Here is a 144,179-nt window from a genome sequence, read left to right as displayed (position 1 = left end):
ATCATATTGGCCTCCCACCACCATCAAGACGCCGAAACCCCTACGGGTTTTTTTTTTTTTTAAATTAGGAGATTAAATATGATTTAGGTTTGGGTAATTTGGTTGGATAGTTTTTGTTTTGGGTATATAAGTAGAGAGAATATTTGGTACGCAATGTAAAGCCATATTCTACCATGGTTTTAAATCATCTATAGGACACATGCATACACACTTGCCCACACCATGTTTTAATGTTTCACTATTAATGAGTGGAAGACAGTGAGAGAGTTGGACATATTTTTATTTCGTAGTATTAAATATGTGAACACAACACAAATTATTTGATTTTCACGGTCCAGTTACTCTTTTGTATTTATTTTTTGTTTCATGATTTAAAAAAAAATTAATCTTACCTTTTTTTCTTTAGGGTGAAAAATTAATCTTACTTTGAGAATGTTATAAATATGCAGTGAAACAACAGTTATAAATTGCACACACATAACCATTATAATTATTCAGTTCAAGGAATTAGTAAAAAATAAATAAATAAATAAAATTGGAGGAATATTGTAGAATAAAAGTTGTTACGAAATGTCTCTCTCTCAGAGACCGCATGCGAGAGTGCATGAGGTCCTACCAAGTGGCACTCTAATTTTGCATTTGGCCTTTTTTTACCACTTTCAATAAGTTTTATTTATTTATGTTTATTGTTACCCAAAAGTTCACATTATCTTATTTTACTGTTATCTCATTAATATCTCATTAATTGCCTAAGCTTACAACACACCTTTCACTATTCTTCATGTCTTTTAGCATACCCACTGTTTTAGTATTTTAAAAAAATAAAAATAAAAATAAGTAAGGGCTAATAATAATAACTAACTAGATAAGGCTCTAAAGAGAGATAGAGAGACACAAAAATGTTGTGGATTGTTAAATAAAAGGCACTATTTCACTATATATTACCAAAATAAAAGACCTGAAACTAACAAAACATTTGAAAGAGAGAGAAAGAGGAATCTAAGGGGTCACCACCTCCATTATACTGACCTTCCACCACCATCAAGACATCGAAACCCCTACGGGTAATCTTTTTTCCTTTTTAAATTAGGGGCTTAAATATGATTTAGGTTAGGTAATTTGGATAGTTTTTGTTTTGAGTATATAAGTAGGGAGAATATTTGGTGCACAATGTAAAGTCATATTCCACCATGATTTAATTTTAAATCATCTATAAGACACATGCATACACACTTGCCCATACCATGTCTTAATGTTGCACTATCGATGAGTGGAAGATAGTTAGAGAGTTGGGTATACTTTTATTTCATAGTATGAAATATGTGAATACAACACAAATTATTTTATTTCATGGTCCCATTACTCTTTTGCATTTATTTTTGGTTTCATGATTTAAAAAAATAATAATCTTACCATAAGAAGGCTACAAATATGCAGTGAAACTACTATACCAAATTTTAATATCTCAAAATGTATTTGTCTCTTTACTCTAATTTAGTTTACTTTTTCTTTATAATTAATGTACAACATTATTCAAAACTGTTTTACATAAAATTATCCGTGCATTGCACGGGCAACTTACTAGTATTTTTTTAATTGGAATCTCCTTTTGTTTTATTGAGAAATTGTCACACCAACCACTAACTAAATAAAATATGGAGATTAAAACTTACTACCACTTGTCATTGTATATTTAAAACAATAGGTGATATCCAGTGAAGGTAAGCCAAATCCTAGTTAGATACTTGGATAAAAAAAGAGATGCTAATTAACTCGGTCGCTCATGAACTAAGTAGTATGTTTTGTACCAATTTAATATCTCATATTTTTGTAATTGTATATCCCTTCCTCATGTTGTCATGGAGGCTTGGGAAAGAGATGTATGATGTATCTCTCTCTTTCAATAAAATATTCACATTTAAAAATAATAATAAAAAAAAACTAAAAGAAAATTTCCTCCAAATAAAAAAATGTCCTATATTGGATTGGATTTTATAATTGGATCAATCTAAAAATTTAATTAAATTTGTATTTTTAAAGATAAGATAGAATTTTATAACTGTTAATTTGATAAAATCACTATCATATTAGATAAATTATTTCTGATAATCAAATAAGACTTGAAAATATCATATGAGACAAATAGGCCAATAGACAATCATGATAGTGGTCAACCAAGAAAAGTCCAATCAGAAGAAACTTGCAGCCTACTTTCAAGGCTATTTAATCTGCACAACTTGTTGCTTGTTTTTTTGGTCAAGAAGATCATTTCTTCGAAATATAAACGCAACCATATTTTCAAAGATACAACCTAGGAAGGCATAGAATGATTCGAAGTTATTAGTGAAACCCTTCAAAGTGTTTCTAAGTACTCTACCTTTGTGTAAGTTTCCACTTCACAAAACAAAAACTCAAAGAAGTTTCAAATCTTTGGGATCGAAAACTGTGTCATCATAGTTTGTTTTCACCAGAAAAATTGGCTGAAAATGTCGGTATCATCAACAGAGAATGATAAGGGAAACACCAGCACACTTAGCAGCCCAACTGAGATGGATATGGAGGAAGAGACTCCAAGTGAACTGTTCGAGATAAACCAAGATGTACTCAGGGCTTCTATCGTGGAAGAGCATGAGCATGAGGGTAGTTTGTTCTCTTTTGATTTTCAAAACTGGAATGATAGAGTGTTTGTAGCTGTGGGGGCGGCAGAAGAGTCAAGCTCAAGCATGGATGCACTGGAGTGGACTCTGAGACACGTTGTTACTCCCTCCACTATGGTCCTTCTCATACATGTTTTCCCTGTCATGCGCTTCATTCCAAGTCCATGTAAGCTCTCTCTCTCTCTCTCTCAGATGTGTGTCTTGGTCAAAACCGTGTCATGGAAAACCTGTAATTAAAGTGTGAAACTCATGTTTTAACAACCCTGCTATCAGTATTATTCTATTTATTCAGGGAAAAAAATTAGTACAATTCCATTCATATTTCAGTGCTTTTGGGAGATATACCATATGAACCATGCTGGTCTGGTACATCCTATTTTTTTAAAGGTTTTTGTTAACCATTTCCAGTGCCCCAAGGCAGAAGTTAAAGCGCATGTAATGTTCTATTAAGTAACATTTATATATATATATATATATATATATATTTTAAAGAATAAAGTCAATGCACAAATATATAAAGAAAAGTACATGACAATGATTGCTTGAAAAAATTGTATTAAAAAAAATGTACATTGTAAAAATGTGATTTGAAATGGCATTACCAAAGGGTACTAGGCTGAAATCACAATAGCTAGTAGCTACAATTACAAATTCAATAATAATTTATAACCAATTTTCACCGGCTCCTTTGCTCAGTTGATGGATTAGATTGTGCTTATGTTTGGCATGAAGAAATGTTGATGGGATGAGCCAGTTATTGGCTGTTTGATAGAGAGTTCATTAGCAATCTAACTCTTGTTTCGGGCAACAGAATGAGTGATAAAATTAACATGTCATGTGATGATAGTAGGAATGATTCCAAGGCATCAAGTGAAACCGGAGATGGTGCAGGAATATGTAACCCAAGAAAGAGCCAAGAGGAAGAAGCTCCTTCAAGAGTTTCTTAACAAATGCTCTGCCTCCAAGGTACAAATCTTGAACAAACAATTTAATGCAACTTAGGGCAGGTTTGGTAAGAGTATTTAAATATAGTTTTTTTTGTTCTGCAATCTATAAAATAGTGGGTCCCACACTTGAATTTATTGTTTGGCTAATATTTTTTTAGTACAGTTTTTTTCTTGATTTAGAATAAGATTTTAAAAACCACTAAGGGGTGTTTTCAAGATATAGAAAATGTTTTTGATGATATAATTGTAAATAAATTGAAAACCGTGAATCCCGCATATTTGTCCAAACTCTTTTATCTCTTAAATTAAGGAACTTATCTTTATCACAAAAAGAATTCTCACACTTCAAATTTGAAACTTATCATTAAAAAAAAATAATGAGCTCTATTTCCTTATCATTATCTACAAAAAAATAAAGGTAATATATAGACTTTTTGTAAATATATATATATATTTTTTTTAAATCTCAAAAATAGAAATTGTCTCCCAAACAATTATTTTTTGTTTTTAGTATTTTGAAAATTGTTTTTAAAAGTGAAAGTCAAACACGTAAAATATACTTAGAAATTATTATCTGAAAAACTAGTTTCAAGATCAATTTTTAAAATTTTTTTTTATACTATTTTGAAAACAAAAACAAAAATCCTCCTACCAATCAAACTCTTATATGGCTTGCATGTGAAGGTAAATCATTTATTATTATTATTATTATAAATAATGAAACAGGTGAAGGTAGATGTTGTGCTCATTGAAAGTAGCAACATTGCTAAGGCTATTGTGGAGATTATCCCTATTCTCAAAATAAGAAAGCTAGTGATTGGAACCGCACAATCAAGTTTAAGGTACAAGTATCCAAGGATACAACAATAACAGCGTTTAAGAAATTTTGAATTTCCTAAGCACATTTCTTATTAGTAGCTATTCTGTTATTCAAATTTGAAAGGAAACCGGTGTCGAGGAGAGAGAGAGGAAGCGGGATTGCTAATTGGATCTTTCAGAATGCACTGGATTCCTGCGATGTTAAGTTCATCAGTGAAGGGAAGGAAGTTATCGACCAGATGATTGGATGGTCACATCGAATCAGCAATGGAAATAGTTTCAGGTCCATTAAAGAAGAAGAAAAACCCAATAGTTCCTTCTGGCTCAAGTGCTTTATATGTTAGAAACAAGTATATATAAGCTACATGTAATCACAGTACTTCACTAATTAATTGAGGTACATGGTCTCATTAATGGCACAGATATCTCTCCTAGGAGTTTTAGATTAAAGCCATCGGGGTTGCATTTTGATCTGAAAATGTATCTGTATTTGTTCACGTTTATATTTAGAGAGCATAGAGTTATATGCTTAGTTTTATTTTGATACCCTTTTATTTCATTGTCTGTTTCATTCAATCTTTGACACCATGATTAATTGAAGCTTGGGGACCACAAGAATTAAGCGAGTCCAAGCTACTGTTACCTTTCTTTTTGTAACTCAGCACCTTGTAATGTGAAAAGTCTTGCGCTTGCGCCTAAGAAAAGAAAGAATCACAGTTCAAATGCTACAACTTATATATGCATATTATGTTTTTCAGTCTATATAAATAGTTTTCTGAAAGAAATTACATTTTAAATGCTGAAGTGTCCAGACTGATGTATGTTCTCTACAAGCTTAACGAAGATGGCTCAAAGAGCCATGTATTTTGGTATTTTTATACTCAAAAGAACCAAACCTGATGTATCCAGATTGATGTATGTTGATGTATATGACAGAGAGCATTGATGCAGTTATGCAAATCAATTTGAAACTGTTAATGGCAAGACCAAACATAAAAGTCCCCATTAACTTTCAATAAAATAACTTCATAATCACCACTATCAATCCCTGAAATGTTGTTCAAAACAGTTCTCCGCCAACAGAAACCGTTTAATACTGATCATCACTAAAAGAAATCAAACTCAAGATAATTATCAGAACCTTTCTGATTGGGAGCAGGCATAGTGGGAGCAGTCTTTTCACTCGTTGACGCTGTTGGGGCAGGTATTCTCTCCACCTCAATGGGCTTTGGGATCTCAGGTGGAGTCGCACAGCGTATCAATGCCCAATTCACACCTTCAAAGAAGGGATGTTGCTTGATCTCAGTTGCCCCTCGTTTATAAGCCAATCTATGCTGTGGCTCCTTTATAAGCAAACCCTTTATAAGATCCCTTGCTGCAAAACTGACAACTGGTGATTCTGGAAAACGAAGAGGCTGACCTACAACATTGAACAACGTAGCCCGATTTCCCGATCCCTTAAAAGGAGTTTTACCAAACAATAGCTCATACAGAAAAATTCCAAAAGTCCACCAATCTACGGCACTTCCATGACCTTCACCCTTAATGATCTCAGGTGCCAAGTACTCATGGGTCCCAACAAATGACATAGACCGTGCATCAGTTGGTTCTGCCATGAGCTCAGGTAATGGGCTGACTTGGTTTCCTATCTCATTTTTAGGTTTCCGGTCCTTCTTAGACTTGCTTGAAAAGAGGCGTGGTGAGAAGCATGTTGTAGGGACTACACAGGATGGCTGAATGCAGGAAGGCTCAATGCAAGCTGGCTGGACACAATACACAGTGTTCTTTCGTAATGGATCAGACTCCATAAATGAGGTTTTCACAAGAGTTGGACTAACAGCACAACGGAGGGAGAGGTCAAAGTCAGAGAGCATTATATGTCCATCTTCCCTCACAAGGACATTTTCTGGCTTAAGGTCACGGTAGACAATCCCAAGCATGTGGAGGTACTCCAGAGATAGCAGGACCTCTGCTACATAAAATCTGCAAGTTAAATGAAATAAAGAATTGTCACTGTCAAGTGCCATATGGAGCACCAATATGTTTTTAACCTCTTTTTTCCTCCATAGTTAGTAAGATTATTTAAGATCAGGGTAATAAAGAAATTTTGTATCAGGTACAAAGGTGGGACATTGTTTTAGAAAACAAGATAAACATAACTCCAGTTTTGGAAGCTGAATTATTTGAATACAGTATCAACCTTCAGAATAATTACAACCTCCTAGATGGATCACAAGAAAGTAAAATTGACACTGTTTCATGATTCAACCATTCTTTTTTGTTTTATGATAGATACAATGGGGTAGGGATACTTGAACCCTGGACGTCTCTGTTGGAAGTGCCAGGAGGTGCCAGTTGAGCTACAAAGCTCTTGGCAATTCTTGATTCAACCATTCACCACCTTAACTCTTCATTTTCGAATATAGTTTATCATTTGGCAGTGGTTATGGTTTACCATGAGGCAGTTCTTGAGGTTTGATAAGTTTTGGAACTGAAGCCCATAAAAGAATCTGGCATACAGATAATTGTTGAAGACATGCAATTAAACTTCATTCAAGGCTCTGGAGGACGCAACTTGGCACCATGTCAAGAACATTCTGATAAAGATATAATTCCAGGTTTCATTGGTAATAGGGAGTTTTGAGGATACAGCCTAAGAAATTTGTCTATAAAAGCCAAGTTTCAGACCCAACTTAACATGGATGGGAACTATTTAGCCAGATGGTCCCCATTGGGGGACTGATAAGAAAACTAACTCAACATACAGAAGTAAAGCTTCTTAGGAGGAGAACAAAAGGCAAAGGCCATAGCATAGAAATAATACAACATACACAGGATACAGTTAATGCTTATAAACAAGCAGCATGTATAACATATTCCTGAAAGCAATAATATAAAATTGTCCCTTCAAGGATAGGATAGGTTTAACCATCTAAGGCTTGAAGTATAAACAGATAATATTAGATAAGCTGAAAGTGAACAAGCATGTCAACTAAAATAAAGAGAAGAAATTAGAACGGTTAAGCTTGCTTAACATACTTGACTGCCTGCTCAGGAAAATGCTTGCCTGGTTGCCTCTGCCTAAGAGTGTGCAAGTCTCCTCCAGGACAGAACTCCATTACCAAGCATGAGAACTTATCTGTCTCGAAGTGGGTGTACAATGTTGGAAGGAAGGGGTGATCCAGAGATTGCAATATCTCTCTTTCTGTCTGAGCACGAAGCAGCTTCTTACGAGTTGCAAGAGAACCTTTGTCCATAACCTTCATTGCAAAATAACATTTAGTTCCACTTAACTCTGACAGATAGACACTGCCAATATCACCACAACCCAGCCTTTTCAGAAGTCTGAAATGGCCCAAACCCAAAACCCCATCTCTTGTTCGAACAGCTTGGATGGCTTCCCATCTCAAGTCATTTGCTTTGTGAGGCTTGCTAATACTACTACTAAAGCTGCTACAGGTGCTCTCATCGCTTACATCACTGCTTGTACTTCCTCTACACATACTGCTCTTGCCACTCTCAACAAAATCAACACGATCACTAATCTTGGCACTTCCACTGGTCTTGGCAAGACTGCTGTTCCCATCACTAACTTTAGCACTCCCATACTCCGATGTCTTCTTTTCTTGATCAACAGAACTTCCCAGTGAGCCTCTTGTCTCATTTACGGTAGAATCTACCCTTGTCGATGCTTGCTCAAGACCCTGTGCGGAAGAACTTGAATCAAATTTATTATTCAAAGAATCAGACAACCCCTTTTGACTAGAATTTGGTGACTCCTTATTTTTAGCAGCTTCACCCTTAACCTGCTTTGATTTGTTCTCAACAGGTTTTGGTGATTGTTCAGGAGGAACCAACTCAGTTTTGCTTGCCTTTGAAACCTGCAGAGGTGAAGGCCTGCGATCATTTGCCTCAACCGTTTGAACAACAGCTGTTTTCTGTCTCTGTTTCGTGGAAGCTCTTACATCAGTTTTTGAGGCCATCATAGGTAATAAAGAGTTTTAGAATATATCAGATTGAAGAAATCCATAGCTCAGCATCCATTATCAAAAGACCATATCTTGCACTAGCAGCCAACATATTTCTCCTAATCTGCCAAACCAACATTTCATCAATTATAGGCATCACAGATAAATTATTGGAGAACCATTACAAAGTGAACTAAACATTTATTTTAGACGACTTTTTACATCCTAATCTACACACAGAGAGAGAGAGAGAGAGAGAGAGAGAAGCCCGGGACGTATATCATAAAGTCCATTAATAAGAAAGAATAAGACTGCATAAATCTATTGGAAACATTTAAGCGAAGATCACAAAATTAGCTGATAGAGCTACAAATAGAGAACTTAAAGTTAAGCTTAAAATGAGTAAAATTGTAAACTCACTTTGTGCAACAGTAAAACCTAAAACCCAACTACAAATTTATATCAAATTCTTTCCAGAACGAAAATAATTCAAGCACAAAGCTGCATGCAGACCTTGATCATATGATATTGAAGAAATATAATTCTAAGATTAAAAGTCATAGCTATCTAATTCAATATGCAATCTTTCCTCCACCAGAATAAAGGTATATAAACTAAAACCAATAACAAAAATAATAAAAAGGACAAAAGTAAAAAAAAGCAGAACAACTAAAAAAGATTCAAGGACCACAAAAAAAGCAAAGAATCAGTCTTGTTAGTTAGCCAATTAGAAAAAAAAAATGCAAATTCTAAACAGACTTTAACCAATCTCACATATATCTAAAATCAGTAAATTAACTATAAACCCATGTACATAAGCATGAAGAGGGGTTCCAATTAGAGTAAAAACCAGATCTTTATCCCACAAAAACATAGCTTTGGGTAGAAACCCAACACAGATCCAACAAAAGAAAACGACCCAGGTGAAAAAAACAAGAGTAGAAGGTAAAGTAATGCAAAACCCATGAAGAGAAACTAAGGAGGCTAAAAGGGTAAGAGAGAGTTGGCCCAGGAAAAGTACCTAAATCCAAGGATCACAACAACAACAACAACAACACACTTGACTTGAGACAGGTTTTGCTTTGCTTTGCTTTGGGCAGTGGCAAAAGAAAAGCACTGTAGAAAGGTAGTTTCCTCCTGAGTCCTTAAAATACCTGTTAAGACTAGAAAGATAGAGAGGAGATGGAGAGAGAGAGTATGAAATCAAAATGGAAATAGGCCTCCGGTTCTGGTGGGTGGATATTAGGCAGAGAGAGAGAGAGAGAGAGAGAGGGTCAAACACAAATGTAAAGTAAGCAAAGCTCTTTTTTTATGGTTGAATAAAATTCTATTGGTTGGATTATATCGTCCCGGAACTAAAGGGGTCCGAATCACCAACAGGTCTATGTTTTGTGGTCTTGCACCTGTCTGTCATGCCTTTACCCACATCCTTCATTCTCTCTTCTCTTTCTCACATGCCTAATTATCATTTTGCCCTTCTTTTAATTTTTTTTTTCTCTCTTCCTATATCCAATTCTTATCTCGTATATTTGTTTCGTTGTAAAATATTTTTAGTGCATGTTTCGTTGTCAAATTTTGATCAAACTTAAATATATATATATATATATACACACACAAGAAACGTGTGTAAAAAATAAAAATTGTAGGGAACTGCAGCTTATTGTATTTATTTTTGCAGCTTTATGTCATATTTTTGCAACTTTTAGATTGTGAGGTAAGCTTTATAGAGAAAAAATATATTAAAATAAATTTTAGGGTTAGTTTTATATTTTTTTTCTTCTATTTATTTCATTTTTTTTATTAAATAGAACCCATTTTAATACAATTTTGACAAGCATCACACGGTACTTGTTAACATTTGTCAAAATGGTAAAATATTTCACGAAAACACTTTTTATAAAATGTTTTCTAGAATGGAAACCGGGTAATTTCTCTCTCCTTACATGATACTATATTAAATTACTGATTGTCTCAAAAAATCCTACATGTTGAGCCTCATCTATTAAAAATGTACTTTCGGGCTACATGTGAGGGAGAATGTTAAAACTATGTGATTAAATGATTAAAATTTATCGTATCTTAATAGTTTAAACTTTTGGGATAATCGATAATTTAACTTGTTGGGAGGCAGCGCGTAGGCTTGCAAGTTTGCATCGGCACGAAGGCTATGCAAATTGGTAGCGTTTTTTTACTAGGGTTTTGTTGATATAGCGATTATGTACATTAATCTGGTGGTTGGGTGCACTGATCGGGTCAAGGTTGCACCAATTGAGTGGTTGTAAGTGGATTCAATCAAATTTGTGCATCTTTGATTGTTTTGTGGGTGGATTTGATTGGGGATTTTCATTAATCCAAATATCCGATAGGTTATGTGTGGTAGTGGATTAGTTGTAAAATAGAATTTAAAGTAATTTCAATTGGGTTTAAACAAATAAAATAAGTTCAAATTAAACTTTTTTTTTTTTTTTGGTTAATGTTACATAACTTAATAATTTTGTATTTTTTTTAAGAATATATTGGCCCATATACCCCCAGCACCACTCTTGCAACATATAATCAATACTATCTCAACTATAAAATATTTAAATTTCAACTTTTGTATTTAAAATTATATTCAAAATACTAGTTTATATATGAATTGGATTTTTTTTTTTTTTTTGAGAAACATGGATTGAATATTCAATATGTTAATAAAAATATTATAAGTGATGTAAGTATGTAACACTAACAAGTATTACATCAAGATCAAGGTAACTTGATTCTAATCCTAGACAAATTATATATAAAATAAGATTAATTCAACATTTACTTTATTTTATTTCTTATTTTGTTCAGTTACAAATGAATCAAATTTTGTAATCATTCACGCACATATAATCTTCTTTTATGTTGATGGCCCGCTTAAAAAAAATCTTTTAAAAAAAAAGTTCTAAAGAGGGAAGACCCTTGGAAACATTGGTTAGTTCATGTGCAAGAGAGATAAATACTGTTTAAAAATAATTTGCACTGATTTTATGTATACGGTCCTCACTAAAAATAAAATAAAACATTTATAAAACCTTCTTATGGTTGGCCTGTTATATATATATATATATATCAATCTATTTGGAGAGTTTGTAAAACCTTGATGAAATTGAAAATAGTGAACCATAGATTTCCTAATCCCTATTATGTGAAATTGTGAATAATGATGTCTGATATATATACAAGTTTGAAATAGTTAAGTTAATGATGAAAGAAACACTAAGAACTTGCTTTTTATATCTATCTTTACCATGAAAAAATCGATGAGAACTAGAATTTAAAAAGTGGCATGATGAAGGGTTCAACTTCATGTTTTTTATTGGAACATAAGTAAAATTTTAATAGAAAAATAGAACGGATATTCAAAATTGCAGCTACAAAATTTACATAATATGAATTACGACTTAATTAGATTTATCAGCTGACCATAATTAGCCATTCTAAAACTAATTTCCCATAAAAAAGACTAACAGAATATGTTGTTGTTTAATTGCTCCATTGTTTTCTCTTGATGATTCGAAAATTCTTGGTAGCTCTTAAAATTACTAGAAGAATGAAATGTAAAGCGAGTGCTAATTTTTATTATTATTTAAATTTGAGATAGAATTCTACTTTAACCTAATTTAAGTATATATGTGTATGAAACTTCCTCTTAGAGCCTTGACCTCTGACCCTTACCCTCCACTCAACAAGAACTTAGGGCACGTTTGGTACACTGTAATGATTATTACACGGGAATAGGAATAATTATTACAAGGAATACATTAAGTTGGAATGTAACAAGTATTACTATTCATTAACTTGGTGACTATTTAGGAATAGAATCTTAAATATGCATCCACAATTTAGTAAAGTATAAAAAGAAAATGTAATTAAATCATTTTTAAGTCAAATTTCCTAAAATACACTTATTTTAAATAGAGCTAATAATTAACAACAAGAAAAATTTATTTTTTTTTCTTTTGAAAATGTGGCAACTAATGGCTTTTTAGGAAATTTTTTTTAAAAGTTATTACATAAGGTGAAGGAATAGATATTCAATATTTTTGATAAGGAATAGTTATTCCTCATTTTGAAGAATAGCAATTTATAAGGAATAATTATTCATTGTAATAAAAACATAACCAAACAACTGAATAGTTATGCCATAGGAATATCTATTACATTACAGTGTCTATTACAGTCTATCAAACATGTCCTTAGGGTACGTTTGATACACTGAATGAGGATTACGACAGGAATTGTAATCTTTATTACTTGTTGTAATGTAATAACTAAACTTATTCATTAGTTTGGTTGTGAGTTATAATATTAGAATGAAACTTAATATTTATTTTAGGAAATATCTTACTCATACAATTATATTTCCTAAAAAAATTTTATTTTTAAATTTAAGAGAGATATGTGTTATTTTTTATGATTTTTTATTTTTATAATTGTTAGATGGATATAGAAAGTTTGTTTATTTGGAAATATATTAAGTTTTGCAATTATTGCATTTATTAAGGAATAACTAATACGACTTTTTAAAGAGGAATAATTATTCCTCATTTTGAAGAATAGCTTTTCATAAGGAATAACTATTTATTGTAATAAAAACATAATCAAACTAAAGAATAACTAAATCCTAGGAATAACTATTACATTACAGTGTCTATTACAGTCTACCAAACATGCTTTTAGGGTACGTTTGGTATGTTGTAATAACTCCTGTAATGGAATAATTATTTAAGTATAATAGCAAGTCGGTCATTTGGTTGCATCTTTATTATATGAATTAGTTATTACATTGGAATGACTATTTTTTAAATTGAAAAATTGTTATTCCTCTTTAAAATGGATGTAATAGCTATTCCTTAATGCATATAATAGGTTTTAAAATTAATATATTTCTAAAAATATAAAGTTTCCTTATACATCATATTTTACAAGCTTTCCATATGTAATAACCAAACTTATGAATAGTAATAGTTATTCCATTACAATGTCTTCTATTCCCAGTAATAAAGATTACTATTCCTAATGTAATCTACATTCAGTGTACCAAACGTACTCTTATATTTGTGAACCGACTATCTCACCAATGATGCGTGATGGTTAGCAAGCACCAACTAGAACTAGCCAATTGAGCTACTCTTATAGACAATTGCTGTCAATATTAATGCATATAGCCATTAGCCTCATGATACGAATACAATAACTTCATTGTTTGTGCCGACATGGTTACACAAATTTGGCACCTACTTTTCTATTACAGTTGATACTACTGAAGGCAATGGACCAATGGCTGATGACTGATGATTTTGTTGTTAAATGATTGAGTTGATAATAGAACTGCATGACTAAATTAACTGAAGGTGTGGTGGTCGTTATAACAAATTAGAATGGTATTGAAGTCCTTTGAAGTTATAGCTATCCATTTCCATTTAAGACTGTCAATGGAGAACCAGCTTTTTCTTCTAATGCCCTATTGGCTTTTGAAATTGCTTTCATTACTAAATTTGTTGTTGCAACACAAGCCAAGCACTGGCCCAAACTCTAAAATGCTATGGCTTCTGATGGGACATGGCATCACATTTGGATCACTCACACTATGTTTGGTTGGAGGGATTATAGGGAGGATGGAAAATAATGGGTGGAAAATGGTGTGGAAAACAATGTTTTTCACTGTTTGGGAAGCAAAGGAAAACAGAGAGGATGGAAAATCCGGGAGAAAATTTTCCTCCCAGACCCACCAATTTTTTTCCTCCCAAATCGGGAGGAAAACTGTGGAGAGAAAGCTGCTCTTACTGTGAAATTACACAAATGCCCTCTCCCACCTACCCTCCTCACAAACACAACGGCTATCCTGGAATCAAGTAAAAAAAAAAAAAAAACCAGAGACCGAGAGCTGGAGATAAAAAAAGAGAGAAAGCACTTCTTGAATGAGGGAGAAAAAGAAAGAAAAAAAAAAAAAAGAGATAACGTGTACGAAAAAAAAAAAAAAAACCAGAGAGAGCGAGCTGGAGAAGATGAAGTGAGAATGAGAGTGCTAGAACGTGTGTGGAGAAAAAGAAAAAGAAGGGGTGGGGATAGAGATAACGTGTGTGGTGGAGGAGATAGCATAAAAAAAGAAAAAAAAAGAAAAAGAAAAACGTATGGCTGTAATGAAAAGATTGAAAAGAGAAATAATATAAAAAATAAAAATTTAATTGAGAAATGTTACTACAATATTTTGACAATAAATTTTAAGTAACAGATTGTTATTAGTTAATATTGGTGGGCAAAAAAATAATTTCTGTGGTGGGTTCAAATTAGAACTAGTAACAACTTTTCACATAAATTTTGTTGTGAAAATATTGCAAAAAATATTGTGGACGTAACACTTCTTATTGAAAAATATAATAGTTGGTAAATTTTATATTATTTAATGAGTATAAATAAATCTATTTTTTACCAATTATGTAACAAGGGTATAATAGTCAATTTATATAAACTACTTTTTATATCCTCTCACTTTTCTTTTCAACCAAACAAAATAGTTTTCCATCCTCCCACTTTTCCATCCCTTCAACCAAACACACATGAGGGAAAACTAAATATTTTCCATCCTCCCACTTTTCCATCCTCCCACAATTTTCCATCCTTCCACTTTTCCACTCCTCCAACCAAACGGACCCTCAGTCTCAAAAACCATGTGTGTGTGCGTGAGAGAGAGAGAGAGAGAGAGAGAGAGATTTTGTGTTGTATAAACAATTGAATCTGTATGAGATTTTCATTCCATGTTAGGTTAAAATTCCCTCTTCGGAAAATCTCATGAAGTGGGTGGAAGGGTTAGTGTGTGTATAGAATTTTATTTTATTTATTTATTTATTTTTTTTATGGAACATAAAGGGTTCTACACAACTGTACGAGGTCCCAAGTAATCATACATCACATTGATTAATAAATGACCAAATTAGCTAGTTGGAATTCATAACCATTACAATATTAGCAATATTGTACTAATATGTGTGATACTTTTAGATAATTTAAAAGCACCCCCATCTTTCCAGAAGAGATCCCAAGTCTCTCCATCTGGCAAACAGAGAGATGTGCAATAAAGCAAATCTTCATTTGCTAGGTGACATTAAATTCATATATTATATGACCCAAAAAACAATGTTCACTACAAAAAATCATACTAACTTTGTTTCAACAACCAGCATGGAAGATCCTTTTTAAGGTTTAACCACTATATTTTTGTATTGTTATTGACTTAGCCACAAATATGAAACTTGTGTGTAGTGTGGTTCCTTTGAAAAGTTGGAGAACACAAAATTCCTCTAATTAAAATCAATCAAACATATTATCAAAAGGAAAAAAAACAAACAGCATTCTGACCTAATATCTCTTCGACATTACTAATTAATGCTTCAAAGACTTTTTTTTCTTTTTTACTATCTTTTTAAAATTAAAAAAAAAATATATATATAAATATATATATATATAATAGGTATGGAAATGGGAAACATAAATACCAAATTCGTCATCAAGTGACATAAAACGACAACAAATCAACTTTGGGCAGCGACTTTCATGTGGCATTTTTTTTGTTAGGTTTATCTTGTTGTCTCATGGACAGCTTTGTATTGGTTTAAGTCATAATCCATGTCGCCCACCCATAGCCATATGATACTTGTGTGTTAATTAATTAGTGTTAGTGGTTTTCGAATTGACTTGATTATGTTAGGAGTTTGAGAATGAAAATCAGTGCTCCTTACACTCTGGTTTTGGTTTTGCCAATCTACAACCTAGTTTATATATAACTCAACGTGATAGATATTTCAGGACTTTTTTTTTTTTTTGATAATTTGATAGGCAACAATGGAGATAAAAGGGATTTAAACTTTAGATGTCTTTGTGAGAAATACCGAGAGGTGCCAATTGACCTACCAACTTTTATCTGTTCAAAACTTTTAGGGCACATTTGATATATTGAATGAAAATTATAATAGGAATTGTGATATTTATTGGGTTTGGCTTACCTCCATTACTTTTTTAACTAGACATGTCCTTTTATTTTAAATAAACAATGGCAAGTGGTAGTGGGTTTTAATTTTCACATTTTATTTAGTTAGTAGATGATGTGACAATTTTTCATTAAAACAAAATGAGATTCCAGTTAAAAAAATACTGGAGGTAAGCTAAACCCATATTTATTACTAGGAATAAGAAGTATTGTAATGGAATAACCAAACCTATTCATAAGTTTGGTTGTGAGTTGTAATATTAAAATAAAACTTAGGATCTATTTTAGGAAATATCTTACTCATACAATTATATTTCATAGAAAATAATATTTTTTTTTAAAAAAATTTGAGAGAGAAATGAGTTATTTTTTATGATTTTTTATATCCATAATTGATACGTGAATTTGGAAATATATTAATGTTAGAAATTATTACAACATTTTAAAAATAGCTATTCATAAGGAATAACTATTTTCTGTAATAAAAACATAACCAAATTACTGAATAGATAAATCATAAGAATAACTATTATATTATTGTGTCTATTATAGTCTACCAAACATGCTCTTAAGATAGTGCAGGCCTAAGTTAATTTATTAAATCCCTAATAATTGAATATAATTACACTTTACTTAGCTATAGTGCTATCCCCAATATTTTTTTTTTTTTTTTAATACAAGATAGAAATTATACTCTAATCTAATTTAAGTGATATGTGTGTGAAGTTTCCTTTTGGAAACTTGAACCCTGACCTTTACCCCCTGCACCCCATAAGCACTTATACTTGTGGAATGCTCATCATGCCAAGGGTGCGCGGTAGTTTTTGATTTGTTAAGATATGGTTTAAAAAGTTATAGTTTTATTCATTTATGAGAGGATCAAATTCTTTAATATTCAGTTTCTAAAAAAAATAAAAATCTTTAATATTCTTTTAATCTCAAATTGTTCAAATTTGCATGTATAAATGGAACACGGTTAGGGTCAGGTGGCTTGTGCAATGGACTCGATATAATGTGGTCATTTGTCCAATACTTACCATATATCCACATCATATTAGGTCTAGTGCACGAGACGCATTAAACCCAAACCTCTCTGTGCCAATCACATGCTTAGAAATCTCAATGGTCACTGCAATATAAATACATTAAACTCATGAGTCATGAATTAGAAACAACATAAATATTTGGTATCAACTTTTTAAATCAAAAGTTTAACAAATCAAACTTGACTGAAGAAAATATGTGGGTAAAATGTATAATTTCCCTATTTAATTGAAAATTTTCCCTAGTTATTAGTGCATATGCAGATGGAAAACTATAAATATTTGTAGATTATTCTGTTCAAAGAATCCTAAACAAGATACACCTTCTCAACCAAAAAAACAGAAAAAAAGAAAAAGAAAAAAGAATCTACTTCTCAAAAAAAGGAAAAAAAAAAAAAAAAACCATTATCCGGAAAATTTTCACTTTATAATTACTAGTAATAGAGCACATGCTTTGCACATGAAGAATTTCCAAATATAATTGATCGCTTTTATTAAGTTTTATAAATAAAAAGTATAATCCAGTCAACTAATGATTTGTTACAATATGCATAAATTAAAAAAAAAAAAAAAGTTTCATGGAATATTATATATTATAATTGAGTATAATATTTAAATATACTATTTTGATAGGCTCAACTGTGATTAGATCAAGTTAGATTTTTTTATTAGATTAACCTTTTTTTATATTGATGTAAATTGATTTACGCCTCCAAGACTAAGGTGATGTAAAACAATTCTCCCAACAAGGATCATTCACAACATAACACCCCCCACCACCCCCCCCCCCCCCCCCCCCCCCCCCACACACACAAAAAAAAAAAAAAAAAAAAAAAAATTGTCGCAACCACTTACCAATAACCCATCACCCTCAAAGCTGATCCAATTTCAAATTTTTTTTTTTCTTTTATTTGATGAGTTACATGAGTATGCTCTCCCTCTAATCTGTTTGTGATTGGATACTTTTACAGATTCTTTTATTTTGGAAAAAAATTGTTAGTTTTTTTTAATTTTTTTTTTCACTCCTAAATTCATTCTCTTTGTGCACGCACGTTTTATTTTATTTTCCTTCTTCAGAGGAATTAAAAAATATTATGTAAGTGGAAATCCATTGAAATTTTTATTGTGTAAGGACAAATCAATTGGGAAATTATATATTATTAGTGATTTTTTCTGTAAGTGGAAGTCGTCAAATCCATTGATTTTTTTTTTTTATTTTTTTATTATTTTGGTTTAATATTTCCATCTTTTTTTTAATAGTTATAATCATAGCCTATTTAAAAATCTAACTCTTTTAATTAGAAACGTGAATTTTGTCATTTTGCAATTTGGACCTGCTTGTATTGTGGCCTATGGATATGTATGGATGGGTAGCTTCTCCCTCAATACTGTCTGAATTTTATTATATATTAGTATCATCAATAAAGTTCTACCTTCTAGTCAAAAAAGAAAAAAAAGAGAATAGTCTATATTTCAGATTGTTAAAAAAAAAAGAAGAGTTTACATTTAATTTAGACATTTAAGAAGTTTGTATTTTTAGATAATACAAAGTAAGAAGAATTGAGCAATTTCGTGGAAGCACGACATTACAAAGTATCACATATCTTTTTCTTCGAAACCACACAACCCAGATGCCCGGAAGGACAATAAGGATAGAATCATATATATAGATGAGTATCTAATAAGAATATATATATTTGATTTACTTTGATAAATGTGTTTAATTAATATTAAAAAAAATCAACGAATTATTGAGGAACATGATCTAAGAAACTGACACAAAATTTTAGTAATACTACTACTTTTTTAGTTTTTAATATTTGTGATTGATACCTTTACCTTGGAGTTGTTTTTCAAACCCTTCTCTTCTACTCTTTCCCAGACAATATTACTTTAATACTTTGGCTTTGCACCAATCAAAACCTAAACTCTGCAGACGATTCCGTTATACATATTCCTTTTCTAAAAAAGTATCACTTCGCAGTTAATTCATATATGGTTCTTGTGGTAAATTAAAAAGTAAATTACATATTAACAAAAGGAGATTAAAAAACAAAAGGGCCTGTCCACAAAGCTCCATGCATAGAGGTACGAGCTACTCACACACCATACCACATGCATCCTATTTCTTTAGGAAATTGAACTTGCAGTTTCGTGCAGTGGTCCTCTAAATTATTATTATTATTATTATTATTATTATTATTATTATTGACATTGATAAGAGCTAGCTAGCTATACAAGATAATGGCATGTGGCATGCATGTGAGGTTTTTGTTCACGTGATGATGGAATGTTCTGTGGATATTAGGACGAAAATGCTGCCTCCATAAAAGGTAGAATTCAAGTTTGAAATCCTCCGTTCATCCCCCAAAGAAAAGTGTTAAATATTAGATATAATATATTCTATGTTGAATATGCTTGAATAAATACAGAAGAGAGAAGTATAAAATAGAAAGACAAGAACACAAGAGTTACGTGGTTTCGCCTTATAGCTTATATCTACGGAGGAAACCCTTAAAAGCTATATCTTTATTATATAAAAGTATACTACAAAACTTGTGTTACAATGAATCATAAAATATGTATATATATAGTAGACTAAACCTTAAACTAATATACTTTTAGTATAAGTAGGAGATTTGACTTGTATACAAAGTAGAATTAGATTTGGGTCTATGCTAATAGGCTAATATATCTCTAACAAAAAGAAAAAAAAAATTCATAAAAACAATGTTCAAGGCATCCGCTCTAATTAAGATGATTGTTTTTTATTATTAAGCCAAAACATTAATCACTTTTTAGTATACAAGCTCAGATATTTTATTCGACAATAAAAAACTTTACTATTTGAGCTAATTGAAACTTATTGATTCTATATTTTGTGGTTTTTGTTTTTTTGAGGTTGAAGAAGAAGAAATAAAAAAGAAAAAAAAGAAAAAAAGAGCTGAGTTAAAAATTAGATGAAATCAGGCTCCTTTAAGGCATTATGATTGAATATATTGTTTAAAGTTTATTTTTCTTTTCTTTTCTTTTTTTCTTAATAATTAAGTTATATTACAAACGAAGTAAAGATGATATGGATTTGGACTTCTCAAATGAGTTCAATAATTTATACACGTTCATATCACAAAATAATGGGCATCTTTTACTTTTAGAAAGGAGGGTTGCATTAGGAGTACTGGCATTGATAGTGTGAAGATGTGTGAGAGGATAATCAAATTAAAAATAAAACAAATAGAAGGAGTTTCTAAATGTGTTTGAGATGGAAGAAAAAGGTTACAAATCATTATCCAAAAACAAAATAGAAGATAAGAGTGAGGCCAAGACCTCTAGAGAACTCTATATGTCTAAATCTGGGTAGGGCCTCTTTTGAGTTGGGACCCCGACAACCCAATTACTCCTTTGAAGTCTGAATACCTTTGATTCATCATTTGTCCTAGATAGGGGGTAGTCTTGGAAAGGCATTGTCTAACCTTATGCAATAATAATTAATTCCACTTTCATAGTAAATGAGATCTTCCTTTTACAATTTCCAAATGGAATATGCAATAGCATCTTTTTGCAGGAGAAGAAATGGTTCTTGGGCTCTTCAAAAAAGAAAAGAAAAAAGAAATGGTTCTTGGGCTTGGAAATTGGAGCTTCCTTCTGGGCCAACAAAAGTGGGCTGGAACATTAGGGCTTATTCATTCTAGCCCATGTCGACTGTTGCAATATACAATGGATCTAGGAAGCTATGTTTACCACTATATCATTTATATTTTGATTGCTCATTCAAACTCTCTCATTTTGAAATTTTATTATTTAAACTGTTTTTTTCCATCCATCCAACATCCGAATAAAAATCTTCTTTTTCATTCTGAGTGTTCTACTTTGTGCTCTACTAATCACAATTTGTCATAGTTTAGTTTTTGTGAAACATAAACATAAACCCTAAAAAGAGAAAAGTTTTATTTCCATCCATGTGCTAGTATACAATCTACATAATATATCACTTATTACTCTTTACTAAAGCAATAAAGATCCAGCCTTTTAGGCCTTAGCAAACCTAGGCCAGGCCTATCACAGGACGTGTAGGCCATGTGTGTTGTGATTGCATCGCGCATGGACGTTTAGGCTTTTACTCAATTGTATAATAAGTTTGGACTTTTGGGAGCATATACTCTCATTATGGCAAACATAAAACTATTCCTGGCCCATGAAGAAATGCCTAAATCTATTGCCAAAAATGTTTAAAAGAATAACAATCTTTCTTGAGTTACATGTACCGAAAAAACTAGAAATTTTCTAATTGAGATGTTTGGGTATGTTGTCCAATAAATGTAAACCTACTATTAAAAAAAAAATGTTAAATTGCAAATTACACTCCTAAAATTTGGTGATGTTTGGATTTATATTCTTAAGTTTTAGAATTTAAAATTTACCCCTTGAAGTTTGGGATGTTTGGATTTTACACCCTAATGTTTCCAAAATTAGATTTTACCCTCTAAAGTTTGAGAGTGTTTGGATTTTACACTCCCTAATTCTGAAACTTTATGGTGTAAAATCCAAACACTTTCAAATTTTAGGGAGTAAAATCCAAACACTTCTAAAATTTAGGAGGTAAAATCCAAATTCTAAAACGTTAGGTGTAAAATTCAAATACTCCCAAATTTCATGGAGTAAATTCAAAATTTTGAAAATTTAAGGTTTAAAATCCAAACACCTCAAAACTATAGGGGGTATAATTTACAATTTATCCCCCCAAAAAAGCCATAAGATAGTCATGAAATTATGGTGAAAATGATAATGGGGGCAATGAGCAAGTCACATAGAAATTGAACTTATAGAATATTAGTTTTTTTTAGGGAAATATAATATTGGTATTGATGCGGGAGTTCGAGCCCCCGCAATAACCAATTACCTAGCAAAAAAAAAAAAAAAATTGGTATTGATGTGTAATTCCGAGCAAGTTGAGCAGAGATTCATTTAAGAACAATATTAGAGGACTATAAAAGAAGAAATTATTCCATGCACCCAACTCACCATACCTCCCTCTCACAAGGGACCATGTCATGACTCATGCGCAACTTGCAATAAAGGTAAGGACTAGACTAGTAAACCTAATGGGGACAGTTTGAAGCTGTGAATTAAATTTGTTAAAAGGACAAAGTGATGGCAAACTACAGAAGATAATGAACCATGTTTGAGTGAGTTCACATTCCAATTCATAGTAGTAGCATGTAAATGTGACAATAATATTGACTCCTTAGTCCTTGAAATAAACAACAACAGCTAGATCTATGTGCCCCTTCAGAGTTTTTTAAGGCTCATAAATGTTCCTTGTCAGCCTGTTGGATAATTTGTGAAGCTAAAGGCCCATAATTCAAAAAATGTGTCTTATTATTTTAATGCACTGTTTTCTGGCTGATGTGGAAGATTCCAATATGTTACTTTGCTCCCTTGATCCTTTAAAACCAAACCAATTACAAACTTCTGTCTCTTGGAATAAAAAATAGTAGTAGCCTATTCAGCCCAAATATATATATATATATCTTTAGAGTTACACATTTTCTAAACTATTAGATTTAAGTAGATCCAAAAGTAAAAAAAAAACACTTATTAATACTAATATTCTAATTAGAATCTCATTAATTATCTTTTATTTATTGCATTCTATATCTATCTCTAAACCTAAAAAAAACACAAATTGAAGCTAGAAGCTACTATTCAGTTAATGCTATCATAAAAAAAAAAGATGGTTTTAATTTTTAATTGGTTAAGCTACTTGATGTAGTTTGTTTTACCGAATTCATTAAAAACTTCCCAAATTGAAGACTACTCCTTATTTATATATATATATATATATATATTTTTTTTTTTTTTTTTTCTTTTTTGTGTGGAGAAAAGTCTGCACTCAGCAATAATTTCAATCACCAAGTGAATTTTTTTTCTCTAAAATATAGAACATGGTGATTTTTGGAAAACACTTGTATATCATATTATCATCGTGAATTTTTTATTTTTATGTATATCATATTAAAATAAACAACAACCACTACCAACACAATAAAAAAATATAATTTTCAATAAATTTTTTTTTTTTTTTTAGCTACCGTGCATAGGCATTTTTTATTATACACTATAGTTCAAAAGCCAAAAATTTTGGCTTTTTCTCCACCATTGCAGCATGTTTTTTAGTATTGGTAGTGTTAAAAATAGCAAAATTGTGTTGCTTTTTACTAATGCAACACAATATTGCTATTTTTAGCCACATTGCTATTTTTAGTACCATCAATACTAAAAAGCATGCTGTAATGGTAGAGGAAAAGCCAAAAAAATTGGCTTTTGAGCTACAGTTCACAGCCAAAGATGGTTGTGCACTATAACTAAGAAGGTTAAAATTTTTTTTTTATTAAAAGTTATATTATTTTATTGTATTGGTAGTGATGTTTGTTGTTTACTGTAGTAAATATATTATTTTATTGTATTGTTTATAACATTTTATTGTGCTAAAAGTTAAAATAAAACCATTGATATTGGGTGTTTTGTAAAGTGAGGTGGTAAAATAGATAAAATAGCTTTTTATGGTACCAAATTGCTAAATTTATGACTCCACGATTGTGATGCTCAAGAGCATTCAAATCCACTTATTATTATTTTTTTATAAATTGCATTTTGCTTCAACAAAACATCCTTTATTCCATTATTTATTTTACAATACATTACATCAAAATAATCTTACATGAAGGAGAGAAGAGAGAGAATCAGACATGGGAGGCAAGATAGAATAAAAAAAAGAATAAACAGCTTTTACACAATGCTACAGTGCCACTATTGTTTATGTATACACATTTACATAACAACTTGTAAAAAATTATGCAAGATGCCTCACCGGATTTGGGTGTTTTTGTGCATATTTTTTTTTTTTGGGTAAAATGCAAAACTGATTTTCTAAGTTTTTTTAGATTTTATTTCAGTCTTCTTACTTTCAAGTTTATTCAATTAAGGATTTTCTATCAACTTTTGTTATATGTTATGGTTAATTTTTCAAGTTTATAAATTTTTCTTCAAATTTTTTTGTGAACAGTATAATGTATTTTGCATTTTGATGTGTTTTACATTATCCAATGAGAATGCTTTTCTTGTTAACATCTAATTATATATAAAAAATGTATTCATTTTCAAAGTATACTGTAGTGACATATGGTAATTATTTACATTTAGATGGCATATGGTAATTATATGTTGTGGTTAATTTTTCAATTTTATAAATTTTTCTTCAAATTTTTGTGTGAACAGTATAATGTATTTTGCATTTTGATGTGTTTTACATTATCCAATGAGAATGCTTTTCTTGTTAACATCTAATTATATATATAAAATGTATTCATTTTCAAAGCATATTGTAGTGTATGGTAATTATTTACATTTAGATGGCATTATATGGACGAACAAAGCTACATGTCAAAAATTAATTTATAAAAGTCAATATGTTTGCTATAATGTTAGATACATGTGTATAATTTAAATTTTTGACTGAGGCAAATGCATTTTTTTAGTATGATATTTACATTCGTTTATTTTTTACCATTAATTTTTAATTTGTCATTTGTTTATAAATTTTCCTAATCCTTCCCCTTCCAACATCTATTCAATAAATTTTTTTTTTTGAAATTGCATTAATTGACTAATAATTAAAAAAGAAAAAAAAACTTTCCAAAAGAATATTAAACTAATAATTAAAAAAACAACTGTCTTAGTTTGATGATACTTTATCATCAAGAACAGATGCCATAGGCATAGGTTTAAACTCTCTCTCTCAAAAAACAAAAAAAACCAAAATATTTAGTGGTACCAAGGATTAATTTCCTTCAATAATGTCACTTAGTAATTATCATTAAATGAATAGTAACTAATAATTACAAAAATAAAACTACCAAACTAATATACTAGTTTATTAAAACTTAGATACAACAATAACATTTTTTTTTTAAAGCATACTATAATGACATATGGCAACTTCTTACACTTAGGGTATGTTTGGTACACTAAATGTGGATTACAACAAGAATTGTAATTTTTATTACCGGGAATAAAATGTGTTGTAATGGAATAACTAAACCTATTCATTAGTTTGGTTGTGAGTTGTAACATTAGAATAAATTTATGATCTATTTTAGGAAATATCTCATTCATACAATTATATTTCCTAGAAAATAATATATTTTAAATTTTAGAGAGATGAGTTATTTTTTGATGATTTTTTATTTTTATAATTGTTAGGTGGATATGGAAAGTTTATTTATTTGGAAATATATTAATGTTAGAAATTATTACATTTACTAAGGAATAGCTATTACAACCCTTTTAGAGAGGAATAATTATTCTTCATTTTAAAGAATAGCTATTCATTACAACCTTTTTAGAGAGGAATAATTATTCCTCATTTTAAAAAATAACTATTCATAAGAAATGACTATTCCCTGTAATAAAAACATAACCAAACTATTGAATAACTAAACCATGGAAATAGTTGTTACATTACAGTACATATTACAGTCTACCAAATATGCCCTTAGTTGGTATTCTATGGATAAACAACACCATGTCACCATATGTCAAAAATATATGTACATGTCAATATGTTTGCCATAATATTAGATACAAATTTATCCTCATTTTTTTAGGTCATTAATTTTTAGTTTGTTATCCAATATATATATATATATATATATATATATAATCAAAGACCTCATATGAGAGAGTATAATGTTCTGCCATGTGACACACTCTTTAAAAAGAGAATTGAAATGGTCTTAGACCATATTAGAGACAATAACAAATTTAAAAATATTGACTATTTCTTTTCTTTGGTTCAATGTTTCAAGACAATTTTTTGTTTCCTCTGGTTCAATGCTTCAAGACTACTTTTTGTTTCCTTTGACTTAATGTTTTAAGACTATTATTTGTTTTATTTGGTTCAATGTTTCAAGACTTTTTCATTTCTCTCTCTCTCTCAACACAAAATATTTTGCATTTCCATTCACCATTTTCACTCTACTCTTTATATATATATATATATGCCCACAGCCCTTCATGTCATGTCATCTCAAATACACCCATATAAAAAATAATATAATTTACCTTTTAACCTTTCAACGAAACTTAAATAACTCCAACATTGTTGTACCATTTGATCCTAACTCTTATGAGTAGGATGTGATTAAGGAAGGAGGCTAGCGTTTTTTATTCTGTGACAATAGCTTATTGTTTTGATGTTGAAGTTGGGCGTTGAGCGTGGATTTTGTGAAGGTTGTGATTAGCTTTGAGTCTTTGGGTATTTGAGATTTTGTAATGGTAAAGTCATAATTGTATTTTTTTTCCCCTTAGAACGAAACAGAAAGAAAAATAAACCTTCTATTTTATTATTTATGAATTTAGCTATTTTTAAAATTTAGTTTTAGTTTTTTACTACTACTTTGTGTAGTATGAGCTACAATAATAAAAATAAAAATTGATAATAATTTCAAAGTGTTTTCCACCTTTTTTTTAAAGGATATGAAATTGAATTAAAGAGAATTAAATTTTGATAAATTGATGTGTTTTAGCCAATTTCTCTTTATTTAATCATGTTTCCTTTATGTTGATACTTACAAATGATTTCCTTAATTTCATTGAGATAATAAATTGGGTGTTTTAGATTGGAGTCTCCATACTTGGTTATGAGAATGGAATAGTTTAAGAAATGTTTGGGAGGTCGCTTAAATTTATGTAATTTTTGGATATAAAAGTATTTAATACTTTAAATTCTTATTTAAAGATTTCAAAATCATTTAATCAATTTAAAAAAATAAAGTCTACTTTAAACGGTAAATATTATAATATGTTATAGTCTTATAGTGTTATAAATTGATTTCAAATGAAATTGTAAAGTATCTATGCATCGTGCGGAACATCATCTAATTTTCCTAATAATTCTACACCATCAGCTCATATATTTCTAATAGCTTCATCTTATTCATTTTTTTTAGAAGTGTAGGTAGTGAAGCATGGAGAAATCAGGTACTAATGTGCTTCCTTTATCTTTTCAACACAACAATCTTGATCCAGCTGCCCATACTTCTGAAAGCTCTGGTAAACATCTTCCTTCTGAGTTTCTTTGTGTCATAAAAAGAATAATATCATCATATGCGGGGAAAAAAAAGATAGTATCTATTATAGCTCAAAATTATCACATCTTTATGCACGTCTGTTATTTTTAATCAATATGAGCTGAATTACAATTGTGAGAATTTTAATAGATAAGATAATTAAAAAATTCAAGAAAGAAGTATTAAGTACTCCAAGAGCTGATATATTATGCATCATTTTGGGTCGGGTCGAGTTTACAGCCACCAGCAACCCGACCTGATAACGATCGGGTTTAACAGGCAGAAACCTAACCCAACTCAAATATTCGGGTCCATAACCAGGTTGTTTCTTGGGTCTCAGGTTGAACTTGCCTTTCCTTTTTCATGTTGTTTTGGGCCTCTTTGTTTTCCCAAGGTTTTTGGGGATTTTCTCTATGAAATAATTGAGAGAACCGTATTTTTTAAAAAATAATTTCAGGTCAAGCAAAACTTTATAAGCACCCAACCAACACTGACCTGAAAGTAACAATAACCTGTACTTAAGACCTGAAACCCAACCATAATAGACTCATACCTGCCAAAAACATGTCAAGTCCGGTGGAGCATACATTTCAGAAATGCTTGCCTGCAAGTTCTATTGAGTACTGACAGAAAAAAAAGAAAGAAAATACAAAATTTTTTTTTAAGCCAGAAAGAAAATAGTTCGACAATTGATGTAGAGCAAAATCATATATAGGCCAAAAGCAAGTGTGAGTAGTTTAGACTTGACTTCATAGTAGATATATTTCAAATATGTTCAGACTAAAAGAAGTTTAGGATATTTATGTAACTAACTCTATCCTATAATCTTTCCAAAGATGTTGTATCTATCTCTTTTTGTTTTGGTGGCTTTGCAGAGGAAGTAAATGATTCTCCAATTGAACAAGTTCGACTCACAGTCCCAATTACAGATGATCCAACATTACCGTGCTTGACATTTCGAACATGGTTTTTAGGGATCACATCTTGTGCTGTTCTGTCCTTCGTTAATCAATTCTTTGGTTACCGCCAAAATTCATTACATATATCATCAGTTATAGCCCAAATTGTAGTACTTCCAGTGGGAAGGCTTATGGCAGCATATCTACCAAAAAAATTCATTCACATTCCAGGAACAAAAAGGTTCTTTTCGTTGAACCCAGGTCCCTTCAATTTGAAGGAGCATGTCCTGATAACCATATTTGCCAATTCGGGTTCAAACTCGGTTTATGCAATCAATATTATCACCATTGTCAAGGTGTTCTATCATCGAGGGATTCATCCACTTGCAGCTATTTTGTTAAGTTATACTTCCCAGGTGATTTGCGTTTATGCTTTACTGATTGAGATGATATGATTACACTTATTGGAATTGCTTCATTTTCTTCCTAAATGATTTAATTTTATGGATTATTCAGCTGCTAGGATATGGATGGGCCGGACTTTTTAGAAAGTATCTTATTGATTCATCATACATGTGGTGGCCTTCCAACTTGGTTCAAGTCTCTCTGTTTAGGTGCCACTAGTCCCTCGCTTTGCTGCTTCTTTTCTCTCTCTCACTATAATAAGCACATATATACTCATATGCATAATGGAAATATAGTTTATCATCTCTCTCAATTCAAAATTTTGAACTTGTAGGGCATTGCATGATGTTGAGACTAGGCCTAAGGGAGGCCTAACCAGGCTGCAGTTCTTCCTTATGGTCCTTGTGACAAGCTTCGCATACTATATTGTTCCCAACTATCTGTTTCCATCCATAACTGCTCTGTCTTTTGTTTGTTGGATATGGAAGGACTCAGTGACAGCCCAACAAATTGGTTCTGGTCTTGGTGGACTTGGTATTGGCTCGTTTGCCCTTGATTGGTCCACTGTAGCTGGTTTCCTAGGATCACCCTCAGCATCTTCTTTGTATATACTTATGGTCTAACCTTTGCAATATTGGCTGCAACAATCTCTCATGTTGCACTCTTCCATGGAAGGTATTTTGAAATTATACATGAAAAGAACATTTGTGTATAATTATTTGCCTATTTTACTTACATTTTTCCAAGCACTTAACTATTCCTTATGTTCTTCCTAAAAAAAAAACTATTCCTTATGTTACTTTGTGCTCTCAAAGGTTTTAATTCCTAGTATCTTTGCTTTTCTTTATGCAGACAAATCTGGCAACAAACAAAGGCAACATACAACAATAAGTATGGGGATGTGCACACTAGACTTATGAAGAAAAACTATGACCCTGTCCCTCAATGGTGGTTTTACGTGCTATTGATCATTGTTGTTGGACTTGCCATTCTTACTTGTGAAGGCTTTGGCGGACAATTGCAACTCCCTTACTGGGGAGTCCTGCTAGCAGTCGCCATGGCTCTACTCTTCACTCTCCCAATTGGTGTAATTACTGCTACCACAAACCAGGTATGGTATTCAGAATATAATTTTCTGTCCTCTTGTTCTCTTGATCATTATTGTAAAATCTATGTGCAGCAACCTGGATGTCATCGCTGAGTTGGTTATTGGTTTCATGTATCCCGGGAAACCTCTTGCAAATATGGCTTTCAAGACCTATGGCTACGTTAGTGTGACGCAGGCAATAATGTTTCTGTCAGACTTCAAGCTAGGCCATTACATGAAAATTCCTCCAAAATCCATGTTTATTGTTCAGGTGATTTCTTTCATTTACAAAATCTTGTTCTCAATTTACCACCCACTACTAACATTTTGCGAGAACCACTGGGCATTGAGCTAAAAAGTAGAAATACTAATATTTATCTATGTTTTCAAATGAAGTTGGTGGGAACTTTAATTGCATCCTCACTATACTTCGGCACATCTTGGTGGCTTCTAACCTCAGTCGAGCATATATGTGAACCATCTAAACTTCCAGAAGGAAGCCCGTGGACTTGCCCTGGATATGATGTTTTCTATAGTGCTTCCATCATATGGGGTGTAGTCAGCCCAATTCGCATGTTTGGCCGTCTTGGACTGTACTCTAAGATGAACTATTTCTTTCTCATTGGCTTTCTAGCACCACTGCCTGTGTGGGTACTCTCACGCCTGTTTCCTGAACAAAAGTGGATAAGCCTCATTAACATGCCAGTCTTCATAGGATGATCAGGTGGAATGCCACCTGCCAGGGCTGTGAACTACCTGTGTTGGGGAGCTGTTGGCATTTTCTTCAACTTTTATGTGTATAGGAGACATAAAGGCTGGTGGGCCAGACACAATTACATTCTATCAGCTGGGCTAGATGCTGGAGTTGCTTTCATGGCCATGCTTTGCTATTTCACATTACAAATTAGAGACATCAATGGAATGAGGTGGTGGGGATTGGAATTAGATGATCACTGCCCACTAGCAAGTTGCCCCACTGCCCCTGGAATAGAGGTTGAAGGGTGTCCTGTATTCCATTGACAGTATTATATTATGTAGATTTGTGTAGCTATATGCGCTGGGCTAGAAAGTTTACGTATATATATTTCAGCCTAGTATATGCACCAAAGTTATATCTTTTTCTGTAATGTGATTATCTCTACATTTCAGACCACAAATCTTTGTATAGGTTTGATAATGGAAGACTGTTAGATTCAGGGTTAACTAGTTAAATCTGTATAATATCTAAATAAAAGCTGAAGCATATAATTTATTAGTGTTACACTCTTGTTAAATTTTAATATTTGGGTTGAAAATATGAAATTTTATTGTATTTGGACTAAACTCTTTAGTTTTGGGCTAGAAAATACAAACAAAGTAAGCATTAGAAATTAGAGATATAGGCCCTAAAAAACATTAAAGAAGATAAATATTCACAAAACTACCTTAAAATTAAAGTTACAATAATATAGGCATTAGTTTCTCAAAATAATAATAATAATATAGGCATTATACTTATTTTTGGAAAGAAAAAAAAATGCTACAATTCTAAAATTTATAATAATTTAAACTTAATATAAATATAACATGTTACATGTGTTTTATAGAATAAGAGTGTACATTTTTTTTTTAAAATATTCTTCGATATATTTAAATCAGTCAACCGATTATGAAATGGGGGTCTACATCATATTTTTTTATTTTTTGAAAACAAAACCAAACTTCATTTAATTAGCAAAGGAAATAGAATCTAGATACAACGCTTCTAAAGCCGGTGGAGGAGAGTCCTCCAACCAAACAACATTCTCACTAAGGTGCCTAGCAAAACAAGCTAAATAAAATATAAAATACTTTTACATAACATATGCACTATTTAACTTATAAATTTTACATTATATTCTTATAAAATAATTATATTATATTTTCTCACACATTGCGTGAGTTTGTAACTAGTTAAAATAATACCAAAAAAAAAATTGTTTAGAGCCACATTAACATACTAAGATAATGTAACAAACTATGGCATCAAATGAATTAGACATGCAATTTAAAAAAGTTGCGGTTACAAACAAAATGGGTTTAAAAATCAAAAGAATTCAGGAAACTTTTCCCTAAACACTGAGTATCCTCAAGAACAGAATATGCCTTACCTGACTCATAATTTAGCTTGAAATGGAACCCATACCAAACCATGGCTTGATCTTAATCCATTGAAATAGATAGTTGTTCAGAGTAACTAACAGTGTTTAAGACAAAAATAAATTGGTTGAAAATGGCAGATCTACCAAATTTTCTTTGTGGTAACTGGTAAGGTGAATTTATCGTGTTAATTTGTTGAATACTTATACAGGCCATATGGCTAAGTCAATCAACCAACACAGGAAACAATAACAGTTCAAAACGAGGGAAAAATAAAAAGACAAGGAAATCTAAACAAAACAATCAATATTGTGGAGTCTGCATCAGAACATTGTGAACGACAAGGAAAGCTAACCAAAACAGTCAATATTGTGGAGACTGCATCAGAACATTGTGGGACGATGTTGCAGCCCCTTGAGAATGTCATAGATTCATAGAAAACCAGGGGGCATGACACTCCCTATTCCCTAAGAACGCATCTCCAAAATGGCATTGAGCAAGAAAATATTTGTAACTCAGAAAAACAGGATCATGACGACGACACCACCCCTGGCTCCACCTCCACCACCACCACCACCTCTGCCTTCACCACTACTAACTCCTGGTGCAACAGCCGGTGGCATTAAAGACAGGATAGTAATTAATGTGGATGGGTGTCTAGCAGCCTAGCAGGACGGAAATTAACAAATAGAATATGGCTATGCATGCTAGGATAAACACATTTAACAATATGGTTACTGCACAAAAAAGATTACGATTAAAGTAGCCCTGCTAATTTCAAGCTTATTTTAAGTATTGAGTCCATGCTTAATAACTAAGGCTTGAACTTCATCGTTATACAAAATAGAAATAGATAGTTCAGACTTCAGAGTAACAAAGATGGCAATATTGTTATACTATTTGATGTTGGTGTACTGCAAGTGGATAAAAATATTCTCTCCCATTCTAAGTGTTATACCTTTTGCTCTACCAACCACGACTTTCCACACATTTCTTTATATATATATATATATATATATATATAGAGAGATGCGGTTCAAGTTACACATTTTTTTAAATAATTGGATTTAAGTAGATCCAACGGGTAAAAAAAAGGCACTCATTAATGCTAGTATTCTGATTAAGATCTCATTTATTATCCCTTATTTATGACATTCCATACTTATCTCTAAAATCAACAATTGGTATATGTTCTCTCTGCTCTCTCTTTCTCCTCCATCACTCTTCCACCAACACTGCCATAGGGAAATAATTCATAATGCCAGGTGTAACTTTTTTGGATTTGTTACTTTGAAACATTGTTTAGTTTCCAGGAGGTTCACTTGAAATATCCAAAACTATAAACTTGGCGAAAATTCTTAGAGATTAATTGCTGTAGTTCATAAACTCTGTAGGTGAGATCTCAAATATAGCCTAATCTAGAGGATTTGAAAATAATATGAATGAAAGGCAATTTATCATGTGTTGTCTTATGGGTTGTGCGAGAAAATTATCACTATACCAAGTTACCGTCTCTTACAGTGTTAATTACGTTGTTATGCCATTTTGTCTAAGATTTGTAATTCTTGATTTATTTCTTGTCATAAAGGAAAGTGGGCAATGAAGTGTAAGCCAAAAATCCAAAAATCCATGGTTTATAACCGTAAGGGCAATGGAGGAGAAAGAGAGAGCAGAGAGAACATATACCAGTTTTTGATTTTAGAGATAAGTATGGAATGTCATAAATACAAAATAATAAATGAGATCCTAATAAGAATATTAGTATTAATGAGTGTTGTAAAGTTGTGATTTACAACTATGTTTTATGTTGGCTTTATTCCATGACAAAAAGTGTTGTAATTGCTTTAATTTTGTTCCTTGTATTTTGTGGGATTTTATTGTATTGGGTTTAGTATTAAGTTGGTGAAGACTCAAGCTTAAGTGAAGATCAGTGCATTTTGCAACTAACTCGAGAGAAGTTCGCGAGAAGGGTTCCCACGAAAAGGACGTGTGAGAAGCATATGACTGGAAGTTGAAGAGTCGTGCTAAACTTTCAATTTCGCGAGTAAGACCTTCTTGTGAGATACCCGCGAGACTCTCTGCCTAGAGGATTTTTAAGTGTGACTTTCTTACCCTTCAATAATATTATATATACCTTCATTACCCATAAATGTAAATGAGGTCATTTAGAGAGAAAAATCCTAAATAGGTTTTCTAAAACACATACACCCATCTTTTAGAGAGAGAGAGCTACTCATCCTTAGTGAGAAATTATTGTAACCTCTTCTCCTTCCCTCTCCCATTGTTATACCTTGAGAGGAGATTTGTATCTAAACACAACCCACACCTTTTCAGAGTGTAGAGAGTGTTTTGGAGTTTGGGAAGCTTTGGGGTTTTGTCAAAAGAAGTCAGTGAGGCTTGGTGGATGCAATCGAGCATATTGCAAGATTCGAAAAGCTAGACAAGACACAGTTCCGAGAAGCCTTGTTGGAGTAGGAGCTTGGAGGGCTTAGGTACATTGGGTAGATTAGGCTTGGAAGGTCTCTTGGTATTCGTGTATCCCAACTTATTGTCTTGTGGATCGATTTACCGCTTGGAGGGTAGTAGAGAGGTTTTTCGCCGAGTTTTTCGGTTTCCTCTTCGATTACATATCGCCGTGTTATCTTATATTTGCATCTCTCTTCCATTACATTTGTGCTTTACTTTTATTGTTTGTTGTTCATGTTTATGCACTAGAGTAGTATCGGTTGATTGCGCTTCATTTACTCTTGTTTTGCACTTAGATAAGTTAGAGTAAAAGCAATCTAGCCGTCATCTTTTAATTGGGGGTCTAAACAAGCTCTTGTGTTTTCAACACATTTTCGAGCTTTCAAGTGTCTTTTTTGACCGTTGGATTTACTTAAATCCAATGGTTTAGAAAATGTGTAACTCTTTAGAGTTACATCAAGTGTAACTTGAACCCATCTCATATATATATATATATTATTGTTGTGTAAATTGGTGAAACAATCTGTTTACACAAGGTTAAAGAAGAGAGAGAAGAAAAAATATGACACAAGAAATTTACGTGGTTTTGCAATATGCTTACATCAACGGGAGGCGACAAAATAAAGTTTCACTATAACTTCAGAGATTACAATAGTAGCTTGAAGATGCTTTCACATAAACCCAAACTCCAAATACATCATTGGTTCTCTCTAAATAAATAGAGAACACCTTATTGTATTTAGACAAAAGTTGTAGGACACTTTAACTTCCTATTGTTGGTGCACACACAAAAGAAGCTCTTTTTACTCTATTTATTTATTATTTTTTTTTTATGAGTTCTCTTTTTACTATCTCTTATAGGAATTCTCTCTTGCATCTTCTTCCAAATTCACCATCTATTTATAGCTAGATGTTCAGCCGTAATACAAATAGTTTCAACACATGCAAGACTTCTATTGTTAAGGAAGTCCACAATACTGGCCAAGAATCCATGCAACATTTAATGCAAGAGTGTAGAGTTTCTTCACGTATGCTTATTTGCTGAATTGCAAATCTTTGGCTTTGTTGATCAAGCCACACTTTGAGTCCAAATCTTCTGTCCCATTTTCTCTGTTCTACTCTATACTCCACCAATAAACACACATCACGTGTCCACCTATTTAATTAAATTTGACTTTTCTTATTTTAATTATCTAAAATAAAATAACACCTCACACCGGCCATCACCACACACCATCAACCTCCGCCGGCACCAGCCTCCGTCCTCCGGTCGCTGTCTGCCTACTGCCGACCTCCGATGTTGTCAGCATCGCCAGCCATAGCCAACCCACCTATTAAATTAAATCTAACCCCATCCCCACTGTTGCTTTCAAACCGACCAACTAGAAACCCATGTTTCAAACCCAAGCCAATATCATTAAATCCTAATAACCAAACTCCAAAGAGAAACTAAATCATTGAATCAACGAAAGACAAAAAAAAAAATCAAAGAGAACTAGCACAAAATGGGTTTGGTAATAGTATAAAAACCAGGAAATAAAAGAGAATGAAAATGAAAATTAAAGAGCAAAAACAGAAAAGTAGTCCAGGAGACTAGGAAGAGAAAAAAAAAAAAAAAAAAAGAGAGAATGAGGAATGGGTTTGAAACATGGGTTTTAGCTATGGTGATGAAACATGGGTTTCAACTATGGTAGTTGGTGGGTTTGAGATTGATGGTGCGGACCGGAGATATGATGTTTGGCAGTGACCAGAGATGTTGGTGGCGTCACTGACTGGTACCGATGAAGGTTGATGGTGGTGGTGGTGGGTTGAAGGTGATGATATTGGCTTGGGTTTGAACATTGAAACATGGGTTTCACTTGGTTGATGGGTTTGAAAGGAACGGTGGGGATGGGGTTGGATTTAATTAAATAGGTGGGTTGGCCGTGGCTGGCGATGCTGATGACGTTGGAGGTCGGCAGTAGGCGAAAGGCGGTTGGAGGACGGAGGACGGTGCCAACGAAGGTTGATGGTGGGTGGTGATGGCTGGTGTGAGGTGTTATTTTATTTTAGATAATTAAAATAAGAAAAGTCAAATTTAATTAAATAGGCGGACACGTGGCATGTATTTATTGGTGGAGTATAGAATGGAATAGATAAAATGGGACAGAAGATTTGGACTCTCTAACATAGGCATGTAAGCATTCATTGCCAAGATTGTATGCTAGATTTTGTTCCCTGCTTTCTGACAATTCATGCAAGATAGCATTTAATGCTTGCTTGTAATGTGAATCCACCGACATTACAATTCAAGGCATTTCAACATATATATATATATAAACAATTATTATTTTTAAATAATAATAAAATCACATATGACATATGCAGCTTGTGAAACATAACTGAAACCTTAAAGAGAAAGGGGAGTTTTATTTCCATCATCCATGACCCTGTGCTGGTATGCATAATATATCACTAATTACTCTTACTAAAGCAATAAATCTCCATCCTTAGGCCTTGGCAAACCTTGGCCAAGCCTACTATAAGATGTGTAGGCCGTGTGTGTTGTGATTGCACCGCGCATGGATCTCTATTCCCTAGGTTTTATCTCAATTATATACTGTATAAGTTTGGACTTTTGGGAGCATTTACTCTCATTATGGCAAACATAGAATTATTCCTGGCCCATAAAGAAATGCCTATGTATTGCCAAAAAATGTTTAGAAATTTTCTAATTGATATGTTTGTGTATGTTGTGCAGTAAATGTAAACCTACTATGAAAAAAAGAAAAGGAAAATGCAATAAGATAGTCATGAAATTAGGGTGAAAATGCTTATGGGGCCAATCAATGAGCAAGTCACCCAGAAATTGAATTTAAAGAATATTGGTTTTGATGAATAATTTCTAGAAAGTTGAGCAGAGATTCATTTAAGAACGATATTAGAGACGGACTATTAAAAGAATAATCTATTACATGCACCCAACTCACTATACTTCCCTCTCACAAGGGATGTCATGACTCATGCACAACTTGCAATAAAGATAAGGACTAGACTGGCAAACCTACTGGGGACATTTTGAAGCTGTGAATTAAAATTGTTAAAAGGACAAAGTGATGGCAAACTACAGAAGATAACGAATCATGTTTGAGTGATTTTTCTCATTCCAATTCATAGTAGTATGCAAGATGATGCTCTGTGAATGTGACAACTCACAACAGGATCTGTGTCCCTTCAGAATTTGTTTAGGCTCATAAATGTTCCTTTTCACCCTATTGAATAATTTGTGGAGCTAAAGGCCTAAATTTCCACAAATTTGTCTTATTATTTTAATGCCCTGTTTTCTAGCCGATGTGGAAGATTCCAATATGTTATTCCTTCTTTGATCCTTTAAAACCAAACCAATTTCAAACTTTTGTCTCTTGAATCCAAAGATAGTAGTAGCTTGCGTTAGTTTAGAGCATTCCCATCCCCTTATGTTTTAAAAAATGTATTTTCTTTTTAAAAAATTTAATTAATTAATTTTATATATAACCACTTTTACATTATTTTTTACATTTCATTCTTTATTTTACAATATATCACATTAAAATAATAATATTATATTAATGCTAATATGCTATAGTGGGAGAGAGAAAAGAGCCAGGCATTAGAGGCGAGATAGAATGAAAAATAAATAAAAACTTTTTCACTATGCTAGTAGTTATGCATATCTATGTGGGAAAAGTTAATAGATACCCTAACGGCATTGATTTAGAAAATATTTTTTAAAATTTTTTACAGAAAAAGAAAAAAAAAAAGACATTTTTGATAGCTTTTTATATTTTCCATGGAAGTAGTAAAAAGTTTCTTAAAATGGTTCATAAACAAATGTTGTAAAGGTACTTGTTAACCAAACCCTATTTACATAACCATTGTAGCAAGTTGTAAAGATTTATGCAAAATGCGATGTTGGTATTTTTATGCATATTTTGTTAACAATATCATGTATTTTGTATTTTGATGGGTTTTACATTACCCAATGAGAATGCTCTTCTTATTAATATGTTTATTTAAAGTAAAGTGCTGCGTCCATAACATTTTCACAATAAATCATAGGTGGTAAGTTGTTGTTGGTTATAATTTTTTTTCCTAATATTGAAATTACTTTTTTGCCCACTAATAACTACTAGAAACAACTTACAACTTAGAATTTGCTGTGAAAAAGTTGTGAAAATATTATGGACATATCATTTCTCTTATTTAAAAGTGGAAAAATACTTGCCATGAAATGCTTTATTAATGGATGCCCCTATTAACAGGACTCTTAAAACTATATGTGATGTTTAGGCATAATTATATATATTTTTTTTAAAAATGTATTTGTTAATAATTTATGACTCTAATTAATGAGCAAAAGCCATAATTTATTGGTTGCCCCCATTCCCCTTTTACCCTTTAGGTTTGGATTGCTCATCGGTCCCCTTTTACCCTTCAGGTTTGGATTACCCTTTGGTCACCTTTTACCCTTCGAGTTTGGATTGCTTATCAATCCCCTTTTACCCTTCGAGTTTGGATTGCCCTTCAGTCTCCTTTTACCCTTCAAGTTTGGATTGCTCATCAATCCCCTTTTATCCTTCAGGTTTGGATTGCCCTTTGGTATCCTTTTACCCTTCAGGTTGATTAAGACGCAACGTCAACCATGCTCTCTACTCACATTCACCATTGGGTAGGAAAGTACTCGTCGGGTTACCGAATATTGACAATGGATTACACTTAGTCCCACACCCTTTGCGTGTTCTCCACTCATGCATCTCTATATGGAAAGAACTTGTACACCATGTCCAAAGATCCTTCTACATATTCGTATCCTTCTGGTATGGGAAAAAAAGCCCTAAGATCTCGGAACATTAACTCCATATCCTCTTCTCCAAGGTATGTGAAATTTCCTAACTCTTACACTTTTGAGTTATTGGAGATTTTTCTATCACTAACTTAACTTTTGGATGGTTTTTGGCTAGCACCCCATTGGTGCCCTTTGTAAGTTTTTTGTTCTTTTTGTTCTTCAAGTACTTCAATTGCCGCACATGGACAACCAACACACTGACAATTTTATGCATCATTTGAAAACATATTAGAGCATTCTCATCAAAGAATGCAAAAATGCTAAAAATTAAATTTTAGCAATTGAAACCCAAAAAACCCACTCCATCAAAACTTGCATATGCTAAAAGATTTGCCATCTTACTACAGTGCACTCTCATTTTTGAGAGTGCACTATAGCAAGATGTTATAATATTTTATTGATTTCTAATTCTCTCTCTCCTCAGACATGGCTTACTCTCATCATCACTCTTGTTCACTTTCTCAGACTCTCCCTCTCGTTCTTTGGTTCTCCCTCATAACTCAGGCATCATCTCCCTTCCTTTTTCATCACGTTGCCTCTGTTCTGAAGCCCATCTGCTCTCCGTTAAGCTTCAAGGGTTTGTGGTCGGCGATTGTGGTCATGAGGCACGGTGGTGGTTCGGCGATTGTGGTCATGATTTGGTGGATTTCATGGGTCTGATTTGGTGGTTATCGGTGGTGCCTCGACGACAGTTTTGATGGGGTTGAGATCGGGGTGGTGGGTTTTAGTTGGGGTTGAGAATGGGGTGGGTGGGTAGTGGTGGGTTTTGGTTGGGGTTAAGATTAGGGTTTGTGGGTGGTGGGTTTTGTGGTGGCTGTTGGTATTGGGGTGAGGCTGGGCTGTGATGGTGGGGTTTGAATTTGCAAGTTGTGGGTGGCATTGATGGTGTTTTTGGGTGATTAATTTTTTTTTTGGATGTGATGGTTGCAATTTGTTGTGATTGTGGTGGTTGGGGGTGTGACTGTGGCTGCGACAATGGGTGATCGTGACTAAGGTGTGGTTGTTGTGGCTGAGGCAGTACTAGTTGTGGCAGTCGTGGGTCTCTAGGTTGTTTTTGTTTTTGTTTTTTTGGTTAATGGTGGTATGAGGATGTGGGTTTCGATGGTGATAAGGTTGTGGGTTTGGGTTTGTGATTTTGGTGGCTGCCGGCTGGTGGTTTATTTTTATTTTTATTATTTTATTATTTTTTATGGTGGTGGTGGGTGGCAGTGGTTATTCGTGGGTGTGGCTGTGACTGGGGTTGCTTGGACTGAGAAGAAAGTGGTGGGTTTCATTAGAGAAAGAGAGAGACATAGTAGTAAAATAAAAATAATATTATTTAAATGAAGTTGTAAAAAAATAAAATATTTGATGTTGCGTGTATTGTAAAGTGGTATGTTAAAATTGATAAAGTAGGATTTTGAGATATTAAATACTAAAATATTTGCATTCTTTGATGAGAATGCTCTTAGAACTTGTCGTGAAGAGGATTCTAGTTTTAGGAGGATTCCTTTTCCGTGTAATTAATGTAGTGGTTGAATGCAAAATTGTTAAAAAATTATTTTTATTAAAAAATATGATCAAATAAGATTTGGCTTTTCTTGGTTGAGGGTGATAATAATAATAATAATAATAATAGTAGGTGAAATTAAGAAAAACTCAAATTAAAATTCCAAATTAGAGTTTCAATTTTGCGCCATGTGTCCTAAATTATTTATTCTTAAAGAGTTTTATTTTTTAATTTTAGAATTAAATGTGGGATCACATCATAAATATTCATCCAAGTGAGTTATTATGTACAAAAACCAAAGAGTCTAAAATAAATGAATCGTAAAAAAAAAAAAAAAAAAGCTTCACAATAATTTTATATAAAAAAAATGGACAATTTACATTTTATACCTAATAATATCCTTACAATTTTTTTTTAAATAGTTAACAAAATATAAAAATAATTATCAATAGTATTTAAATTATATATATATATATAGATATAAGAATTATATTATGGATTTTATTGTATATCTTTAAGTGTATTCATGTATATACATAAGGTTACAAGCTAGTTATTATTAAGGTATCTTGTCATTGTTATTATCTTTGTGAGAGAGAGAGAGAGAGAGAGAGAGAGAGAGAGAGAGAGAGAGAGAGAGAGAGAGAGCAAAGGTGGATTATAAATACCCTAAACAAAAATCAGATCCTATGAATCATAGATTTATTAGTTAGTCTAATCTCTTTTATTTTGACTTTAAATGTTGATTTCTTATTCAATTAGAAAAGAGAACATAGTTTTGGCATCATGCCAACCACTAGATATTCCAAGAATCATTTAAGGTATGAGGGAAAATTCTTAGGTTCACGGAGTACAAAGAAATTGTGCTCCCTTCTCTCATATTTATGATAGACTCTATCATGAATTTAATGAGTGAACTCAACTATAAATGTGAGAGGAAAAAGCATTATTCTTTGTACTCCGAGAGTACCTAAAAATTATTCAAGTAAGTATGGATGATCAACCTTGTATGGTAAGAATTTTTTTTTTTTTTTTTTTTTTTTGTATGGTGAGAATTAAGTAACATAAATGAGTGATTAAAATTAGCATAAATTAATCCAAACATATAAAAAAAACTTAAGCCTTTTAAGTTAATGTAACGTGTCAACATGCATGTAGTTTCACGACCCTTAATTTGTTGTTATTGTCTTAACAGGTGGTATCAGATTTGATGGTGGTGTACTACAAGTGGACGAAAATCTTACTAGCAAGTGGTATCAAAATCGATGCGATGTGTGGAAAGCTTATGATCCTGGTCTGTTTGCCATTGGAGTGGGGACGAGGTTTCATAATAGATAGTAACGCACTCTTTATTATGCACTTACTATAAACACAGTGACACATTGCTATATGGGCTGAAATCGTGTTTTCAAAATATAATTTCTGCTAAAATTATAAAATCATGTTTCAAAAGGAAGTTTGTATGGAGTGTACAATAATAAGTGTGTAATTAGAATTTTCGTTCATAGTATGGAGTCCTTTTTAAGGAGAGAAACCAATTTGATTGGAAGTGTTAAATGTACAATAGATTAGGACACTCTCATGGCTGCTAGGAGTTCTAGCTCATGGTAGAGACTAATGAAGCATGAAAATGTTTGAAAGAGAATGAAAATGAAAGCAAGAGAGAATGACAGTGAAACCAAGAAAAACAAAATGTAACGAACACGTATGAAAGGAATAAGCCCTACGTGAATTAATGCTACCACCAGCTCATTTATTTATAACATATAGCTTCATCTTATTTTTTTTTTTTAAAGAAGTGTAGGTAGTGAAGCATGGAGAAATCAGATACAAATGTGCTTCCTTCATCTTTTCAACACAACAATCTTGATCCAGCTGCCCATACTTATTCTGAAAGCTCTGGTAAACATTTTCCTTCTGAGTTTCTTTTTGTCAGAAAAAAGCAACATCATCATATCCCTGGAGAAAATAAAAACAAGATAGTATCTGTTATAGCTCAAAATTATCACATCTTTATGCATGTCTCTTATTTTTAATCAATATGGTCTGATATACAATTGTGTGAATTTGAACAGACAAGATAATTAAAGAGTTCATGAAAATTTATTAAGTACTCCTAGAGCTGACATAGTACTCTAAACCAATTACTTCTAGAGTAATTAAGTTTTCCATATAACTCTTTGTGGTTATTTTGTGTTTTTGTATTAGCTGGCTTATTTTTATTAGAGTGGAATACCATTGTAGTCAAGGAGTACCAAATTATTACACAAAGTTTAGAATATGTTCTTCTATAGTGAGCTTTCTCAAGCTTGAAAATGTCTATTATCTTATTAATGAACCATGTTCCAGAAGTGGAGCATATATTTTAGAAATGCTTGCTTGCAAGTTCTATTGACTGAACAATAGAAAGAACATACTTCGACAACTGATGTTGAACAAACTCCTATATGGGCCAAAAGCAAGTATGATTAGTTTAGATTTGAATTCGTAGTAGACATATTTCAAATATGTTTAGACTAAAAGAAGTTTGGGATATGTACATAGTTCACTAACTCTGTCCTATAATCTTTCCAAAGATTTTGTCTATCTGTCTAGAAATTGTTATACTTTGAAAGTGATTGCAAAGTTTACCTTTCCAAATGAATATGATATTCTTTCTTTTTGGTGGCTTTGCAGAGGAAGTAAATGATTCTCCAATTGAACAAGTTCGACTCACAGTCCCAATTACAGATGATCCAACATTACCGTGCTTGACATTTCGAACATGGTTTTTGGGGATCACATCTTGTGCTGTTCTGGCATTCTTGAATCAATTCTTTGGTTACCGCCAAAATGCACTATATATATCATCGGTTTCAGCCCAAATTGTAGTACTTCCAATAGGAAAGTTTATGGCAGCATATCTACCAAACAAATTTATTCACATTCCAGGAACAAAGTGGTTCTTTTCGTTGAATCCAGGTCCCTTCAACTTGAAGGAGCATGTCCTGATAACCATATTTGCCAATTCAGGTTCAAACTCAGTTTATGCAGTTGGTATTATTACCATTGTCAAGGCATTCTATCATCGAGGGATTCATCCTCTGGCAGCTATTTTGTTAAGTCATACCACCCAGGTGATTTCTGCGTTTGTATTTTACTAAGTGAAATTATATGATTAGAGTCATTAGAATTACTTCATTTTCTATCTTAAGGTATTAATATTATGGATTATTCAGTTGCTAGGATATGGATGGGCAGGACTATATCGAAAGCTTCTTGTTGATTCACCATACATGTGGTGGCCTTCTAACTTGGTTCAAGTCTCTCTATTTAGGTGCCCCTAGTCCCTCACTTTGCTTCTTCTTCTATCTCTATCTCTATAATATATATGCACAATGGAAATATAGTTCATTCTCTCTCAAGTCATATTTTTGAACCTGTAGGGCATTGCATGATGTTGAGACCAGGCCTAAGGGAGGACTAACAAGGCTGCAGTTCTTCATTGTGGTCCTTGTAACAAGCTTCTCATACTATATTGTTCCCAACTATCTGTTTCCATCCATAACTGCTCTGTCTTTTGTTTGCTGGATATGGAAGGACTCAGTCACAGCCCAACAAATTGGTTCTGGTCTTCGTGGGCTTGGTATTGGCTCCTTTGCCCTTGATTGGTCCACTGTAGCTGGTTTCCTAGGATCTCCTTTAGCCACCCCTGGATTTGCTATCATTAACATAATGGCTGGGTTTTTCATAGTTCTCTACATAGTAATTCCTATTGCTTACTGGACTAACTCATATGAAGCAAAGCGATTTCCTATTTACTCATCACACGTGTTCAACTCTGATGGTGGAAAATACAATGTTTCAGTAGTTTTGAATGATACAACCTTCCAATTCAATCAAGATGGATATGATGGGTATAGCAAAATTAATCTCAGCATCTTCTTTGTATATGGTTATGGTCTTAGCTTTGCAGTATTGGCTGCAACAATCTCTCATGTTGCACTGTTCCATGGAAGGTATTTTGAAATTATCCATGAAAAGAACATTTGTGCATAATAATTTGCCAATTTAACTTACATTTTTCCTAGCAACTAACTATTATATATGTTACTCTGTGCTCTCAGAGGTTTGATTTCCATGTATCTTTGCCTTTCTTTGTGCAGGCAAATCTGGCAACAAACAAAGGCAACATACAACGATAAGTTTGGGGATGTGCACACTAGACTCATGAAGAAAAACTATGACCCTGTCCCTCAATGGTGGTTTTACGTACTATTGATCGTTGTTGTTGGACTTGCCATTCTTACTTGTGAAGGCTTTGGAGGACAATTGCAACTCCCTTACTGGGGAGTCCTGCTAGCAATTGTCATGGCTCTATTCTTCACTCTCCCAATTGGCGTAATTACTGCTACCACAAACCAGGTATGGCATTTAGAATATAATTTTCTGTCCTCTTGTTCTTTGTGTTTAATCATTATTGTAAAATCTGCCTGCAGGAACCAGGACTTAATGTCATCACTGAGATGATTATTGGTTACATGTATCCTGGGAGACCTCTTGCAAATGTGGCTTTCAAGACCTATGGCTACATTAGCATGACACAAGCAATAATGTTTCTGTCAGACTTCAAGCTAGGCCATTACATGAAAATTCCTCCAAAATCCATGTTTATTGTTCAGGTGATTTCTTTCATTTACAAAATCTTGTTCTCAATTTACCATCCACTACTAACATTTTGCTAGAACCTTTGGATATTAAATTAAAAAGTAAAAATACTAATATTTATCTATGTTTCCTGCTGTAGTTGGTGGGAACTTTAGTTGCATCCTCAGTCTACTTCGGCACAGCTTGGTGGCTTTTGACCTCAGTAGAACATATATGTGAACCATCTAAACTTCCAGAAGGAAGCCCGTGGACATGCCCTGGAGATGATGTTTTCTACAATGCTTCCATCATATGGGGTGTAGTCAGCCCACTTCGCATGTTTGGCCGGCTAGGCCTGTACTCTAAGATGAACTATTTCTTTCTCATTGGTTTCCTAGCACCATTGCCTGTGTGGGTACTCTCACGCTTGTTTCCCGAAAAAAAGTGGATAAGGCTCATTAACATGCCAATCATCATAGGTGGATCAGGAGGAATGCCACCAGCCAGGGCTGTGAACTACCTATGTTGGGGTGCTGTGGGCATTTTCTTCAACTTTTTTGTGTATAGGAGATATAAAGGCTGGTGGGCAAGGCACAATTACATTCTATCAGCTGGGCTAGATGCTGGAGTTGCTTTCATGGCCATCCTTTGCTATTTCACATTACAAATTAGAGACATCAATGGAATAAGGTGGTGGGGATTGGATTTAGATGATCACTGCCCACTTGCAAGTTGCCCCACTGCCCCTGGCATAGAGGTTGAAGGGTGTCCTGTATTCCATTGACAGTATTATAATATGTAGATTTGTGTAGCCATATGCGCTTGGCTAGAAAGTTCTTGTATAGAAGCTTTGTTATCTAATCTATATATATATATATATATATATATATAAAACCGAAGCTTTTGAAGCTCTTACAAATTTTCACGTCAGCACAGTTTATAAAAAAAAAAAAAAAAAAAAACATAAACCCAAAAAAAAAACTTTTCAAAAACCAAAAAAAAAAAAAAAAACCTAAAAGCAAGACGGCAGGAGCTCTTCTAAAACCCGAACTCGATGGTATCAAAAAGTTGACAATACTTCTAGATTATTTGCAGAAAGGAATTGATGAAAATTGGGCCGCTGCCTTGGAACATAACCCTGAAGCTTTTGCAAGGGTGGTATGTATTATCTATTTATCTTCAACCCGGCTATCACTATTACATACATAAATATATATATATATATATATATATATATATTTGTTTTTGTATTGATTTTAAAGTTTCTTATGCAACTCTTCAGGTTATGTTGTATGTGGACATGGAGGTTAATGGTTTCCCATTAAAGGTAACAACTAGATGGTGAAAAATATCCTAGGAATAATTTATTCAGTTCAGCGTAATATGAAATTACTGAAGGGCTTATAGGGTTTCTTGTGTCACTTTTGTGATCCTATGTAAAACATCTTACACACCGGGACTGCCCTGGTTTAAAAACATATTTCAATGAGATTTGTGCAGGCATATGATATGCAACCAGATTAATATCCCCATCATTTTGAATTATGCATCCCTCTTTATATTTTATTGTTAGTTCCAGCCCCTGCTGATTGAGAACTAATCACATACACAGTCTGCCAACTAATTTTCACCATGTTTCAGGCATTTGTTGACAGTGGAGCCCAATCAACAATAATATCAAAAAGTTGTGTTGAGCGTTGTGGGTATGTACTGTTTTATATCTGATTGCCTGTTGTTTAATTCAGTCGGTGTTAATATCATTTTTCATTTTACTTGCTATTTGACATGGTTTAATAACTTAGAATATCAAAACCGGTAGATATGGGTATTACACTATTTATAAGTATTGGGGAGCAATTAAATATGTGCACCCATACATAATTACCTTTATAGTCTCATGAAACATATGCGGCTTTGAGAAAGTTGATTGTGGATTGCACCAGGGATTGGGAATTGGTAGCCACCTCATGAATGTTAATGTTGATTATAATTTCTCTGTATTGATACTAATGTTGGGTTTCTCCCAATTATGAATATTCATTGGTTAGAAAAGTAAGTGAACATGAGTAAAAATCCAAGGGTTTGCTGGTGATTAGATTAGATGAGCTTTAACATGTGATTTTAATTAAACCGCAAACACATTCCTATACATACTATCAATTCCGTTCCTTTGTCTTGGGATCTTTATTGAAATTTCTTATATGTGTGTAATCCAAGTAATAGGGTGGTATATGTATATGCTAAATTGCTAAATTTCTTCTAAACACACAACAAATATATTGTTGTTGTTTTAAATCTTCTTTTATGGGACGGAGTTTTAATATCATTGAACAATTTCTTATTCTATGACATAGTTGATGTTAAGCTCCTTTGGAAAGTAAAAAAATCAAAATTTGATGATTTTTGATGCATTCATTCATCTTATGCATTTAATTGTAGGAAAAGGAAACCGGGTAGCTGATTATTTCAAGAAACAACAAAGGATCCTTGAAGGTTGTTTGGGTATGCTCTCTTCTAAACACACAACAAATATATGGTTGCTGTTTTAAATCAATATTCTGTTTTTTATAGTTTGATTGAAGGAACATGAGAGAGTTTGAATGTTAATGTTGATTATAATTTCTCTGTGTTGATTCTGATGGTGGGTTTCTCCCAATTATGAATATTCATTGGTTAGAAAAGTAAGTGAACATGAGCAGAAACACATTTGGCATATATCACTAAATCAGTTATATCAGTTTTGCAAATGGAGGCTCTTCATCCATTTAATGTAGTGCACAGTAGCTCAAAAAGCAATTTATAAATTGTGGATCTCAATTTATTTCATTTTAGGTTCTTTACACCCAACTGAAAAGCTATTAATGTTTTTTTGCAGAAAAAATATAGTTTCATGGTTTATGTTTTGACTGTTTTAAGTTCAGACTTAGAATAGTTTAGATTTCTTAGGTTTCTTTTTGGATTTTTAAGTATGGATTGAGGTTGCAAATTCTTTTTAGTTTGATTGCTTTATGGTAATTACCTCTTACTAAAACACTTCTCTCTAATAAAGAATAAGATATTAGGGGTGAGAAGTATAAGAGTGTTTAAATTGATTGGGAGACCATATGCAATTAAGAGCATGATTTATATCAATAGGCTACCTATTTAGATAATCTTAATTTTTTGGCAAGTTTTTTAATTCTTTGTAATTCATGTTGACAATGACACTGATTTTAGGTTTTTGCTCATTTAATTGGATGTCTAATACCATCCTATCTTAGCAGCTTTATTCATGAGAAAGTCAGGAAAATTGTTGGAACTACCTTGCTTGAGATGGTTTTGTAAAAATTATAGGGAAATTAAATCTGAATTTTCAATTTTTAGTGAGTTTAAATCTGAATCAACATAAAATCTGTGTTTTACATCTAAAATCTGCACTTTTTTACAACTAAAATCTACTCTGCACTGCACTGTTTCACAAAAATCTACATTGGACTGTTTCATTAAAATCTGCACTACACTGCACTGTTTCAAACTTTCTACACTGCAATATTTCTCTTCTATTAATGTTTCTTGAACATTGGTTGAAAATTGGATTTTTACTGTTTTGCAGGCAGGGACTTGGCATTTTGTTATCTGAGTTATTTGGTAATACAACTACAAGACGAGGATAGTCAGGGATTTACCAGTCTTTCCTTTATTTTGTACTGTTTATTGCATATTTATTGGTAATATGTTTCTAGAAAGAATTTGAAATTGGAATATGGTCGCATATTCATTTTTTGATAAGCCAATACATGCACTTATATTATATGAATTTACATTGTAACATTGGAAAATTTGAACAGAGGAAATGAACTAAAGCTTACACTTTGGGGTTCAATTGCAAATCAAGTTGAGGAAAGCTTCTTTATTGAAAATCCAGGCCCTTTTATCATAATAGCTACATGCTTGACTGTCAAGACTTTTAAAGTCAAGTCCATTTCTCTTTTCTATTTCTCTTTATAAGTAATTATGCACCCAATTCTTGAAGACAAAAACCATCTTTTGAACTACATTAGAAATGATCCAATTGTTTGAAATACAAAGTATTTTGGCTGAATTATTATGTAAGCATCCAATTAAGTTGTATAACTGGCTGGAAACTCAGATTTAGTTTGTTATTTTCTATTTGATTATTGAATGCCCTATAGATTTTATAATTTTGAATTTGGTTGGAAATTTTTATTATTATTTGTGAATTTGAAAATTTTGGAGTGGGAGCTGGTATGGAGCCCAGAAAGACTTAATTGAAAACAAAAGGCTGAGACTGGGGTGGGGAATGGGAGTTGGAATAATGGAATAGCATGGGCTTCTTTCATATTTTATTGCTGATGATATATGTTTATCTTTTGCTGGTGAAGAGGGATTGAGGGAGAAAATTTAGGTGTTGAGGCTACTAGAGTTTTTCTCAAGCTTGCAAGCTTCTTTGTGAAGATAACTAGGTGGGTTTTGGTTAGGATATCTTTAAATTTTAAGCTCTCTGGCCTTAATGGTAGATTACCAACCTGTTCCAAGCTGAAGAAGGCAAAGGAACGTTTACATAGGCCTAATTCTTCCAAAAAATGGAGAAGAAAGCTTTTGTTTTTCTTTTGTCTTTTAGTTTCTGTTGTTCTGAAATAACTTTTAGATCAATGTGGTGGGCTCCCATTAATTCAACTCATAATTTTTTAGTCCTTAGACCAGGAACTCGAATACAAATCCTGCTTATACAAAAAATTAATTGATATCTTGGACTAATAATAAGGGTTATAATCATGAAAATAATGTCATAAGTTTTTTTTAAAAATTCTATCATAATTATTAATTAAAAAAAAAAGATTTACATCAAAGTTAAAAACCTAAAAGAGGCAGTGTAATTTCTCAGAAAGACTTGAGCATCCAACATTAAAAGCACAATTGGTATCAAGATTAGTTTGTGCAGTTCATTGCAGCCTAATTCACTGGGGAAGCTACCTAAACAGCTTTTAGAGTTTTAAAATCAATGGGTGTCAAATTGCTTCCTACCTTAGGATCCCCTAGAATTGATGTAGTATTAAATAATAATTGATTGAGATCAAAGTATGAATCCCTTTACTGTTTATATATATATGTATGTATGTATGTATGTATGTATGTATGTATGTATATAATGTATTGTGTAATGCTTGAGCTCTAAAGATCTAAGGTATGTTATTATATTACGTGAGAGATTTGCCAAGGCCCACTTGGTTTATTATAATTTTGTATAGATTATAAACCACCAACTTCATGCTTTAACTTCCTTATTATCTAAATCAGATCAAGTACTGTGTTTATAGCTTTTAAATTGTGTCTTTAATACAAATTTGTATTTTGTGTTGCTTTAAATACAAATTTTGTATTTGTAGAACCAATTGAAGACTGATGGACTGATGGTATCCTTGGCCTCTATAAAGGTTTTGGCACTTTTGCTTTTGGATCATTGCCTGGTAGAGTCCTAGCTTTGACATCACTTGAAATATCAAAAGATATGATGTTAAAATATACTGAAGGTTTAGATATAGTTGAATCATCGTTAATTATTTTATTGTCATGTGAATTACATGTGACCGTTAATTTTAATCATCATTCAAAATATGGGGTGCAATTTCCATGTTTAGGTGCAATTGGGATGGTAATGGAAAGTTATTTATATTTTGGAGTGCAAAGTGAAAGTTCCCCTTTGTTTATGATGGATTTCTACCATTAACCCTATTTGTTTGTTTGAATATAAAAATATTGAATGGCCTACTATGTGCCTTTGGATGTGGTAGGTGAACTTATTCTTTCCATTATATACACTCCTTTTGTGTCATTTTTTTAATCTAGAAATATGGGAATGATATTTGGAAGGAGAAAAACGGCTAGAAACACCCATAATGTATATTTTGTTATTACTTGATGGCTGTTACAATTCTAATGTCACATCATTTGGAGGTTCATCTTAATGTTCCAGTGATCTATTTTTTCCTTCATAGTTAAAATGTGAACTAATGTGTTCTTCTCTTTAACATTTCTTCTCACTTTAGGAGCTTCAGCTACAAAGATGATATGGACAAAAATCCATCTCATATATTTAGTTTAATTGTTTGAGTAAGTAGTTTTGCACTCAAAAAAAAAAAAAAAAAAAAAAAAAAAACCGTGATGGCTGGAATGAATAATGCAAATTAATGTTTCTACTATAGTTGATGCTCATCTTTTGGGACAGCAATGATATTTCATGTCCTTTTATTATGGATATAATTTTTATTTATTTTTAATTTTAAAAATTGGTAGCATTCCCGTGCATCGCACGGGTTAGCGACTAGTAAAATAGATTATAGAACCATAAATGGAGCTAAAGGTTAATTTTTTACTGTCATGTAATCATCTTTACATTTCAGACCACAACTCTTCATATAGGCTTGACAATGTTAAAGACTGTGTCAGCTTCAGGGTCAACCAGTAAAATTCAAATAATACCAAAAAAAAAAAAAAAAAAAAATGTTAGAGACACATTAACATACTAAGAGAATATAACAAACAATAGCATCCGAATGAATTAGACATGCAATTAAAAAAAGGTAGGGTTACAAACAAGAATGGTTTTTAAATTCAACAACATTCAGGAAACGATTCCCTAAAGTAATCTAAATATCTTTAAGAACAGAATATGCCTTACCTGACTCATAATTTAGCTTGAATTTGAACCTTTCTTAACCTTGGCTAGATCTTAATCCATTGAAATAGATATTTATTCGACTATCTAACAGTGAATAAGATAGAAAATATCACTTCAAAACAAGGGACAATTAAAAAGACAAGGAAAGAACCAAAATAATCAATTATTGTGGAGTCTGCAACATTGTGGCCTTGTGGGACAATGCTGCAGCCTCTTGAGAATGTGATAGAATCATAAACGAAGCACGTCTATTCAGTAATTATTAAATAAATAAATAAATATATTTATATTTTCTATGGATTGTTAAGCATAGTATTTTTCATATAATGTTAAATATATATCAAGTTAAGAGTAATAGTGGGTAATAAAGTGAATTCATTACCATTAAAGAATGTTTAGAAATTAGAATATATATCAAGAATAATAATATTTATTAATTTTTTTAATTGTACTGTTACTATTAGAGCACGAATGATCTCTTTGTTTTGTGAAAGAGTATCCATTCCTCTTGTTCTTGTATCTTGCAAATTGTGTTTTTTTTTTTAAGAACACTGTGACACGTATTTAGAAGTGTCTTAGGCGTGTCCCATGTCTGACATGAGTAAGATACAGTTACGACACTCCAAATGAAGTACCCATGCTTTATAGCTCCACCACTATCACTACTGTTGGTGGTGTTAAAGAGAGGATGATTGAGAAGATCAGGACAAAGATCACAAGCTTGTATAGAAGGGCTTCTTCATATTCTTAGTCTGTGTCTAATTGGCTCATATGTTCAGTACTCTACTCATACATAATTTTTAAAAAGATCAAAAGCTATATGTATGGACCTCGTATTTGAAATATGACATTGTACAAGGCTAATGTTAATTCAAGAAAGCAAGCCGGCCGGTGTCCAATATATAGTACCAATGGTGGCTTAATGCATTAAGGGGCCTAAGGCGAAAATTGATTATCTTATTTTAGATGCAAAATTTGTACTAATTAATATGAATTACGTAGAAGTTTTTCTTTTTTTAGAAATTTTATAGATAGAAAAAGTTTGACAAAATTTTTCATACTTGTTGTGGTAGATTGATAGTGGTAAGTAAAAAAGCAGTGTTAGTAGTAGACTTAGATAAAACTAGTAAAAGTTTGCAAACTCAACTCTTATTATTATTCTTTTTTTTTTAGAAGTGCAACATTCACAATATTTTTTACAACAAATCCTAGGTTTTAAGTTATTTTTTGTTTTCTATTTGAAAATATCACTATAATTATTTTTTTTTGTTATCAATAACAACCTACTACTTAACATTAGTTGTAAAAGTGTTGTGAAAAATATTGTGGATGTTGCATTTTTCTCTCTTTTATTTGTTTTTTATCTAGTAAAAAAATATTATTTTATTTATTGACTATAAATAACCCTATTGGTTCAAATTTAGGGGCCTTTTTTTTACTTAGGGCCTTAGGCGACCGTATTTTTTGCTCTATTATTCAGCCGGCACTGTATAGTACTCTACTCTTAGGACTATTGCTATCTATGACTTTCATATATACTTTGAGTCCGTTTGGATACAACGTATTTTTGCTGAAACTGAGAACTGAAAACACTGTAGCAAAATAATTTTTTAATGTGTGAAAAATTACTGTTCACTCTGTTTTTTACTGTTCATAAGCCTAAAATTATCGTTCACGGACAATGAACAGTGACAGAGGCGCGTTCAGGGGGGAAAAAAAAAAAAGCTGAAACGCGCAGCTTGAGCAGAAGCTGAAACGCTGTATCCAAACCATTCCTTTGTTTAAAAAAAAAAAAAAAAATTAAATTCAAGAACGCTCAATCCAAACCTGTTTCTTTCTCACCCACTTTCTTTTTCTTTTTTTTTTTTTTTTTTTTTTTTTTTTTTTTTTTTTAAGTAAAATCCATTACAAGAAACAATACATTAACACTCCCAAGTCCCACCAAGGATTCCGAGAGCCAAAAATGAAATCCACAACATACAAAAGATTTTGAGTGAAAAGGAAGTGGAACGGAGAGGTATAGTGTACAATGTACGTTCTGACAAGCTAAGACGAAATAATATTTAATGTGGATGTGTGTCCAGCAGCCTAGCAAATCATAATTAACAAGGGTTATAGTTAATAAACTATTTTAGATACTTTCTTTAAATCATTTTTATGAAAAATATTAAAAATCATCAAAAAAATTAATTAATTTTTTCTTCTCTCATAAAAAAACTTTAAAAAAATTTCCTAAACCAATACCATTAGAACGTTGGTTAATTTTTCCTAATTAACAGATAGAATATGGCTATGCATAGCCAGGCAAAACACATTAACAGCATGGCTAGTGCGCAAATAGGTTACAATTAAAGCAGCCCTGCCTATTTCAAGGTTATTTAGTTATTGAATCCATGCTTAATCAGCTAGGCTTAAACTTATTCCTTTCTACAAAATATAAATAGATGGTTTAAGAGTAACTAATAGGGACTAAGATGGAAATATATTGGCTGAAAGTGGTAGATGTATCAGATCTTTGAATGGTCGGATGAATTAATCATAAGTAGCACCGTTTAACATAGGAGAAAGGGAAGTGAAATAATTTTTTTCTTCTCTTTTTCTCAGCCAAATTGCATCGACAATTATCCTCATAAAAAAGTATTGATGCAAGGAAGAAAACTATCACTACCACAAATAATTATAGAATACTCTCAGAATACCATAAATGTATATTCTCTCTTTTCACATAATAGAGAAATTATTAATTAAATTCATAATAAGATCCACAATTCATATGAGAGAGAAAATCACATATTTATAGTACTCTCTGAGTATTCAATAATTTCCCACTACCGCACCAAAAATCTCATTCCAAACAAAATAAAGATGAAAAATAATGAGTGCAAAATAAGCAAAATACAAGAGCATAAGCACAAACAAGCTTAGTGGGCTTGGGTTGGGGCGTCAACATAGGGGTATTTTGGAAATTCCCAGGGTGCACCAGCACTGACATGTACCAAGGCCATAAGCAATTAAACAAACAACCAAATAAGTCCAATAGACAAGAAGAAAAAACAGTAGTGCAAAGTCCATGTCAAACCATAAAACCATGCCATAGAGAATAGTTAGAAACCTCAATAGAATTGAACTTAACAAAACCCCCATACAATCAACAACAATTCTCCCCAGAATTTACTTTTAGAACTTAAACAAAGAGTTAGTATTGTGTGGGTTCCAGTTAGTTCAACTGGTAAAGTCTTTGATGGTTGTATAAGAGATTTGTGGTTCAATCCTTGCCTACACCAAAAACTGATTGGTGTCTAAGTGTCTTGGTTTAATGATAAAGAGCTATTATTAGGAATGAGCGCCATAGATTAAAACTCTCTTAAAAAAAAGAGTTGGTATTGTATCATAAAATTAATTACTATATGGCATAAACTAAAAAGTAAGTGACGTTTACGAAAACCATATTATAGTTACTATTGCCAAACTTGGAAGCAGCTCCACTTAATTTCATTGCATGTATGATTAGAGGTGCCACAACTACGTACATGACCAACCCCTCCACAACCTCTGCTTCCACCATGGCCATTGCCTCTGTGTCCACCGCAGCCACCACTACCTCTGGCCGCTACTTCATTCACCATGATCATAATGACCAATATAACAAGTAGTAGTAATTTAGCCATGCATCGTTGTTGACAAGAGCTTCATTATTTCACAACAAAAATAATGAAGAAGAAACCGGCCAAAACAAATGTGTGATTGTTTCTTTATATGTGCGTGTGTGCGTGCGCGCGCGTGCCATGACATTCACCTCTTACTATTAAAGGGTGTAGGTTCTTCAACTCCTAGACCTAGTTGGAGACACAAACCGACTTGAAAAAAAAAAAAAAAAAAAACTCAAACTTTTTACTAAACCCAGTTAAATACAAAATAATTTGAAATAAGGTATTCATTAAAAATAAACTTGTTTGCTTTTCATTTAGTTATTTTAGTTATTTATTTATTTATTTTGGTAAAGGAGGATATATGCATTAAAACTAAATCAGTCTATTACAAAAGGCCCCTTCAATGTCCAGGGTGCAAAGCCGATCCACCATAGGCGGTGGATGGGCAAACAAAATGAAAGGGACATCACTATTACTACCAATATGGGCTAAGGCATTCTCGCATTGATTTGCTTCCCTGTACACGTGTTCAACTCACAGATTTGGGAACTTCCTCAAAAGGAGCCTGCAATCAGTAAGCAAGGGTTCAAGAGGAGCCTGCAATTAGTTATTTTAGTTGATCTAGTTTCTATTTGTCTTTTACTCAATAATATATGGACAATTGTTTTCACAAAAAATTTCATAATTAGAATTAAATACAAATTAATTTAAAATAGTAACAAACTTGTTTACTTTTCATTTAGTTATATTAGTTGAACTAATTTTTATTTGTCTTTCAACTCAATAATGCTATGGACACAATTCTTTTTGCATAAAATTTCACAATTATTAAAGAAGTTGAGTGTGAATGGTAGACATAGCTAAAACTCATGAACCTATCACTTTTTCTCCCTCACTCACAATTGACCATATCAATAATTAAGAAACTTGTTATAAAAAAAACAAAATTGTGTTTGTAGTATTATTGTTTTTTAATATACCCCTTTTGATTTCTATAAGGTAATCATTACTACAAATTACAAGCATGTATAATAAATATAATTACATTCAATAGAATCAAGCATTAAATAATAATAAAAAGCATTAAATCATGAGGGATGTAACTATAATATTCAATCAGTGGTTGAGTAATTGTAGGACCACTCATCTTCAAAGTGGTTTTATCCCTATTTATCTTCAAATACTTCTACAAGAATAAAAAAAGAAAAAGAAAAAAAAGAGGAAATTATACTTTAGTACCCTAAACTGTACCTTTAATTACACTTTGCACTATAAACGTTTCGTCTACACGTTTTGCACCCTAAACTACTTATTAAATCCATGCTTAACTATGGCTTAAACTTATTCCTTTTTGAAAAATATCAATAACCACCACGCACCCTTGGTGCGGTGGTCACTCCATAAATATAAATGCTTGTGGGGTATGGGTGGAAAGGGTTGGGATTCAAGTCTCCAAGAGAGAGTTTCATACATATATACACTTAGACTATACTAGAGTAGAAATTCTATCTTGTATATAATATATATATATACATACATATATATGGGATAATTACACTTTACCCACCTATGGTTTGCCTACCCGTGGTTTCATTTTTGACACTTTACCTACCTGTGATTCCCTCCGTTACTCCTCCGTAACCCACCTCTAGTGGAGACGTTACTCTAACACATAAACTCATCAAAAATAGAACCTAAAACAGATCAAACACTCCTCACTCCCAAAACACACTCTCATCCAACGTGCTCACCAAACAAAGATCATAATGCAATGTGCTTGAGATAATGGACCGAGAAACTCCTGGGTTTTGATCGTGCAAGCAAATCGAGGAAGAAGGAGACACAGTGTTCAGCAGTTGAGCTGTTGCAAATAGTATTTTTGATTTTTGGTGCTTGGTACATTCGTCTTCTCTTGATTAGGTGAGTTCCTGACTTTGTCAGCTTCAAGTTTTGGTTTTCTTTTACTGTCATATGCTCTGTTCATCTAATTTTAGGTAGATCCTTTTAATTTTTGAAACCTAGGGTTTTAAAATTCTTTTTCGAAATTGGGTTTTTGCTTGCTATGTCTTCATCAATGTGGGGCTATTGGACCATAGGATTAGGCTTCCTTCATCAATGTGGGGCTCCATTGATTATTGCTTTTCATGATTTTGCAATAGTATTGATTATTGCTTTTTTGCTTTCCCTTTCCATGGGTTTGTCTCCCAAAAACAGAACAAAAGCTTTTAATAATATTGTCTGTTTCTGTGTTGTGCTTTGTGTGGACCACAAGACCACATGATACATACCCAATTGCTGGTATATAGTTAATTACATTCATCAAGCCCATCTCATTTGCTGGTATATAGTTAGGGAAATTGAAAGATAAATTTGACTGCCTAATAAAGCAATAATCTATAATAGATTATATTTTTGCACATGCAAGCCCATCTCATACTTTATTCTATTGTATTTTATATGCAGATGGATGACTTGACATTCAATTTTGAAATTCATCATGGTGGCCAGTTTGTGTGGAACCCAGATTTGGTATATTTAGGAGGTAGTACTTCTTTTTATGATAAGGTTGACTCAGATAGACTTATTTATTTTGAAATACAAGATATGTGTTGTGGTTTGGGGGCAAATAGTACAAGTGGATTTCATTATCTTATTCCTGGAGGTAATTTGGAGCAAGGGTTAAGGCTTATAAATTAAGATGATGATGTAGTTTAAATGTGTGAGATTCATGCTGCATGGCCTACAGATAAGATAAAATTATATGTTGAGAGTGGTGAGGAGCCACTTGTAGTTGAACAACCATTTGCTAATGAGGAAGTGGTAAATGATGATGATGTGCATGAGGCACCTCAGAATGGTGATGATGTGCATGAGATGCATGAGGGAGGTAGTGTGGATGCTAAAGGAGGTGGTGGAGAAGATTTTGATTGGTTGGAGGAAGGGTTTGAGGGGCCGGATTTTGATGATGATGTATTTGGAAATGTAGATGATGGGCCATCTACACATGATGGAGGTAGTGGTAGTGCAACAGCCCTACATAGGCCCTCTGAGGGAGATACTCCAGCTAACAATGACCCACCTCTTGAAGAGGGTGAATGGATTGACCCACCTCTTGAAGATGACATGGAAAGTCTAGTGGATTCTGATGATGATCAGCCAGCACCAACTGCTGCAAAAGAACTTGAGTTTAATGTCTAAACTGACGTGAGAAAACCAGTGTTACAGAAAGGAATAAAGTTTCCAAACTCTAAGGTATTTAGGGAGGCATTGAGGGAATATACTATAAAGAAGCCAGTAGATATCAAGTTCAAGCTGAATGAGAAGAAGAAGATATTAGTTTATTGCATAAATGAATGTGGATGGAAGTGTTATGCATCTCAACTACCTGGGGAGTTGACATTCCAAATAAAAACATTCAATCCAGAGTGCACCTGCCCTAGATCCTTCAAACACAGCCAAGTGACTTCAAGTTATGTTACAAAGAAGTTTATGTAAGAGTTTGACAAAAATCCCAATTGAAAAGTGGCTGGTGCTCAACATCATGTGAAGCAAACACTTGAAGTTGACATAAGTTACAATCAGGTGTATAGGGCAAAAAGGAAAGCTACTGGCTTGATCACTGGGGATGAACAGCTGCAATATGGGAAGCTTAGGGATTATGCAGAGATGATAAGACTGAATGATAAAGGAAGTAGGGTTATTTTGCAAACTGAAATGGAAGATGAAAATGCACAGCCCAAATTTAAGAGAATGTATATTAGGTATAATGCACAAAAAATTGGTTTTTTGGGAGGTTGTAGACCAATCATTGGTTTTGATGGGTGTCACCTGAAAGGGAGATTTGGGGGGCAAATACTTGCTGCCACAACTAGAGATGCAAATGATAACATTTTCCCAGTTGCATTTGCTGTTGTTGAGCAAGAGAACAAAGATTCATGGGTATGGTTTTTGCAGCAGTTTTTAGATGATATTGGGAATCCAAAACAATTTAATCTAGTCTTTATCACTGATAGACAAAAGGTATGAACTACAATTGTACTAACATATTTAACCCACATATTTAAAGTTTAATAATACATGCCTCAGTTCATTTCAACATGTTTAACTAACATATTTACTTGATCTATTTTGTATATGAATTAGGACCTTATACTTGCACTTGAGATGCTGTTCCCAACTTGTGAGCATAGATATTGTGTGAAGCATATCTATAATAATTTTAAAGTGGATCATAAGGGCTTGGAGTTGAAGGATGCACTGTGGAGATGTGCTAGAGCTACAACAATTAGGGAGTTTGAGAGAAGAATGCAGGAACTGAAGGATTTGGATGTCAAGGCATGGGAGTATCTTGCTAACATCAACCCTGCACAATGGTCTAAGTCTCACTTTAGTAGCAGAGTTTTGTGTGACTGTTTAGCTAATAACTTGAGTGAGTCTTTTAATGCCATGATCTTAGAAGCTAGGGATAAGCCAATTTTAGCAATGTTGGAGTGGATTAGAGTTAGGCTCGTGACCAAACAATACAAAAAGATGAAAGGTATAGCAAAATACACTGGAAATGTTTGTTCTAATATTCAAGACAATTTAGAGAAGTTAAAACATGAATCTATACATTTTAGTGCTATTCCATCAGACAGGTTCATGTATGAGGTTGATAATGGTTGTGAGAGACATGCGGTCGACTTGGTTAGGAAAGTATGCAGCTGTAGGATTTGGGATTTGACAGGACTTCCTTGCAAACATGGGATTTCTGCTATTGTTAAGAACCTGGAGAAAGTGGAGGACTATGTGCATCATTGTTACTTAAAAGAGACATTTGCTAAAACTTACAAGGAGATAATACAGCCAATGCTTGGCCAGTCTGAGTGGATTGAGACTAACCAACTTGCTCATGTTGCTCCTCATATGTATAAACCACCTGGCAGACCACTAAAGCAAAGAAAAAGAGATCTTGAAGAGCTAAGGAGCCCTTATAGAGTTTCTAGGGTGAACAAGACAATCAAGTGTGGGAAGTGCCAGAAAGAAGGACATAATGCAAGAGGGTGCAAAGTAGGCATCATTGGTGAAACTCTATGGCAGAGAAGAGATAGACTTACTAAATCAAAAGCTGTAAGTATTTCCATGCTTTGAACTATAGTCATTTCCTCATATATTTCATGTGTATGTAACTTGTACAACCCTACTTGTAGGTACAAGGCAGTAGATCTACAACAACAAAGCAGACTGCAACACCTCAAACTGCATTTTAGCCACCAAGTACTAGATCTCAACCTGCATACAGAGCTTTTGGTCAAACTGCATCTCAACCTACACCAAACAATAAATCTGAAGCAGCAACTCTACCTCCAACTGCATTTAAGGCCAATTGGTTCTCTTCATCCTCACAACCAAGTAGCCATACCCTTAGAGAGACATGAGATTCTTTACCATCTCAGGCACCTCTACTAATATCTATTTTGTTTATTTTTTTCCTTTTACTTGCTATTGTTGGACCATCTTGCTAACTGCTGGATTTTGGTTATGCAGCCAAGTGCATCTGGTGGTGGTGGTGCTGCTAGGGGGTTTAAAGGCAGAATGTTTGGTGTATCAAGGCCAACAAAGTTTCAACCAATTGGTGGAAAGGGCAAGAAGGCTGCAGGGAAGGGCACAAAAAGCAGTAAATGAAGATGGAAGATGTTAAAGTTTCAACCACTTTTTTTGTTATAGTTCCCACACTTAATGTAACTAGTATTTAAATTGGTCAAGTGTCAAAAACAATATTGGCAATTTTGGTTGGAAGATGTGTATGTCTGATGTGTGGTGGACTAGTAGTTGGGTTTTGGTTGTAAATATGTCTGCATGGGACATAAAGTCACAATGGCTATCTTCACTTTTGGCATATTATGACATTATTAGGATTTTATTAATGTTAATGTGCATTGACACAGGATAAAGTGTTTTGATGTCTTGTGCTTGTCTTTGCTTTTGGTGGATTTGCTTGTCTTGTGCTTTTGGTGGATTTACACAACTGTATGTATTGACACAGCAAATCATGTGTATGTCATGACCATAGGTCCATTTATGGGCAGGTGTAGCATAGAACCAAAATCAATATATATGGATCCATTTATGGGCAGGAAGTAAAAACAATAAATAAATTACAGAACATTTGCACAAAAAAAATAAATAAACTACAGAACATTTGCACAAAATTTGCACAAAAACAACACTTTGTATTTCAAGAGATGGATACAATAATCAGGGACTTAATTCAATTACCCAACCACATTTCAACAACCCCCCAAGCATCATGGTAGATTAAGGGTCCTCACCCTTACATTGTTGTTCATTGAGGCAAAACACAACAACAACATTACAAAAATGAAAAATAACCATAACAAAACTAGTGCCAGCTTGTACAATCTCTCACTCTCTCTAATCCTCTTAAGTTCCTCCCTATCTTCTACATAAAGCTCATGAGCTTCTCTTTCCCTCTGGTTAGATCTTTCTTCCATTTCCCTACTTCTCATTTCTCTTTGATTTGCAAGCAGCAGTTCATTCTCAAGCATACTTATCCTTTCACGGACAAGTGGAGCTGTTTCATTCCTACAAGTTTTGTTATCCACCCACTGAAAGAAGCCACATTTGGGACCAACCTGATCATTACAATTATAACAATTAATTTCATAGTTCACAATTAATCACAACTAATAATTCAATTCAATTCAAATGAAATACACTAATGAAATTGTTTCTTACATTAAATTGACTACAACTGAGGAATCTTCTTCCATAGTTACAAGATTTTCAACTTGTTCGTAGAACACAATTCTCATGGGTACATAAATGGTCATCTAAGGCACGGTAGAAACCATTAGTTGTAGACCCATTGCCAGTTGATGAAGACATAGCAAGCAAAATCCCAATTTCGTAAAAGAATTTTAAAACCCTAGGTTTCAAAAATTAAAAGGATCTACCTAAAATCAAATGAACAGAGCATATGACAGTAAAAGAAAACCAAAATTTGAAGCTGAAAAAGTTAGGAACTCACCCAATCAAGAGAAGACGAACGGACCAAGCACCAAAAATCAAAAATACTATTTGCAACAGCTCAATTGCTGAACACTGTGTCTCCTTCTTCCTCAATTTGCTTGCACGATCAAAACCCAGGAGTTTCTCAGTCTATTATCTCAAGCACATTGCATTGTGATTGTTGTTTGGTGAGCACATTGGATGAGAGTGTGTTTTGGGAGTGAGTAGTGTTTGATCTGTTTTAGGTTCTGTTTTTGATGAGTTTATGTGTTAGAGTAACGTCTGCATTGGAGATGGGTTACAGAGGAGTAACGGAGGGTATCACAGGTGGGTAAAGTGTCAAAAATGAAACCACGGGTAGGCAAACCAAATTAGAGGCAAACCACAGGTGGGTAAAGTGTAATTATCCCTATATATATATATATCAATAAATGTTTCAAAGTAACTAATATTGACTAAGATGACAATATTTTGGCTGAAAGTAGCAGATGTATCAGTCTATTAGATCTTTAGATGGTCAAATGAATTAGTCATAATTAGCGCCGTTTAACACAGGAGAAAATGAAAGTGAACTAATTGTTTTCTTCTCTTTTTCTCAGCCAAATTACATTGATATCCATATATATAAAAGTGTATTGGTGCGTGGAAGAAAACTATCTCATACACCCTACTACACCAAAAATCTCATTCCAAACAAATTAAAGATCAAACATAACAAAGAGTAAAAATAAGCAAATTACAAGAGCAGAAGCACAAATAAGTCATCATAGGGCTTTTTTATTTCTATTTTATATAGCTTAAAAAAATTGAACTTTAAATTAATATGTGTTGATGACCACCCTAGAAAACAAACTTGACCACCCTAAAAAATTCTTGAACACCCTAAATAAAAATTTGATCTCTCCAAAATTTTGGTCCATTGAAGGTTGAACCAAAAAATTGTAAAATTAAAAATGCTATGTTCACAACATTTTACAATACTTTCACAAATTTTTTAAATTAATTTCACAAGAAATCCTAAGTGGCAGATTATTACAGGTGGACAAAAAAGTGATTTTATTGATAAGATTAAATTAGAACCAGTAACAACTTGTGAAAGTGTTGCTAAAAAATGTTGTGGATGCACCTTTTATCAAAAATTTCCCAAACAAACATATTAGCCTAAAAACCCAAATTAAATGTTTAATTTTTCATTTTCTAAAATGTGTTTTCTAAAGACATATTTTAAAATCACTATTTTTTTTTAAATGCATATTTTCAAATAGTTAGTCTATTAGTGTGTGCTTTAATCTTTAGTTGAATTTGTATAATACATTTTGTACATACGCATATGCACTAAAATAATGCTTGAATACGTTATTGAACAGGAACAATATAACTGTTGAATGCCTAAGTTGAATATGTTGAATGAATTTAAATTTTATCTTTTATTCTTTTGCTAGCACTATGGACAAATTTCTTTTAAAGAAATTACTTATATTACAAGATTCATCTTCTAGAAAAATTTGTAGTTCAAAGGTATGCAAATAAACAAACAACCAAATTAGCCCAATAGACAAGAACAAAAACAGTAGTTCAAACCATTTTAAATCATAAAACTACACCATAAAATAGTTAGAAACCTCAATAGAACTGAACTTAACAAACCCCCATACAATCAACAACAATTCTCCCCAAAATTTACTTTAAGAACTTAAACTAAGAGTTGGTTTTGTATCATAAAATTATCTACAATATTGCATAAACTAAAAAGTAACAGGCAATTACAAAAACCAAATTATAGTGACTATAGCCAAAGTTGGAAGCAGCTCCCCTTCTACCACATGTACGATTAGACGTGCCACAATGAGGTACATGACCAGCCCCACCGTATCTATTGCCTCCACGGTCTCTGCTTCCATCATGGCCACAGCCATTGCCTCTTCCTCCACCCTGGCCACTACCACTGCCGCCACCTCTGGCCGCTACTTCATTCACCACGACCATAAAGACCAATATAACAAGAAGTAGTAATTTAGCTATCTTGGTTGACAAGAGCTTCATTATTTCACAGCAAAAATAATAATGAAGAAACCAGGCAAAATAAACGTGTGATTGTTTCTTTGTACATAATAAGGGGACTTATATAGTGTTCTGTTTTTTATAGTGACATTCACCGACTTACGGTTATAGTGTTCTTCTTATAGTTAGACAATGAAGAAAGAATTACTTTGGACATGTTATTTTTTTCTATTCTTGAATATATAATGAACTATAATTTTTCTACGGATCTAGCAAGATCAACTTTTTCGGACCCCATTAATTACTGATGGGTAGCTGGGCCTAATTTTCAAAAAAAAAAAAAAAAAAAACGTGGGGGGTGTAGGTTCTCCGTCTCCTAGACCCAGTTGGATACACAAACATACTTGGAAACTTAAAAAAAAAAAAAAAAAAAAAAAAAACTTTAAGTTTTACTAAACCCAGTCCGAGAAACTTTTACTACAGGTTTTTGTTTAGTTTTATGATAGAGATAGCATCTCATGCACACAAGAGATTATTGTCTCATTGACAGGTGGGTCCTACGGGACCTGGCGCATAAACTATTTTTCTTTTATAACAAGGAAGACTGTCAGTGATTCTAGATACTGTGATATTTGGTTACGTTGTCATGGAGTCCAACGTTAAAGAAGGCAAGTGGGAGATACAACAATCTTTGCTTCATTAATGGATGATATGCCTTGTGGTGAGAGTTCTTCAATGCGCTTGTACAGCAAAGTCCGGAAGAGAAGAACAATATTGTTGATGAAGCTGAAGGGATTTTCTTGATTGAATATATTGTTCAAATTTTGAAAACAAAAATATATTTTACATATAAATTGTTTGCTTACCATCTATGAATAATGGCTAGTGCACACAAAGTACACACTATTGTGGCATGCCATTATTCCCCACTACTTCCACTTATATCTATTTCCCATTATTTATTTTGCCAAGTAGCTTTGTGTGTATATCTGTATTTTTTTTTTTTTTTTTTGGAGAAAGAAAAATTGAAAACTTTTATTAAAGTGAAAGCAAATCTGCTTGATAAACATTAAGGGTGTGCAATGGGATATTTTCCATATGTACATTTTTAGACCCCTAAAACACAACTAGATTAATCTAGTTAATTAGCCAAGTGATTACTTAGTCAAATTATCAGATCTAGGTTAATACAAATATATCATATCATTGTAAAGAACGGAAAATAAAGAACACAGCGAAATGATAACCCAGGAAAACCAAATCAGTAAAAAACCTGGGGAGGATTTAACCTAGCTATCCTCAAGGTAAAACGAATCCACTATGAAATAATTGAAATTTACACAATAGCGACTTAGACCACTAATATCCTATTGCTACCTCGAGTAGGAAACTTACTACCATGACCACATGATAGCTCTAAGTCTACAAACTACTTCTTTCTTGGATTCCCAGCAATCACAAGCACTCCCGCATATATATCTTTAATCTCCTGAAACAGCAACTGAATTGGTCATCAAGTTCTTGACATAATCTTGATTCTTGATAACCCTAAGTGTATGTGAAGGCAACCACCTCTAGATCTCATAGAAGATTGACACATACAGCATAAAGAGCAACTCTAAAACATGGCTAGGGTTTTCCCTTTTATACTTAGGGCAAAACATGAAACTCTATATGTCAAACGGGTTTGGGTTGAGTTGGAAAATTCTATAGAAAAATGATCTGCGCGAAATTCAATCGATCGAGTTTAATTCTCAATTGATCGAGTCAGACAGATTTAAACAGCAAATCCTGCAATCACTCGATTCCAACTTTACATAAAAACATATACTTTGAGCAAGTCTAAACAAGACCAAAACGTTTTGATCATGGTTTGCCAACATTACAAAATGAAGTTCTAATACATTAGTTCCTAATTCCTTAAAATCTAACACCATCCATAGGAAAAAAAATCAGTGACATGTCCTGCATGCCTAGCTAGGTTGTGAGCTATTGAATTTCCCTCTCTACCAACATGTGAAAACCTAATACATTGGAATTGTTCTGCATAAGTTTTGACTTCCTGGATTAAAAGGCTAAAAGAGGCCAGTGAGGTCGAATCATCCTTCAAAGCATTCATCACTATCTCCAAGTCTCCTTCTAAAATCGCCGAAACAAAACCCCAAGTCTAGAGAAACTTCAAGAGCTTTAGTCGCTGCCAGTGTTTCAAGTTCCACCACTGATATGGGAAGAGGTACATTGTGTGACATGGAAGCCATTACCATATCTTGATTATTTCGAATAACAACCTCGATATTGGCTCTGCCTTCATCACTAAACGTTGCCCCATCAAAATTTATTTTGTACATCTCACCTGGAGGCACTTTCCATTTGGTTCTTGGTCTAGTAATGAGTGACTGCTTCTTTGGTTGTATAGCCCGAAACTCCATCAGGGAAGTGAAAGCTCGTTGTGACACTCGATCAAGAGGAAAAACTAGTGGAGCACATCTGATTTTGTTGCGCCTGAACCAAATGGTCCATGTGAGCATGGCAAAAAATTCAACGTTGCAGTCTGATTCAAGAACAAAGGACAACATCTATGGGAAGTCTGAAAAAATCATTGTATGCCTAAAATTCCATTGAGGGTCATCATCCCAGATTGAAGATAGACTTGGGCACTTCCAAAGTACATGCAACACATCTTCGGCTTGGTTTGTGCAGCGGGGACAAGTTGGATTATCAATGATGCAGCGACGAACCAGATTTGCCATGGTAGGCAGTGCATTACGGCTTGCTCACCATAGGAATTTTTTTTTTTTTTGCTAGGTAGCGATAACTTCCAAATGCTTTTCCAGAGATTTTTTGTGTGAGCAGGTTGTGCCTGATTCCCAATGCAGCGAGTTTCAAATTTGAGGAAGTATTAACCCAACTTGACCAAGTGTTAGGACATATGTGTTTCACATGTTAAGAACATATGTCTTGATTTTATGTAATTGGCTTATCTTTTGACAAAACACACTTTACTTGTATTTGGGTAGATTTAGGATGTTTTAAATATTTCAAGAAACCTTGTTTCAAGATCACGTATTGAAGCTTCCAAGTCTGTTCAAGAAAACAAGTTCAAAGTGCAAAATCATTAAAGCTCGACAGCTGATCGACAGCTACATCTATCAAGCTTAAGGAAGCTGTTCTTCATTCGGTGTGCTTGGCACCTACTCGACAGCTGCTATCTGTCAAGGTTTAAGATTTTCATAATTTCAATATGATTTTCTTGGGATCCGTAAATATGTCTTTGGGCCTTCTTTTCGCATAACCCTAGACATATAAAAGGATCAGTTTAAGGGCCGTCAAACAGTTCACAAGTTGCACAAGCTTTGAGCAACTCTGTTCAAGCAAATTGTGACTGGAGACGAAGTTCTTGCCCTAGTTCATCTCTTTCTCTTGAAGAAGTTGTTGTGTATGTGCATTGTAGGGTTTTGTGATCAAGCATCTCTTGATCTTCATCGTTTGGATGAACTGAAGAACTTTGCAATCAACAACCTTCTTAGTTGGTGATTGAAGTTGCGTACTGGGATCCGCGTAATTGGTTAGTCACGTACTAGGAGTCGTGCATCAGAAAAGAGAACTGTCACTACAGAACAAGTCCAATTGGGTATTGGGGTAAGGGTTCAACTGTAGGTTGGTAAGGTACTTGGATTCCTTTACTTGTAACCGCTTGTTGTGATAATAGTAGAGTTTCAGGAGTGGTGACCTAAAAATCACCCGGTGGGGTTTTTGCTGTTAGGTTTTCCCCATTCGTAAAGAAATCACCATGTTATTTATTTTTCCGTTACATATTTAGTTTATTGGTGATTTGTTTGTGCTACCACGCGTTTGTATGATAAATTGATTAATTAATAACTTGACTAATTAATTAATTAATTTCTATCACAAGGGATCATTTAGTGTGTGGCCTATCAAGTGGTATCAGAGCGGGCACACTCTGATTAGGGTTTAATCTTTGCTGTGTTGATCCATTGACCCCTGTTTGTCATGGATAGAGGATACTCATTAATCATACCTCATTTATTTGATGGCACTAACTATGCATACTAGAAAGTACGCATGAGAGTTTTCTTGCAGTCTTTAGATGAGAAAGTGTGGCAAGCTGTGGAGTTAGGCTGGACTAAGCCTACAGAAGCGCCAGCCGACTAGGATGATGCCAAGATTAAGGCGACAAACTTCAACAGTAGAGCTTTGAATGCATTGCTCAGTGTTGTCACCAATGAGGAGTTCAGAAGATATCCTCCACTGAAACTGCCAAGGAGGCTTGGACCATTCTCCAGACAACCTATGAGGGTACTAAGGCTGTCAAAGACTCAAAGCTTCAGAGGCTCACTATAAGCTTTGAAGAGATAAAGATGGAGGAGGATGAGTCTTTCGATGAGTTCTATGCCAAGCTAAAGGACATAGTGAACTCAACCTTCAATCTTGGGGAAACCATTCCTGAACCCAAGATTGTGAGGAAAGTGCTCAGATCTCTGTCCGAGAGATTTCACGCCAAGATTACGACAACAAAGGAATCAAAGGATATTGACAAGATTCCTCTGACTGAGCTGGTTGGAAACTTGCAGACCTACGAGCTAGGGTTGATCAGAATAGGCAAGTCGGGTAAAAGCAAGAGTATGGCACTGAAGGCCAAGAGCAGTGAAACAGATGAATCTTCTGATTATGACGATTCCAAGATGAAGTCCTACATTACCAGGCAGTTCAAGAAGTTCATGAAGAACGCCAATGGAAAGGGTTTCGACAAGGACCGTAGGCAATCCAGCTCTTCTCAGTTTAAAGGCCAAGACAAAGGGAAGAAAGGTGCTAAGGAAGGTGGTCAGTACACTGTTCCCTCTGGACCTAAGTGCTTTGGGTGTTAAGGCTTCGGTCACATGAAGCATGAGTGTCCTACATACCTCAAGAGCATTGGGAAGAGCAAGGCACTTGCTGTTACCTTGAGCGACACTAAGCCTGAGGATGATTCTGACAATGAGGATGATGGAATCTTAAATGCCTTTACGGCCACAGTCAATCCTACTGATGGGATTGTTGAAGATGTGGTTGAAAAAGAGGAACTGGTGGAATCTAAGTTTGAGAAGATGGATGACCAAGATGACATCCATACAGCCTATGAGAAGCTATACAAGCTTTTTGAGAAGCATGAAATATTATATAGGCTAACCACCAAGAAGCTCAGTGATGTGGAACTTGATCGTGAGGAGCTTTCCACAAAGTTTGATGAAGCCAATCAGACTACTGGAGTATTGAGATTCGAGAACAATTTCTTGGTTGAGAAGACTAAGAAGCTTGAAGCGGAGCTATTTCAAGTCAGAGCTCAATTGGAGAGGACTTCAAGCGCAAAACTGGATGAGATGCTGAGCATTTAGAAATCTACTTCAGATCGAACAGGTTTAGTATATGGTCTTTCTTCCTCTAATATTGCCTCTTCTAGTACTATTATTTTTGTTCCTCCTGCTAATAATGTTAAAACTGAGAACAATGAGATTAAAACTGAATTAGCTAGTGAGAACTTAGACAAGGGTAAATCTATCTTAGGAGCACCTCTTAAGTTTGAAAAGAAAGATGTTAAAAACCCTAGGGCTAAGAAGGCTAACTCTCAAAAGCCTAAACAAAAGAAGCAGCATGTCTGTCATCATTGTGGAGCTGCCGGTCATACTCGACCAAATTGCTACAAGTGGCTTGCCACTCAACAAAGAAACGGCTTGATGGCATCTGGGAACCAGAATCAGCTTCAATCCTCTTTCGCTCCCCTTGGTGATCTTCTCAAAGCCCTCATGTTCCTTTCGAACTTGAACGGTTTTAATTCTTCCCCTTCACCGCTGGTTCAAGGGTTTGCTAGATGGAAAGGTTCTTCCAAGGTGTGGAAAGAAAAGGGCTCCAAGTGATTCTATCACTTTTCTCTCTCTCTTCTTGTTTTTGTGTGTGCATTACTTATGTGTTTTGCCTTCATGTTTTGAGTCAGTCTAGTTTTATGCTTTGTTTATTTAACATGTTTTTGTTTGGTTATTTTTCATTTTTTTCTTTGTTTTTGTTTTTCTTAATAAAAAAAAAAAAAATTGAAAAATCAGAAAAATACAAAAACAATATGTGTTTTGTACATTGGTACTTGTGTATCTTGGATGGCCATTGAAACAAAGTCTTCTAAACTTTGTATCATTTGTAGCTTAGATGAGCATCTCTATGCACAACTAAGCAAGTGAGCTTTGTGGCTCATGTTTGTGATGAGTACGATTAAGTTGTCTCTTAAACTTAACATGCATATCACTCTTTTTGACGGGAAGGACTAAAAAATCCTGAGAGAAAGGCATAAATAATCATCTCACCACTATTGCCCGTCAATCATAATAAGACACCTGTATGCTTCGGCATAGCAAAAGTGCAGTGTCAATGACATTTGTGTGCTTAGTCATAGCAAAATTTGAATGTCAATTATCATTGGGTATTTCTTTTCTCTCTCTAATAAGCCCATGCATGATATGCTTAAAAGAAAAAATACGCAAAGAAAATTCAAAAGCAAAAAGATCAAAAATGCTTTAAAAATGATTGCAAGCGTGTATTTTAGGAGATGTGGGAGTTATAGGATGTACCTCAAAGGTGATAGTCCCTATAGAAGTTATGATTGTGTGTGAGTTAAAGTGATTTTCTCATATCTCAAATCGTCATAACATGCATACACTTATGCAATCTTGCGATATTTTTCACACACAACACGCAATATTCTTTGCTACTCTTGATACATGTACAGGTACAATGTGATTTGGCCATCACGAGGTTTTACATGTATTAATGTATGCTCACTAAACTGTCTAGACTTGTTTTTGAAATATAAAAGACTTGTTTAGTGTGTGTGTTTGGTTGTGGTGATCCATGTGCTTAAATTTTCATTTGAGAGATGATTTTAAGAGCATAATATGTTGATTGGATCGTTGGTTGAGTTGCATGTTGGATTGCATTCATGTTTGTATTTTTCACATCTCGAAAAACTGTTTTTAAAAGTTGGCTCGACACCTCCTCGATAGTTGGCTATCTGTCGAGCTTCCTTAAGCTTTTTCTTATCGCAATCTCGCCTGTACCTCAATACTTGGTGGATCTATCGAGATTTGGTCTGTATGCTCGATAGCTTCTCAATACCTGGTGGATCAATCGAGCTTCTATTCTAAAAACTGGTGTGTTGATCCTCGATACCTGCTCGACACCTCAGCTGTCGACGTGTATTTTCTCGACACCTCCTCGACAGATACCTCGATACCTATCAATACCTTCATCTGTCGAGAATTACTGGCTTTCCTATATAAAGCCCCTGCGCGATCCGGTCCTCATTTCCATCGATCTCTCTCTCGATACTTCTCTGTTTCTCTCCCAAAAACACTCCAATCTCACTCCTATCTTGGTTCTCAAGGATTTTCCAAGGTTTTTCAAGTTTTTCTTCACTTGGTAAGCTTCTAATCCTTTCTCATTCATGCATTTCATGTTTTGAAACCTAGGATTTGGGGTTTTTCAAAATTGATGAGATTTCATTGAAATTTTGGGTTGGGTTTTCACTTAAATGTGTTTAAAACCTCATAGATTGCATCACATTAGCATTATAATGGTCTTGCCATGCATTTAGATGTGTGCTATATGGTTGTGTGCTGATAGGTTTGGACTGGGCTGAGCCCATGATGCAATTTCTTTTGCATGTCACATGTTCATGCATTTCCTATGCATATGTATTTCTTTTCAATATATTTGATATATTTGAAAATGTTTGGGACTTTTCTGATTGTCTTTCTTTTTCTCCCTCTCTGTTGTTTACGTTAGTCGTGTCTATGGCACATAAGCGTAAATCCACTCCAGCCCGGAATCCTCTTCATTCCGGTGCTTCTTCTTTGTTTGATCCTACTTTATCTCATATCCGGTTCCGTGATGATGATGCCTTTAAGGCATTTTCGAAGAATTTTTCTAGACGAGGCATTCATTCGGAATGCCAAGTCATCTTGTCAAATTTTGCTGACACCAACCTTCCCTTTGTCATTCACAGTAGTGGATGGGAGTCACTGTGTGACGCCCCGGTCACCTGTCCTCTCGTGCTGATCCAGAAGTTCTACTCCAACATGCACGAGATTGATCGGTTAGTACCTCTTTTCTTCACTTGCGTTCGAGGTACGCGCATTCCTGTCACACCGCAGTTAGTTGCGGATGTGCTTCGGGTTCCTAGGATAGAGTTTCCTGACTATCCTAGTTGTGAGCATCTGAGGACTGTATCCAGGAATGAGCTCACGTCTGCTTTTTGTGAGCGCCCTACTTCTTGGGGTGAGCGTCTTTTTACACCATGTCGACCTTTTGCTAAAGGTCCTAAATTCATGAACATGGTGATGACTTTTGTTTTGTATCCCCTCTCTCACTATAACTTCATCACAGAGCCTCGTGCTCGGTTTTTGTTGTCTCTTCTTGAGCATCTTACTATAGACTTCCCTTCTTATTTCATTTTGTCTATTATAGATGTTCATCTAGATTCGGTGACCCGTGATAAGCTCATCTTTCCTTCCGCTATCACGAGGATTCTAAGCCATTTTTCTGTTCCTTTTCCCTCATCTGACCATTTTACCATCATGTGTGCCATAGATTACGCTACTGTTAAATGTAGCGAGGCCCAACTTCAGTCGTGACAGTCGGATTCAGCAGCTCCTTCCTCTCGTTCCGCTCCATCCCGTTTGGCTCCATCCATATCAGCTCCTCCTTCCTCTTTGACCAATGTGTCTCTCGGAGATATTATGGTGCAGCTACAGCGCATGGATGCTCGCCTCGATACACTTTCTACGGAGTTGTATCAGGTGAACGTTCATGTCGGTCGTATTGCACGATGACAGGTGTCTATGGGTGGATTTGCTCCTGCAGCTACTCCTTCACCGCCTTCTCCTATGGCTTCTACTTCTGAGGATGAGGATGATGATGATGGTGATGATGATGATGCTTCAGATGATGATGATGGAGATGCTAGCTCTACCGATGAGATGTCTACTTGACACTTTTACCCTTTGTCATTCGTGACAAAAAAGGGGGAGTAGTTTTGGTATGAGAGTAGTCTATCTTAGGGGGAGAGTTAGTACATGATCATTTTGTTAGGGGGAGTGTTGATATTTTTTTGAGGGATGTAGTGAGGATAGTATGTATCTTTTCTTTTCTTTCTTTTTAGATACATTACTCTTGTACATGAGGTCTTATGACCATTTCTAGACATACATTGTACTTATCTCTTTATTTATATTGATGTATGTTTTTCTTTCACCTACCCCTTCATGTGTTGTTTCTTTTCACTCTTTATACACATGTTTCTTATACTTGTATACAATCTATTATTTTTGTTTCACACAAAGATGCCTTGATGAGTTTTGTTTAAAGTGTTTCAGAAATACAGGTTGTCAAAGTCTACTTGCCATAAAATCTCTTCTTGAAAGTTTTTCAAGAGTTTGTGTTAGTATAGATTTTATTGTATTCAACAAGTAAATATGAGTTGAGTGATTTATGACTTCTCTCATATGTTCATTTGTTTGTTGTGGTTTTGTCACGGATTGCCAAAGGGGGAGATTGTTAGGACATATGTGTTTCACATGTTAAGAACATATGTCTTGATTTTATGTAATTGGCTTATCCTTTGACAAAACGCACTTTACCTGTATTTGGGTAGATTTAGGATGTTTTAAAATACTTCAAGAAACCTTGTTTCAAGATCACGTATTGAAGCTTTCAAGTCTGTTCAAGAAAACAAGTTCAGAGTGCAAAATCATTAAAGCTCGACAGCTGGTCGATAGCTGCATTTATCGAGCTTAAGGAAGCTGTTCTTCATTCGGTGTGCTCGACATCTGCTTGACAGCTGTTCAACACCTGCTATCTGTCGAGGTTTAAGATTTTCAGAATTTCAATATGATTTTCTTGGGATCCGTGAATATGTCTTTGGGCCTTCTTTTCTCCTAACCCTAGACATATAAAAGGATCAGTTTAAGGGCCGTCAAACAGTTCACAAGTTACACAAGCTTTGAGCAAACTCTATTCAAGTAAATTGTGACTGGAGACGAAGTTCTTATCCTAGTTCATCTCTTTCTCTTGAAGAAGTTGCTGTGTATGTGCACTGTAGGGTTTTGTGACCAAGCATCTTCTTGATCTTCATCGTTTGGATGAATTGAAGAACTTTGCAACCAACAACCTTCTTAGTTGGTGATTGAAGTCGCGTACTGGGATCTACGCAATTGATTAGTCACGTACTAGGAGTCGTGCATCAGAAAAGGGAACTGTCACTACAAAACAAGTCCAATTGGGTATTGGGGTAAGGGTTCAACTGTAGGTTGGTAAGGTACTTGGATTCCTTTACTTGTAACCACTTGTTGTGATAATAGTGGAGTTTCGGGAGTGGTGACCTGAAAATCACCCGGTGGGGTTTTTGCCGTTAGGTTTTCCCCATTTGTAAACAAATCACCTTGTTATTTATTTTTCTGCTGCATTTTTAGTTTATTGGTGATTTGTTTGTGCTACCACACGTTTGCATGATAAATTGATTAATTAATAACTTGACTAATTAATTAATTAATTTCTATCACAAGGGGTCATTCAGTGTGTGGCCTATCACCAAGTATTGGCCGGATTGCACATAGGGCAAATAGAAAACATCTTTGGCTCGGCCGTGACTTAGGGTACGTTTGGATACCGTTTATTTTATAGAAAACTGAAAACATTGTAACAAAATAATTTTTAAATATGTGAATAGTACTGTGGGACCCATTTTTAATGAAAGTTTTGTTGAAAAAAGAGGTTTGTGGGTGAATGACCAATGCATGAAACCCATTGACAGACACATTCCAGTGAAAATTTTGCTGGTCAAAGAGGTGGTAGGTCCCGTGCACAGTGCACGGGACCCATTGACAGACAAAATCCCACTTGAAATGCACTTCTCAATAAAAAAAAAAAGAAAAAAAAAGAAAAAGGAAAACACAAACATAGCACCAGAAACGCAATCCAAACGCATGCTTAATGGAATTTTTTGAATGAGATCAATGTTTGTGGAGCTAAATGCAGATAACAATAGAGTTAAGTCCCATTGTCATGTGAATGGATTGATAAGAGTACTAATTGTGGCATCATGTATTTCAGCCATCAAAGGTCCGTGGATCTGTAGACAAGTTGGTTGTGCGTAATAGGCATTACTCATTACTTATATTAAGAATATTAAAATAGAAAATGGCAAATTAGAATTTCATTTAGGAGTTATTGTCAATTTGGTTTCTATATTTTGGTAGCAGTCAATTTAGTTATTGTTATTTTTAATTTGAAGTCTATTTGATCCTTATCGTCAACTCACTAATAGAAAATATTAACTATAACTACAAGTTGACTATAGATTAAAATAATAGGAACAAAATTGATTGCAAGTTGAATATAACATTTTAACATGAACCAAATTGACTAAACTCATAGATGAATGGGACCAAATTGAACAAGTAAGAGTCTGTTTGGGATTTGCTTATTTTGCTAAAACTAAAAACTTTTTTGAAAGGTCAAATAGTGTATAAAACACCCTTGAATGTTTAGACCCTCAATCACAAAATAACTAATTCAAGCTTTATGACAAACAACTAGTGTGCGGAAAATGAACATAAACTATAAATAGAATTGGAAATCAATCTAAGCCAATTATAAATCACATCCACAGCAGAAAATAAAAGGCAAAGATAAAGGGAAGGAATATGCAAATACAAGGACAACACAACGATGTGTTATCGAAGAGGAAACCGAAGCTCTCGGCGTAAAACCTCTCCGCCGCCCTCCAACCGGTCAATAATCCACTAGAAAATGTAGTTGGGATACATGAACAACAATAGACCCTCCAAGCCTAATCTACCCGATGTACCTAAGCCCTCCAAGCTTCTTGCTCCAACGAGGTTATGCCGAACCTTTTTCTTTTCTAACTTACCAGATTTCGCTATAATCCATAGCATCCACCATCCTTGGCATCTTCCAATGCTTCTAAAGTTCCAAAAACACTTAACACTCTAAATGGGTGTGGGTAGTGTTTGGATAGAAATCAATAGGTATGACAATGAGAGAGGGAATGAGAAGACACTACAAAAATTTCTCTCTAAGAATGAATAGCTCTCTCTAATTGGATAGGTGTTTCGAAGAAACCTCTCTTAGGGTTTTTCTTTCTGAATAGCCACACATATTTTGTGAGAATGAGGGGTATTTATATTGGCGTGAGAATGGAATGTGAAGAGTCAGTTTTTCCAAAACAGGGTTGGCTGGCGACTTGACTGAGTTGCGAGTTCAAGCCGCGACCTAACTGAATGGCCAGTCTGGATTTTTGTCCTGTAGTGCTCCAGCTGGCATGACTGTTCAGCTCCCCTGCATGCTCTGCGCGTGTGCAACTTTTGGCGGCTTGCAAGCCGCGAGCCTCCCGCGAGATCTAGCTGCGAGTCCTTGCTTCACTGCACAGTCTTGAGCATTTCTTCACACTCTCTCACACACTATCCTTACATGATTCCCACCTAAATACAGGGTTTCTAAGTACTGTATTACAAGAAAATTTGTCATGGAATAAAGCCAACACATGGTTGATTAAATTCAACTTTACAATCTCCCCCTTTGGCTATTCCGTGACAGAACACCTTAAAACAGACTCTAGACTTAAATGTGAGTTTGGGAACAATGGCAAAACTCACTCACACCTAAATCTAGAAGCTGTGAAGCTCTTGAATCATATGAATATGAATCTCCTGAAACACAACAATACACCATGATCATTGTATGCAGAAAAGCATGAAATGCATATGAAGCAGGCATGAAGTGATCAAGCAAAGATGAAGTGATCAAGCAAAGATGAAGTTAAGAAACAAACCATAGCTTGATCAAACAAGTAATCACTACAGGGTAGTGATCACAATGCTCATTCACACTTGGAATGAACACTTGAACATACAAGCTGACAAGAACAATGCAAGTTACTTATATGCCCAACACTTAACCAATGCATAATATACTAAGTATATGCATCTAGGAACAATCCTACTAGGGAACAAGAGTGACAGTACTTAAAAAGAAAGTGCATGACATTTAGTTAGAAGTACAGATTTAACAAAGCATAAAGGCTGCATAAAGTATGGTACAAACCATAAAGCCTACAGATAATGAAAACAAACCCTAAAAGCTTACAAAAGCAACATGGGTACAAACCACAAAATACTGAATATAAACTAAAAGTGCATAAAGTTTCTCCCTTTCAAAGTGATGAGAAGCTGTGATGCACTTGGAACATATATACTTGTAACTTGAAACACTTGCACAAAACACATTAGACCCTTAAGGTAAATCAAGTAATAAAAGGACAAATATAATGTAACAAGTAAATTGCGATCAAGTAAACATGATGTGAAACATGTGAGCAACTTGATCATACACCAAAACAGTCATATAAAAATGACTACAATGATTACATAGCAAAGCAAATGATCATCCGAACATACATTCAATGGAGCACAATAGCATAGGAATATATGCATGTCTAAAACAAAAACATGATGCGATGAGAACCACAAAGCATAACTCAAAGCACCATAAAGCCAACAAGAAAACAAACAGAACAAAGTTTTCTTATTATCTCAATGTTTTCTCCCCCTTGGTATATGCATCTCCCCTATGGAATATCTCTCCCCCTACAAATGTGCATGAGAAATAGAATTTCTCCCCCTAAGAATGTGCACAAGAGTCATATAGAAATGACAAAATACGAGTATACTCTCTCCCTTTTTATCAGGAATAGACAAAGGGTCAAGAAGAAACGAGGGCAAGAGATGAAGGTACGAACAATGCTAATGATGCATGAGGGGTGCGAGATGAATGAGAAAATGAAGCTCAAGCCTAAGACAATATAAAATGCCACAGAGCATAAGGTAGACATGACATGCTAGGATGAAGAAGTAAGGTCTAAACCAATGCATGACAATGGTAGCAAAGGTGTGTGCAAGAGGTGGCTATGTGCAATGCATGACCAATGCACGAAAAATGCACATGTGGGGTAAGGTGTGTTAAATACACAATCAATAAACCAAACATGTTCCTAATAAGGAAACATGAGAAACCCCAAAGTTTGGTACTCATCGGAGTCCAAACAAGCGAGAAAATGTCTAAGAGACATTTTATCAAACACCTAGCATGCACACTATAAACAATAATGTGAAACAATGCATGAACATCATGAAATCCACCCTTAATATATATTCTTCCTGCCACAAGGGGCCAACATTCAATGCAAATCAGCAAAAGAAACAAATCCTAAAAAGAAATTTGACAAAAATTAAATTTTCCCAACCCCTATGATAAAAATCCCAACCAAGAGCACAAAACTTTCCAAAACATAATCTAAGGATCAAAATTAATGAAAAGAATTTATAATTACCTTAGAAATGTTAATGGAATGAAAAACCATTCAAATTGGTTGGGTTTTGATGTAAAAAAATTGAAAGAGGGGTTTTAGAAAGGATGGGAGAGGTTTAAAACAAATTTCTCACAAAAAACCCTTTAAAAGGCTATTTCTGGCCGTTTCGCGATTGGGCAAGTCGCGAGGTTAAGTCGCGAAAATTTTCGCGAGTCGCGAGTGAGTCGCGAGCAAGCCGCGAGTGAGTCGTCAAAGCTTCTGGATGAACTCGCGACTGGGGTTTTGCGACTAGCGAGTCGCCAGCTGAGTCGCGAAAAACTCTGACACCTGTTTTTCAACACAGAACATATTTAAACAATGAAAAACAAAGTAAGCACTAAACATGAACATAAAGAGTGATAAAAATCACTTCCAAAAACATATAAAATGATCAAAAATATTTTTGGATAAATCAATATATGATAGAGCACACACACATCACATTTAGACAAGTACAATTTTAACAAATGAATAAGACATTCATTGAACATTAGGCATGTGTGTTGTATGTGTGTATCAAATGTGGAATAGTCCTTAGTCTAGAGTGAAGTTTCAATGATCAATTCAATCAAGTCATACACAACTAGTACTAAGTCAAGTGGTCTATCTCAATTATAGAAATGAACATATATGACCTCCCACAAGAAAATGATTACATACGATGAAGCTTTTCATTTGGCTTCTTTACAATTCATAACATTTGATCATTTTGAATCAAAACATCTCATTTTGAGATTGGTGCCTGAAATTTGTGATATTTCAATTTGATGAACAAGCCTTTGGCTTTTTGGGCATCATACATTTTCATATAAGTCGCTTTCATTTTTTCCTAGTCGAATACTAGTATGTGTGATGAATTTTGCAGCTCATTATCTCTTTTCATTTTGAGATTTACATTTATTGAGCTCTTTAAGCAATAAAAATAAAAGAGTGGGAAGAGATATAAACACAAGTCTACGCATGTATCAAAACCAACATGACTATTAACTAATCATTCATGACAAGTTTGAAGATCGATTTACAACAATCACACAAAGATGTCAAGATTTTTCCCACAAAGATATAAGTGCAAAACTAACAAGCTAAGCTCGTAAATGCACAAAGCCATTTGTACAAAGGTACAAGGCCAAATAAACATGTGATATGTGCTCAAAAATATACGATCAAACTTTTGAATTTTTCAGTTTTTATGTGATTTTGGATTTTTTACTCACACAAAGCTGAAATATAAAAATAAGATAAAAAACAAAACAGTGCATACAAATAAATGCAAGATGCATGAAATGCATGAAGATATGACATTTAATGTATGAAGGGTCCTACAAAGATTGAAAGAATTAGATCAAGGACCAAAAGAGCAAAAACTCAACCATAAGAACCCTTCCTCATCCAAACAGAACGATTGTTTGGAATGAGTGTCTCAAGAAAAGTGAGACGAGGGTTGGAAGAATGAAAACCATCGATGCACATAATCAAGGAGTTAAAAGTATTAAACATTTTCTTTAACAACATGCTATTTTCACTCAAAACCGGTCTACTCTTTTTAGCACAACTTCCAAGAAGCTCAAGTTTCTCTTTTCTTTTGATTCTTTTAAGAGCATGAAACTTAGAGCATTGAGGTCTTAGATGACCAAAGGCACTACAATGGTGACAAACAATGCGTTTAGGTTTACTAGGCTTTTTGGGAAGAGATCTAGCAACATTGTTTTGTTCCTTTTTCAACTTGGAGCATTGAGGTCTTATATGACCAATCACACCGCAATGGTGGCAAGTTGGAACAAACTTAGATCCATTCAAAACCTTAGGTTGAGACCTAAACGGAAGCTTTGACTTAACAGCCTTTCTCTCCACCTTTTGATTTCTTTTATGTGGAGGAATGTACACCGATTTGTCCTTTAAGGTAGAACACACACTAGGCACAAAATCGGGTACCACAACATGATTGCAACAAATATTTTCATCCTTTTTAACAATAGGTTCAGCAATCAAACACTTGGCATGCATCTTAAGAGATTCATTTTCACATTTAAGATCATCAACATGTTTGTTAGACAAAACAAGTTTAGCATCCAAGCCCATATTCAAACATTCAAACTCTTTCAGCTTTTCAAGAGAAATTTCAGCAAGTTTATTATATTTCTCAACCAATTTGTTGGATTCATTGAGCTTAGCAATCAAATCATCCTTTTCACAAAATAACTTGCTCAAATTCTTTTGAAACTACTTAGCATTTTTCTTCAAGAGTTTGTCAACAACATCTATAGATTCAAATAACATGTCATCACACTTATGAGGATTAACACTCATAGAGGCATTTTCACAAACACGTGGCATGTTACATTCATTACCAACCAAATCATACAAAGAGGCATACAAAGCACAACCCATGGCAAATAAACACAAGGGGTCAAGATTCACACTAAGGTATTTAAACCACAACAAGTGTACCTGCTCTGATATAAATTGAAATGTCAAATAGTGTATAAAATACCCTTGAACGTTTAGAACCCCAATTACAAAATAACCAATTCAAGCTTTATGACAAACAATTAGTGTGTGGAAAATGAACATAAGTTATAAACAGAATTGGAAATCAATCTAAACCAATTATAAATCACATCCACAGCAGAAAATAAAAGGCAAAGATAAAGGGAAGGAAGATGCAAACACAAGAATAACACAACGATGTGTTATCGAAGAGGAAACCGAAGCCCTCAGCGTGAAACCTCTCCGCTGCCCTCTAAGCGGTCAATAATCCACTAGAAAATGCAGTTGGGATACATGAATAACAATAGACCCTCCAAGCCTAATCTATCCGATGTACCTAAGCCCTCCAAGCTTCTTGCTCCATTGAGGTTGCGCAGAACCTTTTTCTTTTCTAACTTATCGGATTCCGCTATAATTCATAGCATCCACCATCCTTGGCATCTTCCAATACTTCCCAAAACTCCAAAAACACTCAACACTCTAAATGGGTGTGGGTAATGTTTGGATAGAAATCTCTTCTCAATAGGTATGACAATGAGAGAGGGAATGAGAAGAGACTATAAAGATTTCTCTCTAAGAATGAGTAGCTCTCTCTAATTGGGTGAGTGTTTTGAAGAAACCTCTCTTAGGGTTTTTCTTTCTGAATAGCCACACATATTTTGTGGAAATGAGGGGTATTTATACTGGTGTGAGAATGGAATGTGAAGAGTTAGTTTTTCCAAAACAGGGTTGGCTGGCGACTTGACCTCGTGACTTGACTGAGTCGCGAGTTCAAGCCGCGAGCTAACTAAATGGCCAGTCTGGATTTTTGTCTTGTAGTGCTCCAGATAGCATGACTGTTCAGCTCACCTGCATGCTCTGCGTGTGTGCAACTTTTGGCAGCTTGCAAGTCGTGAGCCTCCCGCGAGATCCAGTCGCGAGTCCCTACTTCACTACACAGTCTTGAGCATTTCTTCACACTCTCTCACACACTACCCTTACATAATTCCCACCTAAATACAGGGTTTCTAAGTACTGTATTACAAGAAAATTTGTCACGGAATAAAGCCAACACATGGTTGATTAAATTCAACCTTACATTTTTGTTGAAAGTACTATAGATAAAGATAAAAATTAGCGGAAATAGTACAATGAGACCCATGAATAGTACCGAAAAGTGTAATAAGACCCATGAATAGTAAATGATTCTCCAAACACACACTAAGGTTATGTTTGGATTGGGCTGAAAACCCACGTCTGCGTCTATGTTTTTTCCTTTTTTTTTTCATGCATTTGTGAGACTTGCGGTTACTGTTCATGCACTGTTCAATGAACAGTAGCCTCAAAGTTTGACTTTTCTCATTTTTTTAGCCAATCAATGCACATCATGTACTGTTCATGAACCCACAAACATCACTTTTAAGCAACTTTTTCATTAAAAATGGGTCTCAAGGTACTATTCACACATTTAAAAATTATTTTGCTACAGTGTTTTTCAGTTTCAGTTTTCAGTTTTCAGCTCTATCCAAACGGACCCTAAGTGATTCTTCAATTTCAGCTGATCCAACATTACCGTGCTTGACAATTCGAACATGGATTTTAGGGTCACATGATCTTGTGCTGTTCTGTCCTTCGCTAATCAATTCTTTGGTTACCGCCAAAATACATATATCATCAGTTATAGCCCAAATTGTAGTACTTCCATTAGTAAGGCTTGTGGCAGCATATCTACCAAAAAAATTCATTCACATTCCAGGAACAAAAACATTCTTTTCGTTGATTCCAGGTCCCTTCAACTTGAGGGAGCATGTCCTGATAACCATATTTGCCAATTCGGGTTCAAACTCGGTTTATGCTATTAATATTATCACCATTGTCAAGGTGTTCTATCATCGAGGGATTCATCCACTTGCAGCTATTTTGTTAAGTCATACTACCCAGGTGATTTACGTTTATGCTTTACTGAGATTATATGATTACACCTCTTGGAATTGCTTCATTTTCTTCCTAAATGATTTAATTTTATGGATTATTCATTTGCTAGGATATTGATGGGCCGGACTTTTAAGAAAGTATCTTATTGATTCATCATACATGTGGTGGCCTTCCAACTTGGTTCAAGTCTCCCTATTTAGGTGCCACTAGTCCCCCGCTTTGCTGCTTTTTTTTTTTTTTTTTCTCTCTCTCTCTCTCTCACCATAATAAGTACATATATACACATATGCATAATGGAAATATAGTTTATCATCTCTCTCAATTCAAAATTTTGAACTTGTAGGGCGTTGCATGATGTTGAGACTATGCCTAAGGGAGGCCTAACCAGGCTGCAGTTCTTCCTTATGGTCCTTGTGACAAGCTTCGCATACTATATTGTTCCCAACTATCTGTTTCCATCCATAACTGCTCTGTCCTTTGTTTATTGGATATGGAAGGACTCAGTCACAGCCCAACAAATTGGTTCTGGTCTTGGTGGACTTGGTATTGGCTCGTTTGCCCTTGATTGGTCCACTGTAGCTGGTTTCCTAGGATCTCCTTTAGCCACCCCTGGATTTGCTATCATTAACATGATGGCTGGGTTTTTCATTGTTCTCTATGTATTAATTCCTATTGGTTACTGGACAAACTCGTATGAAGCCGGCCAAGCGATTTCCTATTTACTCATCCAGTGTGTTCAATGCTGATGGTGGAAAATACAATATTTCTGAAGTTTTGAATGATACAACCTTCCAATTCGATCAACATGGATATGATGGGTATAGCAAAATTCATCTCAGCATCTTCTTTGTATATACTTATGGTCTAACCTTTGCAATATTGGCTGCAACAATCTCTCATGTTGCATAATTATTTGCCTATTTTACTTATATTTTTCCAAGCACTTAACTATTCCTTGTGTTACTTTGTGCTCTCAAAGGTTTTAATTCCTAGTATCTTTGCTTTTCTTTATGCAGACAAATCTGGCAACAAACAAAGGCAACATACAACAATATGTTTGGGGATGTGCACACTAGACTTTTGAAGAAAAACTAGGACCCTGTCCCTCAATGGTGGTTTTATGTACTATTGATCGTTGTTGTTGGACTTGCCATTCTTACTTGTGAAGGCTTTGGCGGACAATTGCAACTCCCTTACTGGGGAGTCCTGCTAGCAGTCGCCATGGCTCAACTCTTCACTCTCCCAATTGGTGTAATTACTGCTACCACAAACCAGGTATGGTATTCAGAATATAATTTTCTGTCTTCTTGTTCTGTGTGTTTGATATTGTAAAATCTATGTGCAGCAACCAGGACTTAATGTCATCGCCGAGTTGGTTATTAGTTTCATGTATCCCGGGAAACCTCTTGCAAATATGGCTTTCAAGACCTATGGCTTTGTTAGCGTGACGCAAGCAATAATGTTTCTGTCAGACTTCAAGCTAGGCCATTACATGAAAATTCCTCCAAAATCCATGTTTAATGTTCAGGTGATTTCTTTCTTTTACAAAATCTTGTTCTCAGTTTACCACCCACTACTTACATATTGCTAGAACCACTGGATGTTGAGCTGAAAAGTAAAAATACTAATATTTATCTATGTTTTCAAATGAAGTTTGTGGGAACTTTAATTGCATCCTCACTCTACTTCGGCACATCTTGGTGGCTTCTAACCTCAGTAGAGCATATACGTGAACCATCTAAACTTCGAGAAGGAAGCCCGTGGACTTGCCCTGGATATGATGTTTTCTATAGTGCTTCCATCATATCGGGTGTAGTCAGCCCAATTCGCATGTTTGGCTGTCTTGGACTGCACTCTAAGATGAACTATTTCTTTCTCTTTGGCTTCCTAGCACCACTGCCTGTGTGGGTACTCTCACGCCCGTTTCCCAAACAAAAGTGGCCTCATTAACAGGCCAATCTTCATAGGAGGATCAGGAGGAATGCCCCCAGCGAGGGCTGTGAACTACCTATGTTGGTGTGCCGTTGGCATTTTCTTCAACTTTTATGTGTATAGGAGGTATAAAGGCTGGTGGGCTAGACACAATTACATTCTATCAGCTCGACTAGATGCTGGAGTTGCTTTCATGGCCATGCTTTGCTATTTCACATTACGAATTAGACACATCAATGGAACGAGGTGGTGGGGATTGGAATTAGATGATCACTGCCCACTAGCAAGTTGCCCCACTGCCCCTGCCCCCTGGAGTAGAGGTTGAAGGGTGTCCTGTGTTCCATTGACAGTATTATATTATGTAGATTTGTGTAGCTATATGCGCTGGGCTAGAAAGTTTATGTATAAATATTTCAGCCTAGCTATATGCCCCAAAGTGATATCTTTTTCTATCGTGATTATCTTTACATTTCAGACCACAATCTTTGTATAGGTTTGATAATGGAAGACTATTAGCTTCAGGGTTAACTAGTTAAATCTGTATAATATCCTATGAAGCATGGGTGTGTTTCGGGACTCGGGTGCAGGTACGGGTGCAGGACTTGGCAATTTTTGAAAAAGGAGGGTGCGGGTGAGACGGGACTCGGCAATTAAAAAATTATTAAAAATATTTTTATTTATATTTATATTTTCTATATATTTTTACTATTAAAATATTCTTAAAAAACACATTACTTTGTCTTGATTCACAAAACAAAGAAAGAAGAAGGCAAGAAACACATTACTATGCCTCTGAGGTCAGAATTTCAGCTGGTCCAGCAAGATTCAAGGCCGATTTCGGCCTGTTTCGATCGTATCGGCCGTATCGGTCATCGGCCGATACGACTCGATATGGCCGATACGGCCTGATTCTGGCAGAATCAGCCCAATTCGGCGTGAATCGAGCCGAGTCGGCGCGAATCCAAGGAAAAAAAAATGGCTCAGACGTGGCACCGATGAGCAAGCAACCACGTCGGACGCCTCGTCCCGCGTCGGACTCGGGTGTGGCACCCTCCCAACCGCGTCCGTGCTTTCTAGATAATATCTAAATAAAAGCTAAAGCATATAATTTATTATTGTTACACTCTTGTTAAGCTATATTAACTTAGGATTTTAATCTACTTCAGTCTATTTAGTCTATTTCAGTCCACTTCAGTTCATTCGTCCTATTTCGGTCCAATGTGGTCCATGTTGGTTTATTTCGGTCTATGTTGGTCCACTTTACTACTTTAGTCTATTCCAGTCCACTTTGGTCCATTCGGCTATGTACGGGTCATTTTGGACTCCAAATACAATAAATTTCATACTTTTCAAACCAAATATTAAGATTAAAAAATGAGTTTTTGGTCTTAATATTTTGGGCTAAAAAATACAAACAAATTAAGCATTAGAAATTAGAGACATAGGCCCTAAAAAAGCAATAAAAATGATAAATATTTACAAAATTACCTTAAAATTAAAGTTGCAATAATATAGGTGTTAGTTTCTCAAAATAATAATAATAATAATAATTGTAGGGGCAAGGGCCCAAAGGCCCAAAATCATACAATGGGCCTTGGGCCCCATACGGGATGATCAGCCACGTCTGAGGAAAGGAGGTAGATGCCAAAAGGGGTCCTAGCCCAGTTCTCATGGGCATGAAGTCACTTAAAGGGTAGTCCGAGGAGAAATGTCTTCTCGGAAGTGACGACTGTGGCTCAACATGCCCTCTACCCACTAAAAGGACCTACCCCAATGAACACTAGTAACAGGGACAAGTCCAACAGACCCGTGGCAAAGAAGGAAACGAAAGCTGTCCAAGGAGTGGCTGTAGTTGCCACATTAAATGCGTTGTAACTACTTTTCTGGCCGCATTAATGTGGAGAAGACTTGTGAACAGTGCTGCCTTGGCTACCACCACTCACAGAAAGATGGGAGGGGTGTCTGATGGGACAAGCACTCAAGTGGGAGTCCAGATAATCAACAAGTGTAAGGCCATGATGGCTTCAAGGAGACTATATAAGAAAGGGAGTCCTCATAAGGAAGGGCACGCCAGAAAAAAAGGGGGGGAACAGAAAAAGAACTTAAAACTTAAAGGAAGAACCAGCAAATATCTATCTCATCTCCTCGGATTGAGAATATATGGACATCAACAGGATATTTTTGTGTCCAAGTGTTGTGTAGTCCAACCTTAGCCACTATCTACTTCGCTAAGGCCCTATTTCTGTAGCCCACTCTCTACAAATTCATTGTTTCTGGGCCCCTTGGACCAAGATCCCATACTTGTTGGACTTGAGCCCCAAATTGTGACCTTACAATTGGCGCCGTCTGTGAGGAGAACTTGTGCCTTAGCAAGTACAACCATTAGAAATGGAAGTATCAAGTTTGCGACAAACGGGACCCGTAGACTCCCAATGGCAAGACAACTTTCTTAACCTCAAACGGGAAAGAGATCAAGATAAGCGACGAGAGGGTAGCGTAAATACCTCCCATACGAGCAGAAGTCGTTCGAGAGGGAAAGGTCATGCATCCTAAAAGCGAGGCAATAATAGGGCTCTCCAGCAAGAAATCGACGACCTGAAGAGGAAGTTGTGCCGAGCACAATGAAGGCGTCTTTCCCCTAGTCTGGATACCAGCGATGAAAAGGACAACGAATACAAGCGAATGTCGAGAACCGCACCAAGTGAAACCTTCTCCTATGAGGAAGAGCAACCTCACAAACGTGGCCACAAAAGTCCGTCTTACAAGGGCCTAGCAAACGACACCATGAGTAAGGCCCTAGACCGCATCTCCCAGTCACCCTTCACGCGCAAGATAGAGGGGGTTGAACTTCCTCGGCGGTTCCACCAACCCACTTTCGCCATATATAATGGTCGGACGGACCCCGTAGAGCACGTAAGTTAGTTCAACCAGAGGATGGCCGTCCATTCCAGAAACGAAGCTTTGATGTGCAAAGTGTTTCCGTTTAGTTTGGGACCCATGGCGATGAGGTGGTTTGACAGCCTCAAGCCAAACTCCATAAATTCTTTTAAGTAGCTAACCTAGGCTTTCGGTTCTCGCTTCATAACGAGCAGTAGGGTTCCTCGGCCCTTGGATTCCCTTCTATCCTTATCGATGCGAGAAGGAGAAACCCTGAAGGCCTACTCGGATAGGTACTGGGAGATGTATAACTAGATAGAGGGAAATTATGATGATGCCGCCATCAGCACCTTCAAGAGAGGCTTGCCGACGGAGCATGGTTTAAGGAAATCCCTAACTGGGAAACCGGTCACCAGTGTGTGCCAGCTTATGGACCGAATTGACAAGTACAAGAGGGTCGAAGAGGACCAGTAGACGGGTAAAGGTAAAGCGAAGGTTGTCCCTCAGAAGAGGAGGGACTTCAGGTCGGACCGATTTAGCAACAACAATCGGCCGAGAAGAGATTACTTGGAGCGGTTTGGATCCACCAGGGCACAGGCAGTCCACGTTGTGTTCTGGGATCCATTACATCAGATCTGAGAGAAAGTCAAGAATGAGCCGTTCTTTAAATGGCCAAATAAGATGGCGGGCGACCCCGTAAAATGCAACCAGATCCTATATTGTCAATACCACCAAGAACCAGGGCACGCCACCGATGATTGCAGAAATCTAAAAAACCACTTGGACCAGTTGGTCTGAGAGGGAAAGTTGAGACATCTCTTACATCATTCTGGTGGCCGACAAGAGCAGACGAGCGTCGAGGCAAGGCAAAGCACCTTAAGACCGCCTATTGGCACGATAAATGTCATTCTCACCGCTCCAGGAGTAACCGACTCCCATCCTTTCAGAGTGATGTCGGTAACCCGACTTCCTGCTGAAGTGAACGACCACGAGTCTAAGAGGGCTAAAAGGATGGCCTCGCCCATGCTCGGATTCTCGGATGAGGATAAAGTTGGAACCATCCAGCCCCACGACGATGCTCTAGTCATCACACTCAGGATTGGGGGATACGACATGAAAAGGGTGTTAGTCGATCAGGGCAGTGCTGTGGAAGTAATGTACCCCGACCTATATAAGGGGCTGAAGTTGAGATGAAGACCTAACAACATACGACTCCCCTTTGGTAAGTTTCGAAGGGAAAACCATTACCCCGAAAGGCCAGATTAGACTGCCTATACAAACAGGCTCGGACATAGTGGAGGTGGACTTCATAGTGGTGGACGCATATTCGCCCTACACCGCCATTGTAGCTAGACCTTGGCTTCATGCCCTAGGGGTTGTCTCCTCAACCTTACACCAAAAGGTGAAGTACCCGTCGGAGGGTCGAGTCAAAGAAGTGATAGGGGACCAAGCTATGGCTCGGCAATGCATGGCGTCTGCCATCTCGCGATAGCCGAGTGCCGAGCCCTCAACCTCTACCGAGAATGGTTTATAGCAATTAACAACCCCGGCCCCGGGTGGTGGGGGACCAGCCGAGGAGGAAAATTTGTGAGGATTTGGAAAAAGTTCTTGTGGGCTCCGATCCGGAAAGGTTCTTTCAGGTTGGCTCAGAACTACCACCTCAAGAGAAGGAAAAGTTAATTGATTTTCTAAAAGAAAATGTGGAAGTTTTTGCATGGGACGCCTACGAGGCCCTAGGTTTGATCCGAATTTCATATGCCATCATCTTAATGTTAGTCCAACCGTTACGCCTAAGAAGCAACCCCCTCGGCGACCGTCGAAAGAGCATGCTGATGCGGTGAGGGATGAGGTGATGAAACTAAAGAAAGCAGGAGCTATTAAAGAAGTTTTCTACCCCGAGTGGCTGGCCAATACAGTTGTGGTGAAGAAGAAGAGCGGGAAATGGCGGATCCGCGTGGACTTCACGGATCTGAATAAGGCCTGTCCAAAGGATCCCTTTCCTATGCCTCGGATAGATCGATTGGTGGATTCAACCGTGGAACACCCTCGAATGAGCTTCTTAGACGCCTTTCAAGGATACCATCAAATACCCCTGGCTGCCGACGACCAGGAAAATACGGCTTTTGTCACCCCCATTGGAAACTATCACTATAAGGTGATGCCTTTTGGCTTGAAAAACGCCGGGTCTACCTACTAGAGGATGATGACCAGGATATTTGAGCTACAGATGGATAAGAGCATCGAAGTCTATATAGACGACATGGTGGTAAAGAGTAAACTGGTGTCCGAGCATTTGAGGGACCTCGGCGATATCTTTGAAGTCTTGAGAAAATACAGGCTGCGCCTAAACGCGTCTAAATGTTTGTTCGGAGTGGGATCAGGAAAATTCTTAGGCTATATGGTGACCCACAGAGGTATTGAAGTTAGCCCCGACCAGATTAGAGCTATTCACAACATGCAGCCTCCTCGGAACCCCAAGGAGGTCCAAAAGCTCATCGGCATGATTGCTGCCTTGAACCGTTTTATCTCTCTTTCGGTGAATAGGTGTAGGCCTTTCTTTCTCTTATTAAACAAGTGGAAAGGGTTCGAGTGGACTGAAGAATGCACCTTGGCCTTCCAGCAGCTCAAAGAGTATCTGTCTTGACCACCAATCATGTCTAGTCCTGAAGTCGACAAGGTTTTATTCGCCTACATTGCCGTGGCCCCTCACGCAGTGAGCCTGGTGCTGATCCGGATGGACAACGGCATATAACGGCCTGTCTATTATGTGAGCAAGTCATTGCACGAGGCCGAGCTCTGTTACCTCCCCCTGGAAAAGGCCGTCCTGGCAATCGTACAAGCCACGCGAAAGCTCTCCCACTATTTCCAGGCACACACCGTTGTTGTTTTAACCCAACTCCCGCTCAGTTCTATACTCCCAAATGCAAATTACATAGGAAGAATAGCTAAGTGGGGGACCATTCTTGGCACCTTTGGCATTAGGTACATGCCTCGCAACGCCATGAAAGGCCAAGTCCTTGCAGATCTGGTAGCTGAGTTTGCTGAACCTTTCACTAGAAGAAGGGGGAGGGATACCAAGCACGGACAAGAAATTGGTCGGCACAGTCTCTCAGGAAGGGCCCACCTGTTGGAAAGCATATGTTGACAACGCAGCAAATCAAAGGGGCTCTGGGGTGGGACTCATCCTGATTTCCCCCGAGGGGATTACCATCGAGAAATCACTAAGGTTGGGCTTTTCGGCCACGAATAACAAGGCAGAATATGAGACCCTGTTGGAAGGAATGTCTATGGTCGAGAAATTGGGCGGGAAATCCATAAACATGTTCTCGGACTCAAGACTTGTTGTAGGACAAGTAAATGGGGAATTGGAGGCAAGGGATGAAAGAATGCAAGAGTACCTGGTCCAAGTTAAGCGCTTGCGAACGCGTTTTAACTCTTTTAGCCTAATACACGTATCCAGGAGCGGAAACACCCATGCCGATTCTCTTGCCACGCTAGCCACCTCCTCGGCTCAATGCCTACCTCGGGTTATACTAGTGGAAGATCTACACAGGCCCTCGGTGGTGAAGGCCGAGTTGATGCATGTTCATAGCGTCAGGGCAGGGCCTAGCTGGATGGACCGTTTAATATTGTTTTTAAAGGAGGACGTCTTACCCGAAGAGAAGAGCGAAGCCAACAAGATTAGAAGAAAGGCTTCTCGGTTCTGGCTGTCCTAGGACTTGAAGCTGCATAAGCGCTCATTTTCAGGACCGTACTTGCTATGCGTACACCCTGATGCCACAGAGCTTATCCTAGAGGAATTGCACGAAGCAATTTGTGGCAGCCATACAGAGGGTAGGTCCTTGTCCCATAGAGCCATAACCCAAGGTTACTGGTTGCCGAGCATGCAGAAAGAAGCGCACGAATACGTGAAGAAGTGCGACCATTGCTAGAGGTTTGCCCCAAATATACATCAACCGGGCAGGACCCTCAATCCGCTATCCAACCCTTGGCCGTTCGCACAGTGGGGCCTTGACATCCTAGGACCATTTCCTAAAGTAATGGGGAACAAGAGATACCTTCTCGTCGGCACTGATTATTTCACAAAATTGGTTGAAGCCGAACCATTAGCAAACATTAGAGACGTAGATGCCAAGAAGTTTATTTGGAGGAACATCGTCACCAGGTTCGGAGTCCCTCACACCCTAATCTCGGACAACGATCTCCAGTTCGATAGTAAAGCTTTCAGAAGGTACTGCAACAAGTTGGGAATTGCGAATAGATACTCCACACCGACTTACCCTTAGGGGAATGGGCAGGCCGAAGCCGTCAACAAAGTCATAGTAAATGGGCTAAAGAAGAGGTTAGATGACGCGAAAGGGAAATGGGTGGAAGAACTGCCCCATGTCCTGTGGATGTATTGCACCACGCTGCGCAGATCGACAGGGGGAACCCCCTTTTCGATGACCTATGGAGCCAAGGCCATCATTCCTCTAGAAAAAAACTTCCCAACATTGAAGACCAGCACATTTTGTCCTAATGTCAATAATGAGCTGCTGGAAAAAAGCTTAGACCTTATCGAGGAAAGAAGGGAAAGAGCAATGGTCCAACTTGCCTACTACCAACACAAACTTAAGCAAGGTTATGACGCCAAGGTGAAACTAAGGCCACTAGCACCTGGGAATCTGGTATTAAGAAAAGTTCTGGGCACTGCAAAAAATCTCGCGTGGGGAAAGCTAGGACCAAATTGGGAAGGGCCATATCGTATCACCTCGGTGGCCGGCATAGGGGCCTACTTTTTAGAAGATTTGGATGAGCATGTAGTGTCACGTCCTTGGAATGTAAATAACCTGAAAATGTACTATTATTAATGAAAGTTCATACTCTTGGTGTTACTCACTGTGCATTTTATTCAAGTATTAAACAGAACCCAAGTCCTGCGTAGCTCCTCAGACCATAGGCTTGGGGGAAATTAATCATTGTGCATTTTATCCAAGTATTAAACAGAACCTAAGTCCTACGTGGCTCCTCGAACCACAAGCTTGGGGGAAATTAATCACTATGCATTCTATCCAAGTATTAAACACAACCCAAGTCTTGCGTGGCTCCTCGGACCACAGGCTTGGGGGAAATTAATCACTGTACATTTTATCCAAGTATTAAATAGAACCCAAGTCCTGCGTGGCTCCTCAAACCACAAGCTTGGGGGAAATTAATCACTGCGCATTTTATCCAAGCATTAAACAGAACCTAAGTCCTACGTGGCTCCTCAGGCCACAGGTTTGGGGGAAATTAATCACTGTGCCATTTTATCTAAGTGTTAAACAGAACCCAAGTCCTGCGGGGCTCTTCGGACCACAAGCTTGGGAGAAATTAACCGCTATGTAGTTTTATCTAAGTGTTAAACAGAACTCCGATCCTACGTGGCTCCTCGGTCCACTGGCTTGGGGAAAATTAATCACTCAAAAGGGCGCAAAGTCATGGGGGAAGAGTCTTATTCTCTCATTCATACTTAGCCATATTACATAAACTGCGAATAATGGATTATCATCAGAAATATAGTAACATAGTCGAAATTCATTCACAGTGAAGACAAAAGTTGAAGCAATAAAATAAGGTTCAAAGAAAAAATCATATCATTCATTAAGCTTCGACATATGTCATCTTACAAACATTAACAAAAGCTAAGGAAATGGAAAGCAGAACAAAACGACTACAAGAGAAACCCTATACTAATGTCCTAGACTTTATCTTGGGTTGAACTCTTTGCAGCGCCCTCAGCTTCGGGATGGTCACCTCTTGCTGTAGGTTTGGGCTCGGCATCCTTAGCTTGTGCGACAACGTTCCTTATAGTGAGGGCGTCCTCAGGTGACTTGTCCTTGGCAGGTGGCTGAGCCTCCTCGTTCCCCCCTTTCCCTTCAGGTATGATAGAATCAGGAGCAGCGGTCGGGGTAGAAGGGGCTCCTCAGGAGGATTTGAGACTAGAACCTCACGAATATCCTCAGGGAAGAAGATACTCTCGATCCTCCTAAGGTCGAAGTCCGCAGGAACTACCGCCCGGTCCATGGCTACACCCAGGACTCGGTGACGTAGTCCCTACAAACCACAGCCACCTCCTCGGTCAGCCTAGCTTCAGTGTTCACCACTCCATGCTCATAAGAGGCTGCCACCGCAGCCTCAGCCGCCTCCCTGGCCAAACGAGCTGCCTACTTCGGCTGTAGTAGCTGCGCCTTGAGGTCCGAGACCATTTACTTCTCGGTTGTAAGGTTTATTTCTGATAAATGAAGCTGTTGGCGCATGTCTTCGGCCTGCTTCGTTGTAGTCTTAAGGCTCGCCTCGGCACTATCCCGGGCCTTGAATGCCTCTTTGATCTCCTTGTTTAAGCGCTCTTTTTCCAGCTTGAGAGCATCTGCAGCCTTCTCCACGGCAAGGCGGGACTGAACCTCAGCGTTTAGCTCTTCTCAAGAATTCTTCGCCCACTCCTCGGCCACGAAGATTTGTTGGGTGACCTACACAGGAAAAACGATAGAATCATTAAAACAAAAATGACAATAGACGAGCACGGAATAAGAAACCTAAACAAGGGAAGTCTTCATTTTACCATAGCAAGGTCTCTCTTCAATGACATGAAGAGGTCTGATTGCTTGGTGGCTCGGAGCCCATCCATGTCATGAGGCAAGATGAGGGGTTGCTATAGGGCCTCAGTGAGGTAAGATGCCTGCCCACGCTAGGACTCCCAAAAAGTTGCATCCCACGGGATAGAGGCGCCGTCTAGCTCTAGGCGAGGAGACCAAGTGCGCTGCTCCCTCCTAATGGCAGCCTCCTCTCGGCTATCAGGTTGGGAATGGGTTGCAGTGCGAGGTCAGTAGAAGGAAGAGGAGGAGGAGGAAGTTTAGCTGGAACCTGCTCTTTGGGGGCATCTTTGGAGGATTGCCCCTTGTTCCTATTGGACATAAGCCCCCTCAAACCGGATCTCGGCTTTAGGTCCATATCCTCCTCTTCAATTTCTTGGCTGGTGTTAATCCGAGCAATTACCAGTCTAGGAGATTGAGTCACCGAGAAGCGATCAAGATCCGAGCCGGAATTTGAAAGCTCTATGGGCCTTGTTGATACCTTGCCCTCCTCGTTGAGATGGAAGCGATCGAGTTCAGCTTCAAGGGACGAATGCGAGGAGTCAATTCCCTCCCTTGGAACGACTACCTCTTGGAGAATGCGCTGAGTGGGCAGTTGGACTGGTGGTAAGTCTCTCCGAGCAAGGAAGCCTAGCTTAGAAACGTCAATACGGGCTAATCGGGGACTGCCAGCCCTTATCGCTTGACCCACGTCCACGAAAGCGGGAGAAAGAGGCTCGTAGTCCAAGATGAGGTGACCGTCACGCAATTGCCCGTCCTCGCTCACAAAGATCTCGGACTTAAGGAGGTAGTTGAGAGCTTGGACGTTGACCAAACTTATCCTCAGAGTAGTGTGTGCTTTGTTTGCAAAAATCCAAATGGAAGGTTATGTCAGTCTGAGAAGGCAAATAATCAAAACCGAGATCAAAATAAGTGAAAGGAGAACTCAAAACTAAGATCCCCGTCGGGAGACCTGACCCTAGAGTGCCCCACCTGGTGCTCTCGCCCCAATTGGGCAGTGAAGACCGTTGTGCCATGCTCCGGAGACAATTAAATAATCGTACTTCAAGCCTTTGTTGGACTTGGGAAGGTAAGATATCAGCCTCACCTCTTCAGACCTGGATTTCAGGTAATACGACTCATTAAGGCTGTGGCACTCATACAACTGAACTACATTGTGCCATGAGAGGCCGAGGTTCATCTGTTCATTTAGAGCGTCTATGCACCCTAAGATCTGGAACATGTTAGCGGTGCACTGGTGGGGGGCCAGCCTAGGACCGCGCAAGTAATCCCTAGTTATCTTCCCCATGGGAATCGTCATTTCTCCTTCTATGAAAGCGATCATAGGAATGACGACCTGCCCCGTCTCTCTCTTGGTTAGGATTTGGTCCGAGGAGCAGTATTCTAGACCCACTCCTTGCGGGATACGGTATTTGGCCCTAAAACCTTCCATGTCGGCCGGAGAATCTACTAGGTTCTGAAACTTATCCATCCTACTAACCCTAGGTGGCATGAAAAAGGGTTTTCTAATGGAAGGAGGCCAAGGAGAACAACAAAGAAGGAAAGTTAAGGAACGCGGGGAAATGAACACTTATGGGGAGCGCGAGTTCTAAACCTCATGAGCTTTCAAAGGATCCGCCGGGAATCCTTACAGAAATGGCTATGGACTTTTGAGTGTTTTGCGAGAGAAAGTGCTGAAGTGCTCTGGAACGCTTGAGTGTCTTTTCTAAAAAAAGGGAAAGTAATTCCCCTTAGAAGCCTTATATAGCAAGGGAAAAAACAAACGGGATTACTCCCGCTCAAAGAGTTGGAGGAATGCCTACCGTTGATTAAGCGCCCCACCATTAGATGCAAGGGAATATAAGGCCGCCTGGTGCAATTAATGGCGCCTTGTGGGCTACGAAACGCCAGTAGCAATAATGAGGCATGTGAGACTGTACTCCCACACGTGTGAGTCAAGAAATTGTGATAATTTATCTAATAGATATCAAAATCCCACATTTTCTCCTCGGATGAAAGGGAAAAACCGGAATTTTGAGGGGCTATTGTAGAGGCAAGGGCCCAAAGGCCCAAAATCATACAATGGGCTTTGGACCCTATACAGGATGATCAGCCACATTCGAGGAGAGGACGTAGATGCCAAAAGGGGTCCCAACCCAGTTCTCGTGGGCATGAAGTCACTTAAAGGGCAATCCGAGGAGAAATGTCTCCTCGGACGTGACGAGTGTGGCTCAACATGCACTCTGCCCACTAAAAGGACCCACCCCAACGAACACTAGTAACAGGGACAAGTCCTACAGACCCGTAACAAAGAAGGAAATGAAAGCTGTCCAAGGAGTGGTTGCAGCTGTCACATTAAATGCGTTGCAGCTACTTTTCTGGCTGCATTAATGTGGAAAAGACTTGTGAACAGTGCTGCCTTGGCTACCACCACTCATAGAAAGATGGGAGGGGTGTCCGATGGGACAAGCACTCAAGTGAGAGTCCAGATAATTAACAAGTGTAAGGCCATGATGGCTTCAAAGAGACTATATAAGAAAGGGAGTCCTCATGAGGAAGGGCATGCCAGAAAAAAGAGGAGGAACAGAAAAAGAACTAAAAACTTAAAGGAAGAACCAGCAAATATCTATCTCAATTCCTCAGACTGAGAATATATGGACATCAACAGGATTTTCTTGTGTCCAAGTGTTGTGTAGTCTAACCTTAGCCACTATCTACTTCGCTAAGGCCTTGTTCTGTAACCCACTCTCTACAAATTCATTATTTCTGGGCCCCTTGGACCAAGACCCCATACTTGTTGGACTTGGGCCTCAAATTGCGACCCTACAATAATAATAATAATAATAATAATAATAATAATATAGGCATTATACTTTATTTTGGAAAAAAAAAACAATTCTAAAATTTATAATAATTTAAACTTAATATAAATATAACATATTACGTGTGTTTCATAGAATAAGAGTGTACATTTTTACTTTTAAATATTTTTTGATATATTTAAATCAATCATCCAATTATGGAATGGGGGTGTCCATCATATGGTCAATTACGTAAAGCTAATATAAAAATATAAAAATTTTAAATAACACATGCACTATTTAACTTATAAATTTTACATTATATTCTAATAAAATAATTATATTACATTTTCTTCTACATCGCGAGAGTTTGCGACTAGTTAAAATAACACACACACACACACAAAAAAAAAAAAAAAAAAAAAAAAAAAAATTAGAGGCACGTTAACATACTAAGATAAAGAAACAAACTATATATATATATATATATATATATGGCATCAAAATGAATTAGACATGCAATTTAAAAAAGTTTCGGTTACAAACAAGAACGGGTTTAAAAATCAACAGAATTCAGGAAACTTTTCCCTAAAGACCGAGTATCCTCAAGAACAGAATTAATATGCCTTACCTGACTCATAATTTAGCTTGAAATGGAACCCATACTAAACGGTGGCTTGATCTTAATCCATTGAAATAGATAGTTGTTCAGAGTAACTAACAGTGTTTAAGAAATAAATTGGTTGAAAATGGCAGATCTACCAAATTTTCTTTGTGGTAAGGTGAATTTATCTTGCTAATTTATTGAATACTTATACAAGCCACATGGCTAAGTCAATCAACCAACACAGTAAACAAAAATAGTTCAAAACGAGGGAAAAATAAAAAGACAAGGAAAGCTAACCAAAATAATCAATATTGTAGAGTCTGCATCCGAACATTGTGAAAGACAAGGAAAGCTAACCAAAACAATCAATATTGTAGAGTCTGCATCCGAACATTGTGAAAGACAAGGAAAGCTAACCAAAACAATCCATATTGTAGAGTCTGCATCAGAACATAGTGAAAGACAAGGAAAGCTAACTAAAACAGTCGATATTGTGGATGTCATAGATTCATAGAAAACTAGGGTGCATGACACTCCCTATTCCCTATGAACGCATTTCCAACATGGTAATGAGCAAGAAAATAATTGTAACTCAGAAAAACAGGATCACGACGACACCACCCCTGGCTCCACCTCCACCACTACCACCACCTCTGCCTTTACCACCACAACCTCCTGGTGCAACAGCCGGTGGCATTAAAGATAGGATAGTAATTAATGCTGATGTGTGTCTAGCAGTCTAGCAGGACGGAAATTAACAAATAGAATATGGCTATGCATGCTAGGCTAAACACATTTAACAATATGGTTATTGCACAAAAAAGGTTACAACTAAAGTAGCCCTGCCAATTTCAAGCTTATTTTACGTATTGAGTCCATGCTTAACTAAGGCTTGGACTTCATCCTTCTACAAAATAGAAGTAGATAGTTCAGACTTTAGAGTAACAAAGATGGGGCAATATTGTTATACATTTTGATGGTCGTGTACTGCAAGCGGATAAAAAATGTTCTCTCCCATTCTGAGTGTTATACCTTTTGCTCTACCAACCACAACTTTCCATAAATTTCTTTATATATTAACAATTTTTTTAAAAAAAATAATATTAACATATGCAGCTTGTGAAACATAACTGAAACCTTAAAGAGAGAGAGGAGTTTTATTTCCATCATCCATGACCCTGTGCTGGTATGCATAATATATCACTAATTACACTTACTAAAGCAATAAATCTCCATCCTTAGGCCTTAGCAAACCCTTGGCCAGGCCTATTATAGGATGTGTAGGCCATGTGTGTTGTGATTGCACCGCGCATGGACCTCTCAGTTTTAACTCAATTATTAATAAGTTTGGACTTTTGGGAGCACTTACTCTCATTATGGCAAACATAGAATTATTACTGGCCCATGAAGAAATGCCCACATGTATTGCCAAAAATGTTTAGAAGTATAACAATGTTTAGAAATTTTCTAATTGAGATGTTTGTGTATGTTGTGCAATAAATGTAAACCTACTAAGAAAAAAAGAAAAGAAATTAAAATACAATTAGATAGGATAGTCATGAAATTAGGGTGAAAATGCTTATGGGACCAATCAATGAGCAAGTCACCCAGAAATTGAACTTACAGAATATTGGTTTTGATGAATAATTTCTAGAAAGTTGAGCAGATTCATTTAAGAACGACATTAGAGAAGGACTATTAAAAGTAGAAACTATTCCATGCACCCAACTCACTATACTTCCCTCTCACAAGGGATGTCATGACTCATGCACAACTTGCAATAAAGATAAGGACTAGACTAGTAAACCTACTGGGGACAGTTTGAAGCTGTGAATTAAATCGTTAAAAGGACAAAGTGATGGCAAACTACAGAAGATAATGAACCATGTTTGAGTGATTTTTCTCATTCCAATTCACAGAAGTATGCAAGATGATGCTCTGTGAATGTGACAACTCACATCAGGATCTATGTGTCCCTTCAGGATCTGTTTAGGCTCATAAATGTTCCTTTTCACCCTATTGGATAATTTGTGGAGCTAAAGGCCCATATTTTCACAAATTTGTCTTATTATTTTAAGGGTCCTGCTAACGAGTGCCCTTAAGGCACTGGTTAAAAATCCAAATAAAGAAAGTTTTGATATCACTTTTATGGGAAATGAAAAAAATAGTTAAAACATTAATTGTTTTTTTTTTTTTTCTTTTTCCATAAAAACTTTCTTTAATTGGATTCTTAACCAATGCCCTAAGGGCACTCATTAGCATTTCCCTTATTTTAATGCCCTGTTTTCTAGCCGATGTGAAAGATTCAAATATGTTATTCCTTCTTTGATCCATTAAAACCAAACCAATTTCAAACTTTTGTCTCTTGAATCCAAAGATAGTAGTAGCTTGTGTTAGTTTAGAGCATTCCCATCCCCTTATGTTTTAAAAAATGTATTTTCTTACAAAAAAAATTTATTTATTTATTTTATATAACCACTTTTACATTATTTTTTTACATTTTATTCTTTATTTTACAATACCTAAAATTAAATTAATAATATTATATTAAAGCTAATATGCTATAATAGGAGAGAGAAAAGAGCCAGGCGTTAGAGGCGAGATAGAATGAAAAATGAATAAAAAACTTTTTCACTATGCTAGTGGTTATGCATATCTATGCGGGAAAAGTTAATAGATACCCTAAAGGCAATGATTCAGAAAATATTTTGGAAATTTTTTTATAGAAAAAGAAAAAAAAAAAAAAAAAAAAAAAGAAGACATTTTTGATAGCTTTTTATATTTCTCATGAAAGTGGTAAAAAGTTTTTTAAAATGGTTCATTAACAAATGTTATAAAGGTACTTGTTAACCAAACCCTATTTACACAACCATTGTAGCAAGTTGTAAAGATTTATGCAAAATGCGACGTTGGTGTTTTTATGCATTTTTTGTTAACAATATCATATATTTTGTATTTTGATGGGTTTTACATTACCCAATGAGAATGCTTTTCTTATTAATATATTTAAAGAAAAGTATTGCGTCCATAAGATTTTCACAACAAATCATAAGTGGTAAATTATTGTCGGTTATAATTTTTTCCTAACATTGAAATTACTTTTTTAATGTTAGGAAAATATTGCTGTGAATATATTGTAAACATATCATTTCTCTTATTTAAAAGTGGGAAAATACTTGCCATTAAATGCTTCATTAATGGATGCCCCTGTTAACAAGACTCTTAAAACTATATGTAATGTTTAGGCATAATTATATTTTTGAAAAAGAAAAAATGTATTTGTTAATAATTTACAAGTCCAATTAATGAGCAAAAGCCATAATTTATTGGTTGCCCCCATTTATCGGTCTCCTTTTACGCTTCAGGTTTGGATTGCTCATCAGTCCCCTATTACCTTTTGGGTTTGGATTACCATTTGGTCTCCTTTTACCCTTTGGGTTTGGATTGCCCTTCGGTCTCCTTTTACCCTTTGGGTTGATTACGATACAACGTCAACCATGCTCTCTACTCACATTCACCGTCGGGTAAGAAAGTACCTATTGGGTTACCGAATACTGACGATGGATTACACTTAGTCTTACACCATTTGTGTGTTCTCAACTCATGCATTCCTATATGGAAAGAACTTGTACACCACGTCCAAAGATCCTTCTACATATTTGTATCCTTCCGATATGGGAAGTAACGCTTGAAGATCTTGGAACATTAACTCCATATCTTCCCTACAAGGAAAGATTCTATGTTCATGGGATCTTGGTTAGTCCAACACGAGTTTGGCTTATCTTCAGTACTTTTTTAATTGGAATCTCCATTTGTTATAATGAGAAACTGCCACATCACCCACTAACTAAATAGAATGTGGAGATTAAAACCTCACCACTTGCTATTGTGTATTTAAAACAAAAGGACATCTTTAGTTAAAAAAGTACTAGAGGTAAGTTAAACCCGTCCTATACCACTATGTATCCATTTGGGAACAACTTATTTAATTAAAACTGAAAACTTTTTACTGAAAATATTGTAGATAAAGGTAAAATTTAATTGAATAATATAATGGAACCCATGAATAGTACCAAAAATAAACTAAAATTGCAAATAAGTTGAAATTTTCAGTTTGTCCCAAATGCACACTATATAAGCACCAAGTCTCCTCTTCTCCAAGGTATGTGAAATTTCCTAACTCTTACACTTTCGAGTTATTGGAGATTCTTTTATCATTGACTTAACTTTCAGAGGGTTTTTGGTCGGCACCCCATCAGTGCTCTTTGTGGGTTCTTCATTCTTTTTGTTCTTCAAGTATTTCATTCGCCACTCACAGATGACCAACTCTCTGATGATTTTATGCATCATCAAAAAAACATATTAGAACTTGTGGTGAAAAGGATTCTAGATTTCTTGAGGAGGATTCCTTTTCAGTGTAATGCAGTGGTTGAATGCAAAATTGTTAAAAAATTATTTTTATTAAAAAATATGATCAAAAAAGATTTGGCTTTATGGGTTCAGGGCGATTATTATTATTATTAATGTATCTTTTCATTGTTATTATCTTTCCTCACTTATGGTTGCCGGGGGGGGGGGGGGGGGGTTGGAGCAAGGCGGCTTATAAATACCCTAAATAAAAATCAGATCCTATGAATCATAGATTTACTAGTCATTCTTTATTTTGGCTTTAAATGTTGATGTCTTATTCAATTAGAAAAGGGAATATAGTTTTGGCATCATGCCAACCACTAGGGGTAATTATTGGGGTACTTCCGAAGTACCATAAATATGTACTCTCTTCTCTCACATAACTGTGGGTCTCACACTAATTAAATTTATGGTGGGACTTACAATTCACGTGAGAGGGGAGAGTTCGCATTTATGGTACTATCGGAGTATTCAATAATTTTCCAACCACTAGATATTCCAAGAATCATTTATCATTATTCCTTTAGACTATATTTAATTAGGTGTGAGGGAAAATTTTTAGGTACTCTCGGAGAACAAAGTAGTTGTGCTCCATTTTCTTACGTTCGTGATGAACCCCACCATGAATTTAATGAGTGAACTCTACTATAAATGTGAGAAAAAAGAGCACAATTTTTCGTACTCCGAGAATACCTAAGAATTACTCAAGTGTGAGTATGGATGATCAACCTTGTATGGTAAGAATTAAGAAACATAAATCAGTGATTAAAATTAGCATAAATTAGTCCAAGCATATAATAACTTAAGCCTTTTAAGTTAAGGTAACGTGTCAACATGCATGTAGTTTCACGACCCTTAATTTGTTGTTATTGTCTTAATAGGTGGTATCAGATTTGATGGTGGTGTACTACAAGTGGATGAAAATCTTACAAGTGGTATCAAAATTGATGTGGTGTGTGGAAAGCTTATGATCTTCGTCTGATTGCAATTGGAGTTGGGACGAGACGGCTTATAAATACCCTAAACAAAAATCAGATCCTATGAATCATAGATTTATTTGTCAGTCTTTATTTTGGCTTTAAATATTGATGTCTTATTCAATTAGAAAAGGGAATATAGTTTTGGCATCATCCCAACCACTAGATATTCCAAGAATCATTTATCATTGTTCCTTTAGACCATATTTAATTAGGTGTGAAGGAAAAATTTTAGGTACTCTCAGAGTACAAAGAAATTGTGTTCCATTTTCTTACGTTCATGATGGACTCCACTATGAATTTAATAAGTGAACTCTACTATGAATGTGAGAGGAAAGAGCACAATTCTTCGTACTCCGAGAGTACCTAAGAATTACTCAAGTGTGAGTATGGATGATCAACCTTGTATGGTAAGAATTAAGTAACATAAATGAGTGATTAAAATTAGCATAAATTAGTCCAAACATATAAAAAACTTAAGCCTTTTAAATTAAGGTAACATGTCAACATGCATGTAGTTTCACGATCCTTAATTTGTTGTTATTGTCTTAATAGGTGGTATCAGATTTGACGGTGGTGTACTACAAGTGGATGAAAAACTTACTAACAAGTGGTATCAAAATTGATGTAGTGTGTGGAAAGCTTATGGTCTTCGTCTGATTACAATTGGAGTGGGGACAAGGTTTCATACTAGATAGTCATGCACTCTTTATTATGCACTTACTATATACACAGTGACACATTGCTATATGAGCTGAAATTGTGTTTTCAAAACATAATTTCTGTTAAAATTATAAAATCATGTTTCAAAAGGGAGTTTGTATGGACTGTACAATAATAAGTTTGTAATAAGAATTTCCGTTCATAGTATGAAGTCCTTTATAAGGAGAGAGAACAATTTGATTGGAAGTGTTACATGTGCAATGGGGTGTCAATGTTCGACCCAACCCATGAACATGACACGAACCCAACATAGATTTTTGCGGGTTAGGGTTGGGCCTTAATGGGTTTGGGTCATTAATGGGTCAACTCGAAAGCGACACGATAAGAAACATGTCATAAGCGGGTTAACCGGTATAACCTGCAATAGACACATTTGACCCACCAATTTATTTGTGTTAATCCGAAATGACTCACTTAACACAACCCGTTTAACTTGGATAACAAATAAATATTTATTTTATTTTAGATTTGTCAAATACCTTTTATATTCAACATATATTTTAAATTTAAAAATATATAAAGTGAGTAATTACAAAAACTTACAAGGGATATAATTGAAAATTAAAACTTTACAAACACTAGATCTCTAAACCCTATAAACCCTAAATCTTTAAACTTTCTTATAAATATCTAATTTTATTTTTTTATTTCAGTCGTATTACTCAAAGTCTCAAACTGGTTATTGTTCTCTCTCTCTCTCTCATGTATTTAGTGAGTTTTAGAATTAAAGGAAACCATTTTCTTGGTGTTTCAAAATTCTGCAATAATTTTTTCTGCATAATGTTTTTATTCTATAAACTTTGAACTCATGTGCAATTATTAATATATGAGATATATTAATTGTTCATTAAGGCCATGGTTCAACAAAGAATCTATGGATGATATTTGTAGTCATAGTCAGGATTAGTCTACTGTTTGCTCCAATTCTTTCAATATTGATACTTAGCATATGGTGAGTTCTAAGGATATTATATTTTTGTTGAACTGTGTTATTTTATTTTTGTTAAACTATGTTATTTTGAATTTGGGTTGAAGTGTATACATTTCTTTTGGAGTGTAAAGAACTCATTTCTAGGTGAATGTTATATATATATATATATATATATATATATTTTAACTATATTATTTTGAATGTGAGTTGAAAACTTGAAGTGTATGCACCGCTTTTGGGATGTAAAAAAAATTATTTCTAGATGGATGTTATATTTAATATTATGTAAGTTGAAATGAGTTGTATTACATTCCTGTCAACCTAACACGACTCGTTTATTAAGCATGTCAAATGGGTTAGGTTAAGTCAACTCGTCTTATTAACAGGTCGGGTTAGAGTTGAAGAACTCATTTCTTTTGAAGTGTAAAGAACTCATTTCTAGGTGAATGTTGTATATATTTTTTTAATTATATTATTTTGAATGTAAGTTGAAAACTTGAAATGTATGCACCGCTTTTGGGATGTAAAAAAAAAATTATTTCTAGATGTATGTTATATTTAATATTATGTAAGTTGAAATGGGTTGTATTACATTTGTGTCAACTCAACACAACTTGTTTATTAAGCGTGTCAAATGGGTTAGGTCAGGTCAATCTGTCTTATTAACAGGTCGGGCTAAGGTTGAAAGATCACGACACGATTATTAAATGGGTCGGGTTAGGGTTGAGTTATTTAGTTGAATACCACTATCTCGACACAACACAAATCCGACATGCTAACCCGAATTGATACCTAGATTAGCACACTCTCATGGCTGCTAGGAGTTCTATCTCATGGTAGAGACTAAAAAATGGAAATGTTTGAAAGAGAATGAAAATGTAAGCAAGAGAGAATGACAGTGAAAGCAATAAAAACAAATTGTAACGTACACGAATGACAGGAATAAGCCCTACGTGAATTAATGCTACCACCAGCTCATATATTTATAATATATAGCTTCATCTTATTCATTTATTTTTTTAAAGAAGTGTAGGTAGTGAAGCATGGAGAAATCAGATACTAATGTGCTTCCTTCATCTTTTCAACACAACAATCTTGATCCAGCTGCCCATACTTATTCTGAAAGCTCTGGTAAACATTTTCCTTCTGAGTTTCTTTTTGTCAGAAAAAAGTAACATCATCATATCCCTGGAGAAAATAAAAACAAGATAGTATCTGTTATAGCTCAAAATTATCACATCTTTATGCATGTCTCTTATTTTTAATCAATATGGGCTGATATACAATGGTGTGAATTTGAACAGACAAGATAATTAAAAGAGTTCATGAAAATTTATTAAGTACTCCTAGAGCTGACATACTACTCTAAACCAATTACTTCTAGAGTAATTAAGTTTTCCATATGACTCTTTTAAGGTTATGTTGTGTTTTTTGTATTAGCTGGCTTATTTTTATTAGAGTGGAATACCATTGTAGTCAAGGAGTACCAAATTATTACACAAAGTTTAGAATATATGTTCTTCTATAGTGAGCTTTCTCAAGCTTGAAAATGTCTATTATCTTATTAATGATCCATGTTCCAGAAGTGGAGCATATATTTTAGAAATGCTTGCCTCAAGTTCTATTGACTGAACAATAGAAAGAACATACTTCGACAATTGATGTTGAACAAACTCATATATGGGCCAAAAGCAAGTATGATTAGTTTAGATTTGAATTCATAGTAGAAATATTTCAAATATGTTTAGACAAAAAGAATTTTGGGATATGTACATAATTCACTAACTCTGTCCTATAATATTTCCAATGATTTTGTCTATCTGTCTAGTAATTGTTATACTTTGAAACTGATTGCAAAGTTTACCTTTCCATATGAATTTGCTATCCTTTTGTTTTGGTGGCTTTGCAGAAGAAGTAAATGATTCTCCAATTGAACAAGTTCGACTCACAGTCCCAATTACAGATGATCCAACATTACCCTGCTTGACATTTCGAACATGGTTTTTGGGGATCACATCTTGTGCTGTTCTGGCATTCTTGAATCAATTCTTTGGTTACCGCCAAAATGCATTATATATATCATCGGTCTCAGCCCAAATTGTAGTACTTCCAATAGGAAGGTTTATGGCAGCATATCTACCAAACAAACTTTTTCACATTCCAGGAACAAAATGGTTCTTTTCGTTGAACCCAGGTCCCTTCAACTTGAAGGAGCATGTCCTGATAACCATATTTGCCAATTCAGGTTCAAACTCAGTTTATGCAGTTGGTATTATTACCATTGTCAAGGCATTCTATCATCGAGGGATGCATCCTCTGGCAGCTATTTTGTTAAGTCATACCACCCAGGTGATTTCTGCGTTTGTATTTTACTGAGTGAAATTATAAGATTAGAATCATTAGAATTACTTCATTTTCTATCTTAAGTTATTAATATTATGGATTATTCAGTTGCTAGGGTATGGATGGGCAGGACTATTTCGAAAGTTTCTTGTTGATTCACCATACATGTGGTGGCCTTCCAACTTGGTTCAAGTCTCTCTATTTAGGTGCCCCTAGTCCCTCACTTTGCTTCTTCTTCTATCTCTCTCTCTATAATATATATGCATAATGGAAATATAGTTCATTATCTCTCTCAAGTCATATTCTTGAATCTGTAGGGCATTGCATGATGTTGAGACTAGGCCTAAGGGAGGACTAACAAGGCTGCAGTTCTTCATTGTGGTCCTTGTAACAAGCTTCTCATACTATATTGTTCCCAACTATCTGTTTCCATCCATAACTGCTCTGTCTTTTGTTTGTTGGATATGGAAGGACTCAGTCACAGCCCAACAAATTGGTTCTGGTCTTCGTGGGCTTGGTATTGGCTCCTTTGCCCTTGATTGGTCCACTGTAGCTGGTTTCCTAGGATCTCCTTTAGCCACCCCTGGGTTTGCTATCATTAACATAATGGCTGGGTTTTTCATAGTTCTCTACATAGTAATTCCTATTGCTTACTGGACTAACTCATATGAAGCAAAGCGATTTCCTATTTACTCATCACACGTGTTCAACTCTGATGGTGGAAAATACAATGTTTCAGTAGTTTTGAATGATACAACCTTCCAATTCAATCAAGATGGATATGATGGATATAGCAAAATTAATCTCAGCATCTTCTTTGTATATGCTTATGGTCTTAGCTTTGCAGTATTGGCTGCAACAATCTCTCATGTTGCACTGTTCCATGGAAGGTATTTTGAAATTATCCATGAAAAGAACATTTGTGCATAATAATTTGCCAATTTAACTTACATTTTTCCGAGCAACTAACTATTATATATGTTACTTTGTGCTCTCAGAGGTTTGATTTCCATGTATCTTTGCCTTTCTTTGTGCAGGCAAATCTGGCAACAAACAAAGGCAACATACAACAATAAGTTTGGGGATGTGCACACTAGACTCATGAAGAAAAACTATGACCCTGTCCCTCAATGGTGGTTTTACGTACTATTGATCGTTGTTGTTGGACTTGCCATTCTTACTTGTGAAGGCTTTGGCGGACAATTGCAACTCCCTTACTGGGGAGTCCTGCTAGCAATTGTCATGGCTCTATTCTTCACTCTCCCAATTGGCGTAATTACTGCTACCACAAACCAGGTATGGTATTTAGCATATAATTTTCTGTCCTCTTGTTCTTTGTGTTTAATCATTATTGTAAAATCTGCCTGCAGGAACCAGGACTTAATGTCATCACTGAGATGATTATTGGTTACATGTATCCTGGGAGACCTCTTGCAAATGTGGCTTTCAAGACCTATGGCTACATTAGCATGACACAAGCAATAATGTTTCTGTCAGACTTCAAGCTAGGCCATTACATGAAAATTCCTCCAAAATCCATGTTTATTGTTCAGGTGATTTCTTTCATTTACAAAATCTTGTTCTCAATTTACCATCCACTACTAACATTTTGCTAGAACCTTTGGATATTAAATTAAAAAGTAAAAATACTAATATTTATCTATGTTTCCTGCTGAAGTTGGTGGGAACTTTAGTTGCATCCTCAGTCTACTTCGGCACAGCTTGGTGGCTTTTGACCTCAGTAGAACATATATGTGAACCATCTAAACTTCCAGAAGGAAGCCCGTGGACATGCCCTGGAGATGATGTTTTCTACAATGCTTCCATCATATGGGGTGTAGTCAGCCCACTTCGCATGTTTGGCCGGCTAGGCCTGTACTCTAAGATGAACTATTTCTTTCTCATTGGTTTCCTAGCACCATTGCCTGTGTGGGTACTCTCACGCTTGTTTCCCGAAAAAAAGTGGATAAGGCTCATTAACATGCCAATCATCATAGGTGGATCAGGAGGAATGCCACCAGCCAGGGCTGTGAACTACCTATGTTGGGGTGCTGTGGGCATTTTCTTCAACTTTTTTGTGTATAGGAGATATAAAGGCTGGTGGGCAAGGCACAATTACATTCTATCAGCTGGGCTAGATGCTGGAGTTGCTTTCATGGCCATCCTTTGCTATTTCACATTACAAATTAGAGACATCAATGGAATAAGGTGGTGGGGATTGGATTTAGATGATCACTGCCCACTTGCAAGTTGCCCCACTGCCCCTGGCATAGAGGTTGAAGGGTGTCCTGTATTCCATTGACAGTATTATAATATGTAGATTTGTGTAGCTATATGCGCTTGGCTAGAAAGTTCTTGTATAGAAGCTTAGCTATCTAATAAAATAGATTATAGAACCATAAATGGAGCTAAAGGTTAATTTTTTTACCGTCATGTAATCATCTTTACATTTCAGACCACAAATCTTCATATAGGCTTGACAATGTTAAAGACTGTCAGCTTCAGGGCCAACCAGTAAAATTCAAATAATACCAAAAAAAAAAAAAAAATGTTAGACACATTAACATACTAAGAGAATATAACTAACTATAGCATCAGAATGAATTAGACATGCAATTTAAAAAAGGTAGGGTTACAAACAAGAATGGTTTTTAAATTCAACAACATTCAGGAAACGTATCCCTAAAGTAATCTGAATATCTTTAAGAACAGAATATGCCTTACCAGACTCATAATTTAGCTTGAATTTGAACCTTTCTTAACCTTGGCTAGATCTTAATCCATTGAAATAGATATTTATTCGAGTAACTAAAAGTGAATAAGATAGAAATTATTGATTGAAAATGGCAGATCTACCAAATCTTTTTTTGTGGTAAGGTGAATTAATCATGAAAATTTATTGAACACTAACACAAGCCATATGGCTAAGTCAATCAACCGAACCACCGCTCGCCCTTGGTGCGGCGGTCACTCTACAAGTATAAGTGCTTGTGGGGTGTGGGGGGTAAGGGCAGGGTTCAAGTTTTCAGGAGGGAGTTAATTTCACACACATATACACTTAGATTAGGCTAGAATAGAAATTCTATCTTGTGGGGTGTGGGGGTAAGGGTCGGGTTCAAGTTTTAAGGAGGGAGCTTCATACACATATACACTTAGATTATGCTAGAATAGAAATTCTATCTTATAAGAAAAAAAAAAAATTCAATCAACCGACGCATGAAACAATATCACTTCAAAACAAGGGACAATTAAAAAGACAATGAAAGAACCAAAATAATCAATTATTGTGGAGTCTACAACATTGTGGCCTTGTGGGACAATGTTGTAGCCTCTTGAGAATGTGATAGAATCATAAACGAAGCACATCTATTCAGTAATTATTAATATATATATATATATATATATATATATATGGTGCATCAGGACGAACATGAATGTTCTAGCTATAGACAAGAGAAAGGTGGGAGAAACCACTCTCATCCAAACCAAAGACATTAGATCCAAAGTTCAGGTCCCTAGAACCCTGAAATGGTCTGAAGTCACCTTCCCTACAAATTGAACTCTAGAAAATGAGAATCATTATCTACAGGTCCAAAACCCAGATAGAAATCCAGATCTAAATTTTGTCCAGCAATTAGGTTTAGGACACCTTTTGATTATGATGAACCCAGGTTTAGATCCCCAGTAGATCTACATAAACCCTTTAGGCAACCAACTATCCTTCTTAGAAATAGACCTACATCCCAGTGTAGCTCATCCAGGAACCTAGCACCCTTTCCCAGATCTAGGAGAGACCTAGGACCAGAGCTTCAAGGTGTAAGAACCCAATCCCAGGTTAGTACCCCTTATTACACAGCCAAGCAAGACTCAGTTGCTGATCAAGAAGAAGATAGCACTAGTCAAGATAGTCAAAAGCCTCCTTCACCTTCAGGAACTGATATGAGAGATCCCTTTCAGCCAGAAACTGAAATAGATCATCAGCTAATGGTGGTAAGGAAAGACTTCACCCCTGATATATATATATATATATTTTTTTTCTTTTCTTTTCTTTTTCTATAGATTGTTAAGCATTTATTTTTCATATAATGTTAAATTTATATCAATTTAAGAGTAATAATGGATAATAAAGTGAATTCATTACGATTAAAGAATGTTTAGAAATTAGAATATATATCAAGAATAATAATATTTATTAATTTTTAAATGCATGGTTACTATTCCTCTTATTCTTGTATCCTGCAAATTAAAAAAAAAAAAAAAAAAAAAAAAAAAAAAAAAAAAACAAACAAACAAAAAAACACACACACACACACACACTAGGACACATATTTAGAAGTGTCTTAGGCGTGTCTCATATCCGACATGAGTAAGATACCGGTACGACACCCTAAATGAAGTACCCGTGCTTTATAGCTCTACCACCATCACTACTGTTGGTGGTGTTAAAGCAGGGACGCACCCAGGTAGGGGCCAAAGGGGGCCCAAGCCGCCCCTAGGCCCAAAAAAAAAATTTTAGTAAGTAAATTTTCCCAAAAAAAAAACAATAAGTAGACTTGGGCCCCCCCTTTCTTTTTAGCCCAGCCCCCCTTCAAAAATACTGAACCATCCCATAAATTTTCCCAAAAAAAACAAGAAGTAGACTTGGGCCCCCCCTTTCTTTCTAGCCCAACCCCCCCCCCCCCTTCAAAAATACTAAACCATCCCATTGAGTCTGCCAGCCCATGTAAAAAAAAGAGTAAACCCACTAACCTAGTAGTCCAAAACAAACAGAAAAACGAATTGAAAAAAAAAAGAAAGAGAAAGGTAGAGGCGAGACAGACTTAGAGAGCAGAGAGTAGTACAGAGAGAAACTGAGAGAGTGAGAGGCGAGAGAGACCCATCTTGCCGCCGCCCATGCTGTGACGCTGCCACCACACGAGACCCATCTCACAAACCCGTCCCAGTCCCTGTTAGCTGTCGCCTGTCGTAGACCCAAACAGCCACTCACCGACGTTGCTATGCTAACGCGAGACCCATCTTCCTGCTGGTTGCTCGATATACCCAACCCAGCTTCGTTGCTCCAGCCTTCAAAGTTCACAAGTATTTAATCTATCTTTCAAAACCTAATATAATTTTTGATTGTTTGTGAATCTCAGAATCTAACAATCTGTGCTTGTGGACTTGTGGTATTTGTGTTTTTACTAATAGTGATGAACTGAATCAACTGATGTTGGTGATTGTGAATTGAATCTATGCCTGTGGTGTTTTTTTTTTTTTTGGCTTTTTGGCTTTGTGACTCTCTGTCAATCTGTGTTTGTCACTCTCTCTCTTATATTATATAGATAAGAGAGAGAGAGAGAGAGAGAGAGAGAGAGAGAGAGAGAGAGAGAGAGAGAGGGAGAGAATATATTTGATTGTTTGTTGACTGGTAAATAGGCAATAATAGGGACAAGTGAAGTAATAGAAAAAAAAAATGGTAAAGTTAGGAAATTTTTTTGCTGGTAGTGCATAATAAATTCATAGTGTTGGTAGTATAGTAAATTGTCACATAAATTTAAGAAAATAACAGTGATTTACTTGCGCCAATTGTTAACTCATAATGCTAAATTAGATAAATTTATAAATTGAAAAGAAGTGAAAAATACTAAATTTATATATTGAAAAGGATATATAGTTTTGACATTTAGTTGGATTCAATCATAGATGATTTTGAAGATTTAAAAGAGCGTCAAGTTCCCTTTTCATAGATGATTGTATTAAGAAGTAATAGTGTTTCGTGTCTTTTGTTTTTGTTGGCAGTTGATTGTATCTTAATATATTAAGAAACAATGATTTTTTGATAAGTAAAAAAAAAAAAAAAAATTGTCTTGGTTGATAGTTTTTTAATACTATATGGATGTGTATTTGAAAAAAAAAAAAATCGCTTAACTCCGGCCCTCCCCCCCCCCCCCCCCCAAAACTTGAAATCTTGGGTCCGTCCATGTGTTAAAGAGAGGATGATTGAGAAGATCAGGACAAAGATCAAAATCTTGTATAGAAGGGCTTCTTCATATTCTTAGTCTTAGTCTAATTGGCTCATATGTTCAGTACTCTACTAATACATAATTTTTAAAAATATCACAAGCTATATGTATGGAACTCGTATTTGAAATATGACATTGTACAAGGCATTTGTTAATTCAAGAAAGCAAGCCGGCCGGTGTCCCATGTACTCTACTCTTAGGACCATTGCTATCTACGACTTTCACATACACTTTGTTTTTTTTTTTTTTTTTTAAAAAAAATTAAATTCAAGAACGCTCTATCCAAACCTGCAGGTGTTAGGACATATGTGTTTCACATGTTAAGAATATATGTCATGACTTTATATAATTGGCTTATCCTTTGACAAAATGCACTTTACTTGTATTTCGATAGATTTAGGATGTGTTTCAATACTTCAAGAAACCATGTTTCAAGATCAAGTGTTGAAGCCTTCAAGTCTGTCCAAGAAAACAAGTTGATAGTGCAAATTCATTAAAGCTCGACAGTTGTATCTATCGAGCTTAAGAAAGCTGTTTAAAGTTCGGTGTGCTCGACACCTGCTCGACAGCTTCTCGACACCTCCTATCTGTCGAGGTTTACGATATTCAGAATTCAAGACTGATTTTCTTAGGATCCATGAATATGTCATTGGGCCTTCTTTTCTCCTAACCCTAGACATATAAAAGGATTGTTTTAAGGGCCGTCAAACAGTTCACAAGTAGCACAAGCTTTAAGCAAACTCTGTTCAAGTAAATTGTAACCGGAGACGAAGTTCTTGCCCTAGTTCATCTCTTTCTCTTGAAGAAGTTGATGTGTATGTACACTGTAGGGTTTTGTGACCAAGCATCTTCTTAATCTTCATCGTGTGGATGAACTGAAGAACTTTGCAACCAACAACCTTCTTAATTGGTGATTGAAGTCGCGTACTGGGATCCGTGCAATTGGTTAGTCACGTACTTGGGAGTCGTGCATCTGAAAGGAGAACTGTCACTACAAAACAAGTCCAATTGGGTATTGGGGTAAGGGTTCAATTATAGGTTAGTAAGGTACTTGGGATTCCTTTACTTGTAACTGCTTGTTGTGATAATAATAGGGTTTCGGGAATGGTGATCTGAAAATCACGCGATGGGGTTTTTGCCGTTAGGTTTTCCCCATTCGTAAACAAATCACCGTGTTATTTATTTTCTGCTGCATAATTATTTTATTGGTGATTTGTTTGTGCTATCACGCATTTGTATGATAAATTAATTAATTAATAACTTGACTAATTAATTAATTAATTTCTATCACAAGGGGTCATTCAGTTTGTGGCCTATCACCTGTTTCTTTCTCATACATTTTTTTTTTTAATTTTAATTTTAAAGTAAAATCCATTACAAGAAACAATACATTAACACTCCCACCAAGGATTCCTAGAGCCAAAAATAAAATCCGCAACATACAAAAGATTTTGAGTGAAAAGGAACAGAGAGGCTAGGTATAGCATACAATGTACATTCTGGCAAGCTAAGATGAAATAATATTTAATGTGGATGTGTGTTCAGCAGCCTAGCAAATCATAATTAACAAGGTCCTATTAACAGGTATTTTTAGAGTAATAGTTAATAAACTATTTTAGATACTTTTTTATATCATTTCCATGGAAAATATTAAAAGTCGTTAAAAAATTAATTACTTTTTTCTTCTCTCATAAAAAACCTTTAAAAAAATTTCCTAAACCAATACCATTAGGACATTGGTTAATTTTTCCTAATTAACAGATAGAATATGGCTATGCATAGCCAGGCAAAACACATTAACAGCATGGCTAGTGCACAAATAGGTTACAATTAAAGCAGTCCTGCCTACTTCAAGGTTATTTAGTTATTGAATCCATGCTTAATCAGCTAAGGCTTAAACTTATTCCTTTCTACAAAATATAAATAGATGGTTTAAAAGTAACTAATAGGGACTAAGATGGAAATGTATTGGCTGAAAGTGGTAGATGTATCAGATCTTTGAATGGTCGGATGAATTAATCATAAGCAGCATCCTTTAACATAGGAGAAAGGGAAGTGAAATAATTCTTTTCTTCTCTTTTTCTCAGCCAAATTACATCGACAATTATCCTCATAAAAAAGTATTGATGCAGGGAAGAAAACTATCACTGCCACAGATAATTATAGAATATTCTTGGAGTACCATAAATATATATTTTCTCTCTTCACATAATAGTGTGATTCATTAATTAAATTCATAGTAAGATTCACAATTCATATGAGAGAGAAGAGCACATATTTATAGTACCCCTTGAGTATTCAATAATTTCCCATTACCGCACCAAAAATCTCATTCCAAACAAATCAAAGATGAAAAGTAATGAGTGCAAAATAAGCAAAATACAAGAGCATAAGCACAAATAAGCTAAGTGGGCTTGGGCTGGGGCATTAACATAGGGGTATTTTGGAAATTCCCAGGGTGCAGCAACACAGACATGTACAAAGGCCATAAGCAATTAAACAAACAACCAAATAAGTCCAATAGACAAGAAGAAAAACAGTAGTGCAAAGTCCATGTCAAACCATAAAACCATGCCATAGAGAATAGTTAGAAACCTCAAAAGAACTGAACTTAACAAAACCCCCATACAATCAACAACAATTCTCCCCAAAATTTACTTTTAGAACTTAAACAAAGAGTTAGTATTGAGTGGGTTCCATTTGGTTTAACTGGTAAAGTCTTTAATGGTTGTATAAGAGATATGTTGTTCAATCCCTGCCTACACCAAAAACTCATTGGTGTCTTGGTTTAATAACAAAGAGTTATTATTAGGAATTAGCGCCATAGGTTAAAACTCTCTTAAAAAAAAAAAAAAAAAAAAGAGTTGGTATTGTATCATAAAATTAACTACTATATGACATAAACTAAAAAGTAAGTGACAATTACGAAAACCATATTATAGTTACTATTACCAAATTTGGAAGCAGCTCCACTTAATTTCACTGCCTGTATGAGTAGAGGTGCCACAACTACGTACATGACCAACCCCAGCTCCACTTAATTTCACTGCCTGTATGAGTAGAGGTGCCACAACTACGTACATGACCAACCCCTCCACGGCCTCTGCTTCCACCATGGCCACTGCCTCTGTGTCCACCGCAGCCACCGCCACCTTTGGCCACTACATTCACCATGATCATAATGACCAATATAACAAGTAGTAGTAATTTAGCCATGCATCATTGTTGACAAGAGCTTCATTATTCACAACAAAAATAATGAAGAAGAAACTGGCCAAAACAAACGTGTGATTGTTTCTTTTTATATATATATATATATATATATATGTGTGTGTGTGTGTGCACGCGCGCGCCGTGACATTCACCTCTTATTGTTAAAGGGTGTAGGTTCTTCGACTCCTAGACCCAGTTGGAGACACAAACCGACTTAAAAAAATAAAATAAAACCCAGTTAAATACAAAATAATTTGAAATAAGGTATTCATTAAAAATAAACTTGTTTTCTTTTCATTTAATTACTTTAGTTGATCTAGTTTGTATTTGTCTTTTTATTCAATAATATATGGACACAATTGTTTTCACCAAAAAATTCATAATTAGAATTAAATACAAATTAATTTAAAATAGTAACAAACTTGTTTACTTTTGGTTCAGTTGTATTAGATGAACTAATTTCTATTTGTCTTTCAAATCAATAATGCTATGGACACAATTCTTTTTGCATAAAATTTCACAATTAATAAAGAAGTTGAGTGTGAATAGTAGACATAGATAAAACTCATGAACCTATCACTTTTTCTCCCTCACTCACAATTGACCATATCAATAATTAAGAAACTTGTTATAAAAAAAAAAAAAAAAAAAAAAAAAAAAAAAAAAAAAAACCAAAAACAAAACAAAACAAAATTGTGTTTGTAGTATTATTGCTTTTTAATATACCCCTTTTGATTTCTATAAGGTAGTCATTACTAAAAATTACAAGCATGTATAATAAATATAATTACATTCAATAGAATCAAGCATTAAATAAAATAAAATAAAATAGAATAAACCATTAAATCATGAGGGAGGTAACTATAATATTCAATCAGTGGTTGAGTAATTGTAGCACCACTCATCTTCAAAGTGGTTTAATCCCTATTTATCTTCAAATACTTTTTTTTTTAATACAAGATAGAATTTTTACTCTAACCTAATCTAAGTATATATGTGTGTGAAGCTCCCTCCTAGAGACTTGAACCCCGACCCTTACCCCCCACACCCCACAAGCAAAAAAAGAAAAAGGAAATTACACTTTAGTACCCTAAACTGTACCTTTGATTATACTTTGTACTATAAACTTTTCGCCTACACATTTTGCACCCTAAACTACTTATTAAATCCATGCTTAACTAAGGCTTAAACTTATTCCTTTCTGAAAAATATCAATAAATGTTTCAGAGTAACTAATAGTGACTAAGATGACAATATTTGGACTGAAAGTAGCAGATGTATCAGTCTATTAGATCTTTAGATGGTCAAATGAATTAGTCATAATTAGCACCGTTTCACACAGGAGAAAATGAAAGTGAACTAATTGTTTTCTTCTCTTTTTCCTAGCCAAATTATATTGATATCCACATAAAAGAGTATTGGTGCTTGGAAGAAAACTATCACTTGACTCATACACCCTACTACACCAAAAATCTCATTCCAAACAAATTAAAGATCAAACATAATAAAGACTGAAAATAAGCAAATTACAAGAGCAGAAGCACAAATAAGCTTAGTGGGTTTGGTTGGGGCAAGGCATCATAGGGTTTTTTTTTTTTTTTTTTTTTTTTTATAAATTTTATATAGCTTAAAAAAAATGAACTTTAAATCAATATGGGTTGATGACCACCCTAAAAAAAACTTGAACACCCTAAATAAAAATTTGATCTCTCCGAAATTTTGGTCCATTAAATGTTAAACCAAAAAATTGTAAAATTAAAAATGCTATATTCACAATATTTTCCAATACTTTCACAACTTTTTTACATTAATTTCACGAGAAATCTTAAGTGGCAAATTATTACAGGTAGGGGTGTCCAAACCTGACCGTGACCCGCCGGACTGACCAACTCGCCCGATCTTCACCCGAGTTCAACCTAAACCGACGCTCCCATCGGTCGGTTTCGGGTTTCCGCGCCCAAGGCCCAACACCAGCGGGTCAAGTGGCGGGTTTTCTTCTCCAAAACCCGAGCCACTCGACCCGACGAAGGTTGTATACAAATCCGACAAAATCACGCTCAAATCCGAGGAGATCCAACAAGTTCTCAACCATATTTGGTGAGATTTAGCCAGATCTGGCCATTCCCAACAGATTTCAGTGATTTTCGTGCAGATTTTGGCAATTTTGATGCAGCTCTGGTGAGTTTTTACATTTTTCGACGATGATTTACAGATTCTGATGATGATTTGCAGATTTTGGCGATATTTTGTAGCTCTGGCGACGACCCGATCTCCACTCGAACCCAAAACCGACCCAACCGATTGACGCTGGCAGTCGGTTTCGGGTCACTCTTTTGTCCACCCGACTCCAGCAGGTCAGGTTCAAGCTGGGTCGAAAACCGACTCGGCCCGACCCGTGGACACCCCTAATTACAGGTGAACAAAAAATTAATTTCATTGATAAGATCAAATTAAAATCAGTAATAACTTGTCATTTAGGATTTGTTGTGAAAGTGTTGCTAAAAAATATTGTGGAGGCACCTTTTATCAAAAATTTCCCAAACAAACATATTAGTCTAAAAACCCAAATTAAATGTTTAAGTTTAATTTTTTTAAATGTGTTTTTTAAAGGCATATTTTAAAATCACTATTTTTTTTTTAAATGCACATTTTCAAATAGCTAGTCTATTAGTGCGTGCTTTAATCTTTAGTTGAATTTGTATAATACATTTTGTACGTACGCATATGCACTAAAATAATGCTTGAATACGTTATTGAACAAGAACAATATAACAGTTGAATGCCAAAGTTGAATATGTTGAATGAATTTAAATTTTATTTTTAATTCTTTTGCTAGCACTATGGACAAATTTCTTATAAAGAAATTACTTATATTGCAAGATTCATCTTCTAGAAAAATTTGTAGTTCAAAGGTATGCAAATAAACAAACAACCAAATAAGCCCAATAGACAAGAACAAAAACAGTAGTTCAAACCATGTTGAATCATAAAACCACACCATAAAATAGTTAGAAACCTCAATAGAACTGAACTTAACAAACCCCCATACAATCAACAACAATTCTCCCCAAAATTTACTTTCAGAACTTAAACTAAGAGTTGGTTTTGTATCATAAGATTAACTACAATATTGCATAAACTAAAAATTAACAGACAATTACAAAAACCAAATTATAGTGACTATAGCCAAACTTGGAAGCAGCTCCCCTTCTACCACATGTATGATTAGACGTGCCACAATGAGGTACATGACCAGCCCCACCGTATCGATTGCCTCCACGGTCTCTGCTTCCACCCCGGCCATGGCCACTGCCTCTGCCTCCACCCTGGCCACTACGACTGCTGCCACCTCTGGCCGCTACTTCATTCACCACGATCATAATGACCAATATAACAAGAAGTAGTAATTTAGCCATCTTCGTTGACAAGAGCTTCATTATTTCACAACAAAATAATAATGAAGAAACCAGGCAAAATAAACATATGATTGTTTCTTTGTACGTAATAAGGGGACTTATATAGTGTTCTTCTTTTATAGTGACATTCACCGACTTACGGTTATAGTGTTCTTCTTATTTATTTGTTTTTTTATTTTTTGAGAGAGAGAGAGATGTTCTTCTTATAGTTAGACAATGAAGAAAGAATTACTTTGGACATGTTATTTTTTTCTATTCTTGAATATATATAATAAAATATAATTTTTCTACGGATCTAGCAAGATCAAACTTTTTCGGTCCCCATTAATTACTGATGGGTAGCTGGGCCTAATTTCCCAAAAAAAAAAAAATCCATAAAACAAAATAAAATTTTTCAGAAAAAATAAAAATAAATAAACGTGGGGGTGTAGGTTCTCCGACTCCTAGACCCAGTTGGATACCAAAAAAAAAAAAAAACTTTAAGTATTACTAAACCCAGTCCGAGAAACTTTTACTACAGGTTTTTGTTTAGTTTTATGATGGAGATAGCTGACAGGTGGGTCTTACGGGTGAGACAATAGTCTCATGCACCTGGCGCATAAACTATTTTTCCTTTATAACAAGGAAGACTGTCTGTGATTGTAAATGTTATGATATTTGGTTACGTTGTCATGGAGACCGACGTTAAAGAAGGCAAGTGGGAGATACAACAATCTTCTGCTTCATTAATGGATGATATGTCTTGTGGTGAGAGTTTCTTCAATGTGCTTGTACAGCAAAGTCCGTAAGAGAAGAACAATATTGTTGATGAAGCTGAAGGGATTTTCTTGATTGAATATGTTATTCAAATTGCGAAAACAAAAATATGTTTTACATATAAATTGTTTGCAAGCAATCTATAAATAATGGCTAGTGCACACAAAGTACACACACTATTACTTTTATTGCTTTATATGTTTCTTGTTTTCAACTGTTTATTGATTTATATTTATGAGTTATTCATTGATATATGTCTTTATTGTGTGTTGTTTGAAATCAAGAATTTATTTTGTTTACTTGTATTTTTCTACACATGCGGTTATGCATTTTGTTTAGTGTTTCAGGAAATATACAGGTTGATTCAATTGAGCTGTTGTCTACACTTACAACTGATGGATAGTAGTTAGGATTGAGTTTGTTTTATGAGCATTTGTTTTGTAAAGGGTTTTTCTTTGTAAACTTTGAGCTTCTAGTTGTGTTTTGTCACGGATTGCCAAAGGGGGAGTTTGTTAGGTTCTAAAGACTTAGGTTTTTATGTATTTAGAACTCTAATGTGTATTGTTGGCAAACCATGATCAAAACAATATGTTTAGAAGTGTTTAGTCTTGCTCAAAGTTGTATCTTTTATGTAAAGTTGGAATCGAGCTAATGCAGAAGTTACTGTGCATTTTAGCATGGCTCGATCAATTGAAGCTTAGGCTCGATCGATCGAATCTCGGGCAAAATGCATTTTTTTGCAAATTTCCAACTCAGCCCTAGTTTGTTTAAAATGTTTAGGGTTTTCTAATTTGTCCTAAGTATAAAAGGCAAACTCTAACCACGTTTTAGTGTTACTCATATTGCTGTTTGTGTAAATCTCTTGTGAAATCTAGAAGAGCTTTCCTTTACACAAACTTAGGGTTTTCAAGGAGAAGATTTTATCTACACCTTGATGATCAACTCAGTTGCTGCCATTGAAACTTAAAGAAACACAAGCGGGTGTGCTTGTATTTGGTGGTGAATCCAAGAAAGAAGGAGTCCGTGAATTCGGAGCTTGCACGTGGTCGTGTCAGTAAGTTCTATTGGTGGGTAGCAATAAGAAGTCAAGCGTGGGGGCTTGTAAGTCTTATTGTATGAACTTCGATTCTTTCAAGATAGTGGATTCAAGTTTACCTTAAGGATAGCTAGGTCAAATCCTCCCCAGGTTTTTACCGGTTTGGTTTCCTGGGTGATCATATCTTTGTGTTATTTATCTTTCTGCTGCTTTGCATGATATGGTCTTTGTGATTGTGATAACTTAGATTTGTTAAATTGGACTAAATAACAACTTGGCTAATTACCTAGGTTAATCCAATTGTGTTTTTAAAGGGTCTAAAAACCAACATTTTTTTGAATGAAGGTTGGGGTTTATTAAACACAGTATAAGGATTTACAATAAGGAAATTGGTAATAGGGATTTTACTATCTTTGGGTACATGGGAGATCTCATACTGGTAGTTTAACCTATTTGCAGTGGATGTAGGAAGGGAAGGGTCAAAGGTAGGTTTAGAGGTATCAGTGATTGCCGAAGATGAACTGGCCATGATAGTTTCTTCAGGAAAGAATTGTTTACTCAAAACCTAACAGGACTAAAACGCCAACTTTAGGCTAAAACGTCCATAAGGTGACAATGGGAAACTGGATTCTTTAAGACTTTTGGAAACAAACTCCTTAGTGTTCTACTTGATTATCTAGTCCAGTGTTCTTATGTGATTGATACAGAGGATTCACATATTGTGGCAACTGTAAATCACAAAGCATATTAATCAGGACAATTAATAGTTCAAGTATACTAATCAAAGGAGGTAGAAACTATACGGTGGATATGGCTCTGATACTAAATAGGTAAGTTGGAGAAGAAGAAGAGGGTGTAAGAAGATTATGATTAATGACTTGGCCAAGAGTGGCTGGAAACAAACAAGAGTTATCTACCCTACTCTCTCACTTGATGATGACTACTTCTTGCTGATTTTTACCAACCTCGTTTTATTGCTCATTCCCTTAAAAATTTTCTTAGAACAAAGGTACTGAAACTTGTATCCATAAAAGGTCCCTGCCATATTTGTTAAAAACAAGAATTTTAGCCTGCTCTAGGATTGATGAAGAATAAACCAAGAAGACTTTGACAATCAGTTTCGTGACCCCAAAAAAAGAAAAAGAAAAAAATCAATGAGCTTATCTTATTTAACTTTTAACTTTTAGATTTTATTTACAATACTTTCTACAAAAAGTTTTCAACAAAAAGCTATATATATTTTATCCAAACAAACACTTAACTAGACTTGGAGACAGATTATGAAGCTAGAAGGATATTCTTGTTTGAATTTTTTTTCTCATTTATGAATATGTTATTCAAATCGTGAAGAGAAACATTATTTCAGGTGATTTAGTCTACATTAAAATATTAGAGATTTTTCAGTATGTACTAAACCGTCTGGCACTTTATATTTAAATTGAATTAACTTTCTTAAATAAGTCTTTCTTCTTAATTCATTGGTACTAGTTGCTGGACAATAGACAATTTGGTCATACTTGAAAATTTGAAATAACTAATTACTTGTTTGTAGGTATTATCTTTATTATCTTTTTCCTATTTTCCTTTCCTTAGTATGCCTAATATATCTTCTACTCTTTAATGCTTTGACACATAGTTGTGTTTCAGTGAGTTGCAGCGGTGGAAGATATCCCTTTACTGGATTTCTCTAGAGTCACGTTTTGGGTTCAGTTTCATAATGTCCCTGTGCAAAGTCTGAACCAAGCTACTGGTGAATCTATTGGTAAATCTATTGGGAAAGTGATTGAAGTAGCGGATCTGGAAGATGATGGAGAGGGAGGAGAATTTCTAAGGGTCCGTATAACCATAGACATCTCAAAGACTCTACAGAGATGCCAAAAACTATGGTCTGAAGGGAAACAAATAGGTTTGGTGGGTCTCAGGTACTAACACCTTCCCAACTTCTGCTATTGGTGTGGGCGTTTATCCCATGGCGAAAGAGATTGTGAACTATGGCTCCATGGGAAGGGAAGGCTGAAGAAAGAAGATCAACAATTCGGTGAATGGATGCGGGCTGAATCAGTTCGACAAACCAGAAAAATAGTGGCGGTGATAGCGGGGAGTTCTCGAACTCATGCTCCGTGGTGGAGGAAACCGGGTAGTAGGGGAGGCCATTCAATGACATCAACCACTATCAATGAACCATCAGGTACGGATTCTGCTCCTGGGGTCGGGACAGGGACTAATGAACTACAAGAGGTGGTTATGGTGGATTTAGAACCGACCTTTTTGAATTCTGGGAAGAGTGGTGCTTCAAAGGATGCATGGGTTGCAACAAATGGTTTTGATGGTGGAAGTACAGAACAACTAGCTCATAGCATTCAAGGCCTAAGTGTGGACAAAGATGCAATAGTGGTAGGACCCTTGGGATGTGAGAAGTCAAAGAACAATCCTGGGTTGTTGGAAGTTACTACAAGCCATGCAACGTTGGGCAATTTGCAATCTCCACTACATGAGTGCACTAACAGGGGATGTCCACCACCTCAACAAAATTCCCTTAAAACTTTTAAGAAGTTAGCCTGCAACATCAACTAGAACAGCAAGGTGGTATCCTTGCAAAGTTTGGTTACCAAACGTCCTGTGGTGGATTTAGAAGATCAACAGGAGTTCAAAAAATCCCGCAAGTTGGAAGACAACAGTTTTGATAAGGAAAATGTTTAGGTGGTGACTAGTTACCAGTCCCACCCAACCCAATGAGTTGCCTTAGTTGGAACTGTCGTGGGCTTGGGAACCCACAGACAGAAGATGAACTCGTTGCTATGGAGAGCAACAAAGATCCCAAAATGGTCTTCTTGATGGAAACAAAAGTTGAGAAGGCTACCATTGAAAGAATTGGAAGAAAGATGCAGCTTACGAATATTTTTGTAGTTCCACAGATTAATATTGGCAGAGGTTTAGCTTTACTGTGGAAAATTGATTTTGATGTGGATGTTCAGTCTTATTCTAAGCATCATATTGACGCTATTGTGGACCATGGAGTTGATTAGGGGTGTGCAAACTATCACCAAAGCCGACAACACCGACCGGCACCAACCCTCCCGCACCGCCATTGGCACCAACCGATGGAGCCGATGCCGGCAATCGGAACGCGAACGGATCTCCGATGCCGGTGCGGTGAAGACATCGGAGATGCAAAGAACGTACCGAGTAGAGCCGAACCGAACCGATACAAACAAAGAAATATTTTCAATTCAGATCAGGGGTGGTACGGTGTCGTTTTAGGTGTGAATCTATTTTAAATTTTTTTAGTAAAATGTTGTCGTATTGGGTTATTAAAAAAAAAACACAAAATGGCACCGTTTTATGTAGGTTTTCAGACACATACGCTTACCTCCCTCACTATAAATTCCTTCTGTTCACATCTGGGACCCTTAACTCTCTCTCTCACTCTCGCCCCAGTCGCCTCGCCTCTAGCCTCTCGCTCACGGTCTCGCCGGCCTGAGTCGCGCCTCGTAACAGCAGCAGCAGCTCCCTGCGGCAAACCACGGTAAGCCATCAGCTCAGCCCCTTTCTTTTGGTTTTAATGGAAACGGAGTGAGAGAGATGTTGACTATTTGTAGTTGTGCGTGTGAGTGTGAGTGTGACTGTAACTGTGTGAGTTGTTGGAGTTAGGGAAGTGAGTTAGAGACTTAGAGAGTTAGAGTTAGAGATAGAGATGGAGATTGCAAATTGGAGGAGACAAAGGCGTGCGTGTGACTGGTGTAAGTGTGTAGTGTGTACCATTGACTCAGTTATTTAATTATTTATGCGTGTGACTGTGTGAGTGTGAGTTGTGCCGTGCGTGTGAGTTGTGACTATGTGAGTTTATATTTATTTATTGAGTTTTTATTTAGTTAGTTTTTAACTTTTTAGTTAGTTATTTATTTATTTAATATAGTTTTTACTTTTTGGTGTGTTGACTCAGTATACTACTATAGTTAATGTATTTAGTTAGTTTTTAGTTATTTATTTAGTTAGTTTTTAATATAGTTTTTTTTTAATATTTCAAACCGACCAAACCGACTAAACCGCACCGCTATAGGTCGGAAAACCGACCCTAGGCGGTGTGCATCGGTTCCAATTATGAAAAAACCGACCTCTATCGGTTCGGTAATAAATTTGGAAAAAAACCGCCATTACCGAACCTCGCACACCCCTAGAGTTGATGACGCTTGGCGGTTTACGAGCTTCTATGGAGACCCTGACACTGCCAACCAGGAAAACTCCTGGTCTTTGATTTGGACTTTGAGTCGTCGTCTGACTCTTCCTTGGGTTTGCATGGGTGACTTCAATGAAATTTTGTTGGTTGAGAAAAAACAGGGATGGTTGAATAGACCGGAAAGACAAAATGCAGGCTTTTAGAAACGCTCTTAACTATGGTGGTTTAAAAGACTTGGGGTTTAGTGGTTTTCCTTTTACTTGGTGCAATAGGAGACCCAAGGCACATAATGTGTGGATTCAGTTGGATAGGGGTGTAGCCACTGTCGAATGGATGTTAAAGTTTCCAACTACTCATATCCACCACCTTGATGCATTCCATTTCGACCATAAGCCCATCCTCCTTTTCTCGGATTCTGAGTTCAAGTGATTTTATAAAAAGGGTCGTCTGTTTCGGTTCGAAGCCATGTGGATCAAAGATGAATCTTGTGAAGGTGTGATACAGGATTCATGGGAAGTGGGCAGAGAGAAAGCATGGGCTGTGGGGTTCAATAAAAAAATCTTGCCATGTCAAGAGAATTTAAAAGCTTGGAACCATAACACTTTTGGGCAGGTCCGCACCACTCTATCTAGAAAACGTAAAGAATTGAAGTTTGAAGAAGAATCAGGTGGATATGTGGCACACCCAAGCCGTGTATCTCAATTTAGGAAGGACATTGACCAACTTATGAGGAAGGAGGAAGTTATGTGGAAACAGCGGTCACATACGGCTTGGCTAAAGGAGGGTGATCAAAACTCAAGGTACTTCCATTGTAGAGCAAGTCAGAGGAATAAACAGAACTATATCTTGGGTTTGGAAAATGAAGCTGGGTCATGGATTGATGATGAGACCGAAATGGGTAAGCTAGTGGAGGCCTATTTCAATGAGATGTTTACCACCTCTAACCCAGCTGGGTTTGATGAGATTTTGGATGGTATGGAGCTCACAGTTATAGCAGAGATGAATGTTGCACTTGATCAGGATTTTAAGGCGGTTGAGGTTGAACAAGCCCTTAAACAAATGGCTCCTCTCACTGCTCCTAGCCCCGATGGTATGTCCCCTATTTTTTAAAAAACTTATTGGCGTATTGTTGGTGAGGATGTGACTACTACTGTGCTTAATGCTTTAAATTTGGGTGTTGTCCATGATTCGCTTAACCCCACTTTTATCTCCCTTATTATCCCAAAAATTAAGAACCCAAAAAAAGTCTCAGGCTTCAGACCTATTAGCCTATGCAATGTCATTTACAAATTCATTGCTAAGGTTTTAGTTACTCGGCTGAAACGGGTTTTATCCCATGTGGTCTTTGAATCACAAAGTGTTTTTTTGTCTGGTAGACTAATTACTGATAATGTACTGGTGGCATTTGAAACATTGCACTACCTTAAAAGAAAAACTAAAGGTAAACTGGGGTTTATGGCTTTAAAACTTGACATGAGTAAAGCCTATGATCGTGTGGAGTGGGTTTTTCTGGAAAAAGTTATAAGAAAGCTGGGTTTCTCTGAAAAATTGGTGAATTTGATAATGTCCTATTTGAATTCAGTGTCTTATGCAATGTTGCTGAATGGTTTACCGGTGGGTAATATAAAACCATCAAGAGGACTTAGACAAGGTGACCCACTGTCACCTTATTTATTTCTTCTTTGTGCCATGGGATTACAGGGTTTACTGAAAAAGGTTGAATCAAATGGGGATATCAGAGGGGTGTCTATTTGTAGAAATGGCCGAAGAGTTTCCCACTTATTCTTTGCTGATGATAGTGTGCTCTTCTGTCGGGCAAAGGAGGAGGAATGTCTGAAAATTCTTGATTTACTTTCGGTTTATGAGAGAGGTTCAGGCCAGAAAATAAGCAGGGACAAGACCAACATTTTCTTCAGTACCAATACCCAGCACCAATTGCAAACCCAAATTCAACATATTCTAGGAGTGCCAGCTATCCGCCAGTATGAAAAGTATTTGGGTTTACCAACTTTAGTGGGTCGAGCGAAAAAACAAAGTTTTGTCTATATAAAGGAAAGGATGTGGAGGAAATTACAGGGTTGGAAAGAGAAGCTCCTCTCACAGGCAAGTAGGGAAGTCTTAATAAAATCTGTTATTCAGGCTATTCCTACATATACAATGAGTTGTTTCAAACTTCCTAAAGGGTTGGTGAAGGAGTTGGAATCCCTTATCCGGAAGTTTTGGTGGGGTTACAATGGAGACACAAGAAGGGTACATTGGGTGAGATGGGAAAAATTGTGTGAGGGGAAGGAGAAAGGAGGCATGGGTTTCAAAGACATTGAGAAGTTCAATGATTCATTGTTGGCTAAATAAGTTTGGTGCATGATTTACAATCCAGATTCCCTTTGTCACAGAGTATTCAAAGCTCAAATTTTTCCCAATTGTTCGATTCTTGAAGCCAAAGATTCTACTAGTGGGTTGTATGCGTGGAAGAGCATTTTAGGTGCAAGAGATATTATTAGAAAAGGGATGGTATGGAGGATAGGTAATGGCTCCTCAGTGAGAATTAAAGAGGATAGATGGCTGCCGGTGTCTGCTAATAGGACAGTTATTTCTCCTATCCCTACCTTGGAACCTGAAACTAGGGTAAATACCCTCATTAATACCGAAACTGGGGAGTGGAAGTTGTCTGAAGTGCAGCAGCTATTTTTGCCACATGAAGCAGCCATCATATGCGGCATCCCACTGAGTATTAGACAATTTAGACTACCACCTGACCGTGTGATTTGGGGACTTACCCCCTTTGGTATGTTCACAACTAAGAGTGCGTATAAGATGTTAGTATCTTGTGATTCAACTAATAATGCAGGTACTTCAGCATTGGTGCGCCAAAAATGTTTCTGGAAAAGCCTCTGGGAGTTGCGAGTTCCTAACAAAATAAGGCACTTTGCATGGAGGGCCTGTTTGGAGTCATTGCCAACAATGACCAACTTGCAACATCGGAGCATAACAACGTCTGATATATGTGAAGCATGCCAGACCCAACCAGAGGATACTTTACATGCTTTGTGGTCTTGCCCAAAGCTTGAAGAAGTTTGGAATACTCTAGCTTGGGCTCATCAATTGGTCAGTGTTCAAACAGCCAGCTTTCAAGATCTTTTGGAATCTTTCATGTAGTTTGGAGAAGATTACAGGAAGGAAATATTCATCATCACCGCTTGGCTTTTGTGGAATCGACGCAACGCATCCAGGCTTGGTCTACCTGTTCAACCCCTTAATAGAATTTGCTCAATGGCTGGAAGCTTACTCTAGGAATTCCTTGATGCTCAAGACCCGAACCCAGTCACTCAAGAACCATCTCCGGCCCAGCAATGGTGTCCACCAGAAGCTCACACCTTCAAAGCTAACTTCGATGCAGCGATTTTCAAGTCAGACAATTTGGCAGGTGTAGGCGTGGTGATCAAGGACTGGCGTGGTGAGGCTATTGGAGCATTATCCATGACAGTCCCCCTTGCTCAGACAGTGTTAGATTTGGAAGCACTAGCTTGTCGACGAGCAATGTAGTTTGCCATGGAAATCGGTCTTGTGGAGGTTACTTTCGAAGGAGACTCAGCAACGGTCATTCAAGCCATATCGGAAGGAATTTCGAACTCATCAGCTTTTGGTCACATTGTAGATGATATTCGCATGCTAGCAAAAACTTTTCAGTTTTCTCTTTTTACTCATGTGCCTAGAAATTGTAACGTTGTGGCTGATTCATTAGCCAAAAAAGCTAAAACTATTCGGGGTACACAAGTCTGGTTGGATTCCTTACCAGAGGACATTGCCCGTCTAGTTTCCTTTGATGTTCATTGATGTATTCCTTTCAGATGAATAAAAGCCCAGGCTTAACAGTCTAGTTTCTCAAAAAAAAAAAAAAAAAAAAAAAAAAAAAAAAACTTAGTTGAAGTTGTTTGAGAATGCATTCAAATTAAACGAATTTGTGACTGTTACTCTTTGTCTAAATTGCTCATTTTTTGGGAAGGTAGCAAAGAACAGTGACTTTGGATATATTCCTTTGATAAATAAAGGCTTGGACTTATAAGTTTGAACAAAATTAAATTCATCTTTAATAATGTGACAGCTTGATTTTCAGGAATGTGTCCTCCCTAAGGAGAGAAAACAGAGGAGCTTTTCTTCTATATTTCATTTTTAGTTTAGTATAAGTACACTTATACAGTGAACAGAATAATGGTGGGATAAGTTTCCTAGAATAACAAGGATCCATTGTTATCACAAAAAAAAAAAAAAAAAAAAAAAAAAAACAAGGATCCATTTTTCCACACTTCAAAATGGAACTTTTTGGTATTTAAGACAGTAATTGATAATATTTTACATGCTTAAACATATTCCTGTCTCATTTTAAATCGGTTCTAAAAATTAATTCTTAAATTTACAGGAGGATGCTAGAACCCAAGGTTTTTAGACTCAGACCATTCATTGAACCATAAAAGAGAGAGGTTTAAGGTTTTTGAGATCAAATCGAGGTCGAACTGGGGTCGAACCGTGATAACGTCATAATTAATTAAAGTCTAAATATAGATATTAAATTTATAAAACTAGCAAAATTGACTAATAAATATATAAATGTGAGGGAAATTTAATGATTTTCAAGCATATATTTAATAATTAAATAAGAAAGTTAATAAAATAAAATAATAACCATGAAAAAATTAAAATTTATGATTAATTTTTAAAGTAAAGTTGAATATCTTTGAAGGATTTTAATTTTAATTTTTTTTTATTCCTTGTAAGCGATGGATAATTTAATTAAGTAGAATAAAATTGTGTTAAGTTGTTTTAATAAAAAAAAAAAAAATTTAAATTGCTAAGGGGTTGGAACTTTTTGGTATTTAAGACAGTAATTGATAATATTTTACATGCTTAAACATATTCCTGTCTCATTTTAAATCGGTTCTAAAAATTATTAAATTTACAGGAGGATACTAGAACCTAGATCAAGAAGCTTACTTTGCTGGTAAGCAACTAGAGTAACTCGTCGGAAGGTAATGAATGGTGATTTCGTAACATCCTGTGATAAATTCTTTAAAGTCCACTCTTTTGAGTTGTAGACTTTAATTAAAAAAAGAAAGAAAAAGAAAAGATTTTTGATATTCTCCTCTCATGCCACATTACCATGTTGATCTTTCTTGCAATGAGTTAAGTCCAGTATTAGGCATTCTGTTTGTTGTAATTGATTAAAGATAATATAGCTTTAATGTTTGTCCTGGTTATGGTAATGGAGATGCATGCCAAGGATCGGTCTGTTAGGGGCCAGAAATGGGAGAAACCTGTGTGTATTTGTTTTCAAATTTGTTTGTACATGCAAGTAAACAAACAACCAAATAAGCCCAATAGACAAGGACAAAAACAGTAGTTCAAACCATGTTAAACCATAAAACCATACCATAAAATAGTTAGAAACCTCAATAGAACTGAACCTAACAAACCCCCCATACAATCAACAACAATTCTACCCAAAATTTACTTTTAGAACTTAAACTAAGAGTTAGTATTGTATCATTAAATTAACTACAATATTGCATAAACTAAATAGTAAGTGACGATTACAAAAACCAAATTATAGTGACTATAGCCAAACTTGGAAGCAGCTACACTTTCACCACATGTATGATTAGACATGCCACAACTAGGTACACGACCAACCACGACATATCCATTGCCTCCACTACCACCGCCTCTGCCTCTGCCCTGGCCACTGCCGCCACCTCTGGCCGCTACTTCATTCACCAGGATTATAATGACCAATATAACAAGTAATAATTTAGCCATCTTGGTTGACGAGTGCTTGATCATTATTTCACAACAAAAATAATAATGAGGAAACCAACCAAAACAGTGTGTTTGTTTCTTCGTACATAATAAGGGGACATATATATATATATGCAGTGACGTTCATGACTTACGGTTAAAGGCTGTAGGTTCTCCGACTCCTAGACCTAGTTGGAGACACAAACCGACTTGGAATCAAAAAAAAAAAAAAAAAATCTAACTTTTTACTAAACCCAGTTGGAGACTCGAACTTTTACAGAAGTTTCTCATTTAGTTTTATAATGAAGAAGACTATCAGTGATTCTAGATGATGTGATATTTGAGTACATTGTCATGGAGTATGACGGTAAAGAAGGCAAGTGGGAGGTACAACAATCTTCTTCTTCATTAATGGATGATATGCCTTGTGATGAGAGTTTCTTCAATGTGTTTGTATAGCAAAGTCCAGAGGTGACAATATTGTTGATCATTCTTCATACACAAGAAAGGTTGAGATATACATGGGCTTTCAGGTGGTGATTATTGCTCGGAGCCTCTTCTTGCTTTGGAAGCATTCCTTAGGATTCTTAGCGTGGAGAAGGAGGGTCAGTGAGAATTCCAAAAGGATTGTCACAATAATAAAGAAAGTGGGGGTTTCTTTTGACGAGGGTTGATTGGATAAGATAGTACTTGCTGATTTTCACAGTTCCTGGTTCTCTCGCGGATTTTCATGTTTGAATTTGTTATTGTACTAGTACACATTTGTTATTACGCACAACCCTACACAAATTTTTTGCACTAAAATTATGAATTAAAAAACTTCTGATTTAAAGTTGTGAGAGAACAAAGTCCAGCCCATACCAAACTTGGGCCGCGGACCACCAGCCATAGGCCCGTCGTCCCACAAATAGGAGGCCCGGGCTGATTAACCTAGGTGTTGCATTCTTTATGGCACCTGAGCAAACCTCATTTGTCCTCCAAGAAGAGATGTAATGCCTTAGAGGAGTTCGCCAGTCGAACATAAGATATAGCAACAGGCTCAAGTTATGAGGAAATCATTTCAACATCATAACGATGGGCCCCGCTCCCTAAAACAAGATTAGACACATTGGAATAGTAGCTTAGACCCAATGGGCCACCCAAGCACTACGGGTGGAGGGACCCACATGCTAGTTGAATATTCTATCATCGTTATGGATTCACTAGTAGAAGGGTATAAAAACGAAAGAGGGGACAAGTCCAAGGGGTTGGAACATTTCTAGGTGGAAAGAGACACGAGATGAAAATACTAGTGGGTATTTGGGGAAGGTGACCTAGCTTAAGACACTTAAAGGGTATCTCGGCTACCTAAAATCCTCCTTTGGTAGTTGGATTTTAGGCTACAAACCATCTTATAACTGTCTATTACTCCTGCTCTCTAACCAAGCTTCTTCTAGGATCTCCCATTGTGAGCTATAACCTTAAGCAGCATACAAATAAATTGGGGGTCCAGGCCCAACGAGCCCAAAGTCGCTATGGGCTGTACCACTAGAGAAGTCATGATTAAAATGCAAATAAAAAGTATGAAATAAACACCACCTTATTTGAATTGAACTTTTTTGTTAAATACTTAAGACCTTCTTTTTCATTTTTAACTTTCCTTCATGGTATGCCTAATATCTGCTATTTTTGTCCCTTTTACGAAACTTTCTCATTCCTTTTTCCCCAAGAATGGGCTGATTTAGATTGGAATTTTACTCAGAAAAGATCAGGTAAACCGTAAATTAAACTTGCAAAAGCTTTGAGGTCCATTGGAAATTTCCTTACCATTGAATTTCATGCACCCTCCTACACATTGGCTAAAGTAAGTATTGGGAATTTAGGATTGACGATGGATTGCAAAAATCTCACGTTTTAAGAAGAAAATTCTAGAAGAAAATCCTATGCAAATATTTTATTTGGACCCTAAATATGTTATATATATATATATATACTATTTAAGTTATTTAAGTTGTGGACTCTTAAGTCTGAGATATCTCAAATATTCCCTTCCTACTCACTTACAGGTTTTTAATTAAGGGTGACAATTCATCAAAAACTAAAATAAAAATAAGGGTGACAAATTCATAAAATAAAAACTCACAATTTAAAACCTCCCACTAAATCCATATTCTTAGTAGTTTATAACCTCCTTCTCTTATCTTTTTTTAAATTACCCTATTTTCCTCTTCATCTCTTATCCCCTTTTAAATTTAAATAGACACACTCTATTTTTTTTTTTTTTTCTTGCAATCTCCTTATATCCTACCCTTTAAAAAAAAAAAAAAATTAAACACACGCACCATATATTCCTCTCATCTCTTATCATTTTTTTAAAAAAAATTTAAACAAACACACTATTTTTTTTTTCTTGCTTCTTCTACATTCTCTTTTATTTTGAACAGAAAAATTTCTAGACATAACAACACTTAAATTCCAAACATTGGAAAAATGCTTATCAACCCAATTCCTTTGACCAAACTAGAGGTCAATTACCTTTCCTTTATAACACCTACTGAAATCCCAAAAGGCTAAAAATTTGAAAGGAAAAACTCCACAAGGCTACCTCTGATTAGCCAGACATTCATCTCTCATCATATTCTCTGATCAGTCATGGGGGGTGTTCGCAGATTTTTCATTGAATCCAAGTTTTTTCAATTATTTGTAGAGGAAGGGGGGACATTATTTCTTGCTACGTATCTTTGAGAGGGGCAAATACTTCATGAGATCAGTCTTCATGGGCAAGATTGCAACACAATGGCTGATGGATAATATTGAACCCATTGTTGTTGGGGAAAATTCCAAATAGTTTTTTACTTTCAGAAACGATGACATTGCTTATACTCTACAACGGAGCACCAATTTTTCTTGTCAGTTCTTACTATTAACTGAACTTAAAGTTGGCGGGTCTAGGAGGTCGATTATTATCCCTGAAGGCAAAGAGAAAAATGGTTGAAGGGCTCTTGGGCTTGAACTTAAAAAGATGTTGTATCCTTCCCATTTTGCGGTGGGTGGAACTGGTCATCCAAAATTTATCCCTCAGATGCATAGGCATAATTTGGAGGTTCAAAACCATTGAACTTTTGCTAAAGCTATGCAAGGCTATCATGGAAAAGTAGGCTATCATGATGGGCACTCCACAAGTATATGTGCTTATGGGGTGCAAGGGGTAAAGGCCAAGGTTCAAGTCTCTAAAAGGGAACTTCACACACATATCATTTAGATTAGGTTAGAGTATAATTTCTATCTTGTATTAAAAAAATAAAAAATAAATAAAAAATAAAAATCAAATTGGGCATAGCTCTATAGCTAAGTAAAGTGTAATTATATTCAATTATTAGGGATTTAATAAATTAACTTAGGCCTGCATTTTCTTAAGAGCATGTTTGGTAGACTATAATAGACACAATAATATAATAGTTATTCCTATGATTTATCTATTCGGTAGTTTGTTTATGTTTTTATTACAGGAAATAGTTATTCCTTGTGAATATTTTTTTTTTTTTTTGACAAATTATGAATAACTATTTATTTCTAAAATAATTGTAATAGCTATTTGGACACGTTTGGTAGACTATAATAAACACTGTAATGTAATAGATATTCTTATGGCATAACTATTTAGTTGTTTGGTTATGTTTTTATTACAATGAATTGTTATTCCTATGAATAGCTATTCTTCAAAATGAGGAATAACTATTTCTTATCAAAAGTACTGAATATCTATTCCTTCACCTTATGTAATAACTTTTTTTAAAAATTTCCTAAAAAGCCATTATTTGCCACATCTTCAAAAGGAAAGAAAATAAATTTGACTTAAAAATAATTTAATTACACCTTCTTTTTATACTCTACTAAATTGTGGATGCATATTCAAGATTTTATTCCTAAATGGTCACCAAAATAATGAATAGTAATATTTATTACATTCCAACTTAATGTATTCCTTGTAATACGTATTCCTTGTAATACTTATTTATATTCTCATGTAGTAATCATTACAGTGTACCAAATGTGATATCCAAATAAACAAACTTTTCATATTCATGTATCAATTATGGAAATAAAAAATCATAAAAAATAACTCATTTCTCTCTCAAATTTAAAAAAATATTATTTTCTATGAAATATAATTATATGAGTAAGATGTTTCCTAAAATAGATCTTAAGTTTTATTTTAATATTACAACTCACAACCAAACTTATGAATAGGTTTGGTTATTCCATTACAACACTTCTTATTCCTAATAATAAATATGGGTTTAGCCTTGCACAGCTTGTATTCACCGCAGAAAAACTTCCCTAACAATACTTGGGTTTGTGCCCTTATTGATGAGGAAAATAACTGCTGGATGGAGGACAAGGTACATGAGGAATTTCTGCCACACGAAGCTGAAGCAATCCTCAGCCTACCTTTGAGTTTTAATGGCAAGGAGGACAGGTTGATCTAGGCTGAAATGACGAATGGATATTACACCACCAAGTTCGCATACCGACTTCTATTAAAAGTAGCAAAGGCATCGGTATCTGGCACTTCAAACTCAGCGACTTAAAAGCATTTCTAGCAGGAGCTTTGGTCACTGAATGTGCCCAACAAAATTCGTCATTTCATGTGGCGAGCAGCCAATGATTCCCTTCCAACAAAAAAGAACCTGCAGAAGCATAACATCACTAAAGACCTAACCTGTAATCGTTGTGGTGATGGAATTTAAGATGGAATTCATGCAATACAGGTGTACCAAATGGTTAAACTTGGTGGGAACTAGAAAATTGCAAAGAGTACTTGAATGAAAAATTTGCTGGCTTCCATGATTTACTGCAAGGAATCCTTGCTCAAAAAAATCCAAAATTGGTTAAGCTATTTGCATTTATCGGGTGGAGTATTTGATATGAATGAAATGCAAGGAGGGTGGCTACACCTTCTTTGCCAATGGAGAAAATTTATAGAGATGCTGTGGAGCCCATGAAAGAGTTCCAGTCAATCCAAGAAGAACCTAGAAATTAATCAACGGTGCCCCACCCAACCCACTGGCTGCTACCATTGCCATTGGTTTACAAAGTTAACTTTGACGGAGCAACTTTTCAGGACATCGCCTCAGCAGGTTTGGGAGTGGTAGTCCGTGACTCAGATGGCTTGGTTATTGCAGCGCTATCGGAACGAATCCATTTACCTCTAACTGTGGCAGCCTTGGAAGCATTGGCTTGTAGGAGGGCCATCTTATTTGCAATAAAGATTGGGCTTCAGGATGTGGTATTTGAAGGCGATTCAGAGGTTATCTTTAAACTCCTCACTGCCAACCAGCCTTGCATGTCAGCATTTGGGCACATTGTTGAGGAATTACGTTCCTTAGTAGCAAGATTGAGGATGGCTTCTTTCACTCACACCAAGCGGCAAGGCAACAACGTTGCAGACAAACTCGCTAAGCTAGCGAAGAATTTGTATGAACCACAAGTATGGTTAGAGGACATTCATAGTAATGTGTCTAACAAGGAATCAAAAGCCCAAAGCAGCCTAGTGACTTGTACACCATGCCGTCATTAGTGAGCCACTAAAGAAAAGCACATTGACAAAAAATATACTTTTCTTTCTCCCTAGTTTTTCATAAATAACCAAGGGTAGCCCCAAAATCAGCCGCCACCTTCGCCATCAATAATACGGTAGTCTACCACTGTATATCTTTCTTTACCAACTCAGAAGGTTAGCATAGATATGCCAACAATCCTAGGTAATACCATGTAAATTTTAGTACCTTCGTTCCTTTATCTAAGAAATCTTTTAAGTGGCGTTTGGTTCATTGTGATGTGCTCTTGATGTAATGCGTATTACAATAATGTAACATTAAAATGTTTGGTTCATTTGATTTTTTCTAATATTACCATAATCTAACATTACAAAATATATCACATCATCTTAATCTTACCACCTTCTTAAATGGGAGGTCATCTTACATCACCTATTGTTGGGGAAATAATAATTTTGAATTGACAAAATTACCCATTCTAATAGATTATATTTACAAAATTGTCCTAATCAATTTTCAAACCCTAGGCCTTCTATCTCTTCAAACTCAAATCCCAACCCCTCTCTTTCTCACCAGATCAAACCCTAGCCCCCTACCTCTCATTAAACTCAAATCCTAGCCTCTTTCTCATATCAGATCAAACCCTAGCACTCTCTCTCTCTGTCCCTATTTTAACGTTCTCCCAATCACACACTTGTTTAAGTATCAGACAACTTTCTCTTTCCTCCATCAGATCAATGACATGATTGTGGACTTCTTTGCAAATCTAAATTGAAGTTAGTAAGAATCTGAAATATACATGGTCTCTCGCAACTTAGGTGAGTGAAAAAAAAAAAAAAAAAAAAGAAAAAAAAAAAAAAGAAAAAGAAACTTATAGATTTTAACATCGTTTGTTATTTTTTCTAGTCTAACAGATTATCAAAATTTAAAAGGGTAGTTAAGGAATAAATAATTTCTCAACTTGAGTGGAGACAAGATTGGAAAATTACTTAGATAAAAAAAATATGTCACACACATGAAAATAAAGCCAATGAATAAAATCATTCCACTACACCAAAAAATCTTATTGCGAAGGAAAATACATAATGAACACCAATTTCACTAATAATAATAGTGGGCTTTGGGCTAGAGAGAGTCAGCATAGGTTTGGTTTAACTTTAATCTAGTTATTATCTAGTATATATATCAAGAATATTAAAATTATAGAGAAAATTTAATAATAATAAAAACAACGTTGTGTTCTATACTGATTCACTTTAGTATTTTACAATAGATTTATTTTTGAAATATTTACTTTTTGACATATGGTTTATAACTTATTTGCTTATTATTATGTACATTTTTAAGAGAAAAATATTTATTATGCTCTTTATTTAACTTTATTATCATAAAATTATGTTTTTTTTTCTTCTTACTTTATAAGTTACACATTTATCTAGTGTGGGATTTTAACTTTTAACACGGCCACTACAACCGTACTAAATAACGTTGATCAAAAGAGAAGATGTTCAAGGTTTCGACATCATGTATCCGGGTCCAAGCCCTTGAAAACTATAGAAGCTACAGCTATTGCAGACGGGTTATCTGGGGGGTTATCACAAAAGAAACCTTTGTACTTGCATATATCTGAGCCTACCCAGGATTTGATAACTCTCCTAGAGGTTCTCATGTGATTATGGACTTGAATCTTTGGATTATAGAATAGATCACAGTAAGCCTTTTGTCTGCAAATACCAAAGTTCCATTTTATTTTTTTTTAAGGTAAAGGCGGTTGTGCTTGAGAGGCTGTTGGTTTCTGGCAATGGGATGAGCTGAGTATACCGTGAAATTCATTGTTGCAGCCTTTGCTTTGGCTTTTATCTTCGCTATGGCTTCATTGGTTGCTTAGAAATTGATGAAGGAATTTGTATAGTTGCTGGATCTGATGATTCTTTTATGGTATTAATTTGTTTGAAACTCTGCGCAATGAATGTAAAAACAAGTTTGAAATGCTAAGACATTGAATAAAAACTTTTACCAACCAGATTTTGATCTTTTTTTTTTTTTTTTTTTTTAGGAGAGAGATATAAAAGTAGAGAAAAATTATATATTTATGCTTGTTTTTAATGGAGGTGGGCTATAGAACTCTAATTTAACTAACTTTAGGTGAGTAAAATATCAAATTTCAAATCACAAATAAATAATTTAAATTTCGGCCAAATCACAGGCGGATAAGTTATAATTTGCCCAAATAAATATTACTGCTGCTAAGAGGCCAAGAGTCCTGTCTAAGCTATTTTATTAGGAAAATAAAAGTTTGATCTTTCCTCCTCCAGTAAATTCCTAACATTGTTTAGAAATAGTTCTACTACATTTTTAAGAGAAACAAGAGAACATTTGAAAATCTTGTTCCAAAACTTCGTTAAGGGGATTTTTTTTTTTTTTTTAATGTTAAAGGGGCCTTATTGTAAGGGATAAAAATGAATATAAAATAATGGCAAAAAGTACAATTTATATGCTATAAGTTTAGTGAAATATTGATCATTTTAATCCACTAAATTTAATTTTTCTAGTCGTTAACTTTGAAAACGTGGTCATTAAAATCTTTTTGTCTGTTGTTATTTGATAAACATTGTTAACTTTCTTAAAAACAATTTCATTTCACATTTATAACATCAAAAAATAAAATTATTGTTTATTTAAACCAAAAATTATATATATAATAAAATAAATAATTTAAAAAAATAAAAAATAAAAAACATTTTCTTAAACCCTTCCCGTACTCCCAAACAATAGATTGCCAATACTAATCAACCAATGTTCGATATAACCAAAAAGCACATACGGCTTGAGCAATTATGTATTTTTATAATTATATTATATATAGATGCCATTTTGAATATATTTTTTTCCCACTTTGGTAAAGCTTGTGTGCAGTTCCGCCTAATATTTGTCTAGCTGAATATATCATGATTTTTGGACAAAGTCGGATCTAGATTCTCAAATCTGATTTTCTAGAATGCCATAGATTTGTGAACTCGTGGCCCAAATGATGTAGTTATATGAATGTTCTTTTTATATCTTATTCGCTTGTAATGTGCACATTGCATGAGTTTCATAATAATGTTCTTCGTTAGTAAAGGAGAACGCTAGCAATGGGACGTATGAAGTACAATAATAATAAACACTATTATATTATATTAAAAATATTTCATTATTTAGTCATGAATTATTAATTTATTATGTACATTAATTAAATCCAAATTAAGAAAAAAAAACTAAAATAACAATAATAATAAAAATAGGATAAAATACCATTTTGGTCCCTAAATTTTACAAAGAGTTTGTTTTTCATCCCTAAACTATGAAAATTTCTTTTTTTCTTCCATAATTTTTTTTTCCAAATAGTTTAGAGACAAAAATAGGAAAGAAAAAAGAAAAAAAAAAAAAAAAAAAACCTTTTTCAATAGTTAAGGGATGAAAAAATATCTTTTTTAAAGGTTAATGATAAAAGTGAAAAATTTTCATTAATTTCGGGATAAAAAACAAACTTTTTAATAGTTTAGGAATGAAAAAAAAAATTAGTAAAGTTTAGGGACTAAAATAGTATTTTGCCCATTAAAATAAGTTAGCCAGATTCTATAGTTCAGCCTTAATTTTTTTCTTCCAACATGGGCAAACATAACAACTTCTACTTAGTTCCTCCCATGATAAACCCGCTAATTCGGGTAATGATTGCATAAGAATAACCCCAATTAGGGAAGCTTCAATGAAAAACCAGCATTATGAGCACCATTCATTTAGGAACACACATTGAAATAGTTTTCTCTGTAGCTAAGAAAATTTCCTCTGCAACAATAGAGAAGCTTTCCTTAGACAGTAGAACCGTCGTTCCTTAGGTGAGGATATCTTGGTATCTCAGGTAACCATAGTTACTTGGAGGTTTTTGGGGTTATAGAGATGGAAAACTTGGCATAGAATTAGCAGAAGCTATCATTGAACGATAGAGAAGATGAAAACTTAGAACTCCCTAAACAGAACTCATCGAATGATTTTATCCTGGCTGCAAAATTCCTCACAGAGAGGGATTTGAGTGTTGAGGCAGTTATTAGAACTTTTAGCCCTTTGTGGTGGTCAGTGAAGGGCTTCGAGGTAAGAAGAGCAGGAGACCATGTTTTATTGTTTATGTTCAACAATAAGGAAGAAGCAAAAAAAATCCTTAGCAATGCGCCATGGGGCTTCAACAAACACCTTGTGGTGCTACAATGGTACGACAGAGAAGTGACTATCAGGGCTTTAGAATTCAGTAAGATCCTAGTATGGGTTCAGGTCCACAATATCCCGATGAGATTTTTAAAGCGTAAGGTTGCAAAAGGTTTGTGTGAGGTAATGGGCTCAGTCTGCAAAGTGGATGACGGTAATGAGATGGATGGAGGGAGCTTTATGAGGGTCAGGGTTCTTATAAACATAAATACACCACTTTGAAAGGGGAGACGATTTTCTTCTTCTGAGGGGTAACAAGGCTGGGTTTCTTTCAAGTATGAAAGATTACCTAACCTGTGCTATTGGTGTGCATGCTTAAGCCATGGAGACAGAGACTGCGAAATATGGTTAGAGAGTGAAGGTCAGTTAAAGAAGGAAGAGCAAGCTTATGGATCCTAGATTTATGCTCCACCATTTGTCAAAGGAAGAAGCTCGGTGATCAAAGTACCAGGGTTTTATGAGGCAAGGAAAAAAGAGAGGCAACAGATGTCCAGAACGGGGCCAACTTTGATCCCGGTGGCGGTGTTGGATCCTAAGGAGTCTCCAGTGATGGTGCAATCACAATCCGAGGTAGGTGAGGCAACCTAGGAGGAAGTACAGGTCAGGGTGGTGTGTTCAGTTATCGAGACTGTGACCATGATGGGTAGAGTGAAGGAAAGCCAAGTTTCTAGGGAAGACTTTAAGGAGCGAATCGAGGAGATTGACAGGGACTTGAAAAAGTTTGACAAGGACGAATTGTCAAAACTAGATACTGATATGGTTACAATTTTGGGGGAAGCAAGCAGTAGTAAGCACGCAAAAAAGTTGGGATCGAACTAGAAAAGGGAGGAAGGGAAGGAGTTAAGTTATAGGCATCACCTTGGGAGCTTTTCGGGCAAGGAGCTAAGTGGACAGCCACGTGGAAATGCTGCTGACCTGGTAAGTGTCCCAATCACTCAAACTATATTAGGAAACATTACTAATATATTGGGTAGACTTGATAAAATAGCCATCGTGTAGCGTAAAAAAAGAAGAAAGAAAATTATTAGGGCAAACACTGATGAACTTATAAGCCCCTCGGCTTTGACAAGGGCAAAGAGAACTTGTGAGGAGGATGGTAGTGGGTTACCAAGAAAAAAGAGAGTAGTTTCTCGCTATGATCAAGCTACACTTTCAACAATGGTGGAGGTTGTTAAATAGCCCTGCTAACAACAATGAATCTCTTATGCTGGAACTATCGGGGGCTTGGGAACCCCCAAATAGAGCAAGAGCTTGGAGACATTATTTGAGATCAAGTTCCCTCAATCGTGTTCTTAGTCGAAACATGGCTTGATAAGGCTAGGCTAATTTTCATTCGAGATAAGCTCAAGTTTAAAGGTTTGCTGAATACTCAAGGGAGGACAGAGGTGGGGGGGGGGGGGGTGGTTGTTATGTGGAAAAAAGATGTAGATTTTTCAGTTGACACGTACTCCCCCAACCATATTGATGCTATTATAAATATAGGAAAGGAGGATGAATGGTAGTTCACCGAATTTTATGGCGAACTCGATACAAGGAACCACTATATCTCTTAGGCCACATTAAGGAGATTAAAATCAAAATACGTTTGCCTTGGCTATGTGCTGGCAATTTTAATGAGATAACTAGGGCACATGAGAAATCCGGAGGAAGGTTGAGGCCGAGAAAGCAAATGGAGGATTTTAGAGATGTTCTTGATGAATGTAGGTTTCAAGATCTTGAGTTCAGTGGCAACAAGTTTACATGGTGTAATGGGCATGGTGAAGGCCACACAGTGTGGGAAAGGCTGGATAAAGCAGTGGGTTCGGTGGAATGGATGGATATGTTCCTGGCATCTAAGGTGGTCCACCTAGAGTGTGGCACTTCGGATCACAAGCCTCTCATGATCTTCCTAGCAAGCATACCAAAAAAGAGTAACAAACCGTGGAGGTTCGAACAAATGTGGATGGAGGATGTGGGATGTAGGAAAGTGGTGGAAAATGCTTGGGCTTATGATTCTCAGGGTAGTGCCATAAATAGATTGGAAGGAAAAGTAGATAGGTGTTGTAGGAATTTGAAATGGTGGAGCAAGGTGGCTT

The 144,179-nt window shown here is 35.5% G+C and overlaps 3 protein-coding genes and 2 pseudogenes across 5 annotated transcripts; 4 read left to right on the top strand and 1 right to left on the bottom strand.

Annotated features, from left to right (window-relative positions):
* The first annotated feature begins 2,225 nt into the window (after positions 1–2,225).
* On the top strand, positions 2,226–4,961 carry LOC126726859 (U-box domain-containing protein 35-like). The gene is made up of 4 exons (XM_050432264.1): positions 2,226–2,823; positions 3,505–3,623; positions 4,331–4,446; positions 4,548–4,961. The coding sequence occupies exons 1-4, from the start codon at positions 2,487–2,489 to the stop codon at positions 4,765–4,767; spliced, it is 792 nt and encodes a 263-aa protein (XP_050288221.1). The 5' UTR covers positions 2,226–2,486; the 3' UTR covers positions 4,768–4,961.
* Positions 4,962–5,401: 440 nt separating this feature from the next.
* Positions 5,402–9,724, bottom strand: LOC126726857 (serine/threonine-protein kinase D6PKL2-like). Its single transcript, XM_050432263.1, has 3 exons — positions 9,413–9,724; positions 7,463–8,515; positions 5,402–6,406 (listed from the first exon to the last, which is right to left on the bottom strand). The coding sequence occupies exons 2-3, from the start codon at positions 8,407–8,409 to the stop codon at positions 5,530–5,532; spliced, it is 1,824 nt and encodes a 607-aa protein (XP_050288220.1). The 5' UTR covers positions 8,410–8,515; positions 9,413–9,724; the 3' UTR covers positions 5,402–5,529.
* A 17,752-nt stretch (positions 9,725–27,476) lies between these two features.
* Positions 27,477–31,161, top strand: LOC126728621 (oligopeptide transporter 1-like; annotated as a pseudogene).
* Positions 31,162–42,646: 11,485 nt separating this feature from the next.
* Positions 42,647–110,365, top strand: LOC126726856 (oligopeptide transporter 1-like). Of its 3 annotated transcripts, none has more exons than XM_050432261.1 (7): positions 42,647–42,808; positions 43,583–44,022; positions 44,125–44,222; positions 44,332–44,904; positions 45,052–45,310; positions 45,385–45,567; positions 45,693–46,409. In XM_050432261.1, exons 1-7 carry the CDS (start codon positions 42,721–42,723, stop codon positions 46,314–46,316), a joined length of 2,265 nt encoding a protein of 754 aa, XP_050288218.1. In that variant the 5' UTR covers positions 42,647–42,720; the 3' UTR covers positions 46,317–46,409. The 3 variants fall into 3 exon arrangements, with proteins under 3 accessions (XP_050288218.1, XP_050288219.1, XP_050288217.1); XM_050432262.1 differs by lacking the exons at positions 43,583–44,022; positions 44,125–44,222; positions 44,332–44,904; ... (1 more) ...; positions 45,385–45,567; positions 45,693–46,409 and adding exons at positions 107,499–107,938; positions 108,041–108,138; positions 108,250–108,822; ... (1 more) ...; positions 109,303–109,485; positions 109,611–110,365 and having other exon boundaries at positions 42,705–42,808; XM_050432260.1 differs by lacking the exons at positions 42,647–42,808; positions 43,583–44,022; positions 44,125–44,222; ... (2 more) ...; positions 45,385–45,567; positions 45,693–46,409 and adding exons at positions 106,468–106,720; positions 107,499–107,938; positions 108,041–108,138; ... (2 more) ...; positions 109,303–109,485; positions 109,611–110,365.
* On the top strand, positions 58,325–86,204 carry LOC126724713 (uncharacterized; annotated as a pseudogene).
* Positions 110,366–144,179: the final 33,814 nt, after the last annotated feature.

This window comes from Quercus robur, chromosome 5, assembly GCF_932294415.1.
Source record: "Quercus robur chromosome 5, dhQueRobu3.1, whole genome shotgun sequence".
Lineage (NCBI taxonomy): Eukaryota > Viridiplantae > Streptophyta > Magnoliopsida > Fagales > Fagaceae > Quercus > Quercus robur.
This window is presented reverse-complemented; position numbering and strand designations above follow the sequence as displayed.

Excerpts from the sequence above, each read along its gene's own strand:
- LOC126726857 (XM_050432263.1), bottom strand. The coding sequence starts at position 8,409 with ATGATGGCCTCAAAAACTGATGTAAGAGCTTCCACGAAACAGAGACAG. Across the intron at positions 6,407-7,462 it reads TTTCCTGAGCAGGCAGTCAA|ATTTTATGTAGCAGAGGTCC; the intron begins GTATGTTAAGCA and ends TTTAACTTGCAG.
- LOC126726856 (XM_050432262.1), top strand. The coding sequence starts at position 42,721 with ATGGAGAAATCAGATACAAATGTGCTTCCTTCATCTTTTCAACACAAC. Across the intron at positions 108,139-108,249 it reads GTTCAAGTCTCTCTATTTAG|GGCATTGCATGATGTTGAGA; the intron begins GTGCCCCTAGTC and ends TTGAATCTGTAG. Across the intron at positions 109,486-109,610 it reads AATCCATGTTTATTGTTCAG|TTGGTGGGAACTTTAGTTGC; the intron begins GTGATTTCTTTC and ends TTCCTGCTGAAG.
- LOC126726859 (XM_050432264.1), top strand. The coding sequence starts at position 2,487 with ATGTCGGTATCATCAACAGAGAATGATAAGGGAAACACCAGCACACTT. Across the intron at positions 2,824-3,504 it reads GCGCTTCATTCCAAGTCCAT|TAGGAATGATTCCAAGGCAT; the intron begins GTAAGCTCTCTC and ends ATGTGATGATAG. Across the intron at positions 4,447-4,547 it reads ACCGCACAATCAAGTTTAAG|GAAACCGGTGTCGAGGAGAG; the intron begins GTACAAGTATCC and ends CAAATTTGAAAG.